Source organism: Pelobates fuscus, chromosome 7 (genome assembly GCF_036172605.1).
Source record: "Pelobates fuscus isolate aPelFus1 chromosome 7, aPelFus1.pri, whole genome shotgun sequence".
NCBI classification, from domain to species: Eukaryota; Metazoa; Chordata; class Amphibia; order Anura; family Pelobatidae; genus Pelobates; species Pelobates fuscus.
In genome coordinates, this window is record NC_086323.1 from 83,815,610 (window position 1) to 83,959,788 (window position 144,179).

General features: G+C 41.9%; 2 protein-coding genes across 7 annotated transcripts; one reads left to right on the plus strand and one right to left on the minus strand.

The window, feature by feature from the left end:
- Nucleotides 1-7,329: 7,329 nt before the first annotated feature.
- On the plus strand, nucleotides 7,330-108,883 carry LOC134567966 (carboxyl-terminal PDZ ligand of neuronal nitric oxide synthase protein-like). Of its 5 annotated transcripts, none has more exons than XM_063426149.1 (13): nucleotides 7,330-7,546; nucleotides 16,367-16,438; nucleotides 50,785-50,820; nucleotides 52,386-52,478; nucleotides 61,456-61,514; nucleotides 63,125-63,233; nucleotides 70,435-70,576; nucleotides 71,311-71,468; nucleotides 72,183-72,344; nucleotides 72,451-72,616; nucleotides 72,844-72,984; nucleotides 104,188-104,494; nucleotides 107,798-108,883. In XM_063426149.1, exons 1-13 carry the CDS (start codon nucleotides 7,442-7,444, stop codon nucleotides 108,285-108,287), a joined length of 2,040 nt encoding a protein of 679 aa, XP_063282219.1. In that variant the 5' UTR covers nucleotides 7,330-7,441; the 3' UTR covers nucleotides 108,288-108,883. The 5 variants fall into 5 exon arrangements, with proteins under 5 accessions (XP_063282219.1, XP_063282220.1, XP_063282221.1 ...); XM_063426150.1 differs by having other exon boundaries at nucleotides 70,435-70,567; XM_063426151.1 differs by lacking the exon at nucleotides 50,785-50,820.
- A 12,768-nt stretch (nucleotides 108,884-121,651) lies between these two features.
- UAP1 (UDP-N-acetylglucosamine pyrophosphorylase 1) lies at nucleotides 121,652-135,940 on the minus strand. Of its 2 annotated transcripts, none has more exons than XM_063426154.1 (11): nucleotides 135,829-135,940; nucleotides 134,583-134,890; nucleotides 130,424-130,628; nucleotides 129,903-130,078; nucleotides 129,564-129,736; nucleotides 128,619-128,812; nucleotides 126,819-126,959; nucleotides 126,367-126,555; nucleotides 124,359-124,406; nucleotides 122,470-122,536; nucleotides 121,652-122,043 (listed from the first exon to the last, which is right to left on the minus strand). In XM_063426154.1, exons 1-11 carry the CDS (start codon nucleotides 135,906-135,908, stop codon nucleotides 121,939-121,941), a joined length of 1,686 nt encoding a protein of 561 aa, XP_063282224.1. In that variant the 5' UTR covers nucleotides 135,909-135,940; the 3' UTR covers nucleotides 121,652-121,938. The 2 variants fall into 2 exon arrangements, with proteins under 2 accessions (XP_063282224.1, XP_063282225.1); XM_063426155.1 differs by lacking the exon at nucleotides 135,829-135,940 and adding an exon at nucleotides 135,583-135,694.
- Nucleotides 135,941-144,179: the final 8,239 nt, after the last annotated feature.

Consider the following 144,179-nt stretch of genomic DNA (forward strand, 5'->3'; position numbering starts at 1 on the left):
CAAGGAAAAGTTTTATCACATTCCACATTTGAAGATAACAGATTCCATCATACAATTCTGAGACAAGCAGTCTAGTCAATATGGTTCTCTCACTCACAACAGAAAAAGCAGTGTACAAGGGAAAGTTCCCTCACACACAACTAAGAAAAGCAGTCTGCAAAAACACTACCCAAGATACAAGGTTTAATTACACTCCAAGTCACTCACCCACATTTGAGGCTGGCCAAGAGGTATTTTCACCAATAATTATTGTTTGATCTTTACTCATCCCTCATTAATTGTTTTCGAAAGAATTACAACATTAACCTCCTCCTTTTTTCCTGATAATTTTACACTTTATTGTAATCCACACAATTAGACAAATAAGAAAAATATTGCTAAGAAAAAAAAAAAAAAAGATGTACTCACAATTTAAAGGATTTTGCATTCCTCCCAACATTTGAAATGGACAAAGAGAGGCACTTTAATTTTAGAAGTGTGAATGGAGGTGTAACTGAGGGTGGGCTGTGGGGTGACTTACTAAAAAAAAATGTTTGCAACTAAAACACAATTTATACCAAGAACAACGAATCATACAATTATTTATTAAAATCTGATTTCTAAAGCATTTATTGTTATTTAAAGACAGTATTGGGAGTAATATTGTCGTGAAGCTTTTTTATGCACTCAGGCACACCAACAATGTGGAGCTCTGAAAAAGGGGGACAGAGGCACTTGGGACTGTCCCTCCTAAATATATACCCTTGGGAGGTATACTTTTGTATAATGTGACAGTGGCGGAAATATATGTTAGACATCTGCACATATATATATATATATATTCACCAAGTAGCATAGAGATAGCACTCCCAGGACTCCAAAGGTATACCCAGATTGTTGCCATAGTAAACATAGCCTGTTTGGTGTTTGGATATACAGATCAGACTCGGCATCCGGTTTCATGGTGACGACCTCCAATGATGTCATGACGCCGGACGTAACGTAATGACGTAATCGGGGTCAATAAATCATCCATTCTGGCTCTGACCAAGTTTGTCTCAGACAGTATCCCTTCACTTATTGGGTAAGTGTATATTGGTGGTGGGTATATATGATTGTCTTTTAAGATGTTATTTTATCCTGAGTTTGGGTGACAAACTAAAACGTTGATCTCTTAATTGAAGAAAATAAAAGTTACGTTTTACTTTTAATACCCTTGGAGTCCTGGGAGTGCTATCTCTATGTTTGGTTATATTATGCTGACAAGCACTGGGCAAAGACACCAGTAAGTTGGAGTGCAAGACTATTTTTTCTGTTCTATATATATATATTAGACACGTGCAATTTGTTTTGGTGCTTCTGAATGTCTGAATTGCCAAAGTGCCGAATTGCCGAATTTCTGAAGTGCTAAACTGAACCGAATAGCCAAAGTGCTTCCGATTTCTGAAGAGTGGCAAAACAGAAGAGGGTGGGAAAAATAATGGAATGATGACAGGTATCTAACCCTAAGCCTAGCCCTAAACCCACCCCTAACCCTAACCCTACTATGGTTAGGGGTAGAGTTAGGTTTAGGGGAAGTATTGGGGGTAGGGTTAGGGTTTGGGTAGGGTTAGGGTTATGGGGTTAGGGTTAGAGTTGGGGTAGTGTTGGGTTAGGGGTAGGGCTAGGGTTGGGTAGGGGTAGGGTTAGGGTTAGGAGCTAGGGGTAGGGTTGGGGTAAGGGCTAAGGTTAGGGACAGGGTAGGGTCGGGGTAGGGTTAGAGGTGGGGGTTAGGGTTGGGGTAGGGTTAGGGGTAGGGTTGGGGTAAGGTTAGGGTTAGAAGTTAGGGTTAGAAGTTAGGGTTAGAAGTTAGGGTTAGGAGTTAGGGGTAGGGTTAGGGGTGGGGTTAGGGTTAGGGGCTGAACCGAACTGAAGTGCCGAATTGCCAAAGTCCTGAATTTCGGAAGTGTTGAATTGCCAAAGTCCGAACCGAACCAAATTTTTTGCCCATGCACATCCCTAATACAGGGAGTGCAGAATTATTAGGCAAATGAATATTTTGACCACATCATCCTCTTTATGCATGTTGTCTTACTCCAAGCTGTATAGGCTCGAAAGCCTACTACCAATTAAGCATATTAGGTGATGTGCATCTCTGTAATGAGAAGGGGTGTGGTCTAATGACATCAACACCCTATCTCAGGTGTGCATAATTATTAGGCAACTTCCTCTCCTTTGGCAAAATGGGTCAAAAGAAGGACTTGACAGGCTCAGAAAAGTCAAAAATAGTGAGATATCTTGCAGAGGGATGCAGCACTCTTAAAATTGCAAAGCTTCTGAATCGTGATCATCGAACAATCAAGCGTTTCATTCAAAATAGTCAACAGGGTCGCAAGAAGCGTGTGGAGAAACCAAGGCGCAAAATAACTGCCCATGAACTGAGAAAAGTCAAGCGTGCAGCTGCCAAGATGCCACTTGCCACCAGTTTGGCCATATTTCAGAGCTGCAACATCACTGGAGTGCCCAAAAGCACAAGGTGTGCAATACTCAGAGACATGGCCAAGGTAAGAAAGACTGAAAGACGACCACCACTGAACAAGACACACAAGCTGAAACGTCAAGACTGGGCCAAGAAATATCTCAAGACTGATTTTTCTAAGGGTTTATGGACTGATGAAATGAGAGTGAGTCTTGATGGGCCAGATGGATGGGCCCGTGGCTGGATTGGTAAAGGGCAGAGAGCTCCAGTCCGACTCAGATGCCAGCAAGGTGGAGGTGGAGTACTGGTTTGGGCTGGTATCATCAAAGATGAGCTTGTGGGGCCTTTTCGGGTTGAGGATGGAGTCAAGCTCAACTCCCAGTCCTACTGCCAGTTTCTGGAAGACACCTTCTTCAAGCAGTGATACAGGAAGAAGTCTGCATCCTTCAAGAAAAACATGATTTTCATGCAGGACAATGCTCCATCACACGCGTCCAAGTACTCCACAGCGTGGCTGGCAAGAAAGGGTATAAAATAAGAAAATCTAATGACATGGCCTCCTTGTTCACCTGATCTGAACCCCATTGAGAACCTGTGGTCCATCATCAAATGTGAGATTTACAAGGAGGGAAAACAGTACACCTCTCTGAACAGTGTCTGGGAGGCTGTGGTTGCTGCTGCACGCAATGTTGATGGTGAACAGATCAAAACACTGACAGAATCCATGGATGGCAGGCTTTTATTTATTTATTTATTTATTTATTAAAAATTCTTAAGAAACGCAGTCTTATTACCCATAGGGTCTCGATGCGCATACCAGCAATCAAAAACAAGCAAAACAATATCCAGCACACAACAGCATTATAATCACATGCATTTGAACCAGGTTAAAAATTTCATGTCATCCCGTATGCCTGAGCAAATAAAACTGTTTTTAAGCTCCGGCGGAACTTCAATAGATCATTCTCAAGTCTTAATGTCAGAGGCAGGGAGTTCCAAAATTGCGCTCCCTGAACATCACTCGTCCTCCCTCCGCACTTTTTCTTTTTAAAATTTGGAATCTTCAATAAGGCTAAATCAGCCGATCTCAAGGATCGACTGGGAGCATAGCGTGTGAATTTATCCTTCAGATTGTCTGGTCCCATACCGTGGATTGCCTTATATACCAAACAACCATTTTTAAACAGAACCCGTTCACGAACGGGCAGCCAGTGCAGGGCTTTTAAAGATGGAGTGATATGGTCATTGCGGGCCACACCCGTAAGTAGCCTTGCAGCTGCATTCTGTATCAACTGTAGCTTGTGTATGATGTTCTCATTGGGAACTCATATAGATGTTAAACAGGATTGGAGATAAAGCCGAACCCTGGGGGACTCCACACGTCAGGGCGATGTTAGAGGAGTAAAAAGTTCCCAATTTTACCCTTTGAACCCTGTCGTGGAGAAACGAGGTCACCCAAGCCAGCGCCCTATCATCCACACCAGCCACAGTAAGTAGCCTCTCTATCAATCTATCATGATCGATGGTATCGAAGGCCGCCGATAAATCCAGGAGTACCAGGGCAATTTCCTCCCCTCTGTCCAAGGCCCACAGGAGATCGTCGTGGACTTTAACCAGGGCAGTCTCTGTCCCTCTACCAGGTCGAAATCCCGATTGGAAGTCATCCAGAATGTGATTAGATTCCAGGTGAGGCTGAATCTGCCATACCGCCGCTCTCTCGATGATCTTGGCCAAAAAAGGCAAGGTGGAAATAGGTCGATTGTTGCTCAACTCGGAGCGTGGCACAGTTGGAGTCTTCAGCAGAGGGATAACCACAGCCTGCTTCAGAATGCCAGGAACAACTCCGGTGGCAAATGACATACTAACAATGTCTGCAATATAGGGGGCCAAAACATCAGCGGCATCCTTCACCAGCTGAGCAGTGCAGGGATCCAGCGATGAGGACGATGCCCTGAGAGACTTGAGGATGATCAAAATCTCGGGTGTACTAACGGGTTTAAAATTCGAGAACATCGAGCCATCATAGGGTGTAAAAGTTTTTGTATCAGGTTCCACCACTATGTTGCTCCTAATTAGATCATTTTTTTGTTTAAAAAAGTGAGAGAGGGATTCGCAAAACTTTTGAGATGTTTCTTCTTGGGGAAGCGAACAGTTAGGATTTGCTAGGAGGTTTGTTGTGCGAAAAAGCTCTGCCGCTGAGTTTTTCGCTTTTGTAATCTTATCTGTGAAATATAGTTTTTTCGCATTTTTAATACTAGATTTATATAATTTTAAGGATTTTAAATATTCCAATTTAAGATCGGCATTGTAATCTTTTCTCCACCGTTTTTCAGCTGCTCGACATCGCCATTTCATCTCCCTGGTCACCTGATTAAACCAGGGAGGGTTTTTATTTACTTGTCTTACTAGACAAGTTTTTTTCATGGGGGCTAGAAGTTCTATTGATTCTACAATCACTGAATTAAACAGTAAGATTTTCTCTTCTACTGTGTGGGAATCATGAAATTTAATGGGGTCCATTTTGCTGGAAAAAGTTGTGCTAAGAAGAGGTCCGGTGACTTTAGAAATATCTCGAGACCATGAGCAGATATTATTTCTTTTTGGGATGTGGGGGATTTTCTTCATTTCAACACCTACTGCCTCAAACTTGATCAAATTATGATCACTCCAGGCCGTGGGTTGAGGAGTAGCAGTCGAAGAAATCAACCCATTGTGGAAAATCCAATCTAGTGTGTGTCCGGTTCTATGTGTAGGGCCGGACACTACTTGGTTATACCCTATGGTTTTAGCATAGAGTAATAAACTCTGGGCATGAGAGTCCATAGGAGAATCAGCCCATAAGTTAAAGTCTCCCAAAATGATGGAGGAGGTAAACTTCAGACTTATAGTAGTTAACAGTTCGGATATCTCCTCCATAAAAACGGGGGTACTAGTATTAGGCGGATGATAAATAAGAGCAAGACCTGCCGTTTCCCTCTCAGTGCGCTGCCAAAGGAGAGAGAGATATTCAAATGTGGTGAAGGATGTCACCTCCATCTCAATTTCCCTGATTTTAAGGTGTTCTTTAAAGATAATCGCAATCCCCCCGCCTCTTCTTGTGGCCCGATTACACATAAGTATGTGATATCCAGGGGGGGCCAATTCATCAAGACGCGGTGGGGTTGAGGGAGAAAACCATGTTTCTGTTAAAAACAAAAAATCAAGGTTGTTATCCTTAATTACAATATTAATGGCCTCAGCGTTCTTAATTGCTGAGCGGGCATTCAATAGAGCACCCTTAAAAGACGGGCCAAGATTGGCGCACCCCATAGGAAAGCATTGAAAATTAATTTCAATGCTTCCCTATAGAGAATAGAGCGACGCTGGAGGTCCTCACACAGCGTGAGGACGTCCAGCGACGCTCTAGCACAAATAATCTGTGCTATGATGCAGGAAGTGACCTCTAGTGGCTGTCTAGTAGACAGCCACTAGGGGAGGACTTAACCCTGCAAGGTAATTATTGCAGTTTATAAAAAACTGCAATAATTACACTTGCAGGGTTAAGGGGGTGGGAGTTGGCACCCAGACCACTCCAATGAGCAGAAGTGGTCTGGGTGCCTGGAGTGTCCCTTTAAGGGTAGTGGGAGTTGGCACCCAGACCACTCCAATGGGCAGAAGTGGTCTGGGTGCCTACAGTGTCCCTTTAACATATTGATTTTATTGTCAGGCGGGCGGACAAATAAGGAGCAGCCTCATGGGGTTTGAAGGAGCGGAGGTTTGTGGGTATCAGGTCGGGTTTTGCAGAGGCAGCGCAAGCAAGGTGTTAGGCGCAGGGCAGCGCATGCAGATTGTTCGGCTGAAGCTCGCACTCAGGGTTGGTTCCCTGATTGGTTAATTGCGGCGCGAGCCACCTAGCGGCGGGAACCGCCGGGGTATAAATTTAAAGGCGCCAAAATTAATTCACCTCAGCTTGTGTCAGAAAAATATAGGTTGGCTGCTTGTAAGGATTGAGCTGCAGCTCTGCCCACCCTCCATTTTTTCTTTCAGGAGTCCTTTCATGACTTTATTATGGGATATAAGTCATCCTCCTGGGCATCACAGGAGGGTGGGTTTGGTTTATTTGGTTGGAAATATTTATTTATGGCTCCGGGATTCAACGGTCGGAGCCTGTAAATGATTTAGTGATTTGGTTTAAAGTTATGGTTTATTATTATTATTATTGATGTTAAAATTGGAATTGTGAAATCCATAATAAAAGTGAGTCATTCGCCAAATGTTTTTCAATTTATCAAAATAAACAGATTAAAGGAAGAAGTTGTTTTTGTTTTATTTATACTATGTATCATTAAGAATGTGACATTCAAATCCTATTTATACTTTGTTTAACAATTCTGCTTTGGACTTCAGTGTATGTCTTGTGCTTTGTTTTTTCTGCACGGTAAAGGGTTAATTTGGCAGTTGTTTTGCTAAGTTGAATTGAGGCTGCAGCCTCCCTATTTAATGTGATTCCTATATGCTGTGTTCACATTAAGATGGAAGCATTGGTGTCTAAACCAGTCAGTGTACTTTTTCTTTATTATTTGCAAATAAAATGGATTAAGAGTTATTGTGGCAATCTCCTCCCAGTTAGTAATTCTGCTCTACTAAAACCATATAATTAAAGGGACATGCATCACTAAATACATGTTTTTTATTTAATGTAAAGGGCTTGCCCTATTGATCTACTGATTGGAGAATCTATTGAGAATGTTGCTGTGTAACTGCTTTTGAAGTGCTGGTCTAACACATTGCAGCAAACCCCTTTGTGATTCCACTCCTTCGCTATCCAGACTCAGACCCAGCCTCCCACACACCCACCATGAGTGGGCACTCCCATCACTGCTCCATTGGCGAGCTCCAGGATTGTGCTTCCTCTTCCCTGGGATCCACCCCTTGTCCTGAGGCAGGACCTGTGCAGTGCTGGATCACTGATACATTGTATCTCCCCTGAATGGGCTCCTGTCAGGGAAGCTCTGGCTCTGCAGCATGCCGGTTAAAAGCAGGTACAACCTGGTGGACGATGGGCACGACCTGCGGATCCCCCTGCACAATGAGGAGGCTTTCCAGCATGGCATCTGCTTTGAGGCCAAGGTGAGAGCTCAGGCTTCCTGGTGTCATTTCTGCTGTGAGAGGGAGTTGAGACCCATGTCATGGTGTATTCAGGTGACAGATTTCCTCCTGTATATATCTGTGGCAGGGGGCATGACACCCAATGGTGGACAGGTGGGTGTGATGAGGGCATGTTTAGGCGTGAGGTGGTCCATTATGTGTGAGGGTTTTTTTTTTCATATCTTGATTTTATTCAAAATATAAGGAGGTACAACCCGCCAGGCTGCCTTTTGGAGGGACTCCAATTCTTAGAATGGGGTATTGAACGCAGCCTTTACTGTGAATACAAATCCACATGTAGGCAGAAGGCAGGTGCTGGGAGAGAGCCATACCTATGTATTTTGGGGTCACTGACTCCGATCTTGTAATGTTTATAAGTTTGTTACAAGATGCTAACCAATAAAGGGTATGGTTTGAGTGTCTAAACCTGCAATATTACCTATATTGCTTTATTCTTGGGCAGAACAAGCTTTCTACTGATCATTCAGAGTGTGTGTGTGTGTGTGTGTATATATATATATACACACGTGAATAGTTGGGGCTGCACTCTGTCTTTACAAATCTTTATTGGCAACTATTAAAAAATCAACGTGTCAGTCATCTTATGGACTTTCTTAATCTTTTTTTTTAGCAAAAATAGTGCAGCCCTACTATTCAGGTGTTTATCTGCTTGAGCCCTGCATTTGGCATCTGACAGTATAGGGGATTTTCAGCTTGAGTGCAAGGAACCACTTCAAATTATTTGTGTGTGTGTACTATTAGATCATTTTGCTTCACCATTGGAGTATTGCAAAAAGAAAAAGCAGTATTGCAGTGATAGTTTGACAGCAGCTTGAGTGGGACCTACATTAGAGAGTGGCAGTTCCTTCTATAGCTTATTATTTTCATATAACATAGAATTAAGTAGTTATTAAAAAAGGAAAAATTGGGATATTGGCCTTTAAAATAGCAGAGCATGATGGGAGATGAAGTAAAACACTAGGGCAGGCTTCCCCAAATTCCTGTTAGAAATATGTTGGTGAGTTTCAAATAGAGATATTGATCCCCTAGTGCAGGCTTCCCCAAACTCCGGCCCTCCAGATGTTGCTGAACTACAACTCTCATGATTCTCAGCCTATCTATTTAATTCATAGAATCATGGGAGTTGTAGTTCAGCAACATCTGGAGGGCCGGAGTTTGGGGAAGCCTGCACTAGGGGATCAATATCTCTATTTGAAACTCACCAACATATTTCTACCATTTATTTAGGAATATGGATCAATTTTTATCAGAGATAATCTTCACTGCCTACTTGCTAGGGGAGATGTTGGTATAATACAGTATCTAGAGATACTGTAGGCCAGTTTGATAGGAACCAGGTAAGAGCTGCATTTAACGCACAGGTGAGTTAGCGCTGCATTAATATGATTAATGTGGCTTTTTAACACAAACCAACAATTATGACCATGAACAATGAACTCTCCTGGGTGCTTATCCTTCAAATGGTGAATCATAGAGAGTAGGTTCGTATTTTCATTTTTTTTTTTTATTTATTTATTTTTTTTTTTAGAAATTATGCATAATTGGCAAAGTATGGGAAAAGTCTGCAATTCAACTTTATTCCAATTTGTGTAATTTTGATCTAGGTTTTGGAAATTGTTGTTCTGTTTTTAAACTGTTTGCAGTGAAAACAATAAAAGCTCAGTCCAACTTGTCTTGCTCCAAATACCTGTCTGTTAGTACCCCTTTAGTAAAGTGCTACATAATTTGTTGATGCTTTATTATTATTAATAATAATAAAAAAGCACATGTTACTATTTAGAGAATAAACCCTTTGAGATTTTTTACTAAACTGGGAATTAAGGAGGTAATTAAAAATGTAGGCCAAACTGGAAAAACAGTCAAATTCTTCTACATTCTCTCCTTTATTAATTGACTTAAATTTAGCATTCTCCTGGTTAGTACCCAACAGTTGCTGGTATAGTAAATTAACTTGCTAGAGCCAACAATTCAATATGTTAGCACCTATTTAGCATGTAATTTCCTGCGGAATACCTATTTGTAGGGTCTATCAAAAGCTTGTTACAAATGTTCTGCTTCTGAGTTTGAAGTCATGTGAAAACGTGAGACTACTTTGGGGACGCTGAGGTTAAAATCAGAAGTACTTGGAAAGTCGAATCACTTGTAAAACTCTGCTCTCAGTGAAAAGGGGGGTTCAAGGGTACACTATTATTGTCATTTGTGATTAGAATGTTTACATGTACTTATTGAAATACTTTCAGTGCAAATAGTCACATTTCATGTGGTTGTGATGTAAGCATTTAAATGTTGCTCACATTTTTTTCAACTTCCGGCTGGAAGGATCCTTATATAATTTTTCTGACCCTTATGCCTCATTTCCACTGAGCGGAACGGTTCGGGTCGGTACAGTTTGGAAGGGTTAGAATGGTCCAGCCTATTCAGGTGAACGTTTCCACTTTTGCAAGTCGGACCATTTGGGGTTTAGACCAAAAGTCCAGCGTGTAATTTGTCGTCAGCATTGACGTTTTCCTCTCCGCCAATCAATGGATTGTATAGTGTGACGCTAGTAGCTCCGCCCTAACCGTACCATACCATTTCCTATGGCCCTACATCTGAAGGAGGACCAGGAATGGTGCGGTTCGGTTGTATGGCAATTTCCTTCCAGTGTCTGCTGCCATTTCGAAATGCCCAGTTTTTCTACTGTCTGCATTTCTTCATTTCTACCTATTCAATTGAATTGTATTTTTGCCCTTCTATTTTTGCATTGCTGCATTGGGGTTTTGTTCTTCAGTAGTGTGTGATTGTGTCTGAGTACTTTGCCACTGCTCTAGGCCCATACTTGTATCCCACCGAGCTGCCATGTCTTGCCACACTCCTTATCAGTGTAAGGTTGCTTTAGATATTGTGTTGCCTCTTTCATTCATCCAGTTGTTGGTTAAGGACCATTGCCAGATGTCCTGTATCTTTTGTAACTGCTACATGTTAACACAACCTGTAAAGTTGAAGAAGATCACAGACTCTTTAAAATGTTGGCCTTACTTACTGAAACGAAAGGTCTCCAATTTATCAAACCACAGCACCACTCCCTGACGTCTGCACTTTGAGACCAAATTCTGGGCCTCCATGCTAGCAATTAAAGTTATTTTAGTTTTTGTATTTTAGTCAAATTACATAAATATATCCCAGTAATGAAAAGGTTTACAGATCCTCCAACCTGTAGGAGGCAGATTTATATTTCTGATTACTTTGCTATATCTGTAGGGAAATGCTTACATTCCTTGAGGAGGGGTTTCATTTGTGTGTGGAGGGGGGGTAGGGTGGGGGATGATTGTTGGTGATGTTGCAGCTGTTGCTGGTCTGGGTTAGCATAAGAACAAAGTGCCTTATCTGTAGCAGGTTACCTGACATACTACATTCTATTCATATATCTTTCTTGATTTACAAAGGCTCCATAATTCTAATGTGTGACAGATATCCTTATCTGCTAATGCATTGCTATGTAATCCTGCCTCTTATTACAGGAAGATGACAGCTGACTAGTCTCTGTGAACACATTCCATTAAGCAGAGTTTTTTTTTCCCTTTTCATAAATATCTCCACGCAGTCATTTGGACCTTGAACTGGATGACAATGGCATATCACGCACCTATGATTTCTAAAGCTTGCTCAGCATTGGGGTTGACAAGGGATCACAGAATGTAGGGGCCCTGCTGAAACAAGTTAGGAGCCAAACTGATAAAACAAGGATGATGTAATAAATGTATTTATTTATTTCGCTCCCTACATCCCTCGTGTGTTTCTGATGGAATAAATACAACTAGGTATCATATGTTATTAATTTTATTAGTAATATAGTCGTAACATCCAGCACCAGTTTCAGTGAGATATAAAACTGTAAATAATTGATAATAAAATTAAACCGAAACAAGAAGTGAAGCTCAAATGAGCTTATTTTGCTTTAAATAAAAGGTCTCTCTATTGTGACAGACCCTTACAGATTGAGAGAACCAGTGCTGCCAGTACAAGCTTTCAGTCTGATCATTTGTGATATAACTACTGTGGACCTCACTTGGTGTTTTTGAATGATGCAGCAATAGGGTGCCTGCTTCTGGCCGAAACTGCAGAAATGAAAAGAATATAGCTGCAACACTGATCTGTCAAATTAGACAAATTATTTTTTTTTTTCTGCCATTAGCAGTGGACCTGGTAACTTTTCAACCAGTTATGATCTCTCTCAAGACTCTAAACTGGACAATACTCTGCCTGGTTCTTTTTCAACATACTTTATTACTTTCTGATCAGATGTTAGCCAAAAAGATGCAAACAATTATTAAAATAAATGTCCCTTTTAGGGTGTTTGAAATAATTTGCAGTTAGATTTCCTGTCTTCTTCCTTGCAATAGCCTATGTCCTAGTATAGGACCTCCTGATTGGCATCTCATTTCCTGTCATTTTCAAATTTTATTTTTTATGAGTTGGTTGGAAACCAAAAGGTGTAGCGTACATGGGCTTAACAATTTCTGATCTTTCAGCACATCCTTCAGTGGAAATTTGGATCTGTTTTCATCCAGTTGTATTCATTGATGGGCAATGAAGGCACTTACACAAGCCTGTGTGGACCTCTCATTGGACAGCTTCAACCCAGATATCAGTAGAATTTGTGTATAATCTAGATGAAAATATTTGTGTATGCGTATGTTCGTGTAGTTTTTTTTTTATGTGTATAAGGGGCTGATTTAATGTATTGTGTGGTAGGTAGGTGTGTGTGTTTCTCATCAGTTGGTTCATAAGCATTGCTTCACATATGTGGACTTGATCGTGCATTGGCATTCCACTGGTATAATTTATACCTTTTTTGTATTCATTGTGCATTAAAATAGAACAGAGCCTAAGGGCTACATTCTATTTTTATTTTTATATTGCTGGTCTGCAGCTTGCATTTTCCCATCATTTTATAATGGCAGCGGGCGACAGGTTTCTAAATCCTTCATGGTCTGTTTCATAAGTGAATGATAGGTTTCTTTATCTGAATAAATTAACTTGTGACCAAGGTGGGGATCTTTGCACTCTAGTAAATTCTTCTCCGTCTGCCCCAATATTCACACAAAATCTTTAAATTATACTGAAACGATTCTGTTGGTGTTGTTTGTCCACTGTTTGGTTAGGTTTGCATTTGAACATGGATGTTATTGACATGTTCTCCTGTCTGGTCACTAACCTGCTCCTATCCTACGTGTTCTGCCCCATCCAGCCTGGGCACGTCTGCTGTCTATCTCCCAGGAAATTAAAATGGAAACTCTATTGTTTAGTGCAGTGTCTTGGTTGCATCCTAAATAAAAGTCCAAATCCCTGAAGAAATAAACATAGTGAATCACAGTAGCAACTCTGCCAAGCAAATATAAAGGAAGTTCTAGGGCAAGTGTGGGATTACAGGATTTGGATTGCTACTTGCTAGTAACTTTGTTATTCACTTACAGGAAATTCTTTTGACTCTTTTTTTCATTGAATTCCATAGTTTAGTAGAGAATATGATGTTTCTTAAGGATGTTCATGAATAGAACTGGGTCCCATGGTCTGGTCTCCCCTTCAAATCAAATGTGCTCATGTTTTGGATGGAATTTGACACAGTTGGCCAATGAATTCCATCCAGATATGGGTGTAATTGATTTAACTATAATGCTAATCTAGAAGTTCCACACGTGCAATATCAGAGACAAATAAATGTAATAGTTAAAATATAACATATTTCATGAAAATATCAAAGTTATAACATAAGTACACGTCCACAATAACTGAAATGTCCTTTACACTTATAAAGAGACAAACAATGCAGTGCCCATATGGAGTAAAATAAAGTGGTAATCTGTGATAAAAGGCTCTTAAAAGAGGTGGATTGCAATACAATACAATACACAATAAAGTGGTAGCAGCTCACACTCCAAAAATAGGCACTCTCCAACCTATTAACAATCAAGTGTGTACAAAAAACGCTATTGTGCAAATAAATGCCTAATAGTGCAGAAAATGTGGAGCGCTTTAACAATAAAAAGAACACTTACTCCTGTGGTACTCAGGAGGTATATGAAGATAATCAAAAAGTCCTTGTGTGTCCACGGTAGGTAAACAACCTCAGAAATGGAGACAGAGAAGGGAAGCAGTGCTAACCCTGGTGTAGAAATCCTTGGTATAATAGGTGAGAAGCTAATTGTTACCAACATTTGACCACCTATTATACCAAGGATTTCTACACCAGGGTTAGCACTGCTTCCCTTCTCTGTCTTTGCGCTCCACATTTTTTGCACAATAGCGTTTTTAGTGCCCATATGGAGCATAATAGCTAAATGACACAACTTCCACCTTCAGAATATGTAATTAAACCCGTTTTTGAAGACACCAGGTTTGTTTTCCCTTGTGATATTGGCCTATCTAGATTAGCATGGGGAGATGAATTATGAAATCATGGATTAGGCGCAGTGTTAAGACCAGCTAAATTACAGGCTGAAAACGTTTTTTTATTTTGGACTGTAACCAATGTGATAACTGTTGCATGAAAATGGCTAATAATCAGAAAATATTATCGCTAGGTTACTATGCTGTATTGTAGGGATTGACCATTATAATTTTTCCAGGAAAAAAAAAGTTTTGAAAAAGCAACACAATTTTTACAGAAATCTGGCATTAACTAAACACCCTAACAACAATGACACTCCTGTCACTCTCAGTGAGATTCCAGCATGCACAGTGCTGTTAGAGACCGGAATATGATTTCTACCACTCTCGTGCAGGGAGGCCAGTGCATTACAGTAGATTATTCACGGTCTTCGCTTCAGCTGAGCTCTTCATATGGTGACTCACGGGGAGGGCTTGACGTGAGGTGCCTCATTGGCTGGAGTTTCGGGATTCAGAAGTTTGCGTGCAGTGACTGGGAGAGGTAAGTAAGTTATCAGTAAATAACAAGACCAATACTCCATATTGGAAATTAACAAGATATCCACTATTATAATCAGCGGAACCGATAATCGGTCTATCCCTACTCTACCAACTGGCCCAAGTTGGAAAAGTTTTCCCATTTATCTGTTATTTTGTTTTTGAGTTTTTTTTGTTTGTTTTTTTAAATTAAATAATTAGCAATTCCCAGGTGAATTCCTGACAACTCAAGGTTTTGTGAGTAACTCTTGCAGTATCAGAAAAGTCTTAAATTTGAAGCAAATATTTTTATTTTAAGGAAAACTAATACCCAATTTTTAGTTGGCTGTCTTTATCTCCAATGAGATGGTTTCCTCTTTAAAAGGAGAGCAAATGGTTATTGATACTTTTTGTTACGGGGCTGAGTTAAGATTCTGTATAAATAAAGTGTTGGGAAGATAAGACTATGGCCGTGTTCTGATACATTGACAAATTGAGAATTAACATCTGAGCGAATCACCCTCTTGGAATACAAAAATATTACATATATTATGAAGGTTCAATGTTTGTACAATAGGTTACATCTGGTACCATAAAATAACCACACATCCCTTGACCATTATACAACCTTATAGAGGTATTATTTGAACAAATTACTCCCACATAATGGCTTTACATACTATTACTCAAAATGACTCTTTCTATTGCTCAAGAGTCTTTTTCTACTACCCCCCCCCCCCCCCCCCAGTATCAGATTTTCCTTAAATGCTCAAACACCAGGATGATATCAAGCAATTTCTATGGCTCCCTCAATTACCACATCTAAAAATAATTGAACATTAGGTTAGATCTTGAGTGCAGGGCATTCAAATAATTTCTTATTGAAAAGTGGTTTGGGATATTCTACCTTAAATCCGACCTTTCTCCTGTCTCCCGTTCAGTTGTTTATGGGATACATTTATTGCTCCTCATAAAACTGGAGGACAAGGCTAGCGATCATAAGATGAACCAAAAACATATATAGTATCTAGTAAAAGCTAGGAACTTTGCAATTTCATTTGAGATCCAATTTAGAGTTACACCAGATTATTACTTTCTCACGTGCTGTCTTTGGATAGAAAATACTGTTTGCTAGGACAGGGAAGGAATACACAGGTTTTAAGTGTCCATTTTTATTTTAAATGTTTGGTATAATTTGTTTGCAATGTTAAGTGTATGTGCTGTGCCTGTTTGTGTTCATAATATATTTTCCTTTTTAAATTCTGTCTTTGTCATGTGTAAGAATCATGTTACAGAAGAGATCTATATAATAGTATTTGTGATTTTTATATACATTATTCGTAACTTGTGTTTTGGGATTTTCATCTTATTTTGACCAAGGTGACATGGGTGTATTGCAGGAACTCCGTTGAAAATGTATGTATTTATGAAAAGTCACAAATACGACATACAACAGACACATAAAGCAGTTCTGGAAGCTGTAGTGCTTTATAAGTATGGAGTGTTCCTTTAGCTATAACCTTGTGTGAACTTGTGTAGACTTTAACTAATAATACCGGTTGTACAATGATGATGTATTTGTGTATTTCTCAGTAGGCTTTAAGGAGCAATTTTTCTTCCCCAGCACAAATGCTCCTTGTCATGTACTTTTACTTTATGCTCTGTCTTTCATAACTGCAACATTTTTAAGCAGTGTGATATATATTATTATTTTTTTTTTTTTATTATTATTATTTTTTTAATTTTTTTTTTTACTTCTGATGCGGGAGCCAAGTTTATTCCCTTCTGTGAACAATGGAAGGTGTGTTTGCTTGCATATGACACTTGTCCACACATTCTGTGTCTGTCAATACAGTATGCATAATAAATTCATGACATAATGTGTGTGTTTTTCAGTATATTGGCAGCTTGGATGTCCCACGACCCAACAGCCGAGTGGAAATTGTTGCAGCCATGCGACGGATACGAGTAAGTGACTGCCTGATCTCCATAAACCTTATATTTTACCCAGGTGAACCAGACCCTGTGGGCATGTTTACAAAAATCTAAATTGTCGCGGTATATTTACTAAACTGTAAATGTGTTTATGCCAAATGTCATTTATTATTCTTGTATGGCCTAAATGTTGTCAAGTATTTAACTTACCGCTAATTACTGTTTAGTGAATAAATTAAACTGTGATCCGTTTTTAAAGGATACATCACAATCATTCGCAGAGCATGTATCTATGAGAGAACTTTGAATCAAGAAACTTTTACAAATCTTTTAATGCATGGTTTGCTCTACTCACTTCTGTCAAACCACTTCATGGTTTTGTGCTCTAACACAAAACAAGGGCATTGGTCTGTGTATTTTGAGTGTAAGTTGTGTATGAACATGTATGAGGGCTAGCAATGTCACTGAACATTGCAGGGAATTCAAAGTGACTTGTAAAGTTTATGTCAAAATAACCAATGACTGCTGACTTGGAGTTTTTTTTTTTTTTTTAATAGTTTGGCTATTTTGGCCTTACTTTGAAATACACTTTGAATTCCTGACAATTATGTCTCTAGCAATGAACCCTGTGTATGTTGTGTCAATGGAGGTTAGAAAGGATCGTGTGGATAAATTATGAAAGCGTATATATGTTTGCACAATTTTGCTTTAAAAAAATAAAATAAAAATTAATAAACATTAAGAGTTTTTCTCTTCAAATCAGATGGAGAAAGGGGTTAATTATGGGTGTCTGGGAAAGTTTTTGTCAAACTGATGCCAAAAGGATTTAATCATAGGTGCACGGGCAGGGCCCTCTACGTGTTGTATTGGTCTGTATTGTATTGTCTTTTTTCCCAGTTGTACAGCGCTGTGGAATATGTTGGCGCTTTATAAATACCAGTAATAAATAGGTGTGTAGCTACCATAGCCTGATGGTAACCTCACTACACAGAATTGTAGGAATCATATTGCTTAGAGTGCAATTTTGAAATTGAACCTAAAAAAAAGCATTGATGGTCTTAGAAACTGGTTCTTACTTCCTTGATTCTTGTTTGGCTAAGAATACTTTTTTTATGACTAAAAGAGCGGTCCATTTCCCACAAGATCAGAGAAGGGCATTAACGATGGCTTAATTGTGTACAGCAGCATAGCGCCCACGTGTCCCTATTTTTCTTCCAAACACATCTGTCCATTGTTTATGTTCTAATGTCCCTCTTTTCTATGATCTCCATATTAATAATCACAGTAATGCGTCCTTAAATTATAATGAATGTGTTTTAGAAATCAGTCTGTGTAAGTAACATGTAAAAACAAACACAAGTATTAATGGCGCTTAAAACAGAACAAGGAACAAGGCACTCACTATGATAAAAACACCTTATTTTTGTTTGTATTATCGTGTAACTAACGTGTGTTGTTATTATAATTTCAAGTGACAGAGCAAATGTATACTCACATACTATAATGCTAGGTTATATTCCTACAGATTGTAGCTGTCTTTAGATAGTGAATATTAATTGTAGAAAGATAATGAAGCAGACACAAACCAGGAATACACTTACTTTCGTCTTTTGAACTTGCCTAATACAGATTGCCATTGAACTGACGCCAAAACTCATGACATGTAATTTTCAAATTAAAGGTCCATTCCCCCATTACCATCCTACATTGATATCTGAAAATCCTTTTTGTATGAGGACAGTCTTGGAATATCAGCTGTGACAAAAGGTTAAGTTTAATAAGCTGCGCAAACTCTTGCATGTCTATCTCTTTTTTATTTATTAGGCCACTGCTTTGAAGGAGGGGATCCGGTCGGTGACTGATCTGTATTACATACTTGCATTCATTCATTACTTGGACAGAAGTTGCCAAGTTGTCTAAAATTCACACCTAACATTTTACAGTTTATCCGGCCCTGTGGAAGCCATACTGTTCAGTTCTTGCATTGGGATTCTCACCATTTTTCACCATATTAGCATTCCTTATCAATAGTGATGGAATGTGACGCTCCTAGGGGTAAGAAATGGCAAACCAAAGTCTGACTTGGTACACCGTGGTATAGGGCACCGCAGCCTCTAAATAAATCAAAACGTCAAACAGGACTTATTAGCAACCAGAACACACAAAAAAATGTACGTTTTTGTGTCAAGATACACGACTACGGCTTTTTTCCTATCCTGTTCAACATGTGGATTTTCTGTTTTTAAGCAGTCCAGATCATATCAATTCTCCATAGTGCAAACTAGCAAAGAGCATAATATGAATTTTGGTATATAATGTTTCCCAGACAATAAACACACCAGATTTTGTTTTATTATGATCAGCACAGCACACATTAAGTTCTTTTCTATTCATTAGACTATCTCATCACTATTTTCATAGCTTGATTTAAGTTTCTAGTTTCATCATGTGACTGGCTGTTGTATTCATCAGCTACCATTTACAGATTAGGTATCATGTGATACAGATAGCTGTGTCCACCTACTACCGTTCACAGCAAAAGGACATTAACCAATAATTTAAACAAAAGCTGACATGTTCTCAGGGGTAGCTAACACGTCATCCAGTCTGATTTCCCCTAAATCTGATTTATTTAGTCATTATATTTGTACAGCACTTATAAGTCCCTCAATAATAAATATAAATGATTGAAAAGATCAGTAATACAAGGTCATTTTTCAATATCTTATATGTATATAAGCATCATCACTGCTATAATATTTATATTGTGCATGATACAAAGTTTCTTGGTGGGAAAGCATTCAGTTTTGAAATATGTTGTTTACTTTTCTACATATAGTCTAACCTTTGACTGATGTCATTTGGTTGAAGACAAACAGATGCTGACCAACGGTTTGGCTGAGGGCACTGGGGATTACTGTTTCTTTGACATCTAAATATAGACTATAGTCAGACATCAGCTGGGTAATCACAGGTTAATCCTAACTTGCCATGGACTGTTCATTATCATAAGAGACTGTACAAGAGTGGGCAAATAAGATATATCCATTGTACAGGAAGCATAAGGATTATAATTTAGGCTAAAAGTGCCAAATAAAAGCTAATCCTGTATTTTAGGAATATAGTTTGTGTCGGAGGGGTGGGGGGTTGGAAAGGGGGTCTTATTGGTAACCATCTTCAAACAAATAATACATTAAAACCCAGAGTGTCTGTTTTTGTCAGAACCCCAGGAATAGGCTTTTGGAAAATGCAGTTCACAGATATCATGGGTACCAAGTTCAGAAATCATGGTTAGAGTTGATTGTCCATTCCACTGTCCTTTCTTGCCTTGACTACTGTAATCCGCTTCTCAGTGGTCTTACATGCTCCCAATTTGCATCGTAACAGTCCATAATGAATGCGGCGGCAAGGTTCATCTTCCTCTCCGCCCACGCCTCACCCTTCTGTCAGTCCCTACATTGGCTTTGTGTAAGATATAGGGCTCAGTTTAAAATTATAGTTCTTGCTTTCAAATCTCTACATAATGCTGCTCCCACCTATCTAGCCTCCCTAAAACACAAGTATGTCCCGTCTAGGCCCTTACGCTCTGCTGAAGACTTACGTCTATCTTCTGTCCGTACTCCCACCTCTAATGCTCGCCTTCAACACTTCTCGAGGGCTGCACCGTTCCTGTGGAACTCACTTCCCTCCTCCGTTAGATGCTCACCCAGTCTCCACTCCTTCAAAAAATCATTAAAAAAAACACTTCTTCTTCATAAAAGAGTATCAATTAAACTGTTAATAGCTCCCGACTGATTCCTCTCTTGCAACTGTCACTAGTCTAATACTATCCTTACCTTTTGTGTAATTTTACCCCACTCCCTCTAGCATGTAAGCTCATTGAGCAGGGCCCTCAACCCCTCTGTTCCTGTGTGTCCAACTTGTCTGGGTGGACGAACAAACGTAGTTGTAACCACTGTAAAGCGCTGCAAAATTGTAGATTATGCTAGCTTTAGTGTACCTATAATCTTAATTTTATAACATGACAGGAGGCTTCATATTTGCTTAAGTCTCTCTTTACTAGAACTCCACAGCAGTAAAAAAACACAGAGAGTTAAACAACCAATCAGAAAATAGTAAGGAGACCATATAACTCCCTTCCCAGCATTCCATTTCCTCTTTCTAACTGCGACAACAAATAAAGTAAGGAAAAGCATAACACAATAAACAGAAGGTCCATCTTGACATAGATAACGATCCATGCAGAAACTGTTCAACCGAAACGAGGACTTGAACTTGACCTCATCTTGATAACTTTACACTGAAACGAGAAAAAGACAGTCGAAAGGGGTGATTAGCCAATGAAGTGTACTTCTAAAATCATGTAGCCACCCAACACAATATGAAAAAGCCAACCACCAAGTCTATCGGGCCCGCCCCCGAATTCGAAAATACCGAAATAACCACTATTGAAACTGAACGGTATAGTAATTCTTTATTCAACAAACATACAATAACCAAGAAAAAACCAAGGGTCGGGAAAGGAAAAAGGGTGGGAAATATTCGCCTCCTGTCATTAATAAAATTAAGATTATAGGTACACTAAAGCTAGCATAAAATACAATTTTATAACATGACAGGAGGCTTCATATTTGCTGTTTTAACGCTCATTCAGAAGAAACAACGATGCATGTTCCGCCGGTCTGAAGTAGAATCTCCGGAAGGTGTCCTCTCGAGACCAGTCTGCTGAACGTAGAATCTCGGAGAGAGAAGCACCTGCCATCAGTGCTCCAGATGCTGCCGCACCTCTGACTGAGTGAGCACCGAACGACGAATCCACACCGGCCAAGGACAGGAGCCATCTGATCCAGCGAGCCAGGGTAACGGTCGAAACCGGTTTATGGGGGCGAACGTAGGAGATCAACAGCTGTCCTGATTGAGAGGGTCGAAGCGGCTTGGTAACATCCACATAACGAGACAGGGTAGAAACTACACAGAGCCTAGGGGCTTCTCGAAAAAATGGGTAGAAGACTGTAGAAGAGTCAGATTTGGTACGCCTTGTAATTGAAAAGGTCACCCCGTCCGGGGAAAAGGAGAAGGCGTTAACATCGAAAGCCCTAACGTCGGAGACCCGACGAAAGGACACCAAACATAACAGAAGCGCAAATTTGGCCGACAGTTGTCGTAGAGGGAGATCCTGATTTTCCGGCCAAGACTGAATGAAATCCAAGACCCGATGAACGTCCCAGAGCGATGTATATTTAGGAGCCGGGGGGCGCGACAGTCTGATCCCTCTCAACAGCCTACATACCAAAGGATCCTGTCCAATCGGCGTCCCTAGGAGAGGGACATGAGCCGCCGAGATGGCCGACCTGGCCACGTTCACTGAGCGATAAGATTTACCCTGAACAAACAGGTATGAAAGGAAATTCAGAACGCTGGGGACAGGTGCTGTAAAGGGATCGACACTCCGTTCCACGCACCAGCGACACCAAACGTTCCAGGCGGATAAATAACATCTTCTCGTGCCCGGGGCCCACGAGTCCCATAGGAGGTCCCTAGCCGATTCCGATAGGTCCTCGACCCTCCAGGAGCCCCGGAAAGAGTCCAAGCCACCAAACGGAGGTGGCCCTCCAGAACGAGGGGGTGATGATTGCCTTGAGTGTCTGACAGGAGTGTCGGCAGTGCCGGGAGAAGGAGCGGATGTTGACAAGACAGCTCCAACAGTTCCGGGAACCAGGCCTGGCCCTGCCACAGAGGAGCCAGCAATACTAACGACACTCTTTGACGTCGTAGCTGAAGTAGTACCCTGGGTATCATAGTGAAGGGCGGAAAAGCATAGGCTCCCAGTGACGGCCAGTCTTGAAGGAAGGCGTCCACCGCCGTGCACGTCGGGTCCGGGAGCCAGCTGAAGTACCTCGGGACCTGGAAGTTCGTTCTGGATGCGAACAGGTCCACCGTGAAAGGGCCCCTCCGTCGCGCCACCTCGAGGAAAACTTGCCGATGCAGTCGCCAGTCGCTGGCATCTCTCCAGTGTCTGGAGAACCAGTCTGCCGTCAGGTTCGATACTCCTGGAAGATACTCCGCCTGGAGGGTGATATTGCGCTGAAGGCAAAAGTTGTATATCTCCTTCGTGACTTCCGTCAGGGCTTGAGAACGTGCCCCCCCCAGGCGGTTGATATACTGCACCGCCGAGATATTGTCCATCCTCAGGAGGATGCAGCAATCCGACAGGTGGCCCGCAAGGCTGCGTATAGCAAACGACCCCGCGATCATCTCCAGGCAGTTGATGTGGTATCCTGCCTCCGTGTTCGACCAGGGGCCTCCTGTGGAGGCAGTCGCACAGGTCGCACCCCAGCCCCACAAGCTCGCGTCCGATTCTAGGACAAAGTCTGGGGTCGGCCCGAAAATCGCCTTGCCGTTCCAGGCCGACATGTGTAACAGCCACCACCGGAGCTCGGTCTTGACTTCCTGAGTGAGGGATATTCGCTGGTCGTAAGAGGGCGCCCGGTGTAGGAAGCGCGACTTCAGGCGCTGCATGGCCCTGTAGTGAAGGGGGCCCGGGTAGATGGCTTGGATAGAGGCGGACAGGAGACCCACTATTCGCGCCAGAACCCGGAGAGGAATCGTGACCTGGCGTAGAATCCTTCGAATCTCTTTCCGAATGGCCGTGATCTTCGTCTGGGGAAGTCGTAGGATGCACTGAACCGCATCGATCTCGAAACCCAGAAACTGAACCACCTGCGTTGGTGACAGGGCTGACTTCTCCCGGTTGACCACAAATCCCAGGGATTCGAACAAGGAGACCGTGAAGGCCGTCTGAGATTTCAGCCTGGAGGCGTCCTCGCAGAAGAGAAGCAAGTCGTCCAGGTATATCAGGCAACGAATGCCCCTGGATCGTAGGCATGCGGTCACCGGTTTCAGCAGCTTGGTGAAACACCACGGAGCCGAGCTGAGGCCGAAGGGAAGGCAGGTGAACTGGCAAGGCCTTCCTTCCCAAACGAAACGTAGAAAACGACGATGCTCCGTCGCCACCGGAACGGACAGGTATGCGTCCTTCAGATCCAGGCGAGTGAACCAATCTCCTTGATGCAAGAGGTCCCTTAGTAGATGGATGCCTTCCATCTTGAAGTGGTGGTAAGAAACGAAGGCGTTGAGACTCCTCAGGTTTATAACCGGTCGGAATTCTCCAGACTTCTTCTTGACCAGAAAAATCGAGCTGAAGAAACCGCCGTCGTCCGGAGCCCACTGAACCGCCCCTTTGTCGAAGAGGGTTCGTATCTCGGCGTCCACCAAGGCCTTTGATTCCCTCGACGATACCGGCATCCGGGGGAGGGATTCCTGAACAGGAGGGGAATGGAAGTCTATGACGTAACCCCGGACCGTTTGGAGGATCCATGCGTCCGAGGAGATGTCTTTCCACCTGTCGAGACAAAAACGTAAACGGCCGGCATGCAAATACCTGTGGTAAACATGTGGTGTCATGTGTCTCACCTGATGGCAGTCTGCCCCGACCACGGGCGCGGTTACCTCTGCCGCGGTCCGACCTCCAGGAGGCGAAGGACCCCGGGCGGTAGCTGGGGAAGAAGGATGGAGAGCGGGATCCTCGGTGGCCCGAAGGCCAGAAGCGGCTGGAGGCACGACCCCGCTGCCTACCAGCCCTGCCAAAAACACGTGTAGAGTGGGAACGAAACACCCTCTTTATCGAAGTCTGCGCCTTATTCAGGGTGGTGTAGAGGTTAACATGCCTCTGGAGCTCCTTGATGAAGGGTTCGCCAAATAAAAGGCCCTTGGCCAACGGGCCCAACTCCTTGGAACCCAGCTCCGACAATTTGCCGTCCATGCGCATGAGGACTGCTCTTCTCCGTTCCGTGCACAGGGCCGAGTTGGAGTTGCCCAGCAGGCAAACAGAGCGCAATGCCCAATCCCTGATGGCAGTAGCGTCCAGGGGTGAGCCCTGAGTGACGGCCTCATCCGCCATGGCCAGGATCCGCGATAGCGGTCCGAGCACGTCCAGCACTTTATCCTGTGCGAGGCGGAGGTTGCGCTCGACCCCTTTCTTGGGGTCGCGACCAGTCCGGGTCAAGTAGGTGGAGACCATCGGATCAAATTCGGGTGTTACAGCGACCTTGTCTGGCAAGGTAGGTCTCGGGCATTCAGCCCTCAGCCTCTTTCGAACTGCCCAGTCGAGGGGTCTGCGGACCCAATAGTGGACAAATTGGGCCAGGTGATCAGGCAGAGACCACTCGGGGGACCGGGGGTGCCGGATGTTGCGCGGATCGAAGAGGGGCACGCCTGTGGCATCCAGGAACACGTCCTCCCCCAGAGGGGCGCGTAGGTTCTCCGAGGTGGTCTCGTCGGCATCCTGATGGTATGCCTCCTCCTCCGAATCTTCCCCACCCCACCCGCCCTCGTCCTCCGAGGGGGACTGGTCCGCCCGCCATTCATCCAGGACAGACAGAGGCGCGGGAAGGGTGAAATCGTCCTCCTCTTCGGGGAAGTATCTCGGGCGTGCTGGAGAGGAAGCGGACGTCCGCTTAGGTCGCTTAGCAGGAGCCTTGCCCTTCCGGGCAGTATGCTCAGGGCCTGCACCCTTCCAGTAGCGCTTAGGTGCGCGTGCTTGGCTCCTGTCTGGAGAGTCGGGCTCGGACTCGACCAGCATGCGCTGGGCCTCCGGTGCCTCCCTCTCTTGGGGTGGCTGGGGCATAGCTCGCAAGAGCGCTTTTTCCACTGACGCGGCGACGGCCGCATTGATCATAGCCTGCAAGTTCTCTTGGGTCGAAGCGTCCATTTTTGGGCAGCAGCGTGAGCCTGGAGTAAAAATGACAGGTGAGACCCGGTTAATATGAGAGCAATGTATGAGTGACAACAGTATGGCCCCAGAGGACCCCCGCATAAACTCCCCACTGAATAATATAGGCCAGCAGCCGATGGGGGTTGAGCACGGTCAGAGCCGGCTTCGTAATAGGGCACAGGCAGGGGGTCCGAGCGTAAATATAGTCAGGGCTGGCCGGCAAAGGCACAGGCCCAGCAGGCAGTCTTATGGCACAGACAAGGCAGGCCAATCTTGTGGGCACAGATAAAAAACAGGCCAATCTTATGGGCACAGACAACGCAGGCCAATCTTATGGGCACAGACAAAGCAGGCCAATCTTATGGGCACAGACAAAGCAGGCCAATCTTATGGGCACAGACAAAGCAGGCCAATCTTATGGGCACAGACTCAGCAGGCCAGTATAATGGGCACAGACTCAGCAGGCCAGTATAATGGGCACAGACTCAGCAGGCCAGTATAATGGGCACAGACTCAGCAGGCCAGTATAATGGGCACAGACTCAGCAGGCCAGTATAATGGGCACAGACACAGCAGGCCAGTATAATGGGCACAGACACAGCAGGCCAGAATATGCACTGTGTCAGCAGGCCAATATTGTATGTACAGTCACATGTGCATTAGAAGCAACTGGGTACGTGCTCTCAACAGTATTGTAGGATGAAAAATATACCATGTAAATAAAATGGGGCATACACCTTTAAGGGACACTGAACGCCCTTTACCTTGAGGTGTTAACAGCATACACATATGGGGTAAAGCTGACCAATGTATACAAAAACCCAAATAACTGTTTAGGTAGGTGGATTATATCAGTGAGTTTTGTCCTCAGGCTAAATATAGTACTTAGTCCTGGGACTGTCCATTACTGTACTACACGGGGGAGGAGAGGGGGTTCCCAGACCCCACACAGGCCTGCAGCCGCGGTCTGTGTGAGTGGGAGCCCCCCGCGCCGGCAGAGAAGCAGGGAGCCTGGCGCCGAGAATCAAACGGGCGGGGGAGGGGGCGAGAGCAAGAGCTCCCTTCTCCGCCCGGCGGACACACGCGGTCCGCGGATCGGGGCGGCCGCGAGGTGCGGCCACGTGGTGAAGGTTCCGGTCGGCGGGAGAGCGCTCAGAAACGAGCGCCCCGCGACCGGAGCTGAGGGGAAAAAACCTCACGGACCGCTGGAGACGTACTCCGCGGTCCCGGTGTTCGGGGGGATCGGAGGAGGCAGAACGGGCCAGCCTCCAGAAACCCCCGAGCAGGGAAAAAAGTGTGTCACCAAAGGGAGGAAGAAAAAGGGGACAGTGAGAGAAAACGGGGATAGAGATCCCCAGAGGGATATAACGCCAGACTGAAAGGGAGTCCCCAGATCTTACATGGACAGAACAGTAAAATACATAAAATACATAAACCACATCAAGCACATAAACCCACAATGAGAGTACATGAAGTAAGATAATATCCAATAATAACCCAAAGCCACCAACTAAAAAGCAGGAGGCAGTGGTACTCTGACCTGTTACTGATGCGGAGCAGTAAAGAAAGAGGAAATGGAATGCTGGGAAGGGAGTTATATGGTCTCCTTACTATTTTCTGATTGGTTGTTTAACTCTCTGTGTTTTTTTACTGCTGTGGAGTTCTAGTAAAGAGAGACTTAAGCAAATATGAAGCCTCCTGTCATGTTATAAAATTTGTTGGCGCTATATAAATAACATGATAATAGTTGTATTTTTCTAGCCCCTTTTGAACTGTGACATAAATAATAAATTTGACATGATTTGTAATGGTTATTTTTAACCCCTTAAGGACACGTGACATGTCATGATTCCCTTTTATTCCAGAAGTTTGGTCCTTAAGGGGTTACGGTGTTGTTGACAAGTAGGCAAAGGGACATATATTTAGAAGCCAAAAGGCTTGGGTAGCTCTGGAAGTTTGATTATTTATAAAACAGTGACAGTTATGATATGATAGAAACATTTAAATACATAAAGGGAATCAACACAGTAGAGGAGGAGATTATATTTAAAAGAAGAAAAACTACCACAACAAGAGGACATAGTCTTAAATTAGAGGGGCAAAGGTTTAAAAATATCAGGAAGTATTACTTTACTGAGAGGGTAGTGAATGCATGGAATAGCCTTCCAGCTGAAGTGGTAGAGGTTAACACAGTAAAGGAGTTTAAGCATGCGTGGGATTGGCATAAGGCTATCCTAACTATAAGATAAGGCCAAGGACTAATGAAAGTATTGAGAAGACTGGGAAGACTAGATGGTCCGAATGGTTCTTATCTGCCGTCACTTTCTATGCTTAAATTATAGCGGATTAACAATAAAATTCCAAAATGTATTTTGCAGACGCCAAGATGAAAGAAAAGAAAAAATAATCCTTTTCAACTCCGTGGGAGATTATTTTCCAGTATGGCAGCATGTGCCTGATTGTAGTCATTTGCTAACTTGCTGAATATGAGAATAGAGCTCATGGTGTTATCATCTTTCATATGTCCATGAGAGCAGCTCCCAGAGTTTAGAGGGTTAACCCCTTAAGGACTTCAGACTTGCTAGGCATGTCATATGGGAATTTGAATAACTCATGGTTCTAAAGGAGTTAAACAGAAATACATCTCTAGAATGGTTAATTCTAAACGCTGGGATTTTTGCTAACCTCACAATTTCACTGAGACCGATGTGCCAGATGTTGCATTTATTCCCGGATTAAAGTAATGTCGCTTTAATACACAGTTTTTTTCCAAAGCACGTAGAGCATCAGAAGAGAGCATGAAAATGATCTCCTGCCATTTGACCGTTTTCAGAAGCAGAATCTTTGAGCTTCAATAATGTCGGGAAATACGCCTTTCCTCTAGGTGTCATGGGATTATGAAGCTTGTTGTACAAGTTTATTGCTTCTTCAAATCCTGTGTTCCCCTTCTGGCAATGTGAGCATAGAGCAATACAATGCAATAAGCACTGCTTATCCCTTAACCCTTCGGTCTATCGAAGACGGATGGCTAGTTATCCTGATAAACATAGCATGGTGCTGTATGTAATCTCTGCTCGCTGGAACATCCAGATAAAAACATTGCAAAGACCTTTGTTACTGAATCACAATTTCCTGACACCCCAGCTGCAGTTAGGCAAATTGTATTTAAAGAGACAAAAAGTGGGGGAGAATGAGGACAAGGAGGGGAGGTTATTAAGAGGTGAGGGGTCATGGATCTTGGACCAGCCCTCAGCATTGTTAAGGAATCCTAAGAATTCTTTAGTGTAGGAGTTCTGTGGAATTCATTTAGCAGGGTTGATTAGGGGGGAGTGGGTCACTCTGAGAGGAGGCAGTGTAAGAATTGGATTAATACTGGGTCCTACTCCTCCAGTTCATTTATTTGCTTGTATGGAAAGGGTCAGACGACAGGGTCTGCTGAGGGCCACATGCCAGGAGAGCGGAAAATGATGCTGATAGAACCAAATAACAAATGTAGGCAATGAATAAATGTCCTTGGCAGCTTAAAAAGGTCATATTTCTAGTACATTTCTTACGTGGCAGGGGTGTGTTTGTTTGTTTTTTGTCTGTTGTTGTTTTTTTTTTTTTTCTGCTTGAGTGCAGGTGGATCAAATGTTCTTGTTTGCTATACATTTTAATTTCTACTTGAAATACATCTCATTTGTACTTATCAAGGATTCCCTTTAATATATCCTGCAAATCTCAACATCTAGTGGCTGGGGTATTGTTTTAGATTAAAAAGAAAAATTTAGATTTTTTTTTTTTTTTTTTTTATGTAACTACACTATGTACTTACTAGGGTTTGCTCAGATAAAAGCTATGTATTTAGAAGAGCACAATAGCATTAGTAATTAAAACCTGTATTGCTAACTCTATAGTACCCTTGTTACTAGTTAGATTCCCCCCTTCCCCCACCTATTCTCCAAATTGTCCTTCTTGTGTGGCCTTGACTCTGTGTGGTAGAAACCACCGGTGAGTCCCCAGCAATGAGGCGTACTACTCTTTATTCTCGCTCCAAAGAGCAGTAGCTGGGCCCACAAAACCTCTGGGACCCTGGTGCAGATACAGAGGCTGCACCATCAGTAGTTCTGCCGCTGCCTCCTGACACTTGTGAGATTTAGCAGAGTTGTATTAGTCAGAAGTAGCATCTAGAAGTCAAAGCAGGACACATACAAATCCAAGTACGGTTTGCTTAACCCCTTAAGGACACATGACATGTCTGACACGTCATGATTCCATTTTATTCCAGAAGTTTGGTCCTTAAGGGGTTAAACTGGAGTAGACTGATTTAATACAATAGAAACATAGAATGTGATGGCAGATAAGAACCATTCGGCCCATCTAGTCTGCCCAATTTTCTAAATACTTTCATTAGTCCCTGGCCTTATCTTATAGTTAGGATAGCCTTATACAAACACATTCTAGTTATTTGGTAGCATAATGTAAGCGTTTTATAACCTGTAAAGCGGCTCTAAAGTCCCTTTTCTCCAAATAATTTACTTTTTTTAAAGTATTTGAGGAGAAAAAAGCTAAAGCTGTAAATATATATAATTATACAATATTATAAACCAAAGTTGTGTTCAATGTTAAGACTCCGTATAGGACAATTAGGGCAGGAAGACTGGGTCTGAACCATAACCTTTTCAAGGAACGCATAGTGTTTGAAGTGTCCTTTTTAGAAACTTGTACTGTTAGTAAATCTTAAAACTATTTTACTTTTTTTTTTCACCATTGCGGCACTGCATGATTGAAAAAATAGATTTTCACTCCTATCACCAAGCTGGTCAGTCCTCATTTATTTGTGTTTTTACTTTTTGCAAATGTATACATGTGTGTGTCTGCTTATTTTAGTCCTTGGAGTTGGGAGATATAATTGATCTGAGAATTGGAGGCAGAGCTGTACTAAGCCGGGGTGAAAATTACAGTGTTTTCCGAGGTTTACTGCTGGAGAGTTCCTGTATACTGTGATCTACTGGAGGGGGCTCTGGTACTGTGTACAGAGCTGGTATTTTCCATACATATGAATTCAGTGGTTTCTATGGCAACCAGCACTGTCTACCATGCAGCCCAAAGCGCTTCACACGGTGTCCGAATGAAAAGCTGTTAATTTCCTCTTCCTTTCCATTAACCCTTTAAATACTTTCTGCCTGTGCTAGGTGATCTCAAGGTTTTCAATTTTTTTTTTCCTTCCTCTGATACATACACTGGCATAGCAATAACCTACAGAATTAGAATCCATCTGCTTTAAAAGTCTTTGTGCAGAGGTGGAATTATATAGGAATGGACAAGTGGCGCTCACTGTGTGAGGAATGTGTTGCTCCAGCAACAAGTGAGTCATGAGCACATTCATACATGGAGGAACCCACCTTTTATACCACCATTACCCCACAGATTTACGTCAAGAGGCAGCCATGAATAACATTCACCATGAAAGGTTAATGATTAGATTTTATAGACACTGTAAATCACTGCTGTGTGATTGGTTTTATTTTAACATAGTGTCTTGTGTTTGGTCATATCATTTGTTTCCTTTTCCTTTCTATACAGTTCTTGAGTAGGCATGCAAACATTGAAACAACTGGAATGAATTAAATAAAAAAACATTAGCCATGTAAATGTAACCGTAATCTATATTAAGTGGTGGTAAATTGTAGTGATTTAAGAGTATCGGGTGATACTTTAAATTAGCGCTATTACACAAACTGTCAATTGACATCCAGAAGATCATGGGGTCACAGAGTCTGACTTTAAAGGGACACTATAGTCATCAGAACAACTACAGCTTATTGTATTTGTTCTAGTGAGTGAGTATAAACCCACTCACTCGTTAGATTCCCTCCAGGCTTTTTACAGTAATTTGTTGTTTGGGTTTTTTTTTTGTTTGTTTTTTTTGAGAGAAAATGCAGTGTTTATATTACAGCCTAGGGATACCTCCAGTGGCCACTCCTCAGAATGACACTAGAGGTGCTTCCTGGGGCAGTGCTGCATGGAGACACTGAACTTTCCTCATAGAGATGCATTGGTTCAATCCATCTCTATGAGGATTGGACAGGGTGGTGTTTGACCCTGCCCTTGGTCCCACCCCCTTGGCAGACCATCACTTCTGATGATGGCAGATCAGAGGTAGATAAGCACCAGCAGACTGTAATAAACATAACATTTTACAATATTTAGGAGAGCCAGGGAGGCTTGATGGTGTTTTAACACTATACGTTTGCATTCCTGACCGTATAGTGTTCCTTTAACACTAAGAGTCAACAGTTGGTGGAGGAGCAGGAGGATAAAAGTGCTTTTTATTTGTATTTTGTTTCTCAGGCAGCTGCTTTTCAAAGTAAAAGAAAATATAAATAGTCTGCCAACTTTCTTGGTGTGTGATGGTGAGGGAGAGTCGAGTCCCCTAGGTGAATGTCATAAGGGGTGCTGTACACCCGAATTAGGTAATTTATTTAATACCTGGTTGTGTTGCATGTGTTTGTTTCTATATCAGCAACATGCTGATCATGGGTAGAGAGGAGGAGAAATGACAAAGAAAGGTAGGGATATGTTGAAACTTATATCCCCCATCTCTTTTAGAGTAAGGGTCACCAAGATATAAATTAGGCTCAGATCCCTGTTGTTTCTGGAATCTTGCTGGCTATAAATGGAAACATAACCCTGAACAACTGGTACCCAACAGTTCATATTATATGGTATATCACTAAAAGTGCAAACACCCAAAATAGTTATTGAACATAATCAAGGATTAGAACATTTGGAAGCATTAAGTTCCAAAAAGTGTTGGATTGTCAGATCTCACAGAGTGTGCAAATCTGAGGTTTATCTAGACAAAAAAAATGGCAGTCAAATTTCTCCTTGGACCAAGAGCTGTTACCCACATATTGAAAATGATATCCCTGAATATTATGTTTTTGCAAGTATTCATCCTGTTGCTGTTTAAAAATCTATACAAACTCTGATGAAACCACATTTTCAGGCAGCGAATTCCACATTCTAATTATTCTTACTTTAAACAACCCTTCCTTTTGCCTTAGACTAAATCTATTTTCTTCCAGAATGTGTGACCTTGTATCCTATGTATATATTGTGTATCAATATTGTTTTTGTATTGTATTGTTTTGTATTGTTTTTGTATTTTATTGTACCCGAATTTATCAATGCAATGTTTTGTGAAACCAGGACATACTTGAAAATGAGAGAAATCTCAATGTATTTTTCCTGGTAAAATATTTTATAAATAATGTATAGTCCTGTCAATGATTAGATTTTCAGACAATAGTTTGTAATGACAAACAATGAAGCTGTAAACTTAAGAGTATCGTTGGGTAAACCCACCTTATTGGTGTTATCCTTGTGACTTTCCAATAGTCGGTTTACGTGTAAAATAAAAAATGTAAACTGCGGTGTTTGAAGGCTGCATCACCACATGACTTCCACGTTGTTTGTTCTCTTGGTCTGCTTTGCTGAGAACTTTTTTCGTTTGTCTAACACTATATGCAGTGTGTTAAATTGTTAAGCTTTATGTTGTATAAGAATGTTCAGTACACTTCCTAGTTTGTGTTACCTCTAGCTATTTTCAGTTGTATTGTTCTTTATTCTATTCTGAGTGTGTGTGTGTGTGTGTGTGTGTGTTTGTTTTTTTATTAAGTGATGGTCTTGATCATTACTTGTCCATCTCTTTCTTTTTTTTTAATCAATTTTCTGCAATTGAACCATACAGAGAACAATTGGTGTTTTAAGGGCAGGTGCATTTTAGTAGGTCTCCTTGGAAAATGAAAGTGCAAAAAGTTAGGTGTTTCTTTTTCTTTAGTTCATTATTAGCAGTCGTTAGTTTGGATGAGAGTTGGAAAGTAACAGGTTTGTCTATGAGCATCCATCAATGAAACGGGCTACACAGCAGAGCTGAGCTGCATGCTGAGTTTAAGTTGTTATTCAGTTACAGTTCCCATGATACCAAAACATGAATCATGGAAGTTGTAAATAGCTGTGCCTGGGAAAATGTGTGGATTTGATTAGAGGCAGAGGAATTGGTAACTGAGCCAGCTGGGCATTGCTCTATTCTTTGGGTGATGGGCAATACTGTGTTCCTCTGCCTACTCAATATTCCATTTTGGCTCAAATTGCTGATACCCTTCTATCCTATAGTCAGGGCCGGCCCAAGACATTGTGCTGCCTGGGTCCAAGGATGAAATGATGCCCCCTCACGAAAACCACACCCACCAAACTACGCCCACATCCATTATGTTAGGCTCTTTTGTGTACCCTTCTCTCTTCCCTCATTGTGCCCCTACTTACCTCCGTTCATATAGTGTGTATGCGCGGTAGAGGAGCTTTTGTTGCCTCTACCAGACTGACAGGAAGCAGTTAAATTTTCTCACTGAACATGTCCTGTCAGACCAGGTAGAGGAAATAGATCCTCTATTGCGACGCTGTTCGCTTGACCACACTACATGAAGAAGAGAGAAAAAAAAAAAACAAGCAAACCGTGCAGAAGGGGAGAGTAAAAACAAAATAATTACTTATATTAAGAATGCATTAATTCCGATCCAAGAGCTACAGGATATACATGAAGGCCTATATCCAGCATACACAGACACAAACACACTCATACATGTACATTTACATATACACAAGTAGTGTATATGTACAAGTATACACAAGCACATACACCATATACATAAGTACATACAGAAATATACATATAAATACAACCGATTGCAAAAATATATGTACATGCACACCTATACATACATACATCCACACATAACCACCAATACATGTACCTACACATGTACAAATGTACAAACCGGAATATAGGTAGCGCCAAAACGGTAATTAAACAGTAAAAACAATGCGTGCTTACATAAAATCAATAAAAAAGGAATAATGTCCTTATAAAAAGTGTAAAAGATAATAGTCCAAGTTTGATTGAAGAGATGAGTAGAATCAATAGACCTTGTAGGATCCGAGGAAGTCAGGTATCCAGATGATGTGGAGGCATGCAGATAGAGAGAAATTCCAATGAAACTGTAATGGGAAGATGACAATGGTGGTAATATCAGTCCTTCTTACTCACCTATTTCAGAGCTTTGGCCAGCTCAGGAGTGTGTAGCATTCAGTGGCGTTGATCCCCCACTAGTAGGATATAGGTGTTGGTAAGTACACTTCCTCGGTATGGAGAGAGAAATAAAAACAAATAGTGCTGTCTGTATATAGAGACACACACACTGCACAATAGACATACACTGCCTAATACATACATACACTGCGTAATAGACACACACGCTGCCTAATACATACATACATACATACATACATACATACACTGCCTAAAACATAAATACTCTGCCTAATACACACACACACACACTGCCTAATACACACACACATGCACAGCAAACAGCACTCCCTTACATACACCAGTGGGAGTTGGAAGAACTCCAAGCAGCCCATTAGAAGTACATCTTGCAGGCAGGGGTGGCAGTTCCTGGATGCTGAGCTCTTGCGGTACCCTGCTGTTAAGTAGCCGGCTGTCCATATCTTGCCTGAAGCCGGCTGTTCACATCTTGCTGCGCGGGCAGTAGATGAGCAGTGTAGTTACTGCCTCCACCTGGCAGCGCATTCTCACCGATGTGTGTTCACGTGGGGGTGCTCCAGACATCCAGCAAACCTACTGAGAGCGCCCCCCCGATCTAAGTGGTCGCAGGCAATTACAAATTAAGCATGGGGAAATGTGTGGAGGGGAGGTAGGGAATAAGTTAGGGGGCACCTGCCTCCCTTTAGTGGCCCCCATGGGAGGAGTGTGATAAGCGGCATAGGAACATTCTGTGACAGGAGCGGCAAAATGCCGCCCCTGTTAAAGTGCTGCCTGAAACCATGGCCCCACCGGGACCTATGGACGGGCCGGCCCTGCCTATAGTAGATCTCTTCTCTATAATTTATACGGTAACTCCCCCCTAAACTTCTTTTAACCCCTTCAAAGCAAACATCTCCGGATTGACAGACTAATGACATATGCCTAACTCTTGAAGAGTTTAATAAATCTTAAACATAATATGCTCATTGTAACTTTTTGCACCTCACTGTAGAAGAGAACATGTAGATTATTTATAAATACTATCGCATCCAACAAGAGATCAGTGTAGATTGTTTATAATTACTAACTAATCCACTAATATTATTTCTATTATCACCAACATTTTCCATAGCATTGTGCATGGCTATTACATTATATATGCAATTGTGATTGCTTACAGATCATTGTTCTTATTCACACCAGTCTCCACCTTAAAGGAATTAAGAGAAATCCATTTAATCCCTGTGTCCAAGCCATCATCAAAATACTAAAAGAATAAATATATAAAGAACACCCAGTAGTCCTACACTCTAGCAATACACAACAATACCTGCTTGGGCCTTCATCAGCAAAAGTAATTTAAAACTTAGCTTTGATTTGCTCAAATAAGATCGTCAATGTTTCAGTATTAACAGCAAAACATTCATCATAGCAGTAATGTCTATATGGTGTGTGTGTGTGTGTGTGTATGTATATATATGGTGTGTGTGTATGTATATATATGGTGTGTGTGTGTGTGTGTATATATATATGTGTGTGTGTGTGTGTGTGTGTGTGTTTTTTTTTTCAGCTGACATGTTAAAGTAAGTTTGATAGCGTCTCCTGACACACAAAGATCTTATCACAGCAGACTTGCTCTGAGGTTTCACCTGCTCAGGGAAATGGTGTTATTGTTGGCAATTACTATGTAAATGTGCTTGTTTCCGTATATAGATTTTAAAGAATGCATGGGAAGATACTACACTGAGATAAATGTTTCTGGTTGTTAAAAACATTCTCTGTAGATTTTTATTATACACTAGCTGTCAAGGTAAAAGATGTATGCTAGAACCTTGGGTAATACAAGCATCTGTGGCAATCATTGTAAAATTACTGCGTTATGCTATACAAGTATACTATACAAAAAAAAATGGTATCTTGATAATTTCTGCCCAAAATAATGTATTTATTTTTTGGAGCAGCATAATGTTGGCTATATGGCAGTTCAGCTTGGTTGAATTTTGTTAATGAGGAACGATCTAGGAAAATGAGACAAAACAAAATATCTGCATAATATAAATATTGTATAGCAAGAGGGGATCAGTGTCTTGGGGTTTCCTCAAATCCAGGTCAGTATGAGCCAATATGTATGGAGAAAGAGAACAAAGCGCAAAATATAATATAGGAAGTTGGTAAAGTGATAAAAAGAAGCTAAAGGAATTGAATATGTACTTGATGTCTTGGTCCAATGGAGGGTGTTCCAGAAGTATGTAAACGGCAGATGACACCGACTTACTAAACTATATTTTGCACTTTGCCCTCTTCTCGTTACATATTGGCCCACATTGACCTGGATTTGAGGACACCTCCAAGAACAAAAAGATATACAGCGAGATCTAGTGCAATATGTATAAACCGTGTGGTAGTATAGATACTTAAATATAAGATAATGAACCACTCGCATGTTCCAGAGCCTTCCAATAGGCTCTATTTGGCATATGTGAGTGGAAGTCTAAAGGGATCCAGTGGGAACATTTTTTTTTTTTTTTTTAATATATCCTCTGAAATATATTTCATCCAGAGAAGCAAAATCGCTGCTAAGTATTTTTCAACTCTATATATTGTAATATTTTAACTGTTAACATGGTTATGAGATTGTATTGCACATTTATTGCTCAAAAGTGGTCCACTAAGCACTTTAAAAAGGATTCCTTTAAATTAACATGATTATGAAGATAATAATCATAAAAGCTTTTGCACAAAATTGATGTTTTTGAATTGCATGAGTACTTTATAACACAGGTTGGATTCTGGTTGTAATTCGATTTTTCTTTATACATTGGGACACTCCTGAAAGTGACTTTTCTCAAATCACTTGTTGGGTTTTTAAACATACACTTTTTTATGTTTTAGAGCGTTTTTGAGGTTGACATTTGATAGTGGTTAGCAGCTCAGCGATTTAAGATACACGGATATAAATTATTTTTAACATCAAAGTAATGGGATAATGTTGTCTATAAGCAACATTAGTTTGGTGATGGCCATGCAAGAATCAGTCCACCAGTGCTTCTCTATTTGGAACACTGGTGTGCTCTGTGATCATCATTATCACGGTGAGTGTTAATTTTTTTTTAATTTCTTTTTTAATTTCCAAAGTGGAAAACCTAAACCTAATAGTTAAAATGAACACTCGGATTTTGTGAATAAGTATACTTAATGCCAGGATGGGGGTTAGTAGGTAAGAGGGGCTTTTCACCCTAAAGATTTAGTATTAATCTAGAGGTGCATGAGGACAGCCTACAGAAATTGTCATTTATTTTTGCTGTAAAATAGTATGTGCCAATATACATATTAGAAAGAAATGTTTATCAGCAGAGGCTGCTCAAAACCAATCCCATTCTTTAATATCTGTCCTTAAGGATATCCTTTCTATGAGATCATATGAATAGACCAGTGTGTGAATCATCGTTTTATAGTGTTTTCGTCTGAATTAGTGCTACACAAGTCCAAGAATGCATTAGATATCTATGAAAATGCTTCTACATTCTCCTGTGATTCAATGATAAATTAGTATTCTAATGAACTTGGTTAAGTCAACACTCTGTTCTATTGTAGTGGGGAAACAAGACCTGATATGCTGGATGTAGGTACCGAGGTGTGCAAGTTCTCCCTTAATCACTTTACTTCCCCTTGCAGTTACTTGGCAACCTGTAGCAAGTATAAAGGGAAAGAAATGTGCTTCTGACTCATACAACAAAACAACCGTGTGCCTGATTGACACAGATGCAAAATAGCATAGGTCTTAAAGGAGAACGAACTACAGTTTCCCGCCCCTTCCTCCCCCCCCTAATAAAATGTGATTATTTCAACCATTATTTACATAGAAAGGTTTAAACACAAATGTGTTTTGAACAGAAAGAAACGTTTATTGAGCGTTTTCCTTTAAGCAGCGTTTAAAATCTTCACTCTCCTTTGGCTTTTGGTGAGTGAAAATATAGCTGTGGTGAATAGAAATTCACTCTTGTTGAGTATGAAGTGGACCCTTCTGGCTTACACTGGCAAATAACTGGCCAGTAGAGCAGGACATGAAATTCTAAGCTCTGCTTTAAATATTGCGAATGTGACTGCAGATAAGAGCTATTTGGGCCATCTAGCCTGCCAAGTTTTCTAAATACTTTCATTAGTCTCTTATATCTAGCCTTATGCCTAACCCTTGCATGCTTAAACTCCCTCACTGAGTTAAAGGGAATCTATAGTCAACATATAAAAGCAAGAAAGACAGTTCCCCCAGCCTTCCTTCTTGCTTTTATATGTACTTTCATTTATTAAAAATAATTTTCGATGCTTTTTTATATTAAAAACTTACCTCCGTTCCAGCGCCGAGCTCCCAGCCATGCCGCGCCCCCTTTTTCGTCAAAATGACGAAATCGCGGGGCCCAATAGGTTGCTTCTCTGAGAGAAGCGTCATCGCGATGTGGTGCGCATGCGCGGCTTCACGCTGCACCAATCGCGTTCTTCATAGAGCGGCATTGACAGCCGCCCTATGAAGAAATTCAGCGCTTTACCGTGCATGTGCGCGGAATGCGCGTTCGCGAGCTGAGCTGTCTGACTGATAGCTCAGCTCGCTTTCTAAAACTAACAATAAGGGGTGGGGACCTACTGTCCCCCCCCGGCCCCCACCCCTGTGCGGCGGGTGGGGGCCCTAAAATTCACAATAGGGGGGACCTACTGCCCCCCCCCCGGCCCCCACCCCTGAGCGGCGGGTGGGGGCCCTAAAATTATCAATAAGGGGGGGGACCTACTGTCCCCCCCCCTGGCCCCCACCCCTGAGCGGCGGATGGGGGCCCTAAAATTATCAATAAGGGGGGGGGACCTACTGTCCCCCCCCCGGCCCCCACCCCTGAGCGGCGGGTGGGGGCCCTAAAATTATCAATAAGGGGGGACCTACTGTCCCCCCCCCGGGCCCCACCCCTGAGCGGCGGGTGGGGGCCCTAAAATTATCAATAAGGGGGGGACCTACTGTCCCGCCCCGGCCCCCACCCCTGAGCGGCGGGTGGGGGCCCTAAAATTATCAATAAGGGGGGGACCTACTGTCCCCCCCCCGGCCCCCACCCCTGAGCGGCGGGTGGGGGCCCTAAAATTATCAATAAGGGGGGGACCTACTGTCCCCCCCGGCCCCCACCCCTGAGCGGCGGGTGGGGGCCCTAAAATTATCAATAGGGGGGGGACCTACTGTCCCCCCCGGCCCCCACCCCTGAGCGGCGGGTGGGGGCCCTAAAATTATCAATAAGGGGGGGACCTACTGTCCCCCCCCGGCCCCCACCCCTGTGCGGCGGGTGGGGGCCCTAAAATTCACAATAGGGGGGGACAAACTGTTCCCCCCCCTCCGGCCCCCACCCCTGAGCGGCGGGTGTTGGCCCTAAAATTCACAATAGTGGGGGGGACCTACTGTTCCTTCCCAGCCCCCACCCCTGAGCGGCGGGTGGGGGCCCTAAAATTATCAATAAGGGGGGGACCTACTGTCCCCCCCCGGCCCCCACCCCTGTGCGGCAGGTGGGGGCCCTAAAATTCACAATACACAGTGCTCTGTGTCATTTTACAAGCGTGGGAAAATTCCAAAGAACTTTCCCACGCTTGTAAAATGACAAAGAGCACTCTGATTGGCTTAAACCCACCAATCATAGTGTTCTTAGCCTAATTGCAGGGCGGGGCATACTTTATAAGCCTTCCCCCGCTCTGCTGCTCAGTCTGCGCGGAGCCTTCCATGGGTGAAGATGGATTATTTTTTTTGCGCTCTGGTTTTTTTTTTTTTTAATTGCGTCGGGTATTATGGCTTTTTATTTGGCCTTTTTTGGGGCTGAAAAAAGAAGATTTTAGAAGAAAGAAGACATTGAATGGTAAGTTGTTTTTAGCTTTTTTTTTTTTTTTTTTTTTTTACAGGTTTTTAGTTATAGGTCCCCCCCCCTCATTATTTTTAGGTTGAGGGGGGTAGGTAGGGAGATATTTTTTTTTGGGGGGGAGGGTTAACTAGGGTCCCCCCCCCTTTTGTATTTAGGGCCCCCACCCGCCGCACAGGGGTGGGGGCTGGGGGGTGACAGTAGGTCCCCCCCCTTATTGATAATTTTAGGGCCCCCACCCGCCGCACAGGGGTGGGGGCCGGGGGGGGGAGGAGAGTAGGTCTCCCCCCCACCCCCCTTCAACCACTATTGTGGCCAGAAAGCGTCCCTGTGGGTTCGGGCTTCAGCTGTCCGCTGAAGCCACGCCCACAGCAGTGCTGACAGGCTATCAGCACACAAAGCGCGTTCACAGTGCTTTGTGTGCTGATAGCACGTCTGAAGTATTCACCCAGAATGCATCAGACGCGAGGCCTTTTTAGGGCCTCTGAACTCGGAAGTCCCTCTGGTGGCCGTCTGATTCCAAGTTTCTCAGAAAATACAGTGCTTACAAGAAAAAGGCTGCAGGGAGCTGTAGCACTCACCTGAACAACCTCATTAAGCTGAAGTTGTTCAGGTGACTATAGTGTCCCTTTAACCTCTACCACTTAAGCTTTAAGGCTATTCCATGCTAACAAAGGAATACTTCCTGATATTATTTTTAAACCGTTGCCCCTCTAATTTAAGACTATGTCCTCTTGTTGTGGTAGTTTTTCTTCTTTTAAACATAGTCTCTCCCTTTACTGTGTTGATTCACTTTATATATTTAAATGTTTCTCCTTTCTGGCTCTGCCCCTCATGGTAGGCTGCTCTGCCTTTAATTGCCTAGGCTGAATTTCTGTCCCAGTCCAGCCCTGCTTAAATTCCCTGTGTATTTCTCCTTCATCCTTTTAGATTGTAAGCTCATTTTGGCTTTAGAATTTGGTGTTTGTCTTGTTTACCTATTGTACAGAGCTACAGAATATGTTGGCATTTTATAAAGAATTGGAATTGCAAAAAACCCAACTGTGAAAACGTGTATAGTGTGACACGTTCGACTTTATAAGGTTGTGTTGGTGTACACAAGAACATTTGTGACTAGTAAAGTGTGTGTGTGTCTCTCAAGAAAGCTATGGTGGGGAAAAATGTTATTGAAAACCCCTTTCACCTGAAATCAATACATTGTTAAACAGAGATCGACACACCAGTCAAGCCATAAATCTTTATTTTTTTCACAAAAATCTCAACAAGGAATCCATGTTTAAAGGAAAACTCCAGTTTTCCATGAAAACAATCAGTTTTCTTGGCACTGCAGGTTCCCTCTCCCTCCCACCCCCCAATCCCCGGTTACTGAAGGGGTGAAAGCCCCTTCAGTCACTTACCTGAGGTAGCAATGATGTCCCTTGTCACTGTCTCCTCCTCCGCGCCGCTCCTCCTACTGACGCCGGTGGGCGAGACTGATCTCGCCCACCGGCGCATGCGCATTAGCGCTCCCCATAGGAAAGCATTGAAAATGCTTTCCTATGGGGAAATGAGCGACACTGGAGGTCCTTTGCTATAAATCAGGAAGTTCCCTCTAGTGGCTGTCTAGTAGACAGCCACTAGAGGTGGAGTTAACCCTGCAAGGTAATTATTGCAGTTTATAAAAAACTGCAATAATTACACTTGCAGGGTTAAGAGTAGTGGGAGTTGGCACCCAGACCACTCCAATGGGCAGAAGTGGTCTGGATGCCTGGAGTGTCCCTTTAAAATGGAAATGAGACAAAAAGGTATTTCTTTGTTGAACTAATTTGCAAATGTCCACCCAGATTCTTTGCAGTAGTAACATCACTGCAAACTTGAGATTTCTGTGGGAAAAGCAAGTCATATAGTTTGACTAGTGTGTGCATATCTGTGTTTAACAATGTATTGTGTGTGTGTGTGTGTGTGTGTGTGTGTGTATATATATATATATATATATTTTCTTTGGGTTTTTTTCATCTATGCATTTGCTAGCAATGTGGCAGGCACAATCTATGAATAAACTGTAATGGCATAATAACATGCTGTGCTCGGAATAACAGCTTCACTTTTGGGCAAAACAAATTTCTGTACATCTAATTATACATTGATTTTCTGTTATTTGCTGACGTGTGTGTGTGTATGTATATTCTATGGTACCCATGCATCCACCCTCTACAACCATTTTTGGCAAAATAGCTTCACTAAAAATGTAAGATATAGACTAAGAAAGCATTAGGAAGCAGGGGCGGGCTGGGCCGGGGGGCAGAAAGGCAATTGCCCCCCAGGCCGCCCTAAATTCTTTTAAGACCGTCCGCGGCGGGTCGGTCCTAATGCTGCAGCCGCCTGAGCGCTCTGTAAAGAGCGCTCAGACATCTGCAGTTGCTTCTCCCCTCCCCTGTAGTGTGGCCGAGCTCCTCTCCGGTCCGCGGTTCCCGGCCGGAGTGATGGGAACGTGCACACTCAGTGTGCACTTCCTGTCAGTCCGGCCGGTTACAGGAAACTGAAACGCCTGTTCCGCGCGGAGTTTCTGTTTCCTGTAACCGGCCGGACTGACGGGAAGTGCACACTGAGCGTGCACCTTCCCATCACTCCGGCGGGGACCGGAGAGGAGCTCGGCCGCGCTACAGGGGAGGGGGTAAGAAGAACTGGGCGGGGGTAAGAAGGGGGCGGGGGTAAGAAGGGGGCGGGGGTAAGAAGGGGGCGGGGGTAAGAAGGGGGCGGGGGTAAGAAGGGGGCGGGGGTAAGAAGGGGGCGGGGGTAAGAAGGGGGCGGGGGTAAGAAGGGGGCGGGGGTAAGAGGGATGGGGGGGTAAGAGGGATGGGGGGTAAGAGGGATGGGTGGGGGGGTAAGAGGAGGGATGGGTGGGGGAGTAAGAAGAGGGGAATAAAAAGAAGGGGAGTAAGAAGAGGGGGGGGAGTAAGAAGAGGGGGGGGAGTAAGAAGAGGGGAGGGGAGTAAGAAGAGGGGAGGGGAGTAAGAAGAGGGGAGGGGGGAGTAAGAAGAGGGGAGGGGGGAGTAAGAAGAGGGGAGGGGGGAGTAAGAAGAGGGGAGGGGGGGAGTAAGAAGAGGGGAGGGGGGGAGTAAGAAGAGGGGAGGGGGGGAGTAAGAAGAGGGGAGGGGTGGAGTAAGAAGAGGGGAGGGGGGAGTAAGAAGAGGGGAGGGGGGGAGTAAGAAGAGGGGAGGGGGGGAGTAAGAAGAGGGAAGGGGGGGAGTAAGAAGAGGGGGGGAGTAAGAAGAGGGGGGGAGTAAGAAGAGGGGAGGAGTAAGAAGAGGGGAGGGGGGGAGTAAGAAGAGGGGAGGGGGGGAGTAAGAAGAGGGGAGGGGGGGAGTAAGAAGAGGGGGGGAGTAAGAAGAGGGGAGGGGGGGGAGTAAGAAGAGGGGAGAGGGGAGTAAGAAGAGGGGAGAGGGGAGTAAGAAGAGGGGAGAGGGGAGTAAGAAGAGGGGAGAGGGGAGTAAGAAGAGGGGAGAGGGGGAGTAAGAAGAGGGGAGGGGGGGAGTAAGAAGAGGGGAGGGGGGGAGTAAGAAGAGGGGGGGAGTAAGAAGAGGGGAGGAGTAAGAAGAGGGGAGGGGGGGGAGTAAGAAGAGGGGAGAGGGGAGTAAGAAGAGGGGAGAGGGGAGTAAGAAGAGGGGAGAGGGGAGTAAGAAGAGGGGAGAGGGGGAGTAAGAAGAGGGGAGGGGGGGAGTAAGAAGAGGGGAGGGGGGGAGTAAGAAGAGGGGAGGGGGGGAGTAAGAAGAGGGGAGGGGGGGAGTAAGAAGAGGGGAGGGGGGGAGTAAGAAGAGGGGAGGGGGGGAGTAAGAAGAGGGGAGGGGGGAGTAAGAAGAGGGGAGGGGTGGAGTAAGAAGAGGGGAGGGGGGAGTAAGAAGAGGGGAGGGGGGGAGTAAGAAGAGGGGAGGGGGGGAGTAAGAAGAGGGAAGGGGGGGAGTAAGAAGAGGGGGGGAGTAAGAAGAGGGGGGGAGTAAGAAGAGGGGAGGAGTAAGAAGAGGGGAGGGGGGGAGTAAGAAGAGGGGAGGGGGGGAGTAAGAAGAGGGGGGGAGTAAGAAGAGGGGAGGAGTAAGAAGAGGGGAGGGGGGGGAGTAAGAAGAGGGGAGAGGGGAGTAAGAAGAGGGGAGAGGGGAGTAAGAAGAGGGGAGAGGGGAGTAAGAAGAGGGGAGAGGGGAGTAAGAAGAGGGGAGAGGGGTGTAAGAAGAGGGGAGAGGGGAGTAAGAAGAGGGGAGTGGGGAGAGGGGAGTAAGAAGAGGGGAGTAAGAAGAGGGGAGGGGAGAGTAAGAAGAGGGGAGGGGGGAGGGGGGAGAGGGGAGGGGGGAGAGGGGAGTAAGAAGAGGTGAGGGGGGAGTGGGGAGAGGGGAGTAAGAAGAGGGGAGGGGAGTGGGGAGAGGGGAGTAAGAAGAGGGGAGGGGAGTGGGGAGAGGGGAGTAAGAAGAGGGGAGGGGAGTGGGGAGAGGGGAGTAAGAAGAGGGAAGGGGAGTGGGGAGAGGGGAGTAAGAAGAGGGGAGAGGGGAGTAAGAAGAGGGAAGGGGGGAGTAAGAGGGGAGAGGGGAGTAAGAAGAGGGAAGGGGGGAGTAAGAGGGGAGAGGGGAGTAAGAAGAGGGGAGAGGGGAGTAAGAAGAGGGAAGGGGGGGAGTAAGAGGGGAGTGGGGAGAGGGGAGTAAGAAGAGGGGAGGGGGGAGTAAGAGGGGAGTGGGGAGAGTGGAGTAAGAAGAGGGGAGGGGGGAGTAAGAGGGGAGTGGGGAGAGGGGGGAGTAAGAAGAGGGGAGGGGGGAGTAAGAGGGGAGTGGGGAGAGGGGGGAGTAAGAGGGGAGAGGGGAGGGGGGAGTGGGGAGAGGGGGGAGTAAGAGGGGAGAGGGGAGGGGGGAGTGGGGAGTAAGAAGAGGGGAGGGGAGTAAGAGGGGAGTGGGGAGAGGGGAGTAAGAAGAGGGGAGGGGAGTAAGAGGGGAGTGGGGAGAGGGGAGTAAGAAGAGGGAAGGGGGGGAGTAAGAGGGGAGTGGGGAGAGGGGAGTAAGAAGAGGGAAGGGGGGGAGTAAGAGGGGAGTGGGGAGAGGGGAGTAAGAAGAGGGGAGGGGGGAGGGAGGGGGGAGGGAGAGGGGAGAGGGGAGTAAAGGGAGGGGGAGGGAGAGGGGAGAGGGGAGGGGAGGGGAGAGGAGAGGGGAGGGGAGTGGGGGGAGGGGAGTAAGAAGAGGGGAGGGGGGAGTAAGAGGGGAGTGGGGGGGAGTAAGAGTTAGAAAAGGAGTGGGGGGTAAGAAGGAGTAAGAAGAATAACAAGGGGGAGTAAGAAGGACAAGGGGGGAGTAAGAAGATGGGGGGAGTAAGAAGAAGGGGGCGGGAGTAAGAAGAAGGGATGGGTGGGGGAGTTAGAAGAGGAGAGGGGGGAGTAAGAGGGGAGTGGGGAGAGGAGAGGGGGGAGTAAGAGGGGAGTGGGGAGAGGAGAGGGGGGAGTAAGAGGGGAGGGGGGGAGTAAGAGGGGAGGGGGGAGTAAGAGGGGAGTGGGGAGAGGAGAGGGGGGAGTAAGAGGGGAGGGGGGGAGTAAGAGGGGAGGGGGGGAGTAAGAGGGGAGGGGGGGAGTAAGAGGGGAGGGGGGAGAGGGGAGGGGGGAGAGGGGAGGGGGGGAGTAAGAGGGGAGTGGGGAGAGGAGAGGGGGGAGTAAGAGGGGAGGGGGGGAGTAAGAGGGGAGGGGGGGAGTAAGAGGGGAGGGGGGGAGTAAGAGGGGAGGGGGGAGAGGGGAGGGGGGGAGTAAGAGGGGAGTGGGGAGAGGGGAGGGGGGGAGTAAGAGGGGAGTGGGGAGGGGGGGAGTAAGAGGGGAGTGGGGAGAGGGGAGGGGGGGAGTAAGAGGGGAGTGGGGAGGGGGGAGGGGGGAGTAAGAGGGGAGTGGGGAGAGGGGAGGGGGGAGCAAGAGGGGAGAGGGGAGGGGGGAGCAAGAGGGGAGAGGGGAGGGGGGAGCAAGAGGGGAGAGGGGAGGGGGGAGCAAGAGGGGAGAGGGGAGGGGGGAGCAAGAGGGGAGAGGGGAGGGGGGAGGGAGAGGGGAGGGGGGAGGGAGAGGGGAGGGGGGAGCAAGAGGGGAGGGGGGAGTAAGAGGGGAGAGGGGGGAGGGAGAGGGGAGTGGGGAGAGGGGAGTAAGAAGAGGGGAGGGGGGGAGCAAGAGGGGAGGGGGGGAGCAAGAGGGGAGGGGGGAGCAAGAGGGGAGGGGGAGCAAGAGAGGGGGGGCAAGAGAGGGGGGGGCAAGAGGGGAGAGGGGAGGGGGGAGGGGGGAGCAAGAGGGGAGAGGGGAGAGGGGAGGGGGGGAGCAAGAGGGGAGAGGGGAGGGGGGGAGCAAGAGGGGAGAGGGGAGGGGGGAGCAAGAGGGGAGAGGGGAGGGGGGGAGCAAGAGGGGAGAGGGGAGGGGGGAGCAAGAGGGGAGAGGGGAGGGGGGGAGCAAGAGGGGAGAGGGGAGGGGGGAGCAAGAGGGGAGAGGGGAGAGGAGAGGGGGGAGTAAGAGGGGAGGGGGGGAGTAAGAGGGGAGGGGGGGAGTAAGAGGGGAGGGGGGGAGTAAGAGGGGAGGGGGGGAGTAAGAGGGGAGGGGGGAGAGGGGAGGGGGGGAGTAAGAGGGGAGTGGGGAGGGGGGGAGTAAGAGGGGAGTGGGGAGGGGGGGAGTAAGAGGGGAGTGGGGAGAGGGGAGGGGGGGAGTAAGAGGGGAGTGGGGAGAGGGGAGGGGGGGAGTAAGAGGGGAGTGGGGAGAGGGGAGGGGGGAGTAAGAGGGGAGAGGGGAGGGGGGAGCAAGAGGGGAGAGGGGAGGGGGGAGCAAGAGGGGAGAGGGGAGGGGGGAGCAAGAGGGGAGAGGGGAGGGGGGAGCAAGAGGGGAGAGGGGAGGGGGGAGGGAGAGGGGAGGGGGGAGCAAGAGGGGAGGGGGGAGTAAGAGGGGAGAGGGGGGAGGGAGAGGGGAGTGGGGAGAGGGGAGTAAGAAGAGGGGAGGGGGGGAGCAAGAGGGGAGGGGGGGAGCAAGAGGGGAGGGGGGAGCAAGAGGGGAGGGGGAGCAAGAGAGGGGGGGCAAGAGAGGGGGGGGCAAGAGAGGGGGGGGCAAGAGAGGGGGGGGCAAGAGAGGGGGGGGCAAGAGAGGGGGGGGCAAGAGGGGAGAGGGGAGGGGGGAGGGGGGAGCAAGAGGGGAGAGGGGAGAGGGGAGGGGGGGAGCAAGAGGGGAGAGGGGAGAGGGGAGGGGGGGAGCAAGAGGGGAGAGGGGAGGGGGGGAGCAAGAGGGGAGAGGGGAGGGGGGGAGCAAGAGGGGAGAGGGGAGGGGGGAGCAAGAGGGGAGAGGGGAGGGGGGGAGCAAGAGGGGAGAGGGGAGGGGGGGGAGCAAGAGGGGAGAGGGGAGGGGGGAGCAAGAGGGGAGAGGGGAGAGGAGAGGGGGGAGTAAGAGGGGAGGGGGGGAGTAAGAGGGGAGGGGGGGAGTAAGAGGGGAGGGGGGGAGTAAGAGGGGAGGGGGGAGAGGGGAGGGGGGGAGTAAGAGGGGAGTGGGGAGAGGGGAGGGGGGGAGTAAGAGGGGAGTGGGGAGGGGGGGAGTAAGAGGGGAGTGGGGAGAGGGGAGGGGGGAGTAAGAGGGGAGTGGGGAGAGGGGAGGGGGGGAGTAAGAGGGGAGTGGGGAGAGGGGAGGGGGGGAGTAAGAGGGGAGTGGGGAGAGGGGAGGGGGGAGTAAGAGGGGAGAGGGGAGGGGGGAGCAAGAGGGGAGAGGGGAGGGGGGAGCAAGAGGGGAGAGGGGAGGGGGGAGCAAGAGGGGAGAGGGGAGGGGGGAGCAAGAGGGGAGAGGGGAGGGGGGAGGGAGAGGGGAGGGGGGAGGGAGAGGGGAGGGGGGAGCAAGAGGGGAGGGGGGAGTAAGAGGGGAGAGGGGGGAGGGAGAGGGGAGTGGGGAGAGGGGAGTAAGAAGAGGGGAGGGGGGGAGCAAGAGGGGAGGGGGGGAGCAAGAGGGGAGGGGGGAGCAAGAGGGGAGGGGGGAGCAAGAGGGGAGGGGGAGCAAGAGAGGGGGGGCAAGAGAGGGGGGGGCAAGAGGGGAGAGGGGAGGGTGGAGGGGGGAGCAAGAGGGGAGAGGGGAGAGGGGAGGGGGGGAGCAAGAGGGGAGAGGGGAGGGGGGGAGCAAGAGGGGAGAGGGGAGGGGGGGAGCAAGAGGGGAGAGGGGAGGGGGGGAGCAAGAGGGGAGAGGGGAGGGGGGAGCAAGAGGGGAGAGGGGAGGGGGGGGAGCAAGAGGGGAGAGGGGAGGGGGGAGCAAGAGGGGAGAGGGGAGAGGAGAGGGGGGAGTAAGAGGGGAGGGGGGGAGTAAGAGGGGAGGGGGGGAGTAAGAGGGGAGGGGGGGAGTAAGAGGGGAGGGGGGAGAGGGGAGGGGGGGAGTAAGAGGGGAGTGGGGAGAGGGGAGGGGGGGAGTAAGAGGGGAGTGGGGAGGGGGGGAGTAAGAGGGGAGTGGGGAGGGGGGGAGTAAGAGGGGAGTGGGGAGAGGGGAGGGGGGGAGTAAGAGGGGAGTGGGGAGAGGGGAGGGGGGGAGTAAGAGGGGAGTGGGGAGAGGGGAGGGGGGAGTAAGAGGGGAGAGGGGAGGGGGGAGCAAGAGGGGAGAGGGGAGGGGGGAGCAAGAGGGGAGAGGGGAGGGGGGAGCAAGAGGGGAGAGGGGAGGGGGGAGGGAGAGGGGAGGGGGGAGGGAGAGGGGAGGGGGGAGCGAGAGGGGGGAGGGAGAGGGGAGTGGGGAGAGGGGAGTAAGAAGAGGGGAGGGGGGGAGCAAGAGGGGAGGGGGGGAGCAAGAGGGGAGGGGGGAGCAAGAGGGGAGGGGGAGCAAGAGAGGGGGGGCAAGAGAGGGGGGGGCAAGAGGGGAGAGGGGAGGGGGGAGGGGGGAGCAAGAGGGGAGAGGGGAGAGGGGAGGGGGGGAGCAAGAGGGGAGAGGGGAGGGGGGGAGCAAGAGGGGAGAGGGGAGGGGGGGAGCAAGAGGGGAGAGGGGAGGGGGGGAGGGAGAGGGGAGGGGGGAGCAAGAGGGGAGAGGGGAGGGGGGGAGCAAGAGGGGAGAGGGGAGGGGGGAGCAAGAGGGGAGAGGGGAGGGGGGGAGCAAGAGGGGAGTGGGGAGGGGGGAGCAAGGGGGGAGTAAGAAGAAGAACACAGGGAGGAGGGGGGTAAGAAGAAGAACACAGGGAGGAGGGGGGTAAGAAGAAGAACACAGGGAGGAGGGGGGTAAGAAGAAGAACACAGGGAGGAGGGGGGTAAGAAGAAGAACACAGGGAGGAGGGGGGTAAGAAGAAGAACACAGGGAGGAGGGGGGTAAGAAGAAGAACACAGGGAGGGAGGAGTGAGAAGAGCACAGGAGGGTGGGTGAGTGTGAGAAGAGACCGCTAGGGGAGGGTGGGGGAGAGGAGAGACCACTAAGGGGCAGGGGAGAGCTCGAAGGGACAGCTCTATAGGACAGGGGGCAAGACAGGGAGCTCTTTCTGATTTGATGGTGCAATGGGCCACTTGACTGGTTTTGCCCCCCAGGCCTCAGGCTGCCAGCCCTCCCCTGTTAGGAAGCAAATACAATTATAAACAATCGTTTTATTTCTAGTCATAGTTATGAAAACAAGTTTGTGCCTAAGCTGGTACTAAAGTGACTAACACTGTTTTGTAAATCACTTAAGTTGTATGGAAGGTAAATAAAGTTTAAACCGTTTTAAGTGCCTGATCTAGTTTAGTAAGAAGGTGTGGTTATTACATTGATACATTTTCACACGCTCCTTGTAATTGTGGGAGTATATTTAGCATCAACGTGTCCTACAGATCTGTGCCAAATGTTGTAATACGTATTTCCATAGTTTACAGTGCAACGTCGTAAGAATATAAATAACTGTAGATTTATCAGGTATGTTTTACACAGAGCATATGTCTCAGACATTTCAATGATGCTTACAAAGAAATTAGGGTCACATTAAAAATTCTGGACAGGACACGCAGGGTTCAATTAGCCCTTCTAAAATATTATGCAAGTTGCAAACTCACTGGTGTTAGCCTGAATTTTAGTTCTATTAAGTATCTTTTTAGCTAGCCTTGTGTATGAAATTATATTGTATAGTATTTGTGTTGTCTTGTGGTATCTTGTCGTTTTTTGTTGTCTTTATTTTTTTTTTTTTTTTTTTTATATTTTACAAAAGCGGAAAGCAGGAAGAGAAAAGGATAGGAAATAATCAGGATGAATATACATCAAAGTACATTAAAATCATATGCAAACAAATGCATATTGTTATTGCTTATTGAGATTTATTTGGTTTCAATTCTGCATGGCCCTATGGTGTTTTTAATTATTTTTTACATTTATATTTGTTTTTGTTTTTTCATATTTCATTTTGGCACATTTAATTTACTTTTTTTTTTTTGGTCTTATCTCCTGGAATCCAGAACAATTAACTAATGAACCAGTGGAAAGTGACCCTTTTGTGTGTTTCTGTTCCCGTGTTTAGATTTAGCAATATAAGCACTGTATGTAACATGTACCATATGTTTGTATACTCTGTGTGTAAGTGATCCAATGGCTGTACAGGTGCTGTGGATGCCTGGCTACATCTGTGAGCGAATGTTTGAATGATGGGAGCAGAATGCGGAGCACATAGTAAATTAGACTTAATTATATGCACCTGATTCCTTTTTCTTCCTTGAGCTCTCGTGGAACATTAACCCTTTGGATAATTACCAGGTCAGTGCTGAGTTTGTTAATCATGGCATATTGCAGTCTGCTCTCTGAAGGGAGATCACTCCTTTTCTTTACTATAAATTACAGTTTAGTACTTTTAACTCAGAATGCCTGCTAATGCATCAGTAAATGCTTTTAAATCAAGACTGTTTGACTTGAAGGAGTCTTTAAGCATGCTATGGTTAGGATCAAGTAATATTGGCTGAGGCGTGCCTGTGGATCTTATGGCATGGTTTGATTATGCTTGGCAGTGTTTACTGAACATGATTTGGCAATACCTGGGAGAAAGGCACATTCAATTCACATATTTGTTTAAATTCAGGTATGTATATTTTGGTTAACTTTGTGCCGAAAGTTGGGCATGGCTTGGGGAATTCTGTACATATTCTTGACTTGGAAAGATATTCTATGGAAAAAGAATGTACTTTGACACTCTCTGTGAAATGTTTTGGAATATATACGGATTACTGTTCTTCTGAATGAAGCTCGCTCACTCATTCTCTGTTCAAGACAGAATGTATAGATTATATATGCAAAGAATGTATAGATTATTACATTTTATCTGATGTTTGGACACATGCTCCTACATGTGTGTACTGTAAATCCAGAGATTCTACATGCGGCAGTGTAAACTCGCAGTAGCATCTATAGTTGCTATTTAAATAACATAAGACTTAATAAAACATGAACATATTATATATTTGTCATACTGGGCACATGAAATGTTTTCTGAGGTACCTCTATGCCATAGCACTCTCCCTCTAATCTATGAATTATGTCTTCTTTATAAAACTTTAATTGTCCTTTTGTTAGAACTGTCTATTTTCCTCTCCATTTTTAAAATTTTGTTTTACTTTTAAGACCTCTTTTAAGGATCACTACACAAACATGTTCCTGACCCTATAGTGTTAAAACCACCAGCTAGCCCCCTTGGGCCCCTCAAGCCTCCATAAATATAGCAAAATATTACTGTATTCAAGCCTGAAGCTGTAAAAAAAAAAAAAAAAAAAAAGCAGTCTGCCGACATCATCAGAAGTGGTAGCCTGATCCAATCACAATGCTTCCCCATAGGATTGGCTGAGAATGACAAAGCGACAGATCTGGGGCAGAGCCAGCATGATTCAAACACAGCCCTGGCAAATCAGCATCTCCTCATAGAGATGAGATGAATTGCATCAATGAGGAAAGTTCAGTGTCTGCATGCAGAGGGAGGAGATACTGAATGTTTGGATGCATTTTAGGCAGTCATGACCCAGGAAGGATCTCTTGCAGCCATCTGAAGAGTGGCCAGTGAAGTTACCACTAGGCTGTAATGTAAACACTGCATTTTCTCTGAAAAGACATTGTTTACAGCAAAAAGCCTGAAGGTAATTATTCTACCCACCAGAACAAATGCAATAAGCTGTAGTTGTTCTGGTGACTATAGTGTCCCTTTAATGTTACTGATATTTTTCGAATCCCCTTCTCTCCCGCTGCCTCTCACTATGCTTTGAATTGTTCTTTTTGACTTTTTTTGTCTACTTTAATTTGTTTTGAATCTCTCACACCCTGTTTCTTCTCCCTCCCAGTATGAATTCAAAGCCAAGAACATAAAGAAGAAAAAGGTGAATATCATGGTATCTGTGGATGGAGTAAAAGTCATCCTGAAGAAGAAGAAAAAGGTGAAAAAAATCTCATGTTATGTGCCCACTAAATAGATTTTTTTTTTTTTCAGAAAACCATGTATATATTTCTATTAACTAATATAAATGCTAATAGTTATGCGTTAAACCTACAAGAAATCAGACTGAGAATTTGAGTTTTCTGGTCAATAACTATTTTCCTCTCCTTTATTGATGACAGGATTGTACATGACTTCTGTAGGAGTTTCGATCAACTGTATCATAAAAGGTTGAACAAGATAGATTTGAATCTGGTATTCATTCTAGATTGCTGTGTCAGTAAGGTGTGTCTTGTAGCAGTTCTTTTCTTATCTGTACATCTATTGATTATATTATTATTGTCCTCTCACTTTGAAGGGGTTCTTCTCAGATGCTGTGTGGCTTGTTTTTATCTGCTTTAATACTTTTTGGAGGAAGATCGTCTTCTCGATCTATGAAGGATTATTTCTTTGTCTATTTTTCCTTAAGAGTAATTTTTTTAGATCATTATTGGTGCTTCATATATAAGTGTATATTATATTTAAAAAAGAAAAAAAGACTTTGCACTCCTACTCATGGTTGTTTGTAACCCATCGCTCGATTGCACTGAATATGCAGGACAAAAAAAAATCTGCACTCCCAGGTATTTTCACACAAAACTTCTTTACTAGAAAATTGTCAACAATCAACGTTTCAGTTCCCAGTGGGCTGGCAATCCTGCTCTTGGTATACATAGTGGTTATTTCCTGATGTGGTATGTTTGCCACTGACCAGATCTATCGTTAGAAACTTTCCATGTGTTCAGTATTTTCACTACTGCCCTCCCACCAGCCCCAGTGCAGGGAGATAGGTATACAAGTCTGACCTCTAGCCATAATGTTAGTTTAGACAATATTGTTCCCCTCTCATGCTTGGCTGACATAATCAGAACTGGTGGTCTGAGCCAATGCTTCCCCATAGGATTGACTGAGACTGTCAAGAGACAGATCAGGGGAGAGCCAGCACAAGTCAAACACAAGCCCTGGCCAATCAGCATCTCCTCATAGAGGTGACTTGAATCAATGCATCTGTATGAGGTGTCTCCATACTAGAGGAAGCACCTCTAGTAGCCATCTAAAGGAGTGGCCAGTGGAGGTACCATATGCTGTAATGTAAACACTGCATTTTCTCTGAAAATACAGTGTTTACTGCAAAAACCCTGAAGAGAATGATTCTACTCACCAGCACAAACACAATAAGTTGTAGTTGTTCTGGTAACTATAGTGTCCCTTTAAGGCATGGTGATAGGTGTTCAACCTGTTTTTCTCTCCGAAGGCCTCAATCCCCTCCTAACCAACACCGCAACTGGTCAACCATGCAACCAATTGAACCAGTAGTTATTGTTTTTAAAAGTTATTGTTACTTTCTGGAGGTGTTTCTTTAAATTAGAAGTGTTCCCTTTAGTGAGGTCATGATGGTTGTATTACTTGGGGAAGGTGTTCTATCACACATTAGAACATAAAAACAGAGGGCAGCTATAACCTTAAAAGAATGTCTTTTCGAGCTGAACATGCCTCCTGGTGTTATCATTGTTTCGGGATGGTAATTCTCCCATTAGGTTTTGAGCCTTTCCAAGTGAAGTGTTCTTTTCCTCGAGTTATTATTAAAAAACAATTACTCCTCTGTTGGTTAAATTTCATCATGTAGCATTGCTTTTTTTTTTACTTTGTTGCAACAAAAGAAATTATTTTATAGCTACATAAAGTTACTCGGAAGCTTGTTTCATACTCCCCGTATTTTATGACCAAAGCATTTTTATTTGTACATGTAAATTCTGCATATTATGGAATAGATGTGTGCTAAAAATGTATGTGTTTTTTTTGTTTCTTTTGATTATAATGTGTTCCTATTGTACTAATTTTTTTATGCATTCATTCTGCTAAAATAAAGAGCTGAATTATATTTTATGGCTTTTTTTGTGTGCAGAGAGTTTAACAGATGTCAGGGAGGATGGTTGCTTATCTCCTACTTAAGAAAGGGTTTTTTCAAATAGATTTTAGAATTGAACTACTTCCTGTTCTTTATGTCAATCTATTCGAATAGCTACAGATTGTGATCAGGGCTTTTAAAATCTGCTGTATAGATGAGGGTTTTTATTTTTATTTTTACCTTTTTACATACTGTATCTAACTCTGCAGAATGTATTGGTGCTATATAAGTAAATTGCATAAATAAATAAGTTTTTTAACCGATTTTAGTTTAAAATCTTGAAGGTTTTTAAAGGGATACTATGGGAGCCAAACCATTTTCGCTTAATAAAGCAGTTTTGATGTATAGAGCAGCCTCTCCATTCTCACTGCTTAATTCTCTGCCATTTCTGTCATTTCAACCCTATTCATACCTCTCTGCATGTGACTTTCACAGTCTTCCTAAACACTTCCTGTAAAGTTATTTCATGTTTACACTTCCTTTATTGCAAATTGTTCAATTTAACATTCATCTCCTGCTCTGTTAATAAACTTCCAGAGCTTCCTAGAGCCTCCTGTTCATGATTAAAGTTCAATTTAGAGAGTAAGACATAAAAACATGTAAAGCAAAGACTTGACTTAATAATAATAATAATAATAATAAAGGGACACTGTAGGCACCGAGACCACTTCAGCTCATTGAAGTTGTATGGGTGCAGTGTACCTTTTGCACTTAGTGCTGCAATGTAAAACATTGCAGTTCCAGAGAACTGCAATGTTTACATTGCAGCTCTAAGTCTGCCCTCAGTGGCTGTCTACCAGACAGCCACTTGGAGAGCTTCCAGAATCAAGACAGACCTTTGTTCCGTTATCTGAAGCTGGACGTCCTCACGCTCTGCATGAGGACCTCCATCATCAGTTTTTCCCTATTGAAAAGCATTAAATATTGCTTTCCTATGGGAAAATGCTAATGCAAACGCAGCCATTGCCACGCATTAGGTCTCATGGAAGGAGCTTGACCCAGCTTGGGCGGAGTCTGACATCGGCTCTGGATTCGAGTAAGTGGGTAAAACACATGCACTCTCTGACAGATACCTTCAGCCCCACGGGAGTGGGGGACGCGAGGTAAGGGGGCACCTTTTAAGCCTATAGTGCCAGGAAAACAATTTTAAGGGATTTAAGGGATTCCCATTGGGAAATGGTGAAATAAAAGCCAGTTCATACCCAACTGATCTGCTCTTTTTAATCATTAAGGCCAAATCATATTTAACTCCCCTGTTGGAAGAAATTAACAACTTTGAAGTAAATTACGATAAAAGCGAACTTTATGTTCATATTCTCCTCACATGACAAAAGAGAGAGAATACTCTCCACATACACCTTCAGAGAAGCCACTACATCCATTAAATAGTTAGGAGTTTCATTTACACCCACAAAGGAGGCACAATATACATCTAGTGACCCAAATTTTAGCAGACCTGGCTAAACGGAACAAACCCTCCTTCACCTGGTTTGGTAAAGTTATCATCATTAAGATCAGGACTTGACAAATTTGCTTGAAATATAGGAACCAGCTAAAAAAGTTATGAGTCGTGTTTTTTTTGTTTTTTTTAATGGTTTCATTTTTAACGACAAAATTACAATTCTTAAAAAAGACACTACAATAATCAGAAACACTGCAAATTAATGTAGTGGTTCTTATGTCTATATGAGATGTTCCTGTAAGCTATTCAATAGAATACTACCTTTTCAGAGAAAAGGCAGTGTTTACGTTGCTGCCTAGTAGCACCTCTAGTGACAGTCACTCAGATGGCCATTAGAGGTGATTCCTAGTCCAGTGCTGTACAGTGTGCAGCACCTATGTTGAGCATCTCCACACTTTACATGGAGGCGCTGAATGTTTCCATAGAGATTAATTGATTTAGGGCATCTCTGTGAGTAAATGCTGATTAGCGCAGTGTTTTGTCGCACATGCGCAATAGACACCCAACACTTTCCTATGCGAAAGCATTGGCTTAGCTGAGATCATCAAGATTTATAATCTCAGCCATGGAGGTGGGGTCAGCCATGGCGGGACTGGCATAACGTGGGAAAAAATGTGAGTAAAACCACATTTTCCATGCTGTGGCAGAAATGCATCTGCCACGTGTTCCTGGAGGGGCCTGTTGACTAGCCTGCTGCCCAAAGATTATGGGCCCTGCAAAAAGACATGTTAAAAAGTGACTTCCATGGAAAAACCAAACCACTGAACCGATCTGGGTGATTTTTTGGATATGTTGGTCTCCCCAGGATTAAGCCTTGGCTCGTGTGGGGGCGGGGATTGCTTTACTGCTCTTTGGATTATTATACTCTCTTGGAGGAGAGGACTTCTCACTGGGAGATGGATCCAGGTGTTGGTCCAGGGTGGGAAGGGACGGCGAGACCCCAGCCAAGCTGCGGCGGTTAAGAGGGGCTACGGTGTTTATGGTGTCTGGTGCGGTGCTTATAGTACTCGGTGATACTAGAAAGCGTGATTGGCGGAGGTACCCAGTCAGGGTGCCTGGTGGTCCGTCACACATGCGATCAGAGGGGGAACCGTTAACTAAAAACGCACTCTCTGACTGACACACACATTTTCTCATACACTCACAAATTATTATTTATTTTTTCAATTTACATCACCAGAGCCTTCCTACCTTTGGGAGAGCTGGAATGGATCCATTCCTTTGGGTCAAGTGGAGCTTGTGTAATCTTCAAGCGTTTCTTGCTCTGCTGCAAGAACTGCAGGAAGATTTCTGCTCCCTTAGCTGCCTGGCTCCATGCTCCTCCGGCTGATCGCCTCCACTCTACCTCGGGCTGACATACACCAGGAGAATCCTTTTGCCTCCCTAAATTTATAGTAAAATCTTACTTGTATTCAAGTCTACAGCTGCTCTGCCCCTGTTTGCCTCTGACCTGCCTGCTGTCTGCTGACATAATCAGAAGTGGTGGTCTGAGCCAATCACAATGCCTTCCTATAGGATTGGCTGAGCCTGTCAAGGAGGCAGATCAGGGCAGAGCCAGCCAGTGCTGTATTTGCCACAAGGCAAACAAGGCATTTGCCTTGTGTGGCACATTCCAGGGGGCGGCAAAAACTCCGCCCCCAAATGCCTTGTTAGCCTCAGGGAAGGCGGCTAGCTGAGGCCCAGACGGGCGGCGAGGGAGCGCTGAGATCTGAGCTCTCCCTGCTCAGCTTCCTCACGCGCTGCAGAGTGATGCGGGGAGCCAGAATATGATGTCCCATTCCGGCTCCCAGCATCACTCTGCAGCACGCTAGGGAGCTGAGCAGGGAGAGCTCACAAATCAGCGCTCCCTCACCGCCTGCCTGGAGATCAACTAGCTGCCTTCCTGCCTGCCTAAACAGCCTGCCCAAACAGCCCCACTGGACCCCAGGTAAAAAATCCTCCCAGCTCTCCCAATGGTAGGGAGCCTGGGTAGATTTCAAATAAAAAAATAATCTGTGAGTGTTTAAGGGGAAGGGGGGGGGGGGGGTTGTGTGTGTGTGTGTCTTGTCAATGAATGTGTGTCTGTGAGCGAGCCTGTGTGTCTGAGTGACTGTGTGTGTCTGTCAGTGTGTCTGTGAGTGAGTGTGTGTTTCTATGAGGGAGCCTGTGTGTCTGAGTGACTGTGTGTCTGTCAGTGTGTCTGTCAGTATGTGTTTGTGTCTAAGTGAACAAGTGTGTCTGTGAGTGTGTGTGTGTGTGTTTCTATGAGGTAGCCTGGGTGTGTGTGTGTGTGTGTGAGTGATTGTGTATGCCTGTCAGTGTGTGTGTGTGTGTCTGTGAGTAGGTGTGGGTGTGTGAATGTCAGATTGTGTCAAATCAGTGTGTGTGTGTATGTCAGTTTATCTGAGAGTGTGTTTCTGGCAGTCAAAGTGTGTGTTAGTCTTTAACAGGAAGAAGGGTGGCCTCTAAAGGAAGGGGTGGGGGCAAATGTAAATTAGGGGGTGCCTGAGTTTCATCATGCCTAGGGCAGCACAGATCCAAAACACACCACTGGAGCCAGCACAAATCCCACACAGCCCTGGTCAATCAGCATCTCCTCACAGAGATGCATTGAATCAATGCATCTCTATGAGGAAAGTTCAGTGTCTGCATGCAGAGGGTAGAGACACTAAATGGCAGTGCTGCTCACTGTGCAGCACTGCCCCAGTAAGCACCTCTAGTAGCCATCTGAGGAGTGGCCAGTAGAGTTATCACTAAGCTGTAATGTAAACACTGCATTTTCTCTGAAAAGGCAGTGTTTGCATGTAAATGCCTGCTGGGAATGATTATACTCACCAGGACCAATTACATTAAGCTGTAGATGTTCTGGTGACAATAGTGTCCCTTTAACCCCTTAAGGACCAAACTTCTGTAATAAAAGGGAATCATGACATGTCACTCATGTCATGTGTCCTTAAGGGGTTAAGGTAAAATAGTCAAACTGAAAACATAATTGACTTGGAAAATGAACAATTGAACGATCTGATCCCTGATCAATCAGGTTTTTGCCAAAATCACTCCACTACAACTGCAATGACATTCAAACTCGCATGGAACAAGGAGACCTAACTGGAGCTATTTTCCTTGATTTTGCAAAGGCCTTTGACACAGTAGACCACAACGTTCTACTGCACAAACTAAAAAACTCAGGTATTGATGATCTTCCGCTAACCTGGTTTCGATTATATGTATCGGATCGATCACAATATGTGTCCATTTCTAACAGCAACTCCCTCCCTCTCCCAGTCAAGTATGGTGTTCCCAAGGTTCCATTCTCGGACCCATACTATTCACATTTTTTATAAATGGTCTGCCTAATGTCTGCAAATCCTCAAATGTACACATGTACACAGATGAAACCGTAATCTATGCAAGCAAATCCGATCTTAGGAGGCTGTGCTCCAAGACCAGTTTACAGAGGTAGAAAAGTGGATCACAACAAACAAACTCTTCCTAAACACTGACAAAACTGTCACAATGATCTTTGGAACAGTACCTAACTTACACAAATTACAAAATTCCCATCTATCCATCAAAACAAAATCAAATAGAACACTGCAGTCAAGTCTTTCAAATACTTGGGTACGTTGTTAGACCCAAATCTATCTTTTGGCCTTCAAATAGAAAAACATTCATCTAAACTTTAGCCCTGTACAGAAACAAATCCTGCCTAAGCCCTACAGTAAAGGATTAGATTGCACAACAAATGCTGATGCCAATAATTGATTATGGGGATGTTGTATATGCACCTGCACCGCAAACCCACTTTAATAAACTTAATACATTGTATAACTCGTTCTGCCGCTTTGTGCTACAATGTGATTACAGGACCCACCATTGTGACATGCTAAAAGAACTAAACTGTCTGTCGCTGGAATCCAGACGCACCCTTCATCTTTCCAGCCTTGTGTTTAAGGGCTTTTCTGGGAAGCTCCCACACTACCTGAACAGAATACTCGCCCCAGCTGTTCCCACCTCCTATAACCTCCGATCCAGTACCAGCACTTTATTGAGTCTACCTCAATACAAAAAGGAAGCAGCCCAATCGTCCTTTTCCTATAGAGCACCGCAATTATGGAATGACCTCCCGCACACTTTCAAATCTTCCCCAGGCCTAAAATCCTTTAAGAGATCCCTCTCTATATATCTCAAAACAGAATGCACCTGTCATGTTTGATTATATATTTCCTACCTCTTCTATGTTAAATTTTGTATATATTGTGTATTAATATTGTTTTTGTATTTTATTGTACCCCATTGTATCCATGCAATGTTTTGTGGGATATACTTGAAAACGAGATAAATCTCAACGTATCCTTCCTGGTAAAATATTTTATAAATATAAAAAAGGTTTTTTTTTGCCCTAAATGTTTCACTTTAACCTATTCATAACAAGCTTTTGTGTTAGGGACAAAATAGGCACAAAACAATTTCAGCTTAAAGGACCACTCTAGTGCCAGGAAAACATACTCGTTTTCCTGGCACTAGAGTACCCTGAGGGTGCCCCCACCCTCAGGGACCCCCTCCCGCCGGGCTCTGGAGAGAGGAAGGGGTTAAACTTACCTCTTTTTCCAGCGCCGGGCGGGGAGCTTTCCTCTTCCTCTCCATCTTGATCGCGACGTCATCAGCTGAATGCGCATGCGCGGCAGGAGCCGCGCTCGCATTCAGCCGGTCGCATAGGAAAGCATTTACAATGCTTTCCTATGGACGCTTGCGTGCTCTCACTGTGATTTTCACAGTGAGAATCACGCAAGCGCCTCTAGCGGCTGTCAGTGAGACAGCCACTAGAGGATTTGGAGGCTGGATTAACCCTCATTATAAACATAGCAGTTTCTCTGAAACTGCTATGTTTATAAAAAAAAGGGTTAATCCTAGAGGTACCTCTCACCCAGACCACTTCATTAAGCTGAAGTCGTCTGGGTGCCTAGAGTGGTCCTTTAAGCAGTTTTGGTGTATAGATCATGCCCCTGTAGTCTCACTGTTCAGTTTCCTTCCATTAAGAGGTCAAATCCCTTTGTTCATACAGTCCTCCCTACATGTGACTTGCACAGCTTTCCTAAAAACTTTCTGAAAAAGAACATTTAGATTTTAGGTTCATGTATTGCACAGTCTGTTTATCTGGAATTTCTTATCTCCTGCTATGTTTATAGCCTTCTAGAGCCTACATGTATGTGAATAAAGTGCAATTAACAGAGCAGGAGATACAAACAAAGCAAGTTAAAGTCTGATTGAAAATGAAACCATTTTCTTATGCAGACTGTGTCAGTCACAGACAGAGGAGGTGTGGCTAGGACTGCATAAACAGAAACAAACGTGATTTAACTACTAAATGGCAGAGAATTGAGCAGTGATACTGCAGGGGTATGATCTATACACTAAAACGGCTTAGTTAAACTAAAGTTGTTTTGATGCCTACAGTGTGCCTTTAACCTAAAGCATAAATTAAGTCCAAAATTATGTTGCTTATTTGTCCTCATGCACGTGATACTCTGAGTTCCATTTGTATCCTTGAAGAAGATTATGTTCCTGACACTGTTTGTCCTATTGCAGAAAAAGGAGTGGGCCTGGGATCAGAACAAGATGCTAGTTATGCAGGATCCTATTTACAGGTTAGTAAGCATGATTTACACTGTTCAGCTACTTGTTCTGTTTGTTGAATTTGAGTTTTATATTTGTCAAGGAAGGTCAAATACAACTGTCAGGGTATTTACTGTACCAGGAATTTCAGGCATTGACCAAGGAAGCACACTAAATGCCCAACAATTTGCAAATCCCGGGTCCTTTCCCTATCTTCACGTGATTCTGGTAGCGTAGAAGAAAGCACTGAGAGTAAAATGAGTAATCTCTCTTCTTCTTGGAATTCCACTGTTGTAAGCATTAATCTTTTTTATTTTTTTTTGTGAATATAGTTTTTATTTTCAATAGTCAACTGATATTGGTTAACTGTATGCAGGTTGGGACTCGCAGGTCCCCATTTAAATGGCAGCTGAAGAGACGCACGGGTCTCCATAACGTTAGTTTGAGCACCATTTCTGAGACTCGCCGGTCTTCATTGTTTAGCATAGAAAAATTCATGTTGGATTTGCAGGTCCCTCATATGTTTGAGCATAAATATAACATAAGCATTGGTATTATTCTGCATCTTATGTAGGTGCAACATTGTTTTGTGGCTATGGGGGGATGAGGTGTTCGGTTCCCCGGCTGGGGGATCGGGGGGACCATCATCGTGGGTAGAGGTGTGGGTCCCTCTGTTGCGTGTTGGTGCGTGGCAGGGCCCTGTCTATCATTTCTATAATTTCTGTCCTCCTTTTCACATCTCCAGCACAGTTCGGATTGGTTTGGGTAAATATTGTGAAGGAGATATGGCGTCCGGTACCAATTTGTTAGTAATTTATAAGCCGTCTCCTGTGTTCTGCTGTATACCGAGCAGTGGTGTGTGAAGTATCAGATGGTTTCCCATTCCGCTTCTGAGAACGTTTTGTTTAGGGCTGTTTCCCATCTTCCCATGAAGAGGGGTTATGCTGTAGAAGTCTCGGTTTGTAGCATGGTGTATAAGAAGGATACGCCGTGTGGGATGGGGTCTGGGTTAATTATTTTTTTTTTTTGACAATCTTTATTTTCATTTCTACCTGGAAAAAAAATGGTATTGGAATAGCAAAACTGGCATGTAGGAATGAGCAAGAACTTTCACAACCAATAAAGAGATGGTTACATCCCCTGAATGCCACATAGCCCGACACTAGCCTATTCATATTGGGTTGTTTGAGCTCCTTAGAGTGATAAATCATAATCTTGCAGCACCGAGGAAGTAGTGCCTGACACTTCCATATAACAGACCTTATCTGGGCACCAGTAGGGAACCTAAAAAATTGTCATGTGTCTAGTTGCAAATCAGTGGTTGTGTGCTACATCATCCTATTAAAACATGAGTCAAAGATTATAGATCATTTTCAATGTGTTATTAAATTGTGTAATTTTCAGAGAAGTTGTAATTCCACTTTAAGTTCTATTGCTGCCAGGAGTGTTCCTTTTAAGGTACATTCCTCCTGACATTAATCCCTGCAGCCTTCTCTATTCCCATTTCTCATGTAATGAGTTAGGAATGGCAGTACCTGGCAGGATTTACTTACGGAGACTGTATATTGTGTTTCTTCTCCTTTTACCTAATGTGATTTTATTATTGCTTATCCCTTTCTCTAACCTGTTTATTTACCTAAAGGATATTCTACGTTTCTCATGACTCTCAAGATCTCAAAATCTTCAGCTACATTGCCAGAGATGGAACCAGTAATGTATTCCGCTGCAATGTCTTCAAATCGAAGAAGAAGGTAATGTGTGCTTTTATATATACAGAACTAAACAATTCCATGGTTATTACTCCATTATTGGGCACTTGGGTAACCCATTACCAAACCTCCATAGATCTATGTCTTTAATCTATTCATTGCCAATACACATTATTGAAATCTTTTGTAATATTAAAGGTAAAAAAAAACAGAAATACTTTTTATTCTTTATTTTTTTTAAGTAGCTGGTTCACAGTTCCATAGTTCAGTGTTCATGAAATGCAATGTATTAACTCCTGAGCAGTTTTTCCATGTGTTTTTAGCACTGTTGTGGTATCCCCGGATGCCAGACATACCAAGTCCTTAACTTGCCTCATTGCTATGAACAATTGTTTGGTTTGGAGGAAGGGTGGATTTCTGTAATGACTAAATTAAGATCTTTGGGGAGACAAGCTAAAACAACTCAGAAATAAAGCATTTAGCAATCTGAAGCCAGTCAACAGAATAACATGATTAATTGCAATGGCAGATAAAATGAATTTACTAGCAAAATACACTTTATGTTGCACATGACATTTAATGGAACACTCTATACCTTTCAGTGAACACTTTTCAATGTGTTATACAGTGTATAATGCATTGATATAAAGATGAAATTAAACAATGAACCTGCTGCTTCTGCTATAACACTGCAAACTGATCGCTGTTTGATCAGGAAGCAACACCACAAATCGCTAACCTTGCATTCTTGTCTGCAGGTTTTTTCTTGTCTCATGAACTCCTTTTAATCAGCGGCTCATGGGATATGTTTCTCAGCTTCAAGTCACAGATTTGATAAGGGAACTGCTTAATAAACTGATAGCCACCATACCACACCTGCCATTTTCACAGCCCTAGGCCCAGTTTTGTTAATGGGGCAATATAGTTACATAGCTGGAAAGAGACTTGCGTCCATCAAGTTTATCCTTACTCACATTTGTTTTTGCGGTTGATCCAGTCTGAAGCGTTTCCAATTTTGCAACAAACTAGGGGGGAAAAATCCTCCTTGACCCCCAAAATAGCAGTCTATCTCCTTGGATCACATAGCTATTACCCCACTAATTAAATTGTATATTGTGATTTTGCAAGTATTTCCCCAATTGCTGTTTAAACATCTGTATAAACTCTAATCAAACCATCTCTTCAGACCGAGAATGCCACAACCGTATGTTTATGACTGTGAAAGAGAGAGACTATTGCTGTGTTAAAATGGTGACTTTCTTTAAAAAAAAAACAAAATTATTTAATTAAAATATGCCCCTCATAACTCCTTTTAAACGAATCAATAAAATAAAACTAAGACACACAAACAGAAACAAGTTTTTTTTTTTTTTTTTTTGTTAGATCTTTGAGAACTCTGGTACCTGCATAGGCCCAGATGAAATCTGAGATGCATCCGTTGCAGACTCTTATCTCAAAGGCCACACACTGTACCAGATGGAGCATTTGTTAGTGGTTCTGCCTGGCACAAACTGCATTCCTAAAATCCAGAAATACAGTGTTTGCATAGCAGTAATCCTTTAATGACCCTTGCACTTTGACACCGTTAAGTAGAATTAACAATAATGTCTTTAATCACTAAAACACCCATAGTATTACCATTTTATTATGTGAGTGACTAAAGTGTAATACAATTTAATAACTTCTCATTAATAGACCATTACAATTCTTTATATAATGCCAACATATTCCATAGCGCTGTACAATATTGAGTATTTAATTCTAACAAAACACGTATGACATACGGGAACAGTAGGTGAAGAAGGCCCTGCCCAAATTAAATTACAATCTAAAGGATAACTCAAAAAGGAGGTTTGACTAAGAGATCCCGTTTCCTTTTTTTTCTACTAAATGCAGTACTCTAAACTACATAAATTCTTAATTTGTGTTTCCACAAATCAAGGTTGCAAAAAAGGTTTATGTAACCGCATTATAATCACAGCTTGGTTCTTTCAGCCGAAATTTTGCCTTTTGATTTTCGATTCAGTCAGTGTGCAGTAAATAAAATTCTTTCAAATGTATCAGACTTTTAGCAGCATAAAGGTTACCTTTAAAAGGTACATATATTTTTCTATTTTTTATTTTTTTATTTCTTAGAATAACATTCAAACATCCATAATGCAAAAAAATATATGACTGTACTTTGTATGGAATGCATTTTCACCTAAATATTGTGCTAGCAGGCTAGTATATAATATTCAAATTGTATTTATCATATAATATTATACCCCGATTTTATTAACTTCCTGCGTATAAAGTTATTTCTGCTAGTCTGTGAGAGTCTCATGTGCTGTGTACATCCCACTTGACTAGTGGCTTAAAGGGTCCAACCAGAAAACGGTGTTATAATTTGTGTTAAAGTTGAGTTTCAGAGACATGTCGGGGTATAAATTTTAAACATACATCGAGATACATTTCGGTTTGGGATGGCAAAAGGTAACAATGCGTAGCAATTTAGGCACAGTGTTACCAGCATAAAGTATGGCACTGTTAACTATAGATGATACAGATGTAACTAGTGCCCAAATGGGAAATCTGATAAAACACCCATACAGAGGACCTGTTCAAAAGTTTTCAGGGTACCTCTGGAATGTCTCTTGCAACAGAGCAAAGTTGCAAGTTTAGATACAGTATAAATAACTGTGTAGCAATTTAGGCATAGTGTTAACAGCTTAAAGTATAGCACTGTTAACTATAGATGATACAAATGTGACTAGTGCCCAAACAGGAAATCTGATCAAAATCAGAGAGTCTGTTAGTGGACCAAAAAGAGCAACCCAGGGTGGGTGAGGCTAGAAAAATGTACTTAGAAATTCTTGAAACAATATACGTGAAAACCACAGTTCCCACACTAGACCCCTGAAAAAAGCGAAATGAAATTGCTCAGGTCCCAACAGAATGCATGCTCGGGATTCTTGTGGGAGCGCGGTATAAGTGGTCTCTAGACCGCGCTGAATGCTGTTACACTGAATCTACCGAGTCCCCTGACGCGCGCGTTTCGACACACCTCTACAGAGGGGAACCGATGTGTGGTGAGTATCAGCTATTTAAAAGTAGATGTTAAAGCTGATTGGAGGGTTCAAAAAGCCCGCTGACTTCAATGGGCCTATCATATTAGCTTAAGATTGCCGATGGCCAATAGGATGCCAGCCATCGTTAACCCTGTCGGGTGAAAATTCCAAACCCTGAACATGAAAGTCGGCATGAAAAATACCCGATCAGCATGTTCAATTATTGTGATGATCAAGATGTAGGGTGATCAGCCCTATAGTACATGGTCCTATAAAAACAATGTGCGTATCACATGTATTCTGCAAGGAGAAACATATTTTAATATTTAATTGCAGAGAGAGACCGGGGATTGTTCTAATCGGCTGACAGGCACACAAAGTGAAATGCAATCATTAATAACTCTGTCCATTCTAAACCAGTGAAAGGAGTGTCAAAATACACTGAATACAGTAAGGGGTTAATTGGGCAGACCGAAGTGCCATGGAATGATGTAAACACATTGGTTAGTTCCAATGCCAATGAGCGTGAATTAATACCCATGAAAGTGAATTCTTGAGTACAGCAAAGGTACCAAAGGGTGTAGGGGGAGGTTTTTGGTCCCTAGCGATGACCTGTTCAGTGCCGACGATCATTAACCCTGTCGGGTAAAATTCCAAAGATGAACCAGAACGTCAGCATAGAAATATCCGATCAGCAAGTATAGTTTGTGATGGCATTGGAGATGTGAGATGATTAGTGCTATCGTAAACAGTCCTTAAAAAGGATTAATAGTAATGCCAAAGTCGAATGTGTGCTGAAAGGAAGGATAATTAGTTTCAATAGAAAGTCCAGTGATTAACCTAATCGCCAATAGTTAATACAGAATTGAAACCATTAGGTGATGTTATAATTTCCTTTTATGTTGACATCTACACCCAGTTACTAAACCATAACGTGCCTCTTGTAATTAACTCTGTAATCTAGACAGAATAGTGTTTCGGCAGTGAGAGGAATGTAAAAATAATCTAAATGCAGAGTACAGTATACAGTTCTTCGGTAGGAAGACCGAAGTATCAAATGATTCAGAGAGAAGATCAGTGTGTTAAAATAAGTACTGAGAAGGTGCCAGAGGAAATGACATGATTGAGGTCCCTAACTGCATGAGAGAGAATGATTGATGTGAGAAATTCTTCCGGAGATAAGGAGAATTTGTAGCGTAGAGCCAGAGACCAGTTCAAAGTGATGCACATTATTAAACCCAATACCGGTCCAAGTGTATACTATGGAGTATAGGTAGTAAGAAAATAACTACGAACTGTTTATACTCTGATGTAATAACATAACGTTGCTATTGCTACTGTTAAAGTGGTTTGAGGGGTCCCACTTAGGTGGGTACAACAGTTTTGTTGTCGCACTGTATCACTTTTTTTTACTGTATTAGTTCCACTTGTAAATTCACAGTACCAGTAATGCTATACATAAAAGCAAGTTGAAGTGACCTTCTCATTTTACGTTTGATCATAAAACCTTTCTGTAAGGTGGTAAAACACTTTTTGGTTAGATTAACCCTTCCTATCCTGCTGACGCTACCTCCTATCCCACAAACAAATTAAAACAAACTAAAGCTAAAACTTCCCTCCATTCCATTTCAAGTTCTCATTTCAGCCAGATCATGGGCGGGCTGAGGGGATGACATGGAGGCACAAATATAGGGAACATGTCTGGACATGGAGGCACAAATATAGGGAACATTGGATGTCTGTCACCAGCATGCTTTTTGTGTAAGATGTCAGACGTACAATATACACACGACTGACGAGTTCCAGGTTGACTAATGACACCCCAATAATTCTGCTGGAGTTGGAGTTACACCTCTGACACCAAAAAGGGTTAAAATCTAAATGTGCAGTGTTTCACTTAAAATCACTAAAGTGGTTGTTGAGCATGTTGCTGTTTAAGCAGACTAGGCACAAAGCAGTTTGAGACTGAGCAAGAAGTGTTGTGTGGTGTACTTTTCTATCACTCAACATACACTAAAGGCAGCTTCTCTCAAGTTTGTCTTATAGTTTTAACCTAAATATTTAATGCTGATTTTCTTTGGAATTAAATTGTATTCCTTACGTTTAGACCTAGACATTCATACACTTGTGCACGACAGCTGAACTTTAAATTCTCATTTAAACCGTTTCTAGATTAACCTGTCACCCCATCTTTATTCCTCATCTCCCACTGTCTAAGTAACCCCCGTCTGCTGGGCTCCAAATTGTCTTACGACCAGGGCTCTATAGAGACCATGACATGAAGGATCACTATGCCGCTGACTTTTATTATTTACGTTGTCATGGAGATTTCAATATCTGAAAATCTAGACTGTAGATGGAAAGAAAACTGCTGCTATCAACTGAAGTATTTTCTTTTTCTCATTGTTTGATTTTAAAATTTAAAGCTGCTGTTATTGGCGCTCCAAAAAAACCCCAGAAATGTAACCTCTGTGGAATTTAATTAAAACCGTAATTCTTCACCTTCTTTATAAGCACACAATGTGCTTTGTGCTTACACTGGGAGCATAGTGTGTGGGGAACATTTTATAATGGTGTACACCAAAAGGAATGTACCTATGTATTTTTAAAGGTGAGATTCATTCAGTTGAATATTCAGTTATAAAAGACATTCATCAAACAAAAAAGATAAAGATTACATAAAAAGTTTCTTTGTTTTTAATATCTACACTTGAACTTTACAAAAAAATAAATCCAAACTTGAAGGTAAAATGCAAGTCAAAATATTTGTTGTAGTAAAAGCCTAGGGTGTGATAAGACACATTGTACTTTATTCACAAAAGTCTTAATTGTGACAAATTGAAATCTAAATGGCAATATTTTATCTTTAATTGTATAAAACCAGTTAAAAATTCAAATTGATATTCCTCTTTTTTTTTTTTCTTTTGTGATACCCTGTACATTGTGTGTTTCTCCTTCTTCTGTCTGTGGTCTCCTCTTCAGAGTCGGTCTCTCCTTGTCCCTCATGTGGTCTCCTGTGCAGTGTGGGTCTTTCCTTGTTCTTCATGTGGTCTCTTGTACAGTCTAGGTCTCTCCTTGTCCCTCATGTGGTCTCCTGTACAATCTGGATCTCTCATTTTTTTCTCATCTGGTCTCCCATACAAAACAAGGGGAAAATACATAAGGTGTTACTGACCAAATAGACCACATTAGGAACTAAGAAGGGCAATAATAAAAAGGATTCTAGGTTATCTCTGTTTAGGGCCTTTTTCTGTGCTCCAGAAAACTGCAAGCACTACTTCAAATACCATGTCCATTAATGTCACTCATTACTTGGATCAGCTACCTTCATCAACATGTCTTGCCATGTAGATAAACTACATTTAATAATTAAATTAATCCTGCATCTAGGTGTGTAGAAATGGACCTAATAAGGTGAATAAGTGAGTATATCTGGCCCTTCAATAAGCTAATGGGCCTTTTTATATTGCCTAGGTCGTGATACTTGATTTTCTATTTTTACCTATTCATTTCCTTTTACTTACGTGAAAGCTCCTTGAAGCAGAACATAGTTGGGATACTATATATTACTGTTCTTCACCTCAATACTTTTTGTTTGCTGAAGGATGGACACTGGTGGTCCAACAGCTACTTTTCTTTGTTGCCTCACTGACCAGAGTAAGCATGAATATTAAAGCCATACAAGTTTTTTTGCGAAGAATTGAATATGCAGTAATGCTGTCCACTTTCAACACTCTGTTAAATAGACATTTCAACATTTAAATATAAAATTAACATAATTACTAATCAGTGTTTAGTATTCTGCACAATATGGAATGGTGACTACACAACAGTTTAAATAACAACCCTAAAGAAATCCCATGAGAAGTATGAAAAAGCTAAGCATGTTCCACTAAATGTTATTAAAGCTCCTATGTAGACCCACCTTAGGTTTGTAAAGTAAATCAGAAATACTGATATTTTATTGCTATTGGGGTTATTTGGTGTTCACTGATCCTACCAAATCAGCATATTTTTACCAACATTTTTGTTTACAACATCCGTAAACTTTAATTTAACATCTCAAAACTAGAAAGGCAACCTACTCAAGAGACAGGGAAATTGATTCAAAGAATGGCATGGGTCAAAGCACTGATTTTTAAAGTAAACTGTTGTCCGTATTAAGCATTCTATTGTTCTATCTCTTGACACAGAGTCAAGCAATGCGAGTCGTCCGAACAGTAGGACAGGCCTTTGAGGTTTGTCACAAGCTGAGTCTGCAGCATACGGAGGACAGCAGGGATGGGCAAGAAGATGTGGAAAGTGAAGAGAGCACAGATGATTCAGGTGTGCCAGGTATGAGGTCAACAAAAAGGACATGGTGGATTCCTTCCTACAGTACCTGAGACAGAATGTAACCATTTGTCCCATTTAACAATGTTTTCATCCTGTTTTGAATGCCATCACAGCTATGGTGCCTCTTAGACGTTTTCTGCTTTCTTTTAACTTGTCATCACGGATTTTATCTGTTACTGTGCTATTTCACAGTGTGACACTTATTTGACTCACAACCTCTCGGTGCTTTTGTTTTTTCCGTGTCTTATTCACATCATGTTTTTCTTTTCAGTGATCCCATTTTCTAAAAGTTTACTTCTCATTTCCATAGCTAACTTCCATCTTTTTATTTCTATATGCTTTTTTCCACATTTACTTAGATCTGTTGTAACACTGGCCATTTACTATGGCCATTATCTATTCCTATTTTTATTTTGAGTAATTTTAATAATAACTCTACATGTGACAAACAGTGCCACCCAGTGGGAAATAATTTTTTCTTGCACAGCACTGACCAATGTTTTGTTTTGTATGTTTGTCTGTTTCACTGCTAGCTGTCTTGTTAACTTAATCTATCCTACTCGTGTACACCCCGATCCTCATACTGTCCATTCTACCAGGTGGCAATTTTTTATTTCTGCTCACTCCTCAACTTGATTTTGAGAACTGTCATGCAGTGATTTTTCTGTACTAGTTTTGATGCTCTTATATGGTAATACTTCAACTTTCTCATGGCCTTCCTTTGCCTTTTTCAGTGACACAAACCGTTGCCAGTGTAGATCATGCTGCTGATGAGACTGATATAGATGCTATTGACAGTCCTCTCCCCAGTGGAGAAGGCCCAGCATTCAGCCGAGGAGTGACTGACCTGGATGCTGTACATCTGGAAAGTGACCATATAAAGGACAGCAAGGTTAATGCTATTTTTTAATAACTATACACCATATAATACTCCCCCTCCTCCTGCAATGATTGTAAGAGAACTGATATTACCGCTGTATGCTGCTTGATGCATACGGCCTTGGAATGTAAATTTGCATACTTAACAATCTTTCTAACTAACTTAAAGGGCAACTGTCACCTAAAACTATTTTAATATTCTAAACCTTTCATCAAGTTTTTAAAGGAAATTGCATTTGTTTTAAATCGGCTATATGAAAAAAGAGAGAAAAACTCATCCCTACCTTTAGTATATGAATGGATACTTCAGCCACATGCACCATGGGTCAAACTGTGTTTGAAAAGCAGGGACGACCATAGAGATTAACTTATGGGTTTTCAAATACTATCTGACCCAAGGTGCATGTATATGGCTCAAGGATCTTATCCTGTAGTAATTGTAGAGATGACGTTTTTCAATTATTATTTTTTTTTTACATGTACTTTATTTAAAAAAATAGATATTATTTATAATATATAAATATTATTATTTCAAAACTTAATGAAATGAGAATTTCATTAAAAAATCATTTTGAGTTATAGTAGTCCTGTTTTAAGTTGCAGTAGACAGTATGTATATATATATATATATATATATATATACTCATATAATCTATACCATTTTTCTTTTCTGTTCGCAACTTTTTCTCTTGTATTACAAGACATGTTAACCGGCTCTTTGTTTTAGACCTCAACCAAGGACCAGGTAATATCTGCCTCACCAAAAATGCTGCTTCCAGCCGGCAGTCAACTCCCCCCTGGGACCCCACTCTCTCTGCACCACCAAATTCAGCTTCTCCAACAACAACTTCAACAGCAACAGCAGCAAACCCAAGTAGCAGTAGCTCAGGTGAGAATGTTTTAATCAAGTTATTAAGCATGCTAAAGTGCTTCCTGACATTTTTCGCTCTATAAAATCTTTATTAATTCCACTTTCTCAATTCTTTCCTCCATAGGTTCATTTACTCAAAGACCAGCTGTCTGCTGAAGCTGCGGCCCGGCTAGAGTCCCAGGCCAGGGTTCATCAGCTCCTTTTGCAGAACAAAGATTTACTACAGCATATATCCTTGCTGGTTAGGCAAGTCCAAGAACTGGAGGTCAGATTGTCTGGACACAATACAAGTAAGAACCATGCTGAGCATGTGATATGTTTCCAAGCTGTGGGATCATAGTGAATATTGTTTTCTATGTGAATTGCAGAAGTCTAGTATTCTGGATGTCAAGGTGATGCAGAGATTTGTAGCCATTGTGTTGTAATAACAAAAGTACTTGCCTAGCTACCGCTTGTGTGATATTTGTGTGCTATTGAATGTAAATATGGATCAAATAGTGTATTTGTATATTTGCAGTGGGATCTCAAGACAGTCTTTTGGAGATTACATTCCGTTCCAGTGTCCCCCCAGTCCTGTGCGATCCTACAACTCCACAACCAGAAGATCTACCACCGTTGACGGAGTCTGATTCATCTTACCAACTGGGAAGCCCCTTAGGTAGGACAGACTGCCTGGTGAAGGTGCAGTGCTACCGTTTTGTGCCAGGCGAGGGGCATGGGACTGGTGAGCTGCTGGGCAGCCTGGAGCTCTACAGATTCCGAGAATCTGGAATTGCCTCTGAATATGAATCTAACACAGATGATAGCGAGGAGAGGGAATCCTGGGGACAGGATGAGGGTGGTAGGTTGGCACATGTCTTGCATAGGGACATGCTAGGTGACAGTCTAGAGGATGAGATTGCCGTGTAAGCAATTGAATAGTCTGGTATACAGCGGAGAGGAAGTTGTCTGTATTTAAAATATCACAATAGTTGGTTAAATGTATACATTGTATGTCTCTGATTTTGAAAGACTGGATATATTAATATTCTATACACGTGGTTGCAAATACTTGCATAAGGAAGGGGGTTTAGTCACTGACTGAATACAGCTCTGTGAATTAGGAACCATATTGCAAAATAAAGGCTAAAATAATCAGTTGTGACTGTATCTAAGGGAGAGAATCTGCTATGTTTACTTTAATTTTGCCTTTCAGGTTTCACATTGCTTTGTGAATAACCCTGCCATTGTTTGATGACCACATAGTGTGTTGTGTCATCACACTATTGGAGTTAGGACAATCACATTCATGTTCACATATTTGGGGGAAGAACAAAAAGTTGAAATAGAAGTGTTGCAAAGTTAAACAAGTAGAGCAGTCACTGTGAAATCTAGTGAATTGCTTATATCATTAGTTTCTACGGTGATGGCTTCACTTTTCACTTCGCAACATTTGTAAACCTCATCCATTGCTTTTGTTATCCTGACAACTAGATTTGAATATGTCGGGTCATTCAGATGTGTTTACAAACTGTCTCCTGTCTGGGTGATTAGATTTATTCAAATACAGACAGTACAGTAGGATGTATTTGTGTGTAGTTTTATATAATATTGACTGATTAGAATTCTATTTTGTGTGGTATGACCAGTAAACAAATGTATGAATTGTATGTCTCTCATTTTAGGATCAATGTCTGTAGCTATATACTGTACTGATGAAATCAGGTCTTTTATATGGAATATGGTTTCTGGATGTATTTTATTTGCAGCCTAGCTTAGGAACAGATTAAGAATTGTCAATTTTGGCCAAAATAGAGGAGTTGTAGATTCTTTTGTTCAGTTGTGCTGTTTAGGCCAAATATTAGCAATTTTAAAATAATTCTCTAGAAACCCTGAACAGAGCATGTGGGTAGTGCTCAGGGAACAAATCTGAATATAAAATTGTATTTTGTGTATTTTATGGATGCACCTTCATGTTAAAGCATACACTTAAACATACACTTAAGCATAAAATACTTGATAATTATTGTCTGGCACTCCATGTCAGGTTTCTATACAGTGTGTGTAAACTATGTGACACCAGCGCCCATTTTTCGTTAGTTTCAGCTGCCTGCTCTCAGCCAATGAATACAAAAATTGTAGATTATGCTAGCTTTAGTGTACCTATAATCTTAATTTTATTAATGACAGGAGGCGAGTATTTGCTTAAGACTTTCTTTACTTAAGCTTCACAGCAGCACTTTTTTACTTAGTAACAAGGTAACCAATCAGAAAAAAGAGATAACAAGGTATATAAGTCCCTCCCAGTGACGTCATTTCCTCTTTCTGGCTGCGAACAAACAGGAACCGGAACAGAAGGAACCAGATGAGGAATTCAGGATGTCATATGAGAAGAGATGCTTGAGAGGGAAACAGGAACGTAGACTTGCGTTCTTGAAGGGTAGAGGTGAAGTTCGTGAAGGAACGGCCACTAGCTTTGACTTCTTAAGGGAGTTTTATGCTGAAACGAGAGAGCAGAGTCGAAACCAAGGATTAATCCGTGAATTGGATTTGGAAATCATGATAACCGGTTGTTATGCAACATATGTTATAATTTGTTAGAACAGTTAAGCTATACAGGATAGACAATAATAGCTGGCCCCATGGAAGTAAGGTATAGTGTGTTCGTTCTAGCCTTAGAACTTACCTTAGAAACTTACCTAGTGGGGCGAACCTAGGGTGGGGAAAAACCGAAGGTAACAGTGGTGGGAAATACTCGCCTCCTGTCATTAATAAAATTAAGATTATAGGTACACTAAAGCTAGCATAATCTACAATTTTATAACATGACAGGAGGCTTCGTATTTGCTGTTTTAACGCTCCCCAAGGAGGGCTAAGGAAGCGTGCACAGCGGGACGAAAGTAGAAGTTGCGGAACGTCTGTTCTCGGGACCAGTCTGCAGATTGAAGAATGTCTCGAAGCGAGGCTCCCGCGTTGAATGCCCCCGATGCTGCCGCCCCTCTGATGGAGTGGGCTCCGAAGGAGGCTTCAATCCCGGCTAGGGAGAGTAACCACCTAACCCATCGGGCCAGGGTTGTGGATGACACTGGATTATGTGGCTGGACGTATGAGACCAATAGTTGGCTGGAAGTAGTGGAACGAAGTGAGGAGGTGAGTAATAAGTAACGAGAAAGAAGAGACACCACGCATAATTTTGGGTGGTTAGGAAAGTAAGGGTAAAATATAGAAGAAGAGTTCGATTTTGTCCGTCTGGACACGGAGAATGTGACACCCTCTGGGGAGAAATTGATAGCGTCATGGTCAAATGCTCGAACATCTGATATTCGTCTGAAGGACACTAAGCAAAGTAATAGGGTGAATTTTGCCGAGAGTTGACGGAGGGAGAGATCTTCGTTGTCCGGCCAAGACTCAAGGAAACTGATCATGACATTAACGTCCCACAGATGGGAGTATTTTGGTTTGGGGGGGCGAGCTAGTTTGATGCCCCGCAAAAGTCTACAAACCAGGTGGTCCTGGCCCACTGGAACTCCGTCTAGAGGAACATGGGCTGCCGAGATGGCTGAACGGGAAACGTTGATGGATCTGTATGAGCGGCCTAGATCGAAAAGATGAGAGAGGAAGTTCAAAATGTATTGTCTAGGGGCCGTAAGGGGATCGGTATTCCGTTCCAGGCACCAATTGCACCAAGTGTTCCAGGAAGAAAGATAGCATCTTCTAGTTCCAGGGGCCCATGAATCCCAGAGGAGTTCCTTAGATCTCTGTGATAGTTCTCCGAAGTGCCAGGTACCCCTGAAAGAGTCCAGGCTACAAGGTGGAGGTGGCCTTGCGTTATCATTGGATGAGGGTTCCCTTGAGGGTCTTCTAGAAGGTTTGGCCATGGAGGCAGAAGGAGGGGATCTTGGCAGGAGAGGTCCAGAAGATCCGGAAACCATGCTTGGCCCCGCCAGAGCGGTGTGAGTAATACCAGAGTGATCTGTTGTCTGCGAATCTGGAGGAGAGTTCTGGGAATCATCGCAAATGGAGGAAAAGCATAGGCTCCCGTTGTCGGCCAATTCTGAAGGAAGGCATCTACCGCTAAACATTCTGGGTCTGGAAGCCAGCTGAAAAACCGTGGGACTTGAAAATTTGTCCGGGAGGCGAATAGGTCTAGGGTAAACGGGCCCCTGCGTTTGGAGATGTGGAGGAAAACTGTTCTGTGTAGGCGCCAGTCGCTGGTGTCCCTCCAATGTCGGGAGAACCAATCCGCAGTGATGTTCGATTCCCCTGGGAGATATTCTGCTCGAAGTGTGATGTTGCGTTGGAAGCAAAACTCGTAGATGTCTTTCGCCACTTCGGAAAGGATGCGGGATCTGGCCCCGCCCAATTTGTTGATGTATTGGACAGCTGAGACATTGTCCATCCGAAGGAGAATACAGCAGTTCGAGAGGTGACTGGTCAGACTGCGAATTGCGAACGAGCCTGCGATTAATTCCAGACAATTGATGTGGAGAAAGTGTTCTGAGGTGGTCCATGGTCCTCCGGTGGAGGTCGTATGACAGGTTGCACCCCAACCTTGGAGGCTTGCATCTGATTCCACTACATAGTCCGGGGTGGGACCGAAGATTGCCTTGCCATTCCAGGCTGACATGTGACGGAGCCACCAAAAGAGTTCTTTCCTCACCTCTGCAGTAATCGGGACCCTCTGATCGTATGATGGATGAGACCGGAGGAATTGAGCTTTCAAACGTTGCATGGCCCGGTAGTGAAGGGGGCCTGGGTAGATTGCCTGAATTGAAGCAGAAAGCAGGCCTACAATCCGAGCTAAACCTCGAAGGGGTAAATCCTCCTGACGAAGGACTTTGCGAAGTTCCTTTCTGATCGCAGATAACTTGGACTGGGGTAGGCGGAGAACACAAGTTGAAGAGTCGATCTCGAAGCCGAGAAATTGGATGACTCTGGACGGGGACAGTGATGATTTCTCTTGGTTTATGACGAACCCCAAGGACTCGATTAATCCAGATGTGTAGTTCGTCTGTGAACGCAGCCTGGATGCGTCTTCGCAGAGAAGTAAGAGGTCGTCGAGGTAGATCAAACAACGAATGCCCCTTTCTCGAAGATGTGCGGTGACTGGTTTGAGTAGTTTGGTGAAGCACCACGGGGCGGAACTCAGGCCGAATGGAAGGCAGGTGAATTGGAAGATTCGGTGGTGCCAATGAAAGCGGAGGAAACGCTGACTGGCTGGGTGTACTGGTACCGAGAGGTAAGCGTCCTTGAGGTCGAGGCGAGAGAACCAATCGCCTGGCCGTAGAATGTCTCTGAGGAGGTGAATCCCTTCCATTTTGAAATGCCTGTAGACAACGAAAGAGTTCAGTTGACGGAGATTGATTACTGGACGAAAGTCCCCTGATTTCTTCTGGACTAAGAAGATGGAGCTGAGGAAACCTCCGTCTAGAGGAGCGAGTTGAATTGCTCCTTTTGTTTGAAGAGAACGTAGTTCTGAATCTAGAAGAAGGCTCTGAGACTTCGACATTTTTGGATACTGAGGAAAACCTGTTTGAGAAGGAAGAGAATGAAACTCTATGGAATAACCCTGAACTGTGTTCAGGACCCAGGTATCTGAAGACAGAGTCTTCCACATGTCTACACAGTGTGACAACCTGCCCGCATGATAAACAGTAAAAAGGTGAAGGGTAGGAAATCTCACCTGTTGGATATCTGTTGCGTCCGCGGGATCTGTACCCTCTTCCTCTATCTGCCCTTTGGGCGTAGGAGCCTCTTGTTTGATAGTTGGGGAAAAAAGATGATGAAGTTGGGGTTCTCTGGCGTTGGTTTGTGGTCCAGAAACGGCTGACTGTACGACCCCTTGTACGGCCAGCCCTGCCAAAAACCCGTGAGGGTTGATAATGAAATACCCTTTTCATGGATGACTGCGCCTTGTTTAGCGTGGCATATAGGTTTACATGCTTATGTAGTTCTTTAATGTATGGTTCTCCAAACAATAGACCCTTTGCTTTGGGGCCCAATTCTTTGGTTCCCAAGTCAGCCAGCTTGGCATCCATACGCAGCAGCACTGCTTTTCTACGCTCAGTACAGAGAGATGTATTAGCGTTGCCCAGCAGGCAAATAGAGCGTAGTGCCCATTCTCTAATCACAGATGGGTCTAGAGGGCCTTCATTAGATAGGGCTTCATCAGACAGTAGGAGAATTTTAGCTAGGGGTCCTAGGATATCTAGCATTTTGTCTTGGGTCAGGCGTAGGCTGCGCTCAATGCCCTTCTTTGGATCACGGCCCGATCTGGCCAGATATGTGTGGAGCAGCGTATCCAATTCTGGGGTCACTGCAACTCTATCCGGTAGAGTGGGCCTAGGACATTCTGCTCGTAGTTTTTTACGGATCTCCCGCTCTAAGGGTCTTCTGATCCAGAAGTGAATATACTGAGCAAGATGGTCTGGAAGTGACCATTCAGATGATCGGGGATATCTAATTTGCCTCGGGTCAAACAGAGGTTGGCCAAGTGCATCCAGGAAAGATTCAGCGTCCCCAGATGGATTCGATCCGGGTATCTCACTTTCAGTTGGGAGATCTCCCATGATGGATTGAGGGAGAGGAGCACCTTTAAAGGGTGCTTCGGGCCAGTCTTCCCCTTCATCTGAGGAGTGGTCAGCCTGCCATTCATCCAGGATGGCTAAGGGGTGTAGGTCGAAGGAGTCTTCCTCCTCTTCCGACAGGGTAGGCTGGATGGAGTGTTGCTCTCTAACATCCGCCTGTTTAGGGCGCTTCGCCGGCTCTTTCCCCTTACGTTTGAGAGGTTCAGGCCCATTCCCTTTCCAATAACGTTTACTGGGTTTGGAAGGGTTTCTATTTATGGAGTCGGACTCCTCCGCATCTTCATCAGAATGCGGAGTTTCCGAAATTTTTGGCTCTTTTGAATCCACGGGCAGCACCCGAGCCAGGGCCTTCTCCAGTGAAGCAGCTACAGCTGCGTTAATAATTGCTTGCAAATTTTGGTCTTGATTTGAAGCCTCCATAGCAATAGTGTTGAAACCTATGGGGCAAAATAGGCCAGTGTTAGAATGTATTTAAAGGCCGTCACGGAATATTACAGTTTGTTATAATTCCACATTGCAAGCTGAAACTGGGGGTCACCCAGTAATAAATCACCTCAGGGAATACTTTTTCACACCCGTATAGAGGTATCGTGGCACAGACAAAGCGGGCCGATCATGGGCTGTATAAACAGACAGCAATCATATTTAATAGTTCATCAACCTTATACACATGAATTGTGTAAATTTGAGATGTATTAATCATAAATTATATATGTGGAATTGTTCAAAATAAGTATTTGAGAAATATGATTCCAGTTATATATAAATAAATTGGTTTTAAATTCCAGTAAAACAGATGTAATATAAACTTCTCCCCAAGGGGGAGCAAGACAGAGGTAAAGCTGTACCAGTATAGTGGTGAAAACTTCCTTATTAGTGAGGGAAATATGCAGGGAAAATATATATAGCCTTAATAATATAAGTCCGTGACGTTGATGTATTGAACTTGTGTAATGGAATCTGACCGCTGTGTAAAGCGGTATAATGCCCGCCGCACGGGTGGAGGGAAAAAAGCAGATCGCGGCTCCAAGAAAATGGCCGCCGCGATCTCGCGCGTGCGCACTAGAGAGGAAGCCGTTTGGATCCCGCGGGGGAGCGCGAGATCCAAGATGGCCGCCGTGCGCACTGAGGACCGTTGGAGGCGTTCTCCACAGTCCGAAAAGCCCGGGAAACGGGGCGAGAATGCCGCCGAATAAAACCGGGCTGGAGTGAAGGAAAAACGAAATTAAATGAAATAATAAGTAAGAAACTTTACACAATAAATAAATGAATAAGGAAATATTAAACAAAATAGTTATATGGGAAGAGAAAATATATAAACAAAAGATGAGCTTAGGAAAGTAGGTAGTAAGCTCAAAGGATAAAATAATATGTAAATAGATAACAGTTGAAGGAGTATGACAGAAAAAATTAATAGGTAAAATAGTAGTAAAACCACAGAAACCCACATTAAGTAGGAGACAGTGGCACTCTGACCTGTACTGGTGTGAAGCAGCAAAGAAAGAGGAAATGACGTCACTGGGAGGGACTTATATACCTTGTTATCTCTTTTTTCTGATTGGTTACCTTGTTACTAAGTAAAAAAGTGCTGCTGTGAAGCTTAAGTAAAGAAAGTCTTAAGCAAATACGAAGCCTCCTGTCATGTTATAAAATTGACATTAGCCAGCTGCACATACGGACTTCAGGCACCAGGACCACTTCAAATCACTGAAGTGGTGCTGGTTCTTCGAATAACTCTTCCACTTGGTAAAGGAGCAGTGGATGTTGTACATAAAATTCAGCAGATCCACAACCCACTGTACATCATGTCTGCCACTAGGTTAGGCCTATTTCTTCATTATACATAATGTCTGTATTGCAAAGAACACACTCATCTTGCACAATCCTGTTGCAAAACTATACACGAACTTTACTTTACATATTACAAGCTGCTAAGGACAGTGGATGTAATGCATGTGTGATTGTAGTGTACATTATGTCTGTTAAATCAGATATCTTGTACATCATGTAGTTGGTAATCTTTATGCAGTGTATGTATATAATGTATGTGCCATCTGACTAGGGCTTTATATATACACTGTGTAAAAGAAATGTGGCATTAGAACAGCATTACTGACCTCTGTGTTCGCTGTATATATTGCATGTAACACAAGGACTAGACACACATTACCCAGCTTAATGCACCATTTGTCTGTATGTATCCAAAATAAATGTAAAAATGCATTTTTTTTAAAAAACATTTATACAACGAACATCTCTGTTTGTTTATGAGAATTGTTGGGCAGCTTCAGGGCTCCTCGTTCTGTCTCTGTCAGGCACTGTATTCAGGCAGTGTGATGACCCACAAAGACACACTGAGACTTGGGATGATCTGTGAGAATGCAAGACAGTCCTGAAGCTGTCACAGCCACTGCAGTGTACAGAGACAACTTACTACCTTGCAGCCTAGAGCTAAATCTCTTGATCTGTTCTGATTGGCTGGGAAACAGATTCTTAGAGCCAGGTCTTAATTTTGTTTTGTAAACTTGCTGAGCTTTGACTTAGACATATTTGTGTACTGTAAGCTTGTGCGAATGTAGAATATTAAGGCATTTGATACTGTCCCTTCAGGTGGCATCTTCAAAAATGAGTTCCTCAAATGCAGAGGGTCTTGAAAACATGAAAAACATGCAATGTTGAAAGGGTTTCTGCAGCTCCTTTTAAGATGGAAACATTGAGCGTCATGTCCTTAAAGGTGGCAGATTATTTTGATTCTTTTCTCTTTGAGGTGATTCACAAACTTGTGCTCAATTACCAGCAAACATTTGTCTTGCAACAGAGATATCGGTAAAACATGAAATGATAGTGGTCATTGAGAACCATTTGGTGAATCACTGTCTTAAATCAGAAGGTATTCAAATAAGTCTGACAAATGATGCAAGTAGTTACGAATTCTACATGATTAATGAGAACCACAACAATATAACCAAACTTCAGGAAGTTTCCTCACTGTATATATCCTTTACTATTCCAACTAAATTAGTGTGAAGTTTAGAGACAACTCTCTCCTCGTGGGTTAGAGAGCTAGTTCAATTCACAATTCACCTCTAGCCTGTCAAAAGCAGAGTGCCTGTCTTTTCTCTATTCATGTCCATGCTCTAAATATCTGGATTTGACTTTAGTTTTCTTGAGTAGAGCTAAATGAAGCAGCTATCAACGTACTTTGCATTATCTTTGTGAAAGGTGTGCCAGACCCAAGAAACCTTTTCAGAAAAAAAAAAACAGACAAACAAATAATAACTTGGTAGTTTTCACCAGTTCTGTCATTAGTGAATACAAAAATGTCACTACACGTTACTCATTCACTCCAGGAATTCGTATTAGTATTATTATTATTATTATTATTTTTTTTTATGTTTATTTTTTTAATTTATTTTTTTAAACAAAGGTATTTCCAGGACGGAGTAGATTTTGACATTCACAAGCTTAAGTTATTGAATGTTAGAAAAATCATCATGATTCTGATAAACGGCTCTTTATTTCCATTAAGAAATTCAAAACAGAACAAAAAAAAAATGCCTGGCGGAGTTTTAAATCTTTTGTTTGTTTTGTTTTTGTTTTATTGTTTCCTATTTATTTATATTGCATATCATATCAGCACAGATTTCCGTGCATGAGATCTAGACTTGTGTATTTTTCATATTCTAAACACAGGTGGAAACTGTTATGGAAAAATAGAATTGTAGAGGAAGTTGTGAAATTTAATGTTGCAAGTCATCTACATATCCAAAAGCAAATATAAATCTCAAAGCAAAAAAACTTATCTAGACATATAAGAAATAAGGTAGTAGGTGACTGTTAACTAAATAGCGCTGAAAACTGGTTCTGGATACCCCAAACACCCTTTATGCAGAATGCTAAAAAGACCTTTCACCAAACTGCAAGGATAAAAGATATTTAGCTAAAATGTCATATCATAGCAAACTGATCAAATGCAGACATGAAATGCAAATTGGTAATTATAAATATGAATAAAGTAAAAATAATTAGAGGTCCAGAAATATTTCAAGGTAATGGTGAACTGTAGTGTCAAAATGTAATAATAAGACACAAATGTAGCAATCTAGTCTGAATGTTGCTATAACATACAATGTAATAATGTTGCAGTGACCAGACCTAAATATCTGCTCCTGGTTAACTGCTCACTTGGTGAAAGATCTTTTTTATCAAATCCCAAAGCAAACCTTAAAGGACCACTATAGTGCCAGGAAAACATACTCGTTTTCCTGGCACTATAGGGTCTCTAGGTCCCTCCCACCCTTAGGGTCCCCCTCCCGCCAGGCTCTAGGGTGAGGAAGGGGTTAATCCCTTACCTTTTCTCCACCACTGGGCTCCCTCGGCGGTGGGCACTCTCCGCCTCCTTTCCCCGTCATCGGCTGAATGCGCATGAGCCGCTCCATAGGAAAGCATTCTCAATGCTTTCCTATGGACACTGGCGTCTTCTCAATGTGAAAATCACAGTGAGAAGCGCCTCTAGAGGCTGTCAATAAGACAGCCACTAGAGGCTGGATTAACCCATAGGTAAACATTGCAGTTTCTCTAAAACTAGGTTTACAGCAGAAAGGGTTAATCCCAGATGGACCTGGCACCCAGACCACTTCATTGAGCTGAAGTGGTCTGGGTGCCTATAGTGGTCCTTTAAATGTCTGCCTGTAAATAGAAGGTGTACTATATATTTGGCACAACAACAAGCAGCACTATCACCTGGGAAAGTGTTCCTTCACATACACATATAGAAGTAGCGAAAAACAAGATATAGTTTATACAACTCTGTAGAAAAGTCTAAAACAGGTGATGTAGAACAAAAATATATAGAGGCTACGACCTGAAATAAACAGGATGTAATAATGGAGACCTGAAAATATAAAATCACATATAGTGAAGTATATACAGATAAATGGCTAAATTTAGGAGGTAGAGAACTTACAAGAGAACTGCGCATATCTCCCCTCAGGGGTAATCTGTAAGGTGGTGGAAAACTTCTTCCAATACGCTGAGTCCTCAAAAGGATAAAAATAGAAGTGCAGATAGTATAATACTGTAAAATGTAACAAAGATGTATTCACTGATTGCACTTACATACCCCTGAGGGGAGATATGCGCAGAACATCTATGTTCTCTTGTAAGTTCTCTACCTCCTGGATTTAGCCATTTATCAACTATATCTTGTTTTTTGCTACTTAAAGGTCTGCCTGTTTGTAAGGCTTGCTTTGGGATATTAGGTGATACACAACCGTACATTTCAGAGTTTCTATCAGTGGGAGCATTTTCATAATTTTTTTTCATCTCCCCAATTTTGAATAATGTTTACTTATAAAGGAAGGCGAGAGTGCTTATCCTACCCCATGAATACCATTGGACCCTTATTTGTATCCTGAGAATTGGTTATGATAGATCATCTGGTTAATGCACCAACTGAACAATCTTTTCAAACTTGAAATCTTCAGGTTCTACTTCTGGCAGGAAAATATAAGCCTTTCATCCTTGAAAGGCTGATAAAACTAATACCATTAAGTTGGATAATAGCCTCTATTCCCAAATATATACATTGGATATAATAGATATTGTATTGCTTTCTTTCTCCCCACCCCCTTTTTTGCATTTGTGATACTGTGTACCAACTTTAAATTGAGTATTGCAAAAGTGGTAAGACTGTCCCTCTATCCCCTATCTGGTGATATGTGACCAATTGTTAAAGGTTTACTCTAATAAGCACCCAAGCAACTGTTGAATCTTCAGTGGTTATGGTGCAGTTTTGCTCCTAGTCTAGAATTGTTTCTAACTACAGAGGTACAATATAAAATGGTTGTATGCCATCAAAAGAGGGATTTTATTTCTTCATTTGCTTGGCAAGGCCCATCTAACTTGTGCATGTTCATCCCTAGTTACACCTGTAACTGGGAGTATGGGTTGAACTACTTTCTCATAAACACTAATAGGACAGGGGTTAGAGGATCGCATCAGACCCTTTAGAGGAGCTCTAGCAGCTGCTGTACTTTTAGTATTATTAAAAATTCGTATCCAGTAGGAAATATAGTGTTCTGCTGAGAGGCAGGGGGCTCTACTAGCATAAAAAGGAGATGGAAAAGTGAAGGAAACCCTACCTTTAATCAATCTAGGGATATGCATAAAAGGCAAGCCAAAGGAAAAAAATGGGAGATTAGCTACACGGTGCCACGGGGATATGTGATCTAGAGTGCTCTAGGTCACAGGGAATGGGGGGAACAAGAGGAAAACAATTTAGCTCTTGGATATAGTATAAACATTTTTAACTACTGTTACTAATATGATTATAGTGCTAAAGTCCCCCATTCCCTCTAGCAACTGACTAAATGGATAGATATGGTAGATTTGTCAGGTAAAAAGGAAAGATAAGTAGGAGATTGGAGAATCTAATAAAACCCAATACAAACTCAAAAGACTTTCCCTTAGATTACCTCAACACCGTGGACAAGCCACTAATGTCTACCTGAACCATCTCTCCCTATTACAACTTGCCCAAGAAAAAGAGAAATGTGAAATAAACCACCCTAAAAAAAGATAATCAAATTGGTATGAAAATTGTGCTAACTACACTTATGCTCCTGATGCCGAAACGCGCGTCGAGCTTTCTGGTTTTTCTTCCTTTCACACCTCACTAGGTAGCAGGTTTTTCTTTTATGCATATCCCTAGATTAATTAAAGGTAGGGTTTCCTTCCCTTTTGTGTCCGAAGATCAAATGGTTTTTAGTCTCTAAATCCGCTGTGGGGGTGGCTTCTCTAGTTGTTATGGTTCACACCGTCTTGTAATATGGAAGACACAAGAAAAGAGGACCAATCGTGCGGAGTGTATTACAGTAAAACGTAGTGGAATTAGATCTTAAGTATTACACTCACATTTAGATGAGCTATAGCCAGCTCTGGGTTTGTAGGCATACAGCGGAACAATCCCCGCTTATAGGATTTGTTGATGCTTGTTAATGCTTGTCCTTCAGGGGTTTGGTCCAGCTTGCAGGAGAAGGAGATAAAAACAGCAGATAGTGCTCTCTGATGGTATTTTAAGTGATGAATAAAATAAGATAGAATATACTCACAAAAGGAGTGCAGGTCTCACTGCACTTTTTGGATAGCGTTAGTGGTATAATCCCCACTTCAGGATATGTAGTATAAAAATGCCAGGAAAAATAATAAAATTTATAGTTGTGTATAAAAAATGATAATGGTGCATATATCTAACCAAAAAGTCATTTATTATTTAAAACACAATATAAAATAACCATAACGCGTTTCACCGCTGGGGCTTTATCAAAATGGTTTTACATGTAACCTGGCACAAGAATAGTTTAAATAGGTACACTAGTACTTTAAAAAATGGCGCCAAGATGACATCATAGTTAGGTGGCCAATCAGAATCATACACTGTACATTTAGAAACAGATTTGAAATTGAGATTAAAATTTTGAACCAAAGGGGTGTATCTTTTATAAAACATTTGTTTAAGTCATATCCGATCGTTATTTTTTAAAAACGAGGTTTGGAACTTTAGAAAATGAAAGTTGTAATAATCGTACGTCACGTGACCCGCACGGCACCATGGGTAATGTAGTGCGTCGGTCACGTGATCGGCTTTTACAGAATGGGGAAATGCTGATGTCCATAACAGGAGGGGCGGATGATAAAGCATCATGTGACCCGCGGCCAATAGGAGAGGGGCACGTGGGTCACGTGATCGGCAAATCGGCGAAAGGGCGCTTGGGAAATGTAGTTTAGCGCGCCCTTTCGATATTAGATTAGGAAATACATATTAAATATGTATACAAGTGGGTAAATACTGGCTAGTTCTCAATAAAGGGATAATACTAGCTGATATAACAATATAAGATATAACACATAACATTATGTGCAAATTGGGAGAGTTAAAATGAGTATATAGACATCACTTAGATAAACTTAATAAAACCAAAAAGTAATAGAGATATTTTGAGACACATTATTAGTAATAGATGGATAAAAAATAGGATAATTAAGATGGGATAAAATAAAATAAAATAGAATAAAATAATATAATGAGACACTTATCAAAGAGTAACTAGTAGTGGAAGCTCTACATTGTAGGCTTTCATTAAGGTGCTTATACATATTTGGGCATATATATTCGTGGTAGACATATAAGCAATAATGCAGTCAGGCTGGGGGTATCCCAGACTATAATGCCGTAGGTGACAGCTATGAATTGGATAGCCCCAGACTGACTGCATAAAACCATACATAATAAAATGACATTAATTAAAAAACGACATTAATTAAAAAACAATCATATTATAAAAAATTAAATAGATCAAAGTCAGCGTTTAAGCCCTGGGGGGTTAGAGTTTGTAAATTGAACACCCACTCCATTTCTGATCTCCCTAAGATATTTTTTATGTTGCCCCCTCTCCAGGGCAATTTACATTTTTTGATACCTATACATTTTAAAAATTTGGGATCCCGATTATGTTTCATAAAGTGCTTAGACACGGAGTGATTAGGGTATCCATTTTTTATATTCCGGCAATGCTCCGCTAATCTGGTTTTTAGACATCTGGTGGTCATACCTACATATTGGAGGCCACATGGGCACTCCAATAGATAGATGACGTTGGTGGTATTACAACCGATAAAATCTTTAATAGTATAGTTTTTGTTGGTGACATTGGATTTAAAATTAGTAACTTTACAGTGTGTGGAGGGAGCAGTGCTCTTACATACAATGCATCTCTTGCATTTGTAAAATCCTGTAGCTCCATCTAAAAAGGTGTGTGGTGGATTTTTTATTACCTTAGTATAGTTTTCAGTTAAAATGGATTTAAAATTTGGTGCACCTCTAAAAACAATTTTTGGTTGTGTTGGTAAAATTTCTTTCAGGAGATCATCCTGTCTTAAAAGATGCCAATGTTTTTTGATTGTTTTTTTGATAAAACCATTTTTATTATTATAATTAAAAATTATAGGAAGGGTGGGGGCTTCTGTATTGTTTTTATCCTTATAGGTGAGGAGGCTTTCTCTAGGTTTTTCTTTTACTGATAATATAGTGTTGTCCAGTTTTGTTGGTGAGTAGTTTTTTTCTATAAATTGTTTTTTTAAAAACAATGATTGTTCGTTAAAATCATTAATGTGGGAGCAGTTTCGGCGTATTCTTAAAAACTGGCTTTTCGGTGCACTCTCCAGCCATGGTTTGTAGTGACAACTGGTGTGGTCAATTGCCGTGTTAGTGCATACTTTTTTAAAAAATGTTTTAGTGTGTATTGTGCCTTCTTGGATAAAAATGCTTAGGTCTAAAAAATTAATTATCTCTTTACTGTGTTCACATGTTAAAACTATCCCTTTATCGTTGGAATTAAGGTGTGATATAAAAGAGTTAAGTGAGTCCTCCGTGCCCTTCCATATAAAAAATAAATCATCAATGTATCTAAAATAGGAGACTAGGTTTTGCTCCCAGGCATGTCGTCCCCAAATGGCGCTGGATTCCCAGTCAGCCATAAAGAGGTTGGCATAACTAGGAGCAAACCTAGTCCCCATAGCCGTTCCCCTTTTCTGAAGATAAAAAGAATCATAAAACCAAAAGTAATTATTAGTTAAAATGATGTCTATACCTTCTATAATAAAATTAATCTGAGAGTCTGGAATTCTTTTTTCGTTAGTTAGTATTGTTTTGACAGCATTGCACCCAAGTTGGTGGGGGATAATAGTATACAAGGAGGTGACATCACAAGTAACGAGTGTAAAATCTGGTTCCCAACAAAAACCATTTAAAAATCTCAGTAGTGACATTGAGTCCTTCAAATAAGATCTCATGAGTTTTACCGCTGGTTGTAATAGGGTATCTATATATTGGGATAAGTTGCATAACGGGGAGTTGATCCCAGACACAATGGGTCTGCCGGGGGGGTGTTGAGCGTCTTTGTGTATTTTTGGTAAAAAATATATTACTGGGATTTTAGGATTTTTCACAAACAGGTAATCAAATTCTTTTTTATTCAGAATATTTTCATCTAATCCTTTTTGTAGAAAGGTAATTATTTTTTGTTGTATGGATGATGTGGGATCCCTAGATAATTTTTCATATGTGGTAGTATCGTTTAGTTGTTTATAAGCTTCGTTAATATACATTGAACTCGATTGAACAACTAAACCCCCACCTTTGTCTGCAGGTTTAATAACAATATCTTTGTCTTGTTGCAATTGTTTGATAGCTCTTTTTTCTAGTGCATTTAGGTTCTGTGCATCATATTTGTTGTATTTGATTTTGTTAAAATCTCTTAATACTGATTTCTCAAACATCACTAGAGGGGCTGATTTAAAATGATAGGGATAAAAAGTAGATTTTGGTTTAAGGTCCGTGTTGATGTAAGCAGATTGCTCGGTGGTGGTAGGGGAAGGGAGGGATGAGGGGGTAGGGGGATTGGTTGTTGAGTTCTGTGCATTAAAAAATCTTTTAAGTGTAGCTTTACGTACGAATTTGTTAACATCTAAAAATGCTTCAAAAGGTTTAAAAGAATTTGTTGGGGCATATTTTAATCCTTTGCTTAAAACTGAAATCTGTGCTGCATTTAAAACTTTTTGTGACAAATTAAAAATGCCGGCATCTGATTCTTTCGGAGCGGATATTATCTTTCTAATCTCTCTTTTTTGCTGTCTTCTGCCGCTCCGTTTGCCTCTGGGCTTAGGGTTCTTTTCTTTGTCCTTATTGTATTGGCAAAGGTGTTGGGGTGTGTTTGAATCTCTAAAAAATGATCCTCATTTTCAGTTTCGGAGTCGATAGATAATAATTGGTACCTATTGGTATGTGTAATGGGGGTATCACTGTGATTTTTATAGTAGTGGTTAGGCCTTTGGGTTTTCGGTGAGTGTTTGAGAGTGTCGGGACTCCGTGCATTGTAATAAGTGGAGCGGGAATCTTGGTGTATAGACGTGTAGTGAGAGGTTCTTCGTGGTTTGAATGTGGCTGGTCGATGGTATGTCGATGTGGGTGCATGATTCGGGTTAAGATTCCTATAATAAGGCTTCAGTTTGTGAGGGGAATGGTGAGGGAATTCGTGACGTGTATTTTGTGCTGGTTGTCTTTGGTATCTGCGTGGCTCTGTTCTCATATTAAGAGATTGGTTTTCTGATGTATATTTTCTATTTAAATGGTATGTCCTAACCTGTCGGTTGGCATAGTCCTGTTTGTCTCTTATATATTTTTTTACTTTAATGTGTTTAGTGTCTGTTTCTATCTTTTCAATTTTACTCTGAATTAAGACTGAGTTTTGTTGGTATACGCTACTTTCTGTATAGGGCATAAGTTTGTCTCTCAGGTCATTAATTTCTCTGTCTAGATTTTGAAGCTTTTGGCTTTTTTTCTTGATTAGGGTTTCCATAAGACCAAATGTGCACGTTTCTAATTTGCCATTCCACTCATTCATAAATTCTAGATCATCCTGGTCTGAGGTAGGTAATTTCATAAGTCTCAGGCCACGGGGTGTTATGTGTTCATCGATATATTTTTTGAAAGTGGCAATCTCCCATTTGAGTTTAATTTCAGTCGTTAAGGCTCTCTCTAATTTAATAAATAATTCCTGTTGAGTAAAGGTGGGAGGTCTAATATAGATAGGACTACTTGGTTGGGTGGAAAAGACATTGTCTATATCAATAGAATACTTATTTCTATAATCAAAAATAGACATATTAAAAGCAGCTAAAACCAGAGGGGTATGATAAGATACAGAAAAAGAAAAAAGGGGTGTAGGTTAGCGCTAATAATATATTGAACAGGCAGCGACCTTATAGAGGGTAACCCTCTAACCCTCTATACATAGAATACAAGGTAGAAAACAGAGAAAGGTTGCGCCAATGATAAAAATATATAACCAGTAAAAGACTGTACAACAATAAAAATAATAAAAAGAAATATAATAAAAAAGTTCCAATGTGTGTCCGAAGATCAAATGGTTTTTAGTCTCTAAATCCGCTGTGGGGGTGGCTTCTCTAGTTGTTATGGTTCACACCGTCTTGTAATATGGAAGACACAAGAAAAGAGGACCAATCGTGCGGAGTGTATTACAGTAAAACGTAGTGGAATTAGATCTTAAGTATTACACTCACATTTAGATGAGCTATAGCCAGCTCTGGGTTTGTAGGCATACAGCGGAACAATCCCCGCTTATAGGATTTGTTGATGCTTGTTAATGCTTGTCCTTCAGGGGTTTGGTCCAGCTTGCAGGAGAAGGAGATAAAAACAGCAGATAGTGCTCTCTGATGGTATTTTAAGTGATGAATAAAATAAGATAGAATATACTCACAAAAGGAGTGCAGGTCTCACTGCACTTTTTGGATAGCGTTAGTGGTATAATCCCCACTTCAGGATATGTAGTATAAAAATGCCAGGAAAAATAATAAAATTTATAGTTGTGTATAAAAAATGATAATGGTGCATATATCTAACCAAAAAGTCATTTATTATTTAAAACACAATATAAAATAACCATAACGCGTTTCACCGCTGGGGCTTTATCAAAATGGTTTTACATGTAACCTGGCACAAGAATAGTTTAAATAGGTACACTAGTACTTTAAAAAATGGCGCCAAGATGACATCATAGTTAGGTGGCCAATCAGAATCATACACTGTACATTTAGAAACAGATTTGAAATTGAGATTAAAATTTTGAACCAAAGGGGTGTATCTTTTATAAAACATTTGTTTAAGTCATATCCGATCGTTATTTTTTAAAAACGAGGTTTGGAACTTTAGAAAATGAAAGTTGTAATAATCGTACGTCACGTGACCCGCACGGCACCATGGGTAATGTAGTGCGTCGGTCACGTGATCGGCTTTTACAGAATGGGGAAATGCTGATGTCCATAACAGGAGGGGCGGATGATAAAGCATCATGTGACCCGCGGCCAATAGGAGAGGGGCACGTGGGTCACGTGATCGGCAAATCGGCGAAAGGGCGCTTGGGAAATGTAGTTTAGCGCGCCCTTTCGATATTAGATTAGGAAATACATATTAAATATGTATACAAGTGGGTAAATACTGGCTAGTTCTCAATAAAGGGATAATACTAGCTGATATAACAATATAAGATATAACACATAACATTATGTGCAAATTGGGAGAGTTAAAATGAGTATATAGACATCACTTAGATAAACTTAATAAAACCAAAAAGTAATAGAGATATTTTGAGACACATTATTAGTAATAGATGGATAAAAAATAGGATTTATCCTATTTTTTATCCATCTATTACTAATAATGTGTCTCAAAATATCTCTATTACTTTTTGGTTTTATTAAGTTTATCTAAGTGATGTCTATATACTCATTTTAACTCTCCCAATTTGCACATAATGTTATGTGTTATATCTTATATTGTTATATCAGCTAGTATTATCCCTTTATTGAGAACTAGCCAGTATTTACCCACTTGTATACATATTTAATATGTATTTCCTAATCTAATATCGAAAGGGCGCGCTAAACTACATTTCCCAAGCGCCCTTTCGCCGATTTGCCGATCACGTGACCCACGTGCCCCTCTCCTATTGGCCGCGGGTCACATGATGCTTTATCATCCGCCCCTCCTGTTATGGACATCAGCATTTCCCCATTCTGTAAAAGCCGATCACGTGACCGACGCACTACATTACCCATGGTGCCGTGCGGGTCACGTGACGTACGATTATTACAACTTTCATTTTCTAAAGTTCCAAACCTCGTTTTTAAAAAATAACGATCGGATATGACTTAAACAAATGTTTTATAAAAGATACACCCCTTTGGTTCAAAATTTTAATCTCAATTTCAAATCTGTTTCTAAATGTACAGTGTATGATTCTGATTGGCCACCTAACTATGATGTCATCTTGGCGCCATTTTTTAAAGTACTAGTGTACCTATTTAAACTATTCTTGTGCCAGGTTACATGTAAAACCATTTTGATAAAGCCCCAGCGGTGAAACGCGTTATGGTTATTTTATATTGTGTTTTAAATAATAAATGACTTTTTGGTTAGATATATGCACCATTATCATTTTTTATACACAACTATAAATTTTATTATTTTTCCTGGCATTTTTATACTACATATCCTGAAGTGGGGATTATACCACTAACGCTATCCAAAAAGTGCAGTGAGACCTGCACTCCTTTTGTGAGTATATTCTATCTTATTTTATTCACCACTTAAAATACCATCAGAGAGCACTATCTGCTGTTTTTATCTCCTTCTCCTGCAAGCTGGACCAAACCCCTGAAGGACAAGCATTAACAAGCATCAACAAATCCTATAAGCGGGGATTGTTCCGCTGTATGCCTACAAACCCAGAGCTGGCTATAGCTCATCTAAATGTGAGTGTAATACTTAAGATCTAATTCCACTACGTTTTACTGTAATACACTCCGCACGATTGGTCCTCTTTTCTTGTGTCTTCCATATTACAAGACGGTGTGAACCATAACAACTAGAGAAGCCACCCCCACAGCGGATTTAGAGACTAAAAACCATTTGATCTTCGGACACACATTGGAACTTTTTTATTATATTTCTTTTTATTATTTTTATTGTTGTACAGTCTTTTACTGGTTATATATTTTTATCATTGGCGCAACCTTTCTCTGTTTTCTACCTTGTATTCTATGTATAGAGGGTTAGAGGGTTACCCTCTATAAGGTCGCTGCCTGTTCAATATATTATTAGCGCTAACCTACACCCCTTTTTTCTTTTTCTGTATCTTATCATACCCCTCTGGTTTTAGCTGCTTTTAATATGTCTATTTTTGATTATAGAAATAAGTATTCTATTGATATAGACAATGTCTTTTCCACCCAACCAAGTAGTCCTATCTATATTAGACCTCCCACCTTTACTCAACAGGAATTATTTATTAAATTAGAGAGAGCCTTAACGACTGAAATTAAACTCAAATGGGAGATTGCCACTTTCAAAAAATATATCGATGAACACATAACACCCCGTGGCCTGAGACTTATGAAATTACCTACCTCAGACCAGGATGATCTAGAATTTATGAATGAGTGGAATGGCAAATTAGAAACGTGCACATTTGGTCTTATGGAAACCCTAATCAAGAAAAAAAGCCAAAAGCTTCAAAATCTAGACAGAGAAATTAATGACCTGAGAGACAAACTTATGCCCTATACAGAAAGTAGCGTATACCAACAAAACTCAGTCTTAATTCAGAGTAAAATTGAAAAGATAGAAACAGACACTAAACACATTAAAGTAAAAAAATATATAAGAGACAAACAGGACTATGCCAACCGACAGGTTAGGACATACCATTTAAATAGAAAATATACATCAGAAAACCAATCTCTTAATATGAGAACAGAGCCACGCAGATACCAAAGACAACCAGCACAAAATACACGTCACGAATCCCCATATGTCACCAAAAACTTCAATCGCCCCACTCACCCACCCCCTCACCATTCCCCTCACAAACTGAAGCCTTATTATAGGAATCTTAACCCGAATCATGCACCCACATCGACATACCATCGACCAGCCACATTCAAACCACGAAGAACCTCTCACTACACGTCTATACACCAAGATTCCCGCTCCACTTATTACAATGCACGGAGTCCCGACACTCTCAAACACTCACCGAAAACCCAAAGGCCTAACCACTACTATAAAAATCACAGTGATACCCCCATTACACATACCAATAGGTACCAATTATTATCTATCGACTCCGAAACTGAAAATGAGGATCATTTTTTAGAGATTCAAACACACCCCAACACCTTTGCCAATACAATAAGGACAAAGAAAAGAACCCTAAGCCCAGAGGCAAACGGAGCGGCAGAAGACAGCAAAAAAGAGAGATTAGAAAGATAATATCCGCTCCGAAAGAATCAGATGCCGGCATTTTTAATTTGTCACAAAAAGTTTTAAATGCAGCACAGATTTCAGTTTTAAGCAAAGGATTAAAATATGCCCCAACAAATTCTTTTAAACCTTTTGAAGCATTTTTAGATGTTAACAAATTCGTACGTAAAGCTACACTTAAAAGATTTTTTAATGCACAGAACTCAACAACCAATCCCCCTACCCCCTCATCCCTCCCTTCCCCTACCACCACCGAGCAATCTGCTTACATCAACACGGACCTTAAACCAAAATCTACTTTTTATCCCTATCATTTTAAATCAGCCCCTCTAGTGATGTTTGAGAAATCAGTATTAAGAGATTTTAACAAAATCAAATACAACAAATATGATGCACAGAACCTAAATGCACTAGAAAAAAGAGCTATCAAACAATTGCAACAAGACAAAGATATTGTTATTAAACCTGCAGACAAAGGTGGGGGTTTAGTTGTTCAATCGAGTTCAATGTATATTAACGAAGCTTATAAACAACTAAACGATACTACCACATATGAAAAATTATCTAGGGATCCCACATCATCCATACAACAAAAAATAATTACCTTTCTACAAAAAGGATTAGATGAAAATATTCTGAATAAAAAAGAATTTGATTACCTGTTTGTGAAAAATCCTAAAATCCCAGTAATATATTTTTTACCAAAAATACACAAAGACGCTCAACACCCCCCCGGCAGACCCATTGTGTCTGGGATCAACTCCCCGTTATGCAACTTATCCCAATATATAGATACCCTATTACAACCAGCGGTAAAACTCATGAGATCTTATTTGAAGGACTCAATGTCACTACTGAGATTTTTAAATGGTTTTTGTTGGGAACCAGATTTTACACTCGTTACTTGTGATGTCACCTCCTTGTATACTATTATCCCCCACCAACTTGGGTGCAATGCTGTCAAAACAATACTAACTAACGAAAAAAGAATTCCAGACTCTCAGATTAATTTTATTATAGAAGGTATAGACATCATTTTAACTAATAATTACTTTTGGTTTTATGATTCTTTTTATCTTCAGAAAAGGGGAACGGCTATGGGGACTAGGTTTGCTCCTAGTTATGCCAACCTCTTTATGGCTGACTGGGAATCCAGCGCCATTTGGGGACGACATGCCTGGGAGCAAAACCTAGTCTCCTATTTTAGATACATTGATGATTTATTTTTTATATGGAAGGGCACGGAGGACTCACTTAACTCTTTTATATCACACCTTAATTCCAACGATAAAGGGATAGTTTTAACATGTGAACACAGTAAAGAGATAATTAATTTTTTAGACCTAAGCATTTTTATCCAAGAAGGCACAATACACACTAAAACATTTTTTAAAAAAGTATGCACTAACACGGCAATTGACCACACCAGTTGTCACTACAAACCATGGCTGGAGAGTGCACCGAAAAGCCAGTTTTTAAGAATACGCCGAAACTGCTCCCACATTAATGATTTTAACGAACAATCATTGTTTTTAAAAAAACAATTTATAGAAAAAAACTACTCACCAACAAAACTGGACAACACTATATTATCAGTAAAAGAAAAACCTAGAGAAAGCCTCCTCACCTATAAGGATAAAAACAATACAGAAGCCCCCACCCTTCCTATAATTTTTAATTATAATAATAAAAATGGTTTTATCAAAAAAACAATCAAAAAACATTGGCATCTTTTAAGACAGGATGATCTCCTGAAAGAAATTTTACCAACACAACCAAAAATTGTTTTTAGAGGTGCACCAAATTTTAAATCCATTTTAACTGAAAACTATACTAAGGTAATAAAAAATCCACCACACACCTTTTTAGATGGAGCTACAGGATTTTACAAATGCAAGAGATGCATTGTATGTAAGAGCACTGCTCCCTCCACACACTGTAAAGTTACTAATTTTAAATCCAATGTCACCAACAAAAACTATACTATTAAAGATTTTATCGGTTGTAATACCACCAACGTCATCTATCTATTGGAGTGCCCATGTGGCCTCCAATATGTAGGTATGACCACCAGATGTCTAAAAACCAGATTAGCGGAGCATTGCCGGAATATAAAAAATGGATACCCTAATCACTCCGTGTCTAAGCACTTTATGAAACATAATCGGGATCCCAAATTTTTAAAATGTATAGGTATCAAAAAATGTAAATTGCCCTGGAGAGGGGGCAACATAAAAAATATCTTAGGGAGATCAGAAATGGAGTGGGTGTTCAATTTACAAACTCTAACCCCCCAGGGCTTAAACGCTGACTTTGATCTATTTAATTTTTTATAATATGATTGTTTTTTAATTAATGTCGTTTTTTAATTAATGTCATTTTATTATGTATGGTTTTATGCAGTCAGTCTGGGGCTATCCAATTCATAGCTGTCACCTACGGCATTATAGTCTGGGATACCCCCAGCCTGACTGCATTATTGCTTATATGTCTACCACGAATATATATGCCCAAATATGTATAAGCACCTTAATGAAAGCCTACAATGTAGAGCTTCCACTACTAGTTACTCTTTGATAAGTGTCTCATTATATTATTTTATTCTATTTTATTTTATTTTATCCCATCTTAATTATCCTATTTTTTATCCATCTATTACTAATAATGTGTCTCAAAATATCTCTATTACTTTTTGGTTTTATTAAGTTTATCTAAGTGATGTCTATATACTCATTTTAACTCTCCCAATTTGCACATAATGTTATGTGTTATATCTTATATTGTTATATCAGCTAGTATTATCCCTTTATTGAGAACTAGCCAGTATTTACCCACTTGTATACATATTTAATATGTATTTCCTAATCTAATATCGAAAGGGCGCGCTAAACTACATTTCCCAAGCGCCCTTTCGCCGATTTGCCGATCACGTGACCCACGTGCCCCTCTCCTATTGGCCGCGGGTCACATGATGCTTTATCATCCGCCCCTCCTGTTATGGACATCAGCATTTCCCCATTCTGTAAAAGCCGATCACGTGACCGACGCACTACATTACCCATGGTGCCGTGCGGGTCACGTGACGTACGATTATTACAACTTTCATTTTCTAAAGTTCCAAACCTCGTTTTTAAAAAATAACGATCGGATATGACTTAAACAAATGTTTTATAAAAGATACACCCCTTTGGTTCAAAATTTTAATCTCAATTTCAAATCTGTTTCTAAATGTACAGTGTATGATTCTGATTGGCCACCTAACTATGATGTCATCTTGGCGCCATTTTTTAAAGTACTAGTGTACCTATTTAAACTATTCTTGTGCCAGGTTACATGTAAAACCATTTTGATAAAGCCCCAGCGGTGAAACGCGTTATGGTTATTTTATATTGTGTTTTAAATAATAAATGACTTTTTGGTTAGATATATGCACCATTATCATTTTTTATACACAACTATAAATTTTATTATTTTTCCTGGCATTTTTATACTACATATCCTGAAGTGGGGATTATACCACTAACGCTATCCAAAAAGTGCAGTGAGACCTGCACTCCTTTTGTGAGTATATTCTATCTTATTTTATTCATCACTTAAAATACCATCAGAGAGCACTATCTGCTGTTTTTATCTCCTTCTCCTGCAAGCTGGACCAAACCCCTGAAGGACAAGCATTAACAAGCATCAACAAATCCTATAAGCGGGGATTGTTCCGCTGTATGCCTACAAACCCAGAGCTGGCTATAGCTCATCTAAATGTGAGTGTAATACTTAAGATCTAATTCCACTACGTTTTACTGTAATACACTCCGCACGATTGGTCCTCTTTTCTTGTGTCTTCCATATTACAAGACGGTGTGAACCATAACAACTAGAGAAGCCACCCCCACAGCGGATTTAGAGACTAAAAACCATTTGATCTTCGGACACACATTGGAACTTTTTTATTATATTTCTTTTTATTATTTTTATTGTTGTACAGTCTTTTACTGGTTATATATTTTTATCATTGGCGCAACCTTTCTCTGTTTTCTACCTTGTATTCTATGTATAGAGGGTTAGAGGGTTACCCTCTATAAGGTCGCTGCCTGTTCAATATATTATTAGCGCTAACCTACACCCCTTTTTTCTTTTCCTTCCCTTTTACATCTTTTTTCATGCTAGTGGAGCCCCTGCCTCTAGTCTCCCTCAGTGGGACACTATATTTCCTACTTTTACACCATTAGAGGGTTTTTTTCTCCACTATTAGTGGTTTCATGGGGTGCAACCCACGAGCCCTTGATTTGCATCTGGGCTCCTGGACTTCACTGCTGTTTTCCTTTATCCTTTGTTAAGATAAGTATACCCCTCCATTTTGATTTATTGCATATTGTTAAAGCATTATTTTCGTAATACACTTAAATGTGGAGGTTCACTAGTGTATTCCTTTAATGTGTGTTTTTATTTCTTCAATTAGAATATTTGCTGCCAAAGAGGCTGCTAGATGGCGCTCTTTATTTCTTTCAAATGGTTCAGAGAGATAATTGTACAACCTTGTGTTCTATATGTTACATGCTTCAGAGAGGCAGCTAAATGCACCACTGTAATCCCGTTACAGGATTCAGTATGAGCATGTTAAATGTCATGTATGTATATATTTTTGCCCATCCAACAATCATAGGCAGAATGTATACAGTTTGTACAGCAGTTGATAAGCTATGTGGCTCTAGATTAGGCTCACTGATTAGCAGTGTTCCCAGGGTTGCCAATGCATCTGTAGGAGCTGTATGGGTAAAAAGACAGCAATGGAAGGAAAACTTGATACAGGCAAATTCTGGATCTCTAATCTGTCTGTGTACTGCTCCGCGGCTATTTTTGCTGAGTGAGGACACAGACACTTTGCCCTTAATCCTTGTGTTGGTGATTCTTTGGTTAATTCAGAAAATCCTTTTGTCTGTATTAAGTGCACTTACCTTTTCTTTGTTAAATAACAATAAACCTTTATTTCTAGCATTTTTTTCCTGTCTCTTGTATTCTATTCTTTCTATTTTTACTCGTATTACCTACATTAATGTACGATTTGGTTTTTGTTTTTTATAAAGTTCCAACAAATTCATATGCACATTACAAATACCGGAGTGGGTGTATATAGAATCTATCCCTCTCAGCAATGTGTGTAATGTCTGTGACATGGGAGTTATCTCTACAATACTTCATCTAACGTTAAGTCTTAAAAACCTTTGATTAATGAAAAAAAACTACATTACACAGACGCATCCGATCTATTTGCACAAACTGGAGAATGCTCAAACACAAAAGTCTGGCAGGAGTGTGGTATCTGCACCCAGATTTTTTTCAACACCCTGTTAGTACCAATAATCTGATTCTACTGGCATTCACAAAATCATGAGAAAAAAATATACATATATCTAGGTTTGAAAATGATCTCTATGTCTTCCTTTTTTTTATAATTTGCTGTCCGAGTATTTCCCTTTAAGGTAAGCACTTGATGTCTCCCTCCACCTGGTGGTCAAAATAATGTGGTTTCATTTTCCTTCCTGCTATGTATTATGTGTTTCAGAAAAAAAGTCCTGTTTTTCTGCTCTGATCTTAATTTCATTGTTCAATCCTTGACACTCATTATTTGTTTTCCTGGTGTTCGTGCCATGTTCACATGCCGTTGTTGTGTTGTAACAGGGTGATTCTTTCTGTCTTGACTGTGATGTGGTTTTGTTGCCATTTCAAGGCAATAAATAGGATTTTTGCTGTTGGGAACTGGTATGATGTGAGATTAATGGATATTCTTGTCATTTTGAAATAGAATCACACTTGAATCAACTGTTTCAATAGGTATTTAACAAATCCGCTAAAAGTACTCATGTTTTTTATTCTGAATGATGTGTACTATCTTGTGTTTACATGCTTCGTCGAATTTGTCTGATTTGGGAAACCTATTTTCCTCCAATCTTAAAATATTATTGAAATAATATTTACAGTACATGTTGTTAAAAAAAACACTGGTTCAAGTAAAAGGAAGTATAAGCCGTGTTATTTTGCCTTGTCTACTATGTCTGTTACAATTTTTAAGGACAGAGGCAGTTCCAACACCTGAACCAAACCAGAATAGAAATTCCAGAATTTGTGCTTGCGTTGTTGCACTGTAATTGAAGTGTTTCTCTTTTAGTGCACTCGATTATATTCTAAATTGTTTTTAAATGACAAAGTGCTTTCTTTTAATATCATATATTATACCCAACACAACATTAAAGGACCACTCTAGGCACCCAGACCACTTCAGCTTAATGAGGTGGTCTGGGTGCCAGGTCCTTCTAGGGTTAACCCATTTTTTTCATAAACATAGCAGTTTCAGAGAAACTGCTATGTTTATGAATGGGTTAAGCCTTCCCCCTATGTCCTCTAGTGGCTGTCTCATTGACAGCCGCTAGAGGCGCTTGCGTGCTTCTCACTGTGATTTTCACAGTGAGAGCACGCCAGCGTCCATAGGAAAGCATTATGAATGCTTTCCTATGTGACCGGCTGAATGCGCGTGCAGCTCTTGCCGCGCGTGCGCATTCAGCCGACGGGGAGGAGAAGAGGCGGATCGGAGGAGGAGAGCAGGAGGAGAGCTCTCCGCCCAGCGCTGGAAAAAGGTAAGATTTAACCCCTTTCCCCTTTCCAGAGCCGGACGGGAGGGGGTCCCTGAGGGTGGGGGCACCCTCAGGGCACTCTAGTGCCAGGAAAACGAGTATGCTTTCCTGGCACTAAAGTGGTCCTTTAAGTCTGAATAAAATGTAAAAAAATGGGGCAGAAAACCCCTCACATTTTTCAAAATTTCTTTATAATAACGTTTACACATCAAGTACACCTAAAGAAAAAGAACGCAAAATAGATGCAAGTATTAGTCCTGTTTGTTAAAGGACCACTCTAGTGCCAGGAAAGCATACTCGTTTTCCTGGCACTAGAGTGCCCTGAGGGTGCCCCCACCCTCAGGGACCCACTCCCGCCCGGCTCTGGAAAGGGGAAAGGGGTAAAAACTTACCTTTTTCCAGCGCTGGGCGGGGAGCTCTCCTCCTCCTCTCCGCCTCCATTCCTCCCCGTCGGCTGAATGCGCACGCGCGGCAAGAGCTGCGCGCGCATTCAGCCGGTCACATAGGAAAGCATTCATAATGCTTTCCTATGGACGCTTGCGTGCTCTCACTGTGATTTTCACAGTGAGAATCACGCAAGCGCCTCTAGCGGCTGTCAGTGAGACAGCCACTAGAGAATTAGGGGGAAGGCTTAACTAATTGATAAACATAGCAGTTTCTCTGAAACTGCTATGTTTATAAAACAATTAGTTAACCCTAGCTGGACCTGGCACCCAGACCACTTCATTAAGCTGAAGTGGTCTGGGTGCCTAGAGTGGTCCTTTAACTATCTCATATGTCTAGGATCTAATACATCTTTTGGCAGCTAACCCTATCCCAGCCCATTTTCCCAACCATATCCTTACACGAATTTTAACTAAAACCGCATTAATCCTTTTCCTAAGGTATTTCCCTTGTTGATGTCCGCATAGGGAGTTTCAATCTAAAAGAGTGGTCTGTGACTGCCATATAGTGGTCGTTTTACAGCTTGACAGGGAGACCTCCCTCTCATGCTGCTGCCTGACATGCTGTTTGTACTGTTAGCATTGTAATCTGTGCTGGTCAACTGGCACAGCCAGTCTCTTTAAGACTCACTGCAAACAGCGAATCACCGCAGCTGAGGGAGATCTCTCTGCCGTGGTGATTTAAATTGATTTTAAGGACTGCATTCAGCACTCATATTGAAAACTTAATAAGTCCCCAGCTGACAGAGGGGAGCCTAATGTATTGATTGATATCTGGGTCTTTCTGGTGTGGATCAAACGTTTAGTTCCGTCCCCACTGTCCTAATGGTGTTAAGCCCACTCTGTGGAGGATGGCAAGGAACATCATAACATTAAGGGGTTAATAAATAATTGCACTCACTTGATTGTGAAATTAACAAATGTTTTCTCTTGCTGGAAAATATTATTAATTGGAGTCATTGGTAATCCTTTGAAAACTTTTAAAATAGCTAGCATTTGAAACAAGCTCTTACATAGGTCTCAATTTAACCCCTTAAGGACCAAACTTCTGGAATAAAAGGGAATCATGACATGTCACACATGTCGTGTGTCCTTAAGGGGTTAATTAAGAGGGACACTATAGTCACCCAGACCACTTCAGCTCAATGAAGTGGTCTGGGTGCCAGGTCCCTCAGGTTTTAACCCTGCAGCTGTAAACATAGCAGTTTTAGAGAAACTGCTATGTTTACATTGCAGGGTTAAGCCAGCCTCTAGTGGCTGTCTTCCAGACAGCAACTAGAGGTGCATCTGCGACGCTGGAGGCATATTATGCCTTCATCCCGCAGAGCGTCCATAGAAAAGCTTTAAAAAATGCTTTCCTATTGACCGCTTGAATGCGCTCGCGGCACTTGCCGTGCATGCGCATTCGGCTCCGCTGACGTCGGCGGGGGAGGAGAGGTCACCAGCGCATAGGGAGCCCGGCGCTGGAATAAGTTAAGTAACTGAAGGGGTCTTATTCCCTCTTCCTTCTGTATATTCTATACGTAGATATCAGATCTCTGGCGCCACGGGAGGGGGACCCTGAGGGTGGGGGCACCCTCAGGGCACTATAGTGTCAGGAAAACCACTTTGTTTTCCTGACACTATAGTGATCCTTTAATATCGTTGGATTAGCTTTTTCAAATTATTTAATATTTTGAATACATTTTTAAAATGATGATTTTCAAAATATGAAAATATAAAAAATATTACAAATTAAAATATTTTTCATAATATTAAATAAATTGGAAAGCTTATCAGAAAATATTAAATTGAGGCCGTAGTTGTATTTCCCCTTCATTTGTCAATTACTTTATAGTCTTTACATATATATCATGTTAGTGATCAGAGCAACATGTTAAATTGGACACTAGTTTCAAGCCTAGAAAGTTATTTTTACCTTTAAATAATGTATTTGCAATTAGAATTTGTACAGTTATTGGTTTGAGGTATAGCATTTTCATAATTCTAGAACTCTTTTACAGCAGTCTTGTTCTGAAGGCCTGGCTCAGGCAATGCAAATATGGAGTGTTATATCTGGCTTTTAGGCTTTGTTTTTTTTTAATTTCTAGATCATGTCTAGCTTGAAGATCCCACTTGATGTGTTTTAATCAGCTGCATTGGCCACTTCTGTACTAAAATCTGTTCTTCCCAATGAGAGAGCTCTGCTGTTCATTAACCTGTGTGTCACTTACTAAAGATACATGACCCTATAAATTAAAGTTTGTTGACATTGAAAACATGCACATAGTTTATACATTGGTGATGATCGTATTCAAAGCTCATTATAATCTGTCTATTTTACAGTTGACCAAAGCATGTTCCAGAACACAAGTGCAGCAATCCAACCAAAGTTACAGCCTAGCCGCTCTCTCAGCCAGTTAACAAAGTCCACCCAAAGCAGCTCAGATCCTGCTGGAGTCAGCATATTGGTAGGCAGCACCCAGCACCTGAAGAATCTGGGCAAAGCAGTTGGTGCCAAAGTGAATGATTTCTTGCGTAGAAGAGACACTGATCGGGGAGACATAGGCGTTACTGAAGTCAACAAGACAGTAGCTGCAGTGCTGTCCAGCAGCGAGAGATCACTACATAAAAATGTCCCAGAAGGAGAAATGTAAGTATCTATATATATATTTTTAATTCTTTATTTTAAATTGCAGTCTTACACAGTTCAATACAATAGGTACATAGCATAACATACAATGCCACAACATTCGACGTTCCAACAAAATGTAAGATATGGTAGTTCATATGTAGCCGCAGTGACACACCAGAGTCTCTGATAAGCAGTAGGAACAGTTGTTAATCCGACAACAAGGTTTTTATAGTTATATATGAAAATAGTTTAATAGTGGTAGTAACCATACTACCAACAAACAAAGGTTTAACCCGCCCTGTCATACCCTCTTGCTTTTGGTGATCATGTATGTACCATAACATTCTTGTAAGTAGTTAGTTGTGTTCCCCACTGTATCTTGCATCGGCGGAACTACAGGTACTGGCCCAACTGATTAACAAGAAAAAGTAAATACATAGATGGAACAAGGGGGCAAAGGGAGGTAATGAGGAATAGGGGATACCAGTGATGTTCACTATGTGATAGCTATCTGCCATAGTAAGGGTCACCTTCTGGGGTAGCTGGGAGTGTATATCTCCGCTTGAGTGCTCTGCTTCTCCTCGTTATCTTCTCCCTGGGAGTGGGGTTCGGGATTCCATTTATTGGGATAGGGGGCATAGTTCCTCCCCTCTCCCAGCTTCCACCTCCTCCACTCCCCTTTCTTCTCCTCTCGCTAGAGCTTCCATAGCTGAGGAAGCCCCCGTGTGAAATTCGCTAAGTATTGTGTATCTCAGTGGGTCGTAGGGCCCACATATGAATCCCAGATGGCTTGGCCTTGTACATAAATGCCTAGTTAAGTTTTATCTTTATACTAATGCAATGGATCCCATATTTTAGAGAACGAGGGAAGGGTGTTGTGTAAAGTTGCCGTTAGTTGGTCCATGAGATGATTTTCTTCTATCTTTGCCTGACCTCTCCTAGAGGCGGCGGGGAGAGCTGCAGCCAGTGTGCTGCAATGACTTGTCTCACTGCCAGAGTTATTCTTTTACATAATTTGTGATACCTGTGGATCATAACTTCCTGGGGTTTGGATAGTAGAAAAAGCAATGTGCTGATGTCCCCCCAAACTGTGTCAGGGTGTGGCAGAACCACCACTTATGAGGATATATGTTCCCCTTATCCCACACCTACACCAACAATCATCCGTGGGTCATACGCCCATCCTATACAACTGCACTGGAGTGGTATGCCACGTGAAGAGGACCGTGTACATTTGTTCCTGGGAGATCACACATACCGAAACCTTCGCCACTGCCTCCCACATATCCTGCCATTCATCACCCTCAATTTCCTCCGCCAGGTCCCTCTCCCACTGTTCTACATATCGTAATGGGCTCCGAGCCTTAGAAGTCAAGCATAGTTCATTGTAAATGTCTGTGATATGCCCCTTCCTATGCTTTCCATGATAACATAGTTTCTCAAATAGAGTGTGCGTGGTGCCCCTCGACCCTGTGACCTCCTCCCTGTGGGCAAAGTCCCTGATTTGAAGATAACGGAAGTCGGGGCCTCTGTTTCAACGTGTCGAAAGTCACTAACTTATCTCCATCCCATAAGTTCAAATACCTCTGCAGTCCTGCGTCTTCCAGGTTTCCAAAACCTTGGGGGGTCATGCCAGGAGGAAAGTCTCTATTCCGTAATACTGGGGTCAGGAAGGAGGGGTTGGAGCTAAGGCCATTTTTATGCCTGATCCTTCATCTTTATGCTATGAATGCGTCCTATCCATGAAATCGGTCTGGACCCCCAGGCCTCTAGGTCTCTTTTTATATTGTGAAACGGACTAATAGTTTACCTTGTAGATGGTCCGGCTACTCTTGGTAACCATGATACCCAGATACTTGATTGAGTCCGTCAGACGGAGTTGCATTGGCATCGGCATAGCACTAGACTTTATTAAACTGACTTTATAGCCAGATATTAGGACATGTTCCCAGATCAGTCGGAGCAGAGGTCACTACTTTGTATTCGTCCTCACCGACCCTCATCCCCTTCGACCCTCACCCGTGGGGCCTCTCTGAGGTGCTGTAGAAAAGGTTCTAATGCAATGGCGAATAACAGGGGAAAGAGGGTGCAACCCTGTCTAGTACCATTGCCGATTGGAAAGGTACTGCCACCTCCCCCCTTCAACCCCACCCGTGCACTCAGGTCTCTATAGAGGATCCCCACGGTGCTCACAAAGTGCCTCGAGAGAGAACAAATCCGGCCAATCCACCCTGTTGAATGCCTTCTCCACGTCCAGAGACAAGAGCAGAGAAGGGGAAGTGTCTATTTTTAAACTGTTTGTGAAATGATTGTAGAAAGATAACTTATTAATTTACATTGAAATTAAATACTTTGAAGCGGCTTTAAGAATATTTTTTTGAGTGTAAATATTACCCTGTGTTTTCAGGTACTGGAGTAATACAGCACATACAGTTTAACAGGGTCATACCATATGAGCCGTGAAGAAAGAAAATAGTGGGGAGGTTGGAGAAAGTGTCAATACCTGCACTAAATAGAAAGGGGCTAATTAACCATGGCATAGGCCATTATATTGTATCTACTGCGATGTGTCCAACCACTATGACCACTTCAGTTATTTGAAATGGTCATGGTGATAGGATGTGCCACATTTCCGTTTTAAACTCTGCACATCTAGAGATATGTGCACCTGTGTGTACCAGGTTACATTCCCAGCACGCGTGCATTCTCGCGTTCCGGACTGCAAAATGTCAAGTCTGTGCTAATTTTAAGTCGGTGCACACCTTCTCTCTTCTCCCCCATATGTGCGCTCCCCCCCCCCCCCGCGCCTCCGTCCACTGCTTGCATGTTTGGTTTATTTAATTCCTCACACCTACTCCTACTATTTTTGTAAACTTTAAGGGGGACCTATTAGCAATGCCCGATAGCGATAGGACATTCTTAGCCTAAAAAATAAACCATGTTAATGTGTTGGAGTAACCCTTTAACTTTTGTGATCGAGTTCTAGTATAGTTTTCTTTAAAGTACTTGATTTATCACCTGTACTGCTGTTTACATGTGAATTGTACTACATGTGGTGAGCAACTACTGTTTAACAAAAAAAGAAGGTATTCATTACCAGGGTAAAAATATAAATATGTCCGTTTATAATTCAAATGTAAAGCTCCTTTTTTCTTTCCTGAAGAACTTTTCAAATTGTTTAGTGTTTTTTTTTTTTTGTGTGTGTTTTATTTACTTACTTTTGGATCAAAATTAGAAATGAATTTCTGTGAAGTGGACTATGTTTTTCAGTTATTGCATTCTAAAAAAAAATGCTAAAGAGCCTTCCATTAAATATTTCAGGTCAAAGTTGGATGGGTTCCCTCGCCTTGAACCACCACCACCAGTTGTGAAAAAACGCACCCCACGCGCTCTAAAAACAACACAAGACATGATGATTTCAGCAAACCCTGTGATAAATAATGCAGAGAATCATCTTAGCTTCCCTTCTGCTATGTTGGATATAAGTGAAACCCCAAATAAATCTTCCATTGAAGTGAATCGTTCACAAGACTCACAACACCAGACAGATCCTTTGCCAAATGTAAAACCCGAACCTGAGGAGCAAATAGGAGTGCTTTCTGAAGTTGCCTTTTCTGTACCTGACCTAATTCACAAAGAAAACCTGGAGGCAAGCCTCACTGCTGAATTCCCATTTAAGATTGATGTAAATATCTGCAGTAGTCAGGATGAGTTACGGGAAGAGGAAGTCAATTCAGATTATACTTCATGGCCAAGAACCTCAAGCATGGACAATGAAAGTAAACATCCAGACCTGTTGTCCTTTGAGTAGATTCATAGTTTTGAAATGGCCTTTGACTTTTAACTGGAAACAGAGATCTACACTTTGTCAATGCTGTTTAAACATTCTCACAATTTACTGTGGGGTACTTCAGTAATTGCTGTTTTGCTGGCCTTGTCATCCTTGAAACTTTTTTTTCACCAGCCCAATACAGCTAGTGTATAAACAATGGCAATTTTTTAAAATAGAATTCACCCATGAAGTGCCTTCACAAATCGTATCCATAACTTATATGCAACTATTGTATCGCTTGTGTAATATAAACAAAGCATCGACTTACCTGTCGTATTCCCGTAGGTTCTGCTAAACATTTCAAGGTCAAGTACTAAACAGATTTTTTTTATTATTTTTTATTATTTTTTTTAAAGCATTTTGACTACTTATTTTAGCTGCTTTTGTAATTTGAATTTCAGAACTATAATAAGTAAATTCACAATTTTAGAACTTTAAAATATTTTTGTAGAAGATAGAGCTAAGTTTTGTATAGCAAGATGAAAATCATAATGGGATAAAGAGTGTTAAAGGGTTCCATTGGATGAAAGTCAGAAACAGTTTGTCTGTGCAGAAAAATGAGCAGCTGGCCAAAACGTTATACATTCTCTATAAAATAATTGTATCTGGTACACCTAATGTGTTAACCAGGAGTGAGTAAGTAGGACTGGCACTGGGCCGCTCAAAAACTGGAAAAATAGGAATCCACTAAAACCTATAGAAAAAATACTATGGATAAACACCGATAGTGTGTGCAGATACCAGGAGCTGGCCTAGAATATGGCTGAGATAGGGTGAATAACTCACTTTCATATCCAGATATTCACCCTAGCTCCTGGTATCTGCACACACTATCGGTGTTTATCCATGTTATACATGCTCTGTTTGTCAAGGCAAAACGAACAGTCATTAAATTATATTGTTTATTCAGAATTTTTAAATCTGTGTTAAACACTACAAGACTTAACATTCTATAACACTAGTGCTCTAGTTTAAAATCATTAACAATGATAAATATATTCTTAAAAATGCTTTTCGATTGTGGTTCTTATCTGTTCTGACATGGATACAAATCATGTACATGGCATTATCTTGGTGATCAATTCTTCAAATGCAAAACACCCTTCTTGGATTATTTCCACTGTCATCTGGGATACCGTTATACTGGAGAAGGCAATTCTACTACAGTGAACAATTTTTTTGTGGGCTATTGCCCATTGATCTGATAAATATCATTGTCTGTTCTAGCCAGTGGTGGACCATGATATCGAGCACGTGGAGACTGGTTTTTAGTCTCAACATAGGCATCAAACACCACTTGGAAAAATCTCCTCCAGTGGTTCCTATGTCAAATTTACAGTAATTTTTTGCTGCAATTGATTACAATTGTTTGAATATGTTTGTATTTTTCTATTTATTGCTTATTTTTCACTCTATCATTTTTGGCATATGGCATTTGTTTGGTTAGTTTATCATTATTTTAGCCACTTTGCAGACAAAAAAATGTTCTGATTCATTTTTTTTTCCGCCACTAAATCTGGCGGTCTTTTCAAATGGAAATGTGCGCGAAAAGTTGTGTATTTTACTATGTCAAAAGCTGTCACATTTTTAGATCATAACAGTTACTTTTCATAACACTCTGATAAATATCCCCCACGGTTTTAGGATCTTAAGGGTTACTATTGAAATATTAAAAGAATATGCATTAGATTGTTTAGTCCACAATTGGCCAGTTATTGGTTTTAGGGATTATGTTCTGTTCTCAGGAAAGGAGGGCACTAAATTATGTATGGTGCTGTAGAAGGCATTTTCATTGTACTATTATTTATAATTGTTTTAATCACTCAGAACAGGCAAGATACCTGAAACACTGACTCTTTTTCTCAGTAGCAGTCCACAACTGTATAGTTATTACCTCTCATAAGTAATCTGGATTATGTTATACATACAATTTTAATGGCCCATCTGTGTTGAAAAGGATATATGGAGTAATGACAGGATAGAAGTAAAATGTTACGTGGAATTTATTGAAATATAATGGCTAGCTAGCAATTTGGTGTATGTGTGGACAGTACTGGAATCTATGCAATCATGCACTAAATTGGAATTGCTACATACGTGTATAGCCATAAATGCAACACACCAGTTGTAGAACTGTGGACAATGTACTGGAAAGTGCACATAAAAAGGTATATTACCCAGTATATCAGACTTTTATTTAATATGGGATCAGTTCTTGAAGAATCCTCCCAAGGGTAGCCATCCGAATATGTGAGTTCAGCATTATGGGTGTTGTATTGTGTGTATCAGGAAAATATCCAGATTCGTAACCACTGCTTCCTTTTTGTGTTTATAGTGTTGTCTTATGAGAACCGCTGCATCACTAGTTATATATAAATGAATTTATACAGTGTATACAAAAGTGCATATATTTAGTGTAAATACAAAAATACGCCTTTGAAAATGTATTTGATAAACTCTGTTTCAGTACGGCAGTCTACAGAAAAATCAGACACGCCCAATGCATTTCACATCAGGAAGTAATTTTTATCATGTAATTGTCTCATTTACTGTTCAATTACCCCTTTGTAATATTTTAAACTGCTGTGGAATAAGTTGGCACTATATATATGCAATAATGATACTGTATCATCATGTGTGTTTTTATTTTTTCAGAATTAAGTTTCCCTGCCAAAGTATCTTAGCTTGTCCCTTTCTTTCACACCCAAGATCTCATTGACAATCCCTCACTGGTGTTATCTGTTTGTGATATATATATATATATTACATATTACAGTGGGACCTCGGTTTCTGAATTTAATGCGTTCTCCAGGACGTTTCTTATTGCGAAAAATTTGTAAACCGAAACGTGGTTTCCCATAGGAATGCATTGAAAACCAATTAATCCATTCTGGAAGTCAGAAATAAGCCAAAATGAGCTGGCATGGAAACCAACCCACAATGCAGAACACACAATAAAAGGCATGCAAGTGACGAAGCTCAGCTCCACAGCTTGAGAAATGCACCAAAAAGTCCCCAAATAACTGCAAACTATTTCCAGAATGGCTACAAAACTCGATGCAAAAGCCACTCCAACATCTCCACACTCTACGCCATGTGCTACCCACAGGCTCCAGCATGCAGGGGGCGGTGCTATAAACCTCCCAGACGCAATGCATCCTGGGGAAACTTGCTTTGTCATGCGAAAAAATGTTGTAAACCGAGACATTATTTTCAATGGATTTTCATTTGTAAACAGAAAATTATGTTAACCGAGGCGTTTGTAAACTGAGGTCCCATTATATATATACAGTATGAGGGGTTAAACAGAAAGTTGATCTTAGTACAGAAAAACATTCTGAGAGTTGCAACTCAACTAACAGAATTCATAATTGCAAGTCTCTGAGCAAACGGGTTGTGCCTACACTGGATTAAACACGTCCAACAGTTCAGACTCTAACGAGACAGATTGAGAGGCCTCTGCTTCTTGGAGTGAGTAAAACTAAAGGCTGATGATCTAATCTGTAGCTATTTGCAAAAATGAAAGGAATGTCTTGTTCTTTAATTATTTCGGGTTGGTTTAATTATTTTGGATTGGATTTTGTGCACTAGCGCCCCATTAATTAGATTTTCTAAATTGATTTGGTGTAAAAGTTTTGCTGCAACAAGGGTTCTCACAGCCAAGTTTAACTTGAATAGCCTGTTTCATACATCTTATCCATTTTCTTAAATTAAGCTGCCGTCAGCGGCTTTTAACTTAAAAGAAAACTCATTTAGGAGTACAAACATACATAAAAGAAAACTGAAGAATTAGGAGTACAATGCTATAGTGTTGCCCTATTTGTTTTAGGTGCTCCCCATAAAGGTTTAGAAAGTAAGCTTTACTTAACTTATATCTTGAGTGTAATGGTCTCACTGCAACCGCCCAGTCTCCTCGACTGAGATAATCAACCTGGGAGGCCAGTGCGCCAATCCGAGGCCACCACGGTCTTGGTGCGAAAATTGCCCAGGGCCATCCCCCAATACGTCTACCCCCACACATGCAGACACACACATATATACAGACACACACATACATACAAACTCATGCATACGCACATACAGACATACATACATACATTCATACAGACACACACATACACAAAATATTTTAGTCACCTTCCTATTTTCTACCTTTTTAGATGCAAGAGGGTGACTTCCCTGGGGTCCAGTGGTGGCTTAGACTGATGGGAATCAGTTTCCACTCTGACTCCTTTCTCTCCTTCGCGACTCCTGATCGATACATCATCCCTGATGTTTTAAAGCACGTTATTCCAAACAATTTAGGAATGTTAGGTGATTTATGCCCTTTATGTATTAAAACCAGACTCTGCATCAACTATGTAATTTTCCATGGGAGTTTGCCATGGATCCCCCTCCGGCATGCCACAGTCCAGGTGTTAGTCCCCTTGAAACAACTTTTCCATCACTATTGTGGCCAGAAAGAGTCCCTGTGGGTTTTAAAATTCGCCTGCCTATTGCCTATATATAAGTCTATGGCGGTTCGCCCGGTTCGCGAACATTTGCGGAATTTTATGTTCGCGACATCGCTATTGACCGCCACCTGGCTTGCCTCACTCAGTGTGCAAGCCTTGTCCTAGTACACACCGTGTGTGCATCTTATGTTTAGCTTGCACTGTGCTGGCTGAGGACAAGTTTGAAGTATCCCTGGAAGCCGGGACACCATACAACAAAATCGGGATGGCAGGGGAGGACCTCTAAAGTTGTCTCACCTATATCAGGACAGTTAGAAGGTCTGATAAACTGATGAACTCCCTAGAAATATTTGTTTGCTATTTTGTAAGGCCTTGTTTGTTCCTTATTGTATGCCTAGTCCACAAAATCCTGTGTGGTTATCTTTAAATGCTTTTCTCTCAAAACATTTTACAAAGGACAATGAGTGAGGCCAAAACATAGAGTAATACATTTAAAATATCTGCTAATTTGTACATTTGCTGGTTGTTCTACCAAAATAATTAACTATTATTAACTGATTATGTGTTAGCAGATGAGATACGAGTCCCATTAATATTGAAGCAAACACAATATGGAGTAAATTGGTGGATAACCAGAAGTAGAAGCATATGCAAGTGACTCTATAATTAAGTCTAGAGACCTATCCTAAAATAAGACTTCCTTCCCCCTTGGGCCAATCAGATTTAAATGTGTAAAAAAGACATTCCCTGTCAATGCTCTTGTCTATGCTTTTGTACATTCTAAAAATCATCACACAACTCTTTAGTGTAGCAAAATATAAATGAAATATTACTAATACTTTGCAGACACATTCTCCCTGGTATGGAGTTGGCATAGTTTTAGACAAGTGATGGTTATGATACCACATGCATTAGTTAATAAGTACTGCCATATTAAATAGGGGTCCTAGATTCTGAAGAAAAAAAAAACTTAATGGACTACTATAGTGCCAGGAAAACAAACTCTTGTTCCTGGCACTATAGGGTCTTTGGGTCCCCCCCACCCTCAGGGTCCTTTTCCCGCCGGGCTCAAGAGGGGTTAAGGGGTTAAACACCTTTCTCCAGTGCAGGGCTCCCTCGGCGCTTGAGACTCTCCTCCCTCTTCCTTCGGCAAGAGCCGCGCACGCATTCAATCAGTCCATAGGAAAGCATTTCTCAATGCTTTCCTATGGATGGCAGAGGGAGAAGCGCCTCTAGCGGCTGTCAGTAAACCAGCCACTAGAGGCTGGATTAACCCTAAAGTAAACATAGCAGTTTCTCTGAAACTGCTATGTTTACAACTGCAGGGTTAACCCTAGATGGACCTTGCACCCAGACCACTTAATTGAGCTAAAGTGCTCTGGGTGCCTATAGTGGTCCTTTACCGTTGCTGGATGTTGAAATATGATATTAAATATTCCTGTTCAAAATATTCAGCTTTGAGTGACACTTTAGTGGGGTTGCATTGATTAAAGCACATGAAAAAATAAAGAAGAAACACACACAAAATGCTTGTCACAACGTCCAAAGACAGATGTGACTAGCTGTGCAACCTGGTAATATATAGTGGTCTAGCGAGCATATATTCAGGAATTGAGATATCCCTATAAGGTGTAAGTTAATGATTCAAAAAATGTTCCATAATATTTGGGTGGTATAAATATATTATCAGCGTATTTATTAGCGGAAGGTATCCACTCTGAGCTTTATTATGTCTGGCTCAGTAGGTATCTATAAAGCTATCCTAATAAATCTAGTATACCATCCAAGAAAAAATAATAAAGGAACTAAAAGTAAATATGGCTGTTACTAAAGTTTAGCCTCAGATAATACAGAGGCACTTAATGTCAATTACTCCAAGCTATACAAAATAGCCAAATGCTCCTTTGTTGCATTTGTATATATTGGCAATATATTGGCAATCATTTACATAGCCTCATTTCATAAACTTTCATTGCTTAGAATGCCACTGAACTCAAGATGCCATAGACTTGCATTACTGTTATTCTGAGCCATGTATTCCAACCCCAACATGGATACATGGATTACACACTTTCTACTGGTTCTAATGATCAAAATTATAGTGCTCAATATTTCTGGTGTTCACAGTGGGGTATTTGCTGTAATGACACTGCTTTTTAATGCGAGTACAATGAAACCCAAATCTTTGAGTCATTTTAACAGCAACATATTTAAAGTGAATGTTAAAAAGTACCTTTCCCAATCAAGATAGATACTTTTTAAGTTTTACATCGCAGTTGGATAAAATATTCAGCTCCGTTATGAAGGTTTTTCTCCGGATTATGCCTTTTTCACTTGAATTTTGAAAGTTGATTGTAAATGTAAACTCCATTTTTGTGAATAAAGCCAGTGTTCCATTTACAGATCAAATGTCCTCTCAAAACAGACAGTCTTGCTAGTTTTCCCGGCTTTTTTGCAAGGAGTGAAGCTGGGAACATCATGTAGACTGTCTGAGCAAATGTGAATGTATATGACTGAGGATCACGTCATATTCTAAAGTTAGTTAGGGACGAGCTGTTTTTATTTTATTTTTTATGAAGTATATTTTCATTCAAAACTTGATAAAAGGATTATTGTATTAAAAAAAATGTTGTGATGTGACAGTTGTCCCTTAAAGAATTAAGAGTGTCATGTAGCATCCTTGAGCACTGTTCTAGTGACATGTTGCAATCTCTTCGGGAGACACTTTGTTACAGTTCTGTCCAGTCAGTCATGTTCTGCTTCTGTTCTAAATCTTACTTTTCCTGCAGTGTCACTTTCTGGTTGTGCCTTGCCTGTCACTCAGTCCGCTGGTTACGGCATATCTGTGTCCTAGTCATTGGAAGGACTATGTGAGAATAAATGTTTGCTGAGAATTGTGATACATGTTGAAGGGCAATATATAGTTGTTGTTTTGTTTTTAATCAATATCTTTTTATGTACGGACTGATTTTAGAAACATTTAGAGAAAATATATGCTCTATTTATATTTTATAGCAATGTTATACTTTCTAATCTTTTATACATAAACTGCACAATAAATGAATTTAGTATATATAAAAAAAAATGGTGTTACTCTTTCTTTTCACACCCTCATTGATAACACAATTGTTTAACTTTTTTTTTTTTTTTTAAACAAACTTTAGAGCTCAGCAGAGTCCAACCACCAGTCATTGACCTGTACCGTGACACCAGAGCCAATTCTTTGAGTCACACTATGATTAACTGTCTGCTCAATTCAGTGACGTAACGAGACAGATTTACACACAGACAAAACTGGAACATCCTGATCATTAAGTGACATAGCTGTCCCCACCCTTTAAAAGCAAACAGAGCAGAAACATTATCTCTAACTGCATTTATGCCCTCTCATCGTGCTGACTCATCTGGTCCAGCACAAATGTGCAGATTTGTAAGATGATTGCAAAATCAAACACTTGAATTTATACCTGTGAGGTGAGAAAGTTGGGATATCTATGAAAATAGCAATAAAAAGAAAACTTTTAAAAATTCATTTATATTTTTATTGGTTTTACTGAATCAAGATTACAAGTTGATAATGGCAAAACAGGTATACCATTTCTGCTGAACCAGTACAAAGCCATGTTTTTCTGTTTAAGTCATCCTATGTGGTGGGCAAGCGCACTCCCTAGAGATGAAATCCAACATTCTGCTACAAAACCTTATTTTTAAAGGAACACCACTAGCATAGGGTCTTAAATCGTAGCTATGACATTTTACACAATGTCAAATCATACACAATCTTTGTACTTTGAGACAAATCACTGCCACTTGCTAAACAAGTTGAAAACCAAGTGGAAAATTTAAGCAAAATAGCTGGACAAACATAGAATATGTTTCAATGTTACATACAACTGGTTATACAGCATATTTAGCAAAGCATTAATGTATCCAATATGAATCCTGCATACAAATTAAAGTTCGCATTTGGCACCCTGCACAGTGGCGGTACTCTTCAGGAAAAATCAGATGTTGGTCTGCCAGAGGTGAAATATGTTGTCGAATATATTTCAACATAGGATAAGAAAGGGATAAGTTTTTCAGCAATTTATGCTACAGTAGCTCTGTTTGATCGGACCAGGGGAGCTAGCCTTCACTCCAAACATGCATCAATGAGCCTTGGGTGCTCATGACCCTGGTTTGCCGGTTGTCCTTCTTTGCACATTTTTTTGGTAGGTACTAACCATTGCATACCGGGAACACTCCACAAAACTTGCTGTTTTAGAGATGACATCTAGCCATCACTTGTCAAAGTCACTCAGATCTTTTCACTTGACAACTTTTACTGCTTATAACAAATGAAGTTCAATAACTGTTTACTTGCTGCCTGATATATCCCATAGCTTGACATGTGCCATGCGGGAATCATAACCATGAAATAAAAAAAAAATGTATTGGAAAGAATTGGATCAAATAATTTGAAAAAGAATGGGACTAAATATATAGAATATACACAGTTGATACTCAAAAAAATTAGAATATAGTGCAAAAGTTAATTTTTCAGTAATGCAACGTAAAAGGGGAAACTAATATATGAGAGACGCATTACATGCAAAGCAAGATAGTTCAAGCCGTGATTTGTCATAATCACGCTTACAGCTCATGAAAACCCCAAATCCACAATCTCAGTAAATTAGAATATTGTGAAAAGGTGCAATATTCTAGGTGTCCCACTCTAATCAGCTAAGTAAGCCATAACACCTGCAAAGGGTTTCTGAGCCTTTAAATGGTCTGTCTGGTTCAGTAGGAATCACAACAATGGGGAAGACTGCTGACCTGACAGTTGTGCAGAAAACCATCATTGACGCCCTCCATAAGGAGGGAAAGCCTCAAAAAGGTAATTGTGAAGGAAGTTGGATGTTCCCAAAGTGCTGTATCAAAGCACATTAATGGAAAAGTGTGGAAGAAAAAGGTGCACAGGCAGCAGGGATGACCGCAGCCTGGAGAGGATGGTCAGGAAAAGGTCATTCAAAAGTGTTGGGGACTTTCACAAGGAGTGGACTGAGGCTGGAGTCAGTGCATCAAGAGCCACCACACACAGACGGATCCTGGACATGGGCTTCAGATGTCGTATTCCTCTTGTCAAGCCGCTCCTGGACAACAAACAAAGTCAGAAGCGTCTTACCTGGGCTAAAGAAAAACAGACCTGGTCTGTTTCTCAGTGGTCCAAAGTCCTCTTTTCTGATGAGAGCAACTTTAGCATCTCATTTGGAAACCAAGGACCCAGAGTCTGGAGGAAGAATGGAGAGGCACACACTGCAAGATGCTTGAAGTCCAGTGTGAAGTTTCCACAGTCTGTGTTGATTTGGGGAGCCATGTCTTCTGCTGGTGTTGGCCCACTGTGCTTCATTAAATCCATAGTCAACGCAGCTGTCTACCAGGAGATTTTGGAGCACTTCATGCTTCCTTCCACAGACGAGCTTTATGGGGATGCTGACTTCATTTTCCAGCAGGACTTGGCACCTGCCCACACTGCCAAAAGCACCAAAGCCTGGTTCAATGACCGTGGTATTACTGTGCTTGATTGGCCAGCAAACTCGCCTGACCTGAACCCCATAGAGAATCTATGGGGCATTGTCATGAGAAAGATGAGACTGAACAATGCAGAAGAGCTGAAGGCCGCTATTGAAGCATCCTGGTCTTCCATAACACCTCAGCAGTGCCACAGGCTGATAGCTTCCATGCCATGCCACATTGAGGCAGTAATTGCTGCAAAAGGGGCCCAAACAAAGTACTGAGTCCATATGCATGCTTTACTTTTCAGAGGTCCGATATGGTTCTATGTACACTCCATGTTTTATTGATTGCATGTAATATTCTAATTTACTGAGATTGTGGATTTGGGGTTTTCATGAGCTGTAAGCCATAATCATCGCACTTATGACAAATCACGGCTTGAACTATCTTGCTTTGCATGTCATGCGTCTATCTCATATATTCGTTTCCCCTTTTACGTTGCATTACTGAAACAAACTTTTGCACGATATTCTAATTCATAAAAACACTGCTTAATTCATGCACAAGTCCATCAAATGGCAGTCGATACATGCACCAGCCTGGGGCGTATACTACAGAGTCTGGTATGGCTCTCAAATCTGTAAGTTTTGTTTCTTCGTTAACTTATTACTTTTCTATACAGGAGTACATTATGTATGGTTTTATCGGTTTTAGATCTTATGCAATTCCCATTGCACTATTCATAAGAAACTACTACTTTGCTCCTGCCCATAAGTATTTTTTTTTTTGTGTGTTCACATTTTGGTGCATTACTTAAATAATTACAGTAAATGCAATGAAGTACAATGAGTATCATAAGGCATCCATATAAGCACGCATCACTCAAACATACATTGGATAGACATACCTCATTTTTGTAAGTTACGGAATAAAGATAAACAAGCTGGGTGTACCGTCCTATACTGAATGAAAAACTGTAATCTAGGTATTAGAAAAGTCGGTCAAGGAGGTAAGCGTTAGCAAAAACATATCTACGCTAGCATATATGTGAGTGATGGCATACACTGGGGTGGTAAGCCAGGACCTAGAGTTCCATAGTAGTTTTCAAGTTGTTTACTTAAGACAGGTGATTATCAAAAGAGGAATACCACCGATTCTTGTTACGCTGTAGTTACTGCACTGTGGTATGTGTTTTATAAAACCAAGAATCCATACCCCAGAAAAACATAAGCATAAAGATCACAACTAAAAACAAACAAACTTGCGGGTAGTAGGTACTATCAGTTGAGACAAGATCCCTTATATTACTACCAAGGGTGTCAGGTTTGCATTCAGCCTATTCGTACATCCAGAAGGCATATGTGATAAGTGCTGTAGATTGGCAAGGTTGCAGCTTGTAGGTTACGATGGTGGGCATCCCTCCAGCCTCAGGCTTATGTAAAGACTGGCATCAATAAGCCACGGACTTTGGGCTTCCAGAGTCCAAGTGCTTCCCCTCAGGGGTGAGAAAGAAGGACCAGGTGGTATTATGCCGCTTGTTGCGGGTGATCCTCAGTCTATGTGGCAAATGCCATGGGGTCTTGCCCCTATTGGCCTTTGGCCCAGGTGGGCTAACTACTGAAGTGCATGGTGTTTGCAGAGATGGAGTGCCCGAGGTAAGCCCACTCACCCTTCCGGCCTCTCTCCTATGGCCAAAGTGGTAACGTGGCTTGGCGTGCCTCTAATGGAGCCAGCTGTCAAAGGTCTGTTCCAGGCTTTGCATGAATTGCTCGAACTGCAACAGTCCGAGACCATGAGGCTGAGGCTCTGTCGCCATCTTGAGGGTATGTGCTGCTCACTGAGATCCCACAGGTACATCCAGAAGTCTGCGCGCTAGTGCTCTCTGTAGATCAGTGGGGACTGGGATAGATAGGATTTAGGTGCATTTTTCCGATGGTGAGTGCCAGAGACTGATTAAAAAAAATATTTTTTATATATTATTAACCCACTTTACTTGTACTATGGTGATGGAATGTTCCTTTTAAAGAGGAACTGCCACTACCAATGATTTAGCAATAGCCCCTACCCACCCTCCCCCACTCCAAGATTCTCCCCTGCCGGCAAACGCAGGGCTGGCATTGTCCAAGTGCCAGCGGACTGGGGAGGGAGATCAGAGATCTCCCTCCCCGGTCCGTAGGCACTGTGCTGACAGCTAGCAGAGGAGGGAGAGGGAGGAGAGAGGACCCGGGAGCTCTTACCACGGCAATGCTCCAAATCTCACAAGAGTGAACTCTAGCCCTGGAGCGCAGGCTAGAATTCACTCTAGCCCTGGAGCGCAGGCTAGAATTCACTCTAACCACTGGACCACCAGGGATCCTGAAATGTCCCCCTCCTCCCAGTAAAGGTAAGAAGGGAGGGGGGGACAACAATATATTTATTAAATAGCCTCCCTACCCTCCATACACACACTGCCCCCACACACACTACCCCCAACACATACCACTGCTCCTATGCCTTATATCCCAGCAGACCCTATGTAAGTTGTCAAACTGTTCTTAAACGGTTTGACTACTTACTCTGGGATGGGATCCTGGCACCATAACTACTACACTGAGCTGTAGTGGTTATTGTGCCTGGATTATTTATTTAAATAATCTACAAGTGCCCCTCCCAAGATCAGGCTCTGGATCCGCCACTGGACTTGAGTCCCTTTAATACATTTACAAAGTTTTCAGAAATCTGCTTTGTCTTGATAAAAAGGTATTGAGGTTTTAATCATAAATAAATATTAGGGGAAGGAAAAAAATAAAAGTAATATTTTATGAATGCACTGTACATTTAAAAGAGCATCATACAAAAGAAATTATGATCTTCAAAGTTTAATTCAGTAGATGGAGCAATTTCCACAGAAAAGATTAAGATCTCTTGTGGTGAAAATAATACATTTGGTTTGTTTTCCCTATGTTTGTATACAATGTTTTTCAAAAGCAAGTTCCTGACATTGTTTCAAACCTTGGCACCTCTTTCATTTTGGTTTCCTTGTGTTCCCATCCTATACATATGTTGTGGTTATAATATAAGCAAGGAGGCCAATGCAGTTATTGTACTATATGCAGGGTTTTCTGATGTAACAGTGACATTATGTGATTCTGTAAGCTCTTTGATGAAGGGAATGTGAAACATCTAGGTCAGGGGTGCCCAAAAGGTAGATCCCTACAGGTTTTCAATCTACAACTTCCATGATGCTTTGCATGCCTTTAAAATGGCAAAGCATCATGGGAGTTGTAGTTCCATAACATCTACAACAGTTCATAATGATCAGTAAAGATAAGGAAAAAAAAAATAGAATTAAGATCAAACTTTTATAAAAAAAAAAAAAAAAAAAAAAAAGTAAATTACCAGTATATAAAAAATTAAAAGGTGGACAGTACCATTAAAATATGTTTAAATGTACAAGAGTTTGCTATGTACAATTTAAAAAAAATAGATACCACGTACCTTAGGATGGAATTTGTTATAAATATGCATACAATTTCTTCTTACATTATAGCATTTAAAATAGATACAAGAGAAAAAGAAATATTGTTTTGTATTGGTAGTAGCTGGCCAGGAAGAACCCGGTGATTTAAATGTCTGTGTACCTTACAAATGTTCATCAACCAATATCATTAAAATATGTAGTCCTTTAGGTACACAAGTTGTTATAAACAGATGCCATTCCTGCTGACGGACAGCTGATGGACTCCATTTTCATCTATTGTAAGTGGTGTTTGGAACGCTCGATTCTGCACGTAATGTTCCAGGCCCTGTTTTGTCAGATAAAAAAAGGTTAGAAAACTGAATATAAAATACATTTGGCATTAGAGATATTTAAACAATGTATTTGTTTTTGAAAACACAGTTACTGATACAAGGATAAATCTAAATGCAATTTTGGAGTAGTAAAGTTTAAATTCCGTCTGCAGGGGCATGATCTGCACACCGCTAAAGTTGTTTTGGTGCACAGAGTGTTCCTTTAAATACCCGATGCTAGTATGGAATGTCCAGATAATGTGGACATTTTGAGTACTGTATATGGACTTGCCATAAAGAAGAGGGACTATGCAGACAGAGATAAAATAAATCTGTAAAATTGTTTGTCATATAAAACACCTCAGATCTATGAAGCAGTAATTCTCTATTTTTGAATAATGAAATTAACATTTTTTATTAGACACAGATGCATAGTTTACCTCTCCAGCGTAGGAGATCAAAGGTGAAATTTCACACTGAATTGGTAAGTCACCAACATCCTTCATGCTTGGGGAGAAATGACAAAACACATACATTAAGTAGATATCCATAATATTATATATACACACACACGTTAACATGTCATTTAGAGAAAGAGATCATCAAGTCCCTGGTCAAATGTCTGAGCAGTGTTCCCTCTAAAGATCTCAGCACATAAACAGATAACAAAACCTTATGGAGTGGTTTCACTTTGTGTTTCTTTTTATGTAATAAGTATTAAATCACTTTCAGTGCCGTTAGCTCAACTAGAGGGAACACTGGAGGTGGTTATTGGCAGTATTGAGAGATTGCAATCCGGTTGATATATGGTGAACTGAAAGTAAGGAAACACCCAGATAGCTGCAAGAATCTTACATTTTCAGCTGATTGACAAGATGACAAACAACTGCAAAACGTATAGAGGGAGATTTACCAATGCGATACAGGTGCTATTTGGGGTGCAAAGAACAAAATGCTTAGAAACATATGGGTTTCCAAGGCTATTGCTCCTTATTTGGCATTTTGCCCCATAATTGCACTTATTTTGCCTTTATAAATGTCCTCCTTATAGTCATTATCAAGCATTAAGTGTCAGATAATTGAGTGGTTCCTAATTTTGACTCACCCTAGATTATGTTTAATTAGTAGAAAACACATCAGATAAAATGATTTCTGATCTCAACAGGCTTGCTTTTACTCTAGTTTAAAGAGAATATTGAAATAAGCCTACAGAAGAAAAAAATGCACTTGAAATTTTTACAGCCCTTCTAATGAAAGACCCTATAAGCACTAACAACTTATGCTTTTGTGGGTTATATATATCACTGCAATCTTATTATGGTTAAGATTTTTAAGAGCTACGCTAGTTTTGCTTCTCTGGCTCTTTCACAGCATCTATAGGTCCATCAATAAAAGCACTAATGGAGCTTTCTGTAAGCCAAGAGTAGCTATGCTGCAGCAGCTATGAGCAGGGAGTTCCAGTCACATAGTCTGGTTAATGTTACTGTGGCCAAGTGATCAAAATAGATTTAAAGAAATACAAAGTTGTATTCTTAGCAATATAGTTCCCTCTGGACATCCCTTTGGCAGATAAAGGGCAAATCCCCCCTCCCCAAAAAACAAAAAACTTTCACTTACTCACCCAATTCCAGCGCCGATGTCCCTCGGTGCTCCGCCTCTTCCGATGTCACCAGACATAAGCAGCGAGTGCGTTAGGCCTTTCCCATGGGAAAATCTTTACTCAATGCTTTCTTATGGGGACTTAACTGATGCTGGAAGCCCTCATGTAGAGCGTCATGCATACCATCCCAGTAAATTTACAGTTAATGAAATGATATAGATAATTAAACATTTAACCTGGCAAGTTGAAATTCACTACTGTAGAGCATACTATGGCTTTCAGTGGCAAGTACTTTAGCAAATGGCTAGTAGGATATGACTACAAATTGTAAGACTTCCAAAGATATTCTGATTTGCTGAAATTACCCAGCAGTCAATCCAAAGAGCTAAATTTGTCATCTTACAAATCATGTAATTCTACAGATGCCAAATAAGGTATTTTTCATACTATACATATTTAAACTTAAAGGAATTTATATTTAGACATTGAGCCTTTATACACTATCACAGCAATGATTTATGTATACCTATATAATAGAGGGAAGACTGTTTAGTCAGCAGAACACATGCAAGAATATTTAGTATGTTTCAAATGCAGCCCCAACGGAGAATAAGACATCTTTATAAAAAGTACTGAAAAAGTAAAAAGGGATTACTGTGGCTTAAAAGGGCAGTCCACCACCAAGAAGGCATGTTAGTAGTAGACCCTGCACCATGCACCCATAGTTACTTGTTCTGGGTGTGATCCTGCGTAGGTCCATTCACTCGATTGGCATGGCTGTTTAAAATTAAACATGGCACAGAGTTTGGGTCATCAGCTTAGATACTTTAAGAAAAGCTCTTTAAAATCATTAGTTAAGTGATATGGCACAGTTAACTAAGCAAAAAAGTGTAATATCTTGCTCCTCTCTCTCTCAAGAGAAAACACAAAAATCAAATATTATATAAAAATATAAAAAGAATCCTTTGGGGTATGCACCAAGTGATCTTGATTTACTTGGCTTTTAATTCTTTAACTATGAGTACACGTAAGAGACAAAGAAGCACAGAGAAATAATACACCACAGGGTTTTTTGTAAGGAAGGACACATTTCTTAGGTGACAAATTCCCACTCACATAATATGGAGCTACAAACAAGCTCCAGTAACAGAAGTGTGCACAATGGTGTATTTAGGATTTGTACTGCCCTAGGAAGGACGGTGCTCAATGAAATAAAGCAATGGACCCAAGATATAGTCTTACTTTTTAGAGCAGTACCTAGAGGATCGTTAACAGCCAGCCTGCGTAATTTGCAGGTAGAAAAAAAGTGCAAGTAAAATATTGTATCCTATATCCAGTGCTTTATACCCCAAGTCTTGGACTGTGTCCCTTGGACTCTTATATTAATATAATATTCTATTAGTAGACGCAGACAGTTTTTTTTTTCCCCTCTTGCTGTACTTTGTTTTCTATTTTTCAAAGGATTGAGGGAACCCCCTGTGTTCATATATGTATTGCTGTGGAAGAATGAAAAGCTTGGAGTTGAAGGTACTAAAGGACTGAGAGCATCTAACAGCTGCCCAAAGGGTACCTTTCTGTTCATAAAATAGCAAGTACCTTCCAAAGTGATCTGCATCTCTCAAGTCTGATCAGCTGTGCCTGCAAGACTGTGTGTATTAAGAGATGTATGCCAGTTGCAAACTATTGAGGCACCATTCTATATAAAAAAAAAAAAAAAAAAAAAAAAAAAAAAAAAAAAAAAAAAACTTTGGGTGTAGCTCTTAATGCCAATATTACCTGGTTAAATACTCAAGTGTATACCTATTGCTGATCCTGATGTCATTATCTGGGTGAACAGTGATGGCCTGTCAAGAGGAAGGGAGTCAGTTTGACTGTGTGGTGCATGTATTAGAACTAAACCAGTGTATGATCCTACTGGGTGGAAGCCTATTTACCAGGATTGTATCATGGAAGGTGATGGAGGCAGTCTGCTTCTGTAGTGAGCTACAAGCCCTCACCTTTCCATGCACACATCATGTAGTTTTTTTTTATTTACACATATGGCCAGTAGATGCCGAGGTCATATCTGGCAATCACTATTCTATTCTGGAAATGTTGCTCTTTACTTCAGTTTTGTTTATACCCCACTTTCTCTAGATCAGCCGTGTAATTTTCACCTCATTTTCCCTTCACTTGTTTTATATCCTTATTGTAAAATGATGCAGTGTACATTAGCTACAAAAAAAAAACATAATCAACATCAAACTACATATTTGGTCTTGGAAATGATATTGAATTAAAATTATACTAGCATTTATATAGCATCAACAGAAAAGAGGTGAAGATGGTCTTGGCCATATATTACATTGTCATTGACTGCAAGTTGAGATAGAGATTATTTATTTACTCTCAAAATGTATAAAAGAAAAGTTACAAAATAAACAAAAACCCTCAACTAACAACCACCACACATACAGTGATCATTCAGTTTAAGCAAGGACCAATAGAAGACAGAAACATTGCAGACTGCTACAACTTGTTATATAACAAATATATAATATTTTAAATTCTCCTTCAATCTATACCAGGGTAGAAAACCTTAGGCACTGCAGATGTTGTGGACTACATTTTACCTAGTGTTTTGCCAGCATCAAGGCTGTAAGAGTATTATGGGAGATGTTGTCTACAAAAGATCTACAGGGTCAAAGGTTTGTAACCCGTGGTGCACATGCTAAGCACAAGACAGGATGATACTCACAGTGGGATAGCTGGGATTCGAGTCCCATTCTCATCAACAAAATGTCCACCGGCATTCAGAACCCAGCAATGATGCAGTGACATGAGAGCATGCCGGGCTGTACTCGGATTATCTTTACCGTTCTGGCTGTCTGCATTCTTCAGAGGTGAAAACTCTTCCTCGCGCAGCACCTCGAACACTACAAACTTACTGTAAGAATGGAGACCGTTAAAAATTGTGAGAAACAAAACAAACAAGTTTACAGAACATGCATAATAGTACTACCAACTCTTATTGTCATCTTAGCAACTTAGATGATACTTCACCAAAGCTCATGGTTTACTGAAAAGTCACTGCACAGTAAATATAAGTTAAGAGAGCAAAAAAATCAAAACACAAACACTTTGCGTTGACCGTATGTAAAAAGTTTCTGGTTTGACCCAAGAGGAAAGGAGTCCTCCATACGGACTTACTTGGCAAATTGAAAGATATCGAAGACAAATTTTTCCATCTTCACCCCATTAGGTTTATCTGGATGTATCAGACAACCGTGTGTATCCACATACGGGATTTTCTTTAGGGCCACGTGGTGTTGTAATTGAGGTTCATGAACCCTATAAAATATTTTACCATGTGTAAATTATAAGCATAGACTCAAATATGGTTAGAATATAAAGAATACTAAAGAAAGATAAAATGTAAAAGGATAACCGACTAAAACTCATTGACATGAATTAATAGACACATAAAATAAATGATATACCAGAGGTTGAACGAGAAGTATTTTTAAAGGGATTATGCATATGTAAGAGGTATAAATACGAGAAAAATAAATAAGTAGTACAGATTAATAAAGCCAACAATCAAAGCTGTATGCTGTATAAACACACAAGGAATTTGCCTATTTCTGATCTCTGCATGTTCTTGCTGTTCTATTAGCATAACATACAATTTATTATCACAGAGACCGCTTAGTGTGGTCATGTGAAATGTGTCCCTGTGCGGTCCATTATCTTGTCATAGGTGCTTTCCCAGACCACCTTCTTTGCAGCAGCGCCTCCTGGTGTCCTTCCCCAGTTTGGGACACGGACAGGCATGCCTCATTGATACGACGTGCATGCAATGGCATCACAAGGGCACCAATCCCTGCCCACTTATGGCTATAGAAACCCATTTTAGCTCTTGTACTGTGCTCTGTCATGGTTTCCATTTAGTGGTTAAGCGACAGTGCATTTTTTTCTTGTAGTATTCATTGGCTTTTCTAAACTGCTTGTTCATGGACTATTTTCCATTCTCTTGTCCCTGAACTTTGGCTTGTTATATTCGATCTCCTTAGCCTTGGCACTATTGTGCATTAAGTTCAGCCACTCTAAGACCCGGCAGTATGCATTCTCTGTTTTCTATTGACTTTTGTACTGTTAACTTGGGTTGGGCTATAGTTCATCATGACATTTAAGCTTATGCATTATTTACACCGTATAACCATAAAACAGTTTATAGGACTGCATTTAACCCTAAAACTATGAAATATACAGTGGTGCAGTGCCCAGTCATTCATGCGCCATCGCCACTCACCTTACTGACACAGGCCCATACAGGTCTAACCACTGTTTAGGTGTGCAGTGTGTAAGCCATCATGATACAAGTGTACTTTTAGAAACAATGACATCTTAGTACATAGTTGCATACTTCTAGTCAAACTGACTTATTAATTTTAATTGTCAGGTTGAAATCAAAGCACTAAAAGATATGGCAAAGTTTACATGTTATGCCATCAGACATGTACTAGAGGCACTTCCTAATGAAGAGTTTCAATAAAAAAAAAAAAAAAAAAAAAAAAACTTCACGTTAGGCATCGGCACACCAAGCACGAAGATGCTCAGAAATGTAAATCTGTCTCACAACATTGGGATAATCAAAATGGGCAGCAAAGCAATTGTCATTCCTAGATATGTTATGAATAAACATTCATTTGTAACATTAAGGTTCTTTAAAGCTGCATTCGACCTGAAGTGAATGTGTTCATCAAGATGGCTTTAGGCACACTGGTTTGAAAATGTAAAACCATAAATGTAAATTATTTATTAATAAATAAATCTCCTTACCCACAGTGTAATTCCAAAATAGATTTGCCCTACTGAATTTTTCTTTAATAGAAAAAGCGAACAATCTGTTACAAAGGTTTGCTACCCACCAAGACCCTTTTAAAATTATTTTTCCTGACAGTCTTAAGCACCCATATGGTTTGTTGGTAACACAAATAAACTACTTACTCCACCACTTTCTGTAGGAAATGTCGAGTGAAGAGGTGGTTGGCGATGTTGCCTGCATTGTACATGAGTCGGCCATCAGCACTTCGTTTCTGGGCAGTGGCAAGTGAAATTTCACTATATTCCACTACCTGGTACAAACCATCTACACGGCAAACCACCCCAACTGGCTCTGTGGGGTTCATCTTTTCAACGACCTGTAAGAAAAATTGAAAGTTATGGTTGGCCATGCCAATCCTGCAGTGATAAACAACCCAGAGTGTATGGCTTCAAAGATGGAATATGTGCATTAAAACAGTTCACTATATTGCATATGTATGGTTAATCTGTGCATCTAGCCAAGTGGTGAAGGCTGTAAGACTTAAAATTGTGGATATGCAATACATTTATAGTTCTTTTAATTCTCCTGATATTCCTTTGTTTGTACCACTGTGCACCTAAAATGCTTGCTTGGTTTCTTCAAAGTCAAACTAACAAACTGCTTATGGTTGTTAATATGGATTAAGTTAAAGGAGCCAATGTTTGGAATCTTTCACAGCCTTGGTACCCACGTATGTTAATATTTTAGACCTCCCAAGGTGTTATGCACTCGTTATATGCAGCAGCCATGGGAAGAACCTAAAGCAAGGTATACTGCCAGGAAAAATACAATGCATAGTTTTACAGAACATGCTTCAAGAGCCTACAGAATACATTTTGAACAATGTGCAAAATTATGCATTTCTCTCCTGGGAAAGGACACGTTGATAGATCAAACGGTCGTTTATCATCCAAGGATTTGCTCATAAGATAATTTGGTCTCTACGATCTTAAAGAAAATCCCCCCTCATTCAGTTTGAGTAGTTAAGATTGTATTTTTATGAAATAGTTAGAATTCACAGAGCCCCTTTAAATAAATACCAAACATCCATTAGATCTACAATAATTACGACTGCCCCAACTGTTTACCTTCGCTCCACAATCGGCTTCTTTCTCAACACAGAAACCAATAAACACAGGGTCTGCTACTTTCACCAAGATATTGTCTACACAGTATACGTGGATGTATTCCACTCCTCTCTGTTCCATATCCTTCAGTATACCATGTGCTCCTAATGCTCTGTACAAACCGCCATTACCATCTGCAGAAAAAGATAGTAGCTTGGTTATGACGTCACATGGCAGTGATAAGCAAACATTGGCTTCCCAGCAGATGTTTAAATGTAACTCTCACAATCATCAGCAAGCAACTATAGCATGGGAGTTTTAGATCAACACCATACAATGCATTAGCTTTAAAAAGCTGACCTGGAGCCATAGATAGCTTGTGCTTTTCCTCCATGAGAATCTTTCCCTCGAAGCTCATAGCTGGCAGCATGCCCTGCTGAAAAAGAATGATATTCTCTTCCTTCAGCCCAAAATACTGATGTTTCTGAAAGAATTCCCGTGTGGATTCCATGGTACGTCCACTAGTCATGATGTACCTATCATGAAAAATACAAGAGACCAATTTAGCTTTACTATTAAAAAAATATATAGTGCAGATGCAGGCAACCTTCGGCACTCCAGATGCTGTGGACTACACCTCCCATAATGCTGGAAAAGCATAAGGGCAGATGTGCTCCACAATATATGGAGTGCTGAAGATATTCCCCTGGTGTAATGCATAAACATCACAAACAAGTTGAGAGAAAAGAAAAAAAAAAAAAATGGCCACCCATGTTCCAATTGCAAACTTGTCAGGACTGAATTTCCACTTGCCAATGGGTAGTGGGCGAGAGAAAAATTAGGAGCCTTGGATGAGAGAAATCAAGGGGAACTCTGCTCACCAAGGAATTGTGCATTGCAGTCCATATCGCTCCTTTGCCAATTTCTGCAATTTAAGGATGCGTTCAGCTTGGATCTGAAAGAGGCATTTGAGAGAGGGAAGACCCACATCATACATTCCTTTTGGGTATGATACCCCCAAACGAGTCCCTTGTCCTCCAGCGAGCAACAAAACGGCCACTTTACCATTCGAGATCTGCTTAAAGCCTGGACAAGAAAAAAAAAAAAAAAAGAGGAAAAATAAAAGTGCAAATGAGAAAATGTTCCATAGAAAAACCAAACACTACCAAACAGTGAAATATTTACGTACTTGCGTATAAAAAACATATTGTAGGGGCCTCCAGCAAGGCAACATCACCTACACAATCTCAAAACCTCTTTGACTTACTATGCCAAGGCCAAAAAAAAAAAAAAAAAAAAAAAACTCTGTGTTACCAAATACTTCTAGACATAGACCGACCCACCAAACAACCATACATGCTCAGATGGGAGAGGGAGCTGAACTGCGACCTCGAGACTGCGAAATGGACAAGGGCCATGACTTTAGTTAAGCGAGCGACACGGTGCTTAGACCACGTAGAATCAGCCTACAAGATATGGATGCAGTGGTATTACACGCCACACAGGCTGGCCCAAATTTACCCAGGGGTGCAGAGTGGCTGCTGGCGCTGCAACCACCAAGTGGGAAACACGAGCCACATATTCTGGTACTGCCAGGCACTTGACCAATACTGGCAACAAATTCAAGACCTAATCCAGACTAAAATAGGTAAACGCATACCACTCAAACCAGAACACTACCTGCTTCCCATGTTACCCGGAGACCTTACAGCCTACGAAGCTGTGCTGGTCACCCACATAACCCTAGCCGCCAAAACATGCATAGCTGCTCTGTGGAAAACCACGGCGGTCCCTGATGTACAGGCAGTACTTGCTAAAGTGGACCTTACGAAACAGTACGAGCAGATGGCACATACAATAGGTGGAACACTAGAACACTATACCAGGACCTGGTCGAAATGGTGATATAGGTAGTGGCACCAACATGTCTCGCTATACCCTATCAAGCTGTTTAGAGTAAGAGCATCTCACCCCCCCTCCCATATTGTATCCTCCTCCCAGTTAACCCCCTCCAACCCCCCCCCCCACGCACAAAAAGGCTTACATAGCAATACCGAGTCCCAAACCACAGGATGTAGTGTAGGGCAAATACTCGACCAGCCTACAGGACACATAAATAGGCTAAAGTAAAAGGACAACGGTACTGCATGCATACCTGTTACCTGTCCGACCCACCCCAAAGGTGAGCGGAAGACGCTAGCTGGGTACGGCGCCCCCCCCAGGTCTCTGGGGGATACCACATGGTGGCATGATACCACACTGTAGAGCGTTCCCAGCTTACCAGGTTTCCCTAAGCGGGGCATTACTCACTACTCATAACAAAGTCATAGATGTCAACTTAAGACAATTTGTACCGCTGCAGCACGATTATGATGTTAAATGCTGCTGAAAGCTGTCATTACCTTGCATATCGATGTCCTTATGTACCAACTGTCGATTATGTTATGCCTGATATTGTGTCAATCCAACACCTTTTCATCTCAATAAAAATGAAACATTTATAAAAAAAAAAAAAAAAAAAGAAAAACCAAACACATGGAAGGGATGCATGGCAAGGTTGCATATAACTACTGTGACAATTTGTGTCATTTAAACATAACTGGGCTGCAGTCATGATGTTCTACAATCCAATTGGTGCATTAAAAGCGGAGGGTTAAATTGTGCCCTTGGAGCATATTACGAGTCCAAAAACTTTCTGCACTAATTGTGTGCTGTTCACGATAGGGAAAGAAAAATAATACATGTTGTCAGTAATATTTTTAATGTGATCAATTGTTACACAATCAGGAAACAACTTTAAGTACAATTTTAGGTCTAATTTGTTTTTATTTTTGCCTGCCAGATAATATGCCACATACACCTATATGTTAATGAAGAGATGAAGTCACAATACTTTACATTAACACACAGAATGGGTTACACAAATTTTATCAATTTGGCCATTAGAACACAAAAATTACAAGCTTTGTTCTTTATATGCATGCAAGTCTCTCTTGGAATTAGCTTTTTATGTAAATATAGAGAGTGCAATCGTGACATAACTACCATACACCATGAACTGCTCTTGGTGTAGGTAAACAATGAGAGTTACGACAGCTGGACACCTTAGTCTGTCAGCAAACCAGAAATTCCTGTAATAGAGCTGTATATATTTTTTCAGTTTACTGAAACTAGATGTTATACAATACATGGAAAGGTAAATAAACCCCTCCATTTCTAATATGCTACAGGGACAAGTTATACTATGAGCAAATCAATGTCTACATGAGAAGTGTGCCAAGGTGTATTACATAGGGGATAGTTCACTCCTACAAACCAATAATCCTTTAGTCATTGAGAACATGCTACTTTTAATAGAGGTAGCTGTCACTTTGACAGTTATTTATCCCAGTAAGGGCTACTAAAGGAACAGTGTAGGCACCCTGACCACTTCAGCTCATTGAAGTGGTTTGGGTACAGTGTCCCTATTGTCCTTAGTGCTGCAATACTAAACATTGCAGTTCCAGAGAAAGTGCAATGTTTACATTGTAGCTCTAAGTCAGCCTCTAGTACAGGTCTATCAGACAGCCACTAGAGGGCTTCCTGGTTTGAAACAGACCTTTGGTCCGGTATCTGACGCTGGACGTCCTCACGCTCTGCAGGTCAGATTTTCCCCTATAGGAAAGCATTGATTCAACACATGCACATTAGAGTGCGCTCGTCGCGGGACAGGGTAGCTTTCACCCAGCGCCTATGTCCCTCAGGTCAGGTACCGGGGAGAGGTGGAGCAATAGCGACAGGAATACAGCATTGCCTGGTCCTATAGTATCCTTTAAGTGGTCTATACAGATTAATTATGCAACATTTCCTATGATTCCACAAGAGCACACCAGCAATGATGCAGAGTTGGCCAAAGAGCTATAAGTTGCTCTTCTGTTTTGAGTCGTGTGTCAATCTATGGCAAAGAAACGAAATCATATCTGGCAGTGTACTAATGTGTAAAGACTTTACAAACACTGAGCAAAATATAATAAATGCACTGTGCTACTACAGTAAAGGATGTGGTGTATCAGCTTATCGGAGGCTTGCACTTGTAACTTCAATTTCACTACAACTCATTGATATTTATTCACCAAATACTGACTTGTAGTTAACTGGAGACACGTATGACACGCACGCACGCACACGCACGCACGCACACGCACGCACACGCACACACGCACACACACACATACACGCATACACACATACACGCATACACACATACACACATACACACATACACACATACATACATACACACATACATACATACATACATACATACACACACGGATCACTATAGGGTCAGGAACACAAACATGTATTCCTGACCCTATAATAGTGTTAAAACCATAATCTAGCCGCCCCCCCCCCCTCCTCATACCTCCATAAATATAGAAAAATCTTACTTATTCAAGCCTGAAGCTGTAACTCTGCATGCTGTTTGACTCAGAAAAACCAAGCAGTCTGCTGACATCAGAAGTGGTAGCCTGATCCAATCACAATGCTTCCCCATAGGATTGGCTGAGACTGACAAGGAGGAGGAGCCAAACAGCATCTCCTCAGAGATGAATTGAATCAGTGAATCTCTATGAGGAAAGTTCAGTGTCTGCATGCAGAGGGAGGAGACACTGAATGTTTGGATGCATTTTAGGCAGCCATGACCCAGGAAGGATCTCTAATAGCCATCTGAGGAGTGGCCAGTGAAGTGATCACTAGGCTGTAATGTAAACACTGCATTTTCTCTGAAAAGACAGTGTTTACAGAAAAAAAACCTGAAGGTAATGATTCTACTCACCAGAACAAATTCAATAAAATATAGTTGTTCTGGGGACTATAGTGTCCCTTTAAGTACATTTAAAAAAAAAAAAAGTCAGGAAATTATGTGAACATAAGCTTTTCTTTTTAATTTCAAAACAGAAGCAGATACCCAATTCATAGATCCTATGTTTAATGGAATCCATAAATGATGTATGATCACTACACAATAGGCTAAAGCTCATGTATAAATAAAAGTACCTCGAGTCTCCCAGTCCTGAAGATGCTCTCCATCTCTTGTAACACTCCCAAGAACATCTCGGGGCACAGCTTCCATTCTGGCATCTACTTTCTCTTGATTCGGTGAGACAGAGAACCCATCCATAGCATTGTGAAAGAAGTTATTTAGCTCTCTAACATCCAAACTCTGAAGATCCTCCAGAAGGGTGGTTTGTTGTTCCAAAGATAGATCATCCCAGAACTGCAAAACATGGTCCTGGCCAGCCTCAGACAGGGAACGGCGAAGGGTAGCCACATCCATTATCACAGGAAATATCAGAACAGCAACCCTTCAAAAACCAAGGACAATGAAAACAGAATATTAATGGAACCTATACGAACAGAATATTGAAACAAATGTTGTTTACATGAGATATAATAGATTCATCCAAACAAACTTTACTAGTCCATCTGCTAATTCATTTATGTCCTTGCATACCATCATCCCGGATCCCTCATTTCTTTCATTTATTTCAAATGTTAGATTAGGGGTGATTAAATATTGATTGGTTACCTCGTCTGGACGGTTTCACTCAAAGCTCAGTCAACTAAGGTAACTCAAGGTATTTAAGGTTAGTTATCCATTGGTTTTATTTTAAAAGCTTACTTACTATCCCTGTTTACCATACTCATTTATAAGTAGTCATAGAACCTTATATAGCCAAAGCATAGAACCATAGCTATTGTAGAACCATGATGCACTGTACCATAGGAATTGAAAACATACAAAAGCTGAAGCTCAATCCTTAGGCAATCCCTGCTAACTGACCTAAACCAGTGATTCTCTCCTGCTTTTGTGGAATACATTTCCAATCACACTCAACCAGCAACCTGGCTGAGCATTATGGCAAACCTAATCTACAGCAGCTCTAAGAGTCCCCAAATTTACTGTAAAACTATCGAAATCCAATACCCCTTCACTGTACCCCAGAGCAAGCTCCCCAGAGAGTCAGAGTCCCCTGTAAGACAGCCCACACCTCACCTAGAGTGACCAGAAGGGAATCACGTTCTCACAGGAAATTGTAGAACTACAAACCCTATGATGCTTGGCCAGCCTTGAGGGAAGAGTTCAACTTGAGCTGCAGATATGCCTCTTGCCCTCTTAGCCTTTTCATTGCTCTACCCATGGGCTTGCCATATTGCACCCTACACATGACGTGGTAATCTAAACAAGCACTCCGCCCATTCACCTAAAACACAGTTTATTTCCAGATTACTGCAGCCTCACCTTCCGCGACAATTCACTCTCACACTCCCTATGCCTCCTGCGGCTTCTTTATATAGGCTAGCGCATCTGACCACGCCCATAAAAAAAAGCTACAGGTCCAGTTTCCATGGTACCACTATTGACGTTCGGCAGCCATCTTGGGATTGGAAAGGCGTTCACGCATTACATCAAACGTTCTCAATGTGGCACTGAGGGCAGTGGCGGGAAGGCGTTTGGCTATTGGCCTTCGGGTTGCTGACGTCAAAGAACGACTACCAATGAATGTCATGCGTTTCCCGGACACTGGGCGCTCCGTCTGCAGCGTGGCATGTTGTGACAGTGAGGAAGTGTGTGTGGAGAGAAGGGGCGGGGCCTCGAGGCACACGTCTTCTCTGCATTCAGGGCAATCTGTGTATGATTAATATAGTGATCCGGGGAGGGGAGGGCCGCCTTGTGCTGCTCAGTATGCAGACACCTAGTGACCGATACAGGACAGAGCAGTTTGGGGAATAGCTTCATACAAACGCCCATGTGAGGCCACTTTGACACCAGTTCAGGGATTTCCCATGTAGATAGTGCATTTCTCAGAGGTGTGATGGAAACAATAGGGGGGGAGGGGGTATAGCTCACTCTGGGTATATAATATGGCAGCATGTTAGCACAATATTAATTTTGCCAGAAATAGTAAATTATCTTAAAATTCCTGCGAGAATTACCAGAAATTTAAAATGCTTTTCCTATTTCAGGCGAAACTTAGCTGAACATGAAAATATTCTCCAAGTCAGCTATGCTTTCAGTTTGGCTACTTTGGCTTTAAGTTGGTGTGAAGAAATCACAAAGTTATTTCGGCTATTTTATTTGATTTCATTCGGTAGTTGTAACTACCGAACAGAGACCACCCCCCTGGCTCATTAACTTCAATGCGAACCATTGTTTAAGCCCTCTCCCTGTGCGGCCGCCGTTTGTATGGTCGAATTCCACGTGGCTGAGAAAACGGCGGCCATCTTGTTTGCGTGAATAAAGGCAGCGGGACTCGGTAGTCGAGTGTCTGGAACTAAAATCGGACTCTCGACTTCCCGAACACTGGTCCCAACGTATGAACGCTTGCTTCTTTGTTTCCCGAAACGACTAGGAGAGCGATGTTCGGTACTTTTGTTCATACGAATGAGGGGAACAATCGCTGCTAGGAGCCAGGGGGAACCGTTCGTGGATTTATTAGTTTTTTGAGACTTTTCAAACTAGACCGGCAAAACCACTAAAACTTGTGGAACTGTTTTGGGCAGGAGCCTCGTGGGTAGCCGGTCATTTAAGACCTCCATGGAATTTGAAAACCCCTGAACTGATCTGGGTGATTTTTGGATATGTTGGTCACCCAGATCAGGGGATATGATTGTGGTGATACATTATGTTTTAGGGTGCGTTTTAAAAGTTGGGTAAAATTTAGATTTTTCTGCTTGGAGATAATTAAGTTATTACTTTATCAGCCTTAATTATCTCCAGGTCGAAAGGAGGGAATTATATGTTTGTACTGGGAGTGTTTAAGTATTTATTTGCTTATGATTGGCTATGTGATTTATGCTCCTGTGGGAGGTCCCCTTGCACGGGGACTTGCATAAAAGCCAGTGTGGCATCATTAAACTTGAGTTCTGTTATACCCTTCATCTAGACTTCAGCTGATGTTTGGATACCTGTCTGCTTTACTGGGAGAATCTACTTGGGAAGCTGTTATTTCATATGGGAATCGCTTACTTTATTTAACCGAACGAGAGTTATAATCACTGATACTCTGGCCGTTCGGGAGGAAACTACCGAATGGGTACAGGATATAATACCAGTTTCCTTAGAGTTGGAAATGAATTTCTAATTGTGGCCAACTCTCATATTTGTGAATAACCCTGTCAGTGATACACCACTTTTCCCAATATGTAACATGTAACAAATTGGTCGGTTTGAACACTGGATTTGGCTTTACCTGACAGAAGGGACAACGTGTAATAAAAAAAATGAAACAAGGTGGGCACACTCGACTAAACGTTGAATTAGCCCCAGGAAAAGGCTAATGTAATATATGTAGGGTGCTCACCCACATAGGGCTCTATCCCCTAAAGAACCCCAAAAATATAACAATGTGAATAGAGCAAGGAGCACACCAAAAATCTTTATATATATGAAATGAACAAACTTTATTTACATGGGTATATACTCTGGGTCTGTCTCTTTAAATAGTATCCACAGAAATACAGAGTCATGCTATAAAAAAGCATTTACCAAAACAACATATGTATACAAACACATATGAACACGCAATGCGTGGTATATAAATGACAGAAATATCATACAAACAGACCAATATAGTATAAAGTATAAATAAAACCCAAACATATAAAAAAATGCAAAAAAACATACCAAGATCAGTGAGAAGCAGGGACAGAGTCAATCAAAACTAAGTTCTCCCCTTATATACCCACCAGAAATACCAAGATTAAAAACACCTGAAAGTGATGGGTGGCCACCCATAATGATTGAAATCCGCACAACCATCAAACAACTGTTTATGGTTGCCAAGGATACAAGCTTTGGTAATATATACACATCAATCATACATAAATAACATCAGAATGGATTATAAATAATGATATAAATCAATTTAGAAAAAACAATATGTGTATGCATAAAGAACTAATATCCTAGACATGCAGTGTATGACAGAACTTTATCAGATCATAAGTAATAATGTTAGGAATAAATCCCATTTAGAATACCAGCATCTTACATTAGCCATACCAAAGAAGGGACAACGTGTATCAATAACAGGGACTTCTTCCCCATTTGGTGTTTAATAGCAGGGCATGTTGGTACAAGAGAAAAGTCCTTAAAAGGCAAAGTCTAAAAACCATAACCACTGAAGTGCACTAGGCCTCGAGTGTTCCTTTAACCCATTATGCATTGAGGACTCCCTAATGAAATATAAAGGAATACTGGGGTTCAAACAGTACATACCAATATGTGATAAATATATAAGAACTGTTAAAGTGGCTATGTGTAAACCATCTGTGTCTGTGAAGGAAAAGAGCCACCGGGATCCTCCTGGTTGAACTGATATTGTTGGGATTAGTGGAAAAATTGAATGAGAGCTAATCAACCCTAAACAATGGCTATCGTTTGTATACAGGTGGTCCTGACTTTATGACCTACCGGTTTCACAACAGCTCACACTTACGACCAATTCTCTAGCGTAGGGATTCAAGGGATTCCCTACTTTAGAGAGCTGGTCTATGTGCAGGAAATTGTCCCCGTACATACATTAGAGGGCAGGGTTGCCACCAGAAAACCCACTCCCCTGCCCGGGCCTGCCCACAAGTCCGCACACAGGACTCCTACCTAGTCCGCTAACAATGATGCAGGACTGAATGTGGTGTGTATAGTGGAAGTGAATTAGAATGTGTGTGTAATGGATGTAGTGTTTGTGTGTATTAGATACTGTTTGTGCAGTGAATGCAGAGTGTGTCTAGCGAATGCAGTGTGTATAGTGAACGCAAAGTGTGTTTGAGTAGTGGATGTAGTGTATGTACAGTGATGTAGTGTTTGTGTGTACTAGATGCAATGTGTTTAGTGGATGCAGCGTCTGTAGTGGATGTAGTGGGTGTATTAGACGCAGTGTCTCTGTATAGTGAATGCAGAGTGTTTCAATGTGGTGGATGTAGTGTGTGTACTGTGAATACAGGATGTTTGTGTAGTTTGTTTTTTACCAGTGTATGCATGTTGTACAAATGGAGCGTTTCCCCTCCCCCCCACATTAAATCTAATAAATGTTTTTCCCCCCTCCCTGCGTCTTACCTGGCTCAGGGAGGGGGTAGATTCCATCCCTGGTGGTTCGTGACATTGTGAGGCCCCCAGCTTATTGTATTTGCAGGGGGGCCCAGCAGACTGCAGCAGTATGTTACTGCCGTGAGACCGCGAGCGTGGTGTGCGTGCCGTGCGGAGCGTTGCCATGGTAACCCGTGGCAATGCTCTGACGGTCGCGGGTCTCACGGCAGTTAGAGAGAGGGAAGAGCTGTAACATACTGCTGCAGTCTGATGGGCCCCCCTGCATATACAGGGAGCTGGGGGCCCCACAATGCCACCGGACCACCGCGGCTGCACATATATATAGTGATCATCGAGAGAGATAGAGATATATTCATATATACATACATTCAATGCCACCGGACCACCACGGCTGCACATATATGTAGTGATCATCTAGAGAGATAGATATATATATATATACATACATACATACATACATACATACATACAGAGAGGGAATGTGGGGCCCAGGAGGACTGCCAAAGCAGTCCGGGCCCCCACAGGCCCGTGACAACCATCATGGTTGTCACCCCCTGATGGCGGCCCTCAGTGGCGTACACATGACCCATGGGGCCCCGGTGCGAAAATTGATCCGTGGGCCCCCCCCCCCTCGTGCTTACTCTGCGCGGGCCGGGGCAGCAACACATGGCGGCAGGCACCTGGTACGCCAGTGCATGCAGATGCACACACACTTAAAGGACCACTACAGACACCCAGATCACATCAGCTCAATGAAGTGGTCTGGGTGTCAGGTACCTCTAGTTTTAACCCTGCAGCTGAAAGCATAGCAGTTTCAGAGAAACTGTTATGTTGCACTGAGGGTTAATCCAGCCTCTAGTGGCTGTCTCACTGACAGCCGCTAGCGGCGCTTCCGCCATTTTAAGACACTGAACGTCCATAGGAAAGCATTGAGTAATGCTTTCCTATGGGCGGTTTGAATGCGTGTGCGGCTCTTGCCGTGCATGCGCATTCGGAGCTGAGAGGCGGAGGGATCCCCAGCGCCATGGGAGTCTGGCGCTGGAGAAAGGTAAGTGCTGAAGACACACACACTCTCATGAACAAATGCATACACACTAGCTAACAGACACACACATTTACTGACAGCGGCACACTCAGTGGCAGACATACATACACACTCACTTACAAAACATACACTCTCACTGACAAACACACACTCACTAGCAGACATCAAACAGACTCACTAAAACACACACACAAACGCACTCAGTAACAGACACACACAGTAACACACTCACTAGCAGACACACACACTAACACAAACACCAACACTCACACTAACACACACACACACACACACTAACACTCCCACACACACTAACACACACACTAACACACACACTAACACACACACTCACACACACTAACACTCACTCACACACACACACTAACACACACACACACACACACACTTACACTCACACACACTTACACTCACACACACTTACACTCACACACACACTCACACTCACTAACACTCACACACACTTACACATGTTTTTTCTTTTTTAATTTAATCCCCCCAGCCTCCCTACCTTTTGGAGTGCTGATGGGATTCCCTGGGGTCCAGTGGTGCTGCTGGGCTCCTAGGCGGCCGGTCAGGCCGGTGCGCGAGGGAGCACTCTCACTGACAAACACACACTCACTAACAGACATCAAACAGACTCACTAAAACACACACACAAACGCACTCAGTAACAGACACACACAGTAACACACTCACTAGCAGACACACACACTAACACAAACACCAACACTAACACTCACACACACACTCACACACACACACACTAACACACACACTCACTCACACACACACTAACACACACACACTAACACACACACATACTCACTCATACACACTAACACTCACTCACATTAACACACACTCACTCACACACACTCACTCACACATACTCACTCACACACACTCACTCACACACACTTACACTCACACACACTTACACTCACACACACTTACACTCACACTCACTAACACTCACACACACTTACACATGTTTTTTCTTTTTTAATTTAATCCCCCAGCCTCCCTACCTTTTGGAGTGCTGAGGGGATTCCCTGGGGTCCAGTGGTGCTGCTGGGCTTCTAGGCGGCCGGTCAGGCCGGTGCGCGAGGGAGCACTCTCCCCTGAGTGCTTCCTCTTCAGCTCCCTCGCGCGCCGCGTAGGGATGCCGGCGCCGGAAGATGACGTCATCTTCCGGCTCCGGTATCAGTGCGGTGCGCGAGGGAGCTGAAGAGGAAGCACTCAGGGGAGAGTGCTCCCTCGCGCACCGGCCAGCCTGACTGCCTGCCGGGTGTAAGCAGGGCCAGCCTCGGGGGGCCCGGAGGTGGCCGGCTCCTGGACCCCCCCAGGAGAAGAGGCTGGCCCAGTGCGTACATACCGGGTCGCAGTGGCGGCCGGGCCCCCTGGTGGGCCGGGCCCGGTCGCAGCCGCGACCCCTGCGACCCTGGTATGTACGCCACTGGCGGCCCTGTTAGAGGGATTCCCTGCTCTGGTGTGTATGTATACATTCAGGTAAATTTCCAAGTAATCTCTGTTCGGGGAACGTTCCCTGAACATAGATATAAAGCTACTCTCCAGTGCCAGGAAAACATATCAGTTTTCCTGGAACTGCAGGACCCTGCAGTGCCCCTTTCTCTCTTATTTAATGCTTTCCTATGGGAATTCCGGCAACGCTGGAGGTCCTCATGCATAGCGTGACAGCCACTAGAGGAGGACTTAACCTTGCAAGGTAATTATTGCAGTTTATAAAAAGTGCAATAATTATACTTGCAGGGTTAACCACTTAAGGACACATGACATGTGTGACATGTCATGATTCCCTTTTATTCCAGAAGTTTGGTCCTTAAGGGGTTAAGGGTGGTGGGAGTTGGCACCCAGACCACTCCAATGGGCAGACCACTTTAACTATCAAAATAAATGGACATCCTAGACATATTATATACTCAGTAAATCAGGACAAATACATTTATTTATTTTGAATTACTTTTGTCCATTTGTCCTTTAAATAAATTGTATATTATATGTGTTGGTGCAATAAATTAGAAAAATGCAAACCTCGGTTGAACACAAACAGCAAAAAATGCAAAAATTGCTTGTGTCCATAAGTGCAAGACATGCTCCTGAAGCTACCAACTACCAATGGTGTCACACCAGGCTGCCTGGCAACAGCTGCGACCCCTGCGACTATGGCACAGCCCGGGGCACGAGGTTGCCGGGCCAACATCAGGAGGGAAGCGCGGGGGAAAGGGAGGGCTGAAGTGGAAAGATGTATGGAGGGGCTAGTGCGGGGTGGTAGAGACACATGAAGGAACTGGGGGAGATGCGGCACATGAAGGGACTAGAGGAGAACAAGACTCGTGGAGGAACTAAGGGACAGATGAGGCAGATGGATGGGGGCCAGGAAATTAGCCATATTGGGGGAGGGGCAAGGCAATTTATGCAAAGGGACCTGGTGGTTTCTAGTTATGACACATTAAGGGGTTAATGGGCCAGCCCACTCCAACCACAGCATAAAATGATGTCTTTATCTTTTGACAAGTATTATATACAAATTACCCAAAAATATAAATAGCTTAGAAAAAAAAAGCAAAGGGACTGTCAGTCACGAGCGTAATTAGAAACGACTATACCCAGGTGCAAAATAGAAGATGGGCCCCTATGTGAACCCATATTTCTGTTCTGATTTCATCATTGCTGCAAATCACAACAGTGCAACTTGAATCAGCACACCATGTGGAGGCATCTTTGTAATCTGCCTTTGTTAGGTAATTAGATCCCTTCCTAGCCATGTAAATGTGATGCACTACATTGTTGCAATTAGAATTGCCTTTGATTTGATTAGCTTGGCAATTGTTTTGTTTTTCTGGATATTTATTACTTCTAGATGGTGATGGACAGCATAATGTACAATCAACATAATGTAGATTTTTTCTTTTTTTTTTCTTTTCAAATAGTTTTCATAACATTTTTGAAAGAAAGGTTGATAAATACAACTAGGGCACGTTAGGAAAAACAGTGGAAACAATTTCTTCTGTCTGTCTGTCTGTCTGTCTGTCCATACATACAGGATGCTTTGTTTTCCTGGCAGTATAGAATCCCTAAAGGGACACTTTAGCTTAATGAAGCAGTTTTGGTGTATAGAACATGCCCCTGCAGCCTCACTGCTCAATCCTCTGCCATTTAGGAGTTAAATCCCATTGTTTATGATCCCTAGTCACACCTCCCTGCATGTGACTGGCACAGCCTTCCATAAACACTTCCTGTAAAGAGAGCCCTATTTAGGATTTCTTTATTGCAAGTTCTGTTTAATTAAGATTTTCTTATCCCCTGCTATGTTAATAGCTTGCTAGACCCTGCAAGAGCCTCCTGTATGTGATTAAAGTTCAATTTAGAGATTGAGATACAGTTATTTAAGGTAAATTACATCTGTTTGAAAGTGAAACCAGTTTTTTTTTTCATGCAGGCTCTGTCAATCATAGCC

Bases quoted from the DNA above. Each gene is read 5' to 3' on its own strand.
- LOC134567966 (XM_063426149.1), top strand. From the start codon at position 7,442: ATGCCGGTTAAAAGCAGGTACAACCTGGTGGACGATGGGCACGACCTG. The intron at 72,617-72,843 runs GTAAGAACCATG...GTATATTTGCAG, and splicing joins ATTGTCTGGACACAATACAA to TGGGATCTCAAGACAGTCTT. The intron at 72,985-104,187 runs GTAGGACAGACT...TCTATTTTACAG, and splicing joins CCAACTGGGAAGCCCCTTAG to TTGACCAAAGCATGTTCCAG.
- UAP1 (XM_063426154.1), bottom strand. From the start codon at position 135,908: ATGGGCGTGGTCAGATGCGCTAGCCTATATAAAGAAGCCGCAGGAGGC. The intron at 129,737-129,902 runs GTCAGCTTTTTA...CTTTTTCTGCAG, and splicing joins CAAGCTATCTATGGCTCCAG to ATGGTAATGGCGGTTTGTAC. The intron at 128,813-129,563 runs GTAAACAGTTGG...TTTTTCTTACAG, and splicing joins AAGCCGATTGTGGAGCGAAG to GTCGTTGAAAAGATGAACCC.